At 37.0% G+C, this 126,042-nt stretch overlaps 8 protein-coding genes, 3 long non-coding RNA genes and 2 pseudogenes across 15 annotated transcripts; 8 read left to right on the plus strand and 5 right to left on the minus strand.

The window, feature by feature from the left end:
- Positions 1–9,674: 9,674 nt before the first annotated feature.
- LOC147476794 (uncharacterized) lies at positions 9,675–13,579 on the plus strand. The gene is made up of 5 exons (XR_015209027.1): positions 9,675–9,836; positions 11,169–12,527; positions 12,634–12,698; positions 12,971–13,074; positions 13,201–13,579. It is a non-coding gene; the product is annotated as an uncharacterized LOC147476794 (long non-coding RNA).
- Positions 13,580–16,952: 3,373 nt separating this feature from the next.
- LOC147476795 (uncharacterized) lies at positions 16,953–26,332 on the plus strand. Its single transcript, XR_015209640.1, has 2 exons — positions 16,953–17,091; positions 23,541–26,332. It is a non-coding gene; the product is annotated as an uncharacterized LOC147476795 (long non-coding RNA).
- Positions 18,679–29,774, minus strand: LOC147476796 (Peroxidase superfamily protein). Its single transcript, XM_086585057.1, has 3 exons — positions 29,362–29,774; positions 27,542–27,742; positions 18,679–19,363 (listed from the first exon to the last, which is right to left on the minus strand). Exons 1-3 carry the CDS (start codon positions 29,581–29,583, stop codon positions 18,782–18,784), a joined length of 1,005 nt encoding a protein of 334 aa, XP_086441183.1. The 5' UTR covers positions 29,584–29,774; the 3' UTR covers positions 18,679–18,781.
- Positions 27,962–28,998, plus strand: LOC147476797 (protein JOKA2-like). Of its 2 annotated transcripts, none has more exons than XM_086585059.1 (3): positions 27,962–28,463; positions 28,555–28,663; positions 28,730–28,998. In XM_086585059.1, exons 1-3 carry the CDS (start codon positions 28,114–28,116, stop codon positions 28,967–28,969), a joined length of 699 nt encoding a protein of 232 aa, XP_086441185.1. In that variant the 5' UTR covers positions 27,962–28,113; the 3' UTR covers positions 28,970–28,998. The 2 variants fall into 2 exon arrangements, with proteins under 2 accessions (XP_086441185.1, XP_086441186.1); XM_086585060.1 differs by having other exon boundaries at positions 28,736–28,998.
- Positions 29,775–30,751: 977 nt separating the features above from the next.
- LOC147476798 (ATP synthase F1 complex assembly factor) lies at positions 30,752–36,431 on the plus strand. Of its 4 annotated transcripts, none has more exons than XR_015209638.1 (5): positions 30,752–31,172; positions 31,345–31,424; positions 31,524–31,582; positions 32,825–33,237; positions 36,087–36,431. XR_015209638.1 is itself a non-coding variant. In XM_086585058.1 (4 exons), the coding sequence occupies exons 1-4, from the start codon at positions 30,861–30,863 to the stop codon at positions 33,127–33,129; spliced, it is 756 nt and encodes a 251-aa protein (XP_086441184.1). In that variant the 5' UTR covers positions 30,753–30,860; the 3' UTR covers positions 33,130–33,549. The 4 variants fall into 4 exon arrangements, 1 of the variants encoding a protein (XP_086441184.1); XR_015209637.1 differs by lacking the exon at positions 36,087–36,431 and adding an exon at positions 34,023–35,364; XR_015209636.1 differs by lacking the exon at positions 36,087–36,431 and adding an exon at positions 33,446–33,706.
- LOC147476799 (cysteine endopeptidase RepA pseudogene) lies at positions 34,515–35,177 on the minus strand (annotated as a pseudogene).
- On the minus strand, positions 35,567–36,070 carry LOC147476800 (putative cysteine protease RD21B). Its single transcript, XM_086585831.1, has one exon. The coding sequence runs from the start codon at positions 36,068–36,070 to the stop codon at positions 35,567–35,569; it is 504 nt and encodes a 167-aa protein (XP_086441957.1).
- A 7,700-nt stretch (positions 36,432–44,131) lies between the features above and the next one.
- On the minus strand, positions 44,132–51,710 carry LOC147476801 (senescence-specific cysteine protease SAG12 pseudogene; annotated as a pseudogene).
- Positions 51,711–66,589: 14,879 nt separating this feature from the next.
- Positions 66,590–70,443, plus strand: LOC147476802 (homogentisate 1,2-dioxygenase-like). The gene is made up of 9 exons (XM_086582809.1): positions 66,590–66,901; positions 67,399–67,629; positions 68,444–68,523; positions 68,709–68,876; positions 68,999–69,174; positions 69,278–69,347; positions 69,438–69,592; positions 69,934–70,017; positions 70,115–70,443. The coding sequence occupies exons 1-9, from the start codon at positions 66,687–66,689 to the stop codon at positions 70,265–70,267; spliced, it is 1,332 nt and encodes a 443-aa protein (XP_086438935.1). The 5' UTR covers positions 66,590–66,686; the 3' UTR covers positions 70,268–70,443.
- Positions 70,444–71,947: 1,504 nt separating this feature from the next.
- On the plus strand, positions 71,948–77,192 carry LOC147476803 (homogentisate 1,2-dioxygenase-like). The gene is made up of 9 exons (XM_086582808.1): positions 71,948–72,704; positions 73,220–73,450; positions 74,096–74,175; positions 75,097–75,264; positions 75,387–75,562; positions 75,704–75,773; positions 75,886–76,040; positions 76,591–76,677; positions 76,767–77,192. The coding sequence occupies exons 1-9, from the start codon at positions 72,487–72,489 to the stop codon at positions 76,950–76,952; spliced, it is 1,371 nt and encodes a 456-aa protein (XP_086438934.1). The 5' UTR covers positions 71,948–72,486; the 3' UTR covers positions 76,953–77,192.
- Positions 77,193–77,607: 415 nt separating this feature from the next.
- On the minus strand, positions 77,608–87,947 carry LOC147476804 (Apoptosis inhibitory protein 5 (API5)). Its single transcript, XM_086582806.1, has 16 exons — positions 87,764–87,947; positions 87,538–87,699; positions 86,925–87,024; positions 86,766–86,831; positions 86,316–86,413; positions 85,235–85,309; positions 84,946–85,095; positions 81,650–81,715; positions 81,498–81,563; positions 81,122–81,232; positions 80,098–80,184; positions 79,896–80,002; positions 78,562–78,676; positions 78,407–78,472; positions 78,214–78,317; positions 77,608–78,123 (listed from the first exon to the last, which is right to left on the minus strand). Exons 1-16 carry the CDS (start codon positions 87,839–87,841, stop codon positions 77,940–77,942), a joined length of 1,635 nt encoding a protein of 544 aa, XP_086438932.1. The 5' UTR covers positions 87,842–87,947; the 3' UTR covers positions 77,608–77,939.
- On the plus strand, positions 85,624–85,984 carry LOC147476805 (uncharacterized). The gene is made up of 2 exons (XR_015209611.1): positions 85,624–85,869; positions 85,903–85,984. It is a non-coding gene; the product is annotated as an uncharacterized LOC147476805 (long non-coding RNA).
- A 3,628-nt stretch (positions 87,948–91,575) lies between the features above and the next one.
- Positions 91,576–93,549, plus strand: LOC147476806 (3-ketoacyl-CoA synthase 11-like). The gene is made up of 2 exons (XM_086582807.1): positions 91,576–92,314; positions 92,605–93,549. Exons 1-2 carry the CDS (start codon positions 91,685–91,687, stop codon positions 93,376–93,378), a joined length of 1,404 nt encoding a protein of 467 aa, XP_086438933.1. The 5' UTR covers positions 91,576–91,684; the 3' UTR covers positions 93,379–93,549.
- The last annotated feature ends 32,493 nt before the right edge of the window (positions 93,550–126,042 follow it).

Genomic DNA, 126,042 nt, shown 5'->3' on the forward strand with positions numbered 1-126,042 from the left:
CCTGACCAGTAAACAGAAAGATCCTCAGTTCTAAATAACTAAGTGGGAGCGGGAATTTGTTTCGTATAAATCCCATGGTCTCCATTACTGGTTTGTTAGTAATGTAATTATACTTGCGAGTCGGTTATAGTGCCTTCCTCCATATCGGATGAGTCTAATTACGTAATACCAGAACAGACTTCTAAAAGACAACTATATGAAGTTATTAATGTATGGATTCACTTCTCCATCTTAAGGGATTCATTACAAATAATGGACTAAGAAGTTGAGTAATGGTATACACTTAGATGCAAGTAATGGTATCCTCCCCATCGGAGTCACTGCTATTATTTGTAGGACCAAAGTAGGCCAGCAATTTAGTTTTACTTGTCTAGATGGCATGTGTCCAGTTTAACGAGTGGTGTGCTGTTAAGTTGACGAGAAGTAGAACTAATAGGAAAACCTCTACTACCTAATGTAGATAGGGCAAACGTCCACACTATCGTGGCTTACTACATCTCGGTGTGTAGGGTGCTGACGGGTTAATTAATTGATTTTTAAGTTAACTCCATAAGTATTTCCATGAATGAAGAATGGTAAACGTCCATACTATCGTGGCCAACTACTTCTCGGTGTGGAGGGTACAAGTGATGGGTTGATTAATTAATTAATTTTTGTTATTAACTCAAGACGTTTTTGCCCTACATAATAGTTATTTTATGTGATTCTCAGGTTTTCAAAATGGTTACTTTCAACCCACTAGCAACTATTCTTAAGGAAAACAAACTTATTGTCCCTAATAACATAGACTGGAAGGGAGATGGTCCTCTTCTCAAACTAGAGAATAATGGAGGTATGTCTCATACACTAGTTGTTGAAACATGTTTAGCGGTGTTATCTACCAATACCTGGTGTGTAGATACAGGAGCCACTGACCATGTGTGCATTTTGATGCAAGGGTTCCAGGAAACCAGAAAACTAAGTGCTGGAGAGATTACCATATCTTTGGGGGATGCTACGAAAGTAGTGGTTGTTGCAATGGGAGATGTTTGTTTATCTTTTGGAAGAAATAAGACTATGGTGTTAAAGAATTGCCTTTATGTGCCTAATTTTAGAAAGAATTTAATTTCAGTTTCTATGGCAATTAAGGATGGATATTCTGTTTCTTTTAATGACAAGGTAGTCATTAAGAAAAGTAAACATTTTATCTGTTCTGGTACATTAGAAGGCAATTTATACATCATTAATCCTATTCCACCCACAATGCATCAAATGAAAATTAATAACACATCTTCTAATTCAAATAAGAGAAAGGAACCTTTTCAAATGAACCAAACACATCTCTGGCATCTACGGTTAGGTCATATCAACTTGAGGGGGATTCAGAGATTGGTAGCCGATGGACCTTTGGGTTCATTGAAAGTGGAAACTTTTCCTATCTGTGAATCCTGCTTGGAAGGTAAGATGACGAAAAGGCCTTTCACGGCCAAGGGGTATAGAGCCAAAGATGTGTTGGAACTAGTTCATTCTGATTTATGTGGACCCATGACTAGGAGTGTAAAAAAAAAACCGTTGACCCATCATCCGATAGGGTATCCGGTCTTCACCCGCCACCCAAACCCGCACCGACCCGAAAACAAACCCGCCCCACCCTGCCACCATTTTTACGCAGTCGGGCTATGGGTGTAGGTTCTATGCTCAAACCCGACCTATCAAGCCGCCCGACCCGCACCGTGTCAAAAATCGTTGACCCAACCTCATTGACCCGCACAATTTCAAGACTCTAACTCTAATATTTTTGTATTTTGTTTATTTTTTCTTTTAACTTTTGTAGGAATTTGGGAGATATGAACACAAACTTATGAGTTCAACATCAATTTCAAATATTCAAGTTTGAACATTGGGCAAATATCAAAAGTTTAAATTTAACTTTCAAATTTTGGAGAAGATTAATCATTCATCTTTGTATTAATTTCGAATTCTTTTAATTTATATTTTATTGTTTTGTACCATAGATCCTCGCTCCCATTTTCATTTTATCATGTTATGGAAAATAATCAATTTATAAATGATAAATCACGAGAAAAAAGTTTCAAATTTACAGATATGGTTTTGAGTTTTAGTTCATTTTTTTTTTTGTTTATTTTTAATTGATTGATTATATATATATTTTTCTCTATGTTGTGAATTGGAAATATATTACTTGCAGAATTAGAAAGTTTTTTTCTGGGTGAAATTGGGTTAAAATGATAATTTCCACTCGATCCGGATGACCCGCCCAAAACCCACCCCGTAAGCTGACCCAACAGGTCGAGTGATGGTACTAAGACATGACACTTCAACCTGCCCCGCCCCGCCCCATTGGTGACCACTGGGTTTGTATCCCCTAGACCCGCCCCAACCCGACCCATCATTATTTGACTCGCAATTGACCCGGCCTGCCCCGTATTACACCCCTACCCATGACTGTCCAGGCTAGAGGTGGTTTTGAATACTTTGTCACTTTCATTGACGATTATTCAAGATATGGGTACATTTATTTGATGCGTCGTAAGTCTGAGTGTTTTGAAAAATTCAAAATGTACAAGGCTGAGACGGAGAAATGTCATGGAAAATGTATCAAGTCACTACGATCAGATCGAGGTGGTGAATACCTCTTAGGAGAGTTTAGGGATTATTTATCAAAGGTTTGGATTACATCCCAAATGTCTGCACCTAGGACTCCTCAACAGAATGGTGTAGCAGAGAGGAGAAACAGGACTCTTATGGAAATGGTTAGATCGATGATGAGTTATTCAGATTTATCAATTTTGTTTTGGGGATATACCTTGGAAATGGCAGCTTACATTCTGAACCTGGTACCTTCTAAATCAGTACCTAAGACCCCAACAGAATTGTGGACCGGGCGTGAGCCTAGTATGAAACACATTTGGATTTGGGGTACCCCAACACATGTGTCGGTAGATGCTGATAAGTTGGGATCTCGTACAGAAGTACGCTTGTTTGTAGGCTATCCTAGAGGAACGAAGGGTGGTTTATTTTATAGTCCTAAGGATCAGAAGATCATTGTTAGCACCAATGCTCGATACTTAGAAGAAGACTATGTAATGAACCACAAAACCCCAAGTAGTATTATTCTAGAAGAATTAAGAGAAGAGACACCAACTACTTCAGTACCAATTGTACAAGAAATGGTACCACAACGTGTCAGTAATGACGTACAAGAACGTACAAGAGGTGCTTCATTGTAGTGGGAGGGTTGTTAGACAACCTGAAAGATGGATTGGTTTGGGAATGTCTTCTGACATAACCACTGATAACCAAGATCTTGATCCCTGGACCTACAATGAAGCACTCCAAGATAAAGATGTAGAATCTTGGCAAAAGGCAATGGTTTCTGAGATAGAATCTATGGATTCTAATCAGGTCTGGGAGCTTGTAGAGCCACCCAATGGTGTTAAAACCATTGGATGCAAGTGGGTCTATAAAAGAAAAAGAGGGGCAGACGGTAAGGTTGAAACCTTTAAAGCAAGGCTGGTGGCAAAGGGCTTTACTCAGAGAGAAGGTATCGATTATGAGGAGACCTTTTCACCAGTAGCCATGCTTAAGTCTATCCGGATTCTTTTATCTATCGCAGCTCATTTCGATTATGAAATTTGGCAAATGGATGTCAAGACAACTTTCCTTAATGGAAGTCTTGAGGAAACCATCTATATGAAGCAACCAGAAGGATTCATTGAAAAAGGTCAAGAGCATCTTGCTTGTAAGCTTAAAAGATCCATTTATGGACTTAAACAAGCTTCTAGATCTTGGAACATTCGTTTTGATGAACTAATCCAATCTTATTGATTCGATCAAAGCCCAGACGAATCTTGTGTGTACAAGAAATTTGATGGAAACGTAGTGGTATTTCTTGTGTTTTATGTAGATGACATCTTACTCATTGGAAATAATGTGAAAGTATTGTCAGACATAAGGGTATGGTTATCAAAGCAATTTGATATGAAGGACTTGGGAGAAGCGGGTCACGCCCTTGGGATCAAAATTATAAGAGATCGCAAGAAAAGGATGTTGCGGCTTATCCCGGGCTACCTATATTGATATTTGTGGTTTACTCGTTTTAGCATGCAAAACTCCAAGAAAGGTTTCTTGCCTTCCAAGCATGGAGTTCCTCTATCAAAGGATATGTGTCCCAAAACACCAAAAAGAGATAGAGGACATGAAAGCGGTTCCTTATGCTTCGTTGTAGGAAGCTTAATATACGCCATGCTATGCACGAGGCCGACATCCGCTTTTTGCCGTAGGCATGGTTAGCGATATCGAAGAACCCGGGACAAAGGCACCGGACTGGGCGGTAAAACATATTCGGCACGAAAAGGACTAAGGATTATATGTTAGTATACCATGCAGATAGTTTGGTTCCCTTAGGGTATACAGATTCTGATTTTCAGTCAGATAGGGACAAGAGTAAGTCTACCTCAGGTTGTGTGTTTACCTTGGGAGGTGGAGCCATAGTATGGAGGAGTGTCAAGCAGAAATACGTGTCTGACTCCACCATGGAAGCTGAATATGTGGCAGCCACTGGGGCAGCCAAAGAGGCAGTTTGGCTCCAAAACTTCTTATTGGACTTGACAGTGGTACCTGGTTTACCTAAGAGTATCACACTTTATTGTGATAACATCGGGTGCGTATCTACTTCGAAGGAACCACGAGCCCATAAAGCAATCAAGTAAACACATTGAAATTAGTACCACCTCGATACCATCAATCGTAAAGAGAGGAGATGTCACCGTTACCAAGATAGCATCGTAAGATAACACCGGTCGACCCCTTTACAAAGAGCTTATCGGCTAAGTCTTTTGACAGTGAGGCATGTTTGGGGATGGGAATCGATGTTTGGCAAGCATAGCTTTAAGTATAAGTGGGAGATTTGTTAGTAGTATACTAAAAAGCAATGCTTTGAATATAAGTGGGAGATTGATAGGGTTATATACTAAAAGCATTACTTTTGTATTAACTCTAATTCTTTATATTTTGAATGAGAATCATATGGGCAAATGTTATGCATATTATATATGTTATTAGTTATATGCATGTATCTAATACTTTATGTTGTAGATGATATGGTGTGGACACACAAAATATCATATCATCAATACCTTATAAAGTATAAGTAACCGTTCACAACCTAGATGGATTTGGACAAACCATTGGTACGGTTGTAGTATAATCTGGTATTAGTCTATCTTGACTATAGGATTACACTAATACACTTTGTGTGTATTGAACAGGACCAAGTGAGGTTGTTTCTCCTTATACTGACTATATAATTTAAGAGAACAAACGCTTATGTTATTATGGATACTTGTCCTCCTAATCCGGATATAATAACGGGCATTTACGTGCATTGTACATTACTTTAAATCATCAATGAGTAAGATTCATTGGTGAATCAACAAACTCGATGGATTGGATAATGACATTGTATGTAAGGTGTGCTGTTGATTATAGAAGGAAATGCGGTCCCCAAGAAGTCGGGTTGATGATGTCCCCTCGAGGAGATAAAAAGATTGTCATGTAAACCCTACGGTGGATTTATTCCGACATGACAATGAGGTTGAGTGGTACTACTCAAGGACATAAGAAGTTGATTAATGTAGTTGTCGAAGAATTTGACTTAATCAACGAACATTCGATATCTTAAACACGGGGGAGATCAACGAGCATATAATATGGAGCCCATAAACGTTGACACGTAATTTGGGATTAGAGGCGGTAGTGCAACAATGGCCTTTAGTGGAATAAGCCATTTGTTGACGGACTTGGGTCGTGGTGTTCGGGTGAACATGGGAACCCCAAGCCCGCCGAAGGCCCAACCCTAATTTCTCCTCATGGTCCCTGCCAGTAGCCTATAAATAGAATACTCTTTCTCTCCTGGGGCGAAATTCACTATTCACTGGTTCTGAAAAAGAGGCAAGAAAAGTAGATTTGAATTCGTTTATGATCTTGAGAGAAAGAAGGGGATTGGTAGATCGTTGTCCACACAACATCCAATATATTCTAAAGGAATACAACAGAAGATCAAGGGGTTGATTGTTGATTTCGGATTTGATAAAGCTTGGATTCTCAGAGTTATCTAAATCGGATTCAAAGGTATGTTTTCCAATCACAAATCATTGACACCCATTAATTCCGCTGCGTGTGGTGTTCGCGGTTTGTAGAAATAGTCATTCTGAAATAACGGATCCTACACATAACAAGGTCCACTATGGAATTAGAATTTATAGCATTGGATAAGGCTGGAGAAGAAGCTGAGTGACTTCGAAAATTCTTAAAGGATATTCCAAATTGGGCTAGATCTATGCCAACAGTGTATATATACTGTGACAGCCAATCTGCTATTAGTAGAGCACATAGTAGCATGTATAACGGGAAGTCTCGACACATCGTTTTAGACATGTGACTTTTCAAAGAGGTGCCTAAATTTTTCAAAGAGTCACTGTGTTGTTTCGAAAAAGCACTTATCACCTATAAATAGTGGATGAATTTGGAGAGAAAGACGCACCAGATTCAAGCACCGTGGGGGGGAAAATCTGTCTTAAGGACATAGTGTTTCTACACTAGGCTCGAATTTAACAAAGAAGTACAAGACACTTACAAGACAAAATTTTTGTACTGTTTGGTGATTGGTAAAGAGTAAGTACATTTAATTTAAGTTGTATATTCCTAACAACTTAAGACAAATTTTTCTTTGGTAAATTAATTAAGTTCATTCGTTGAACTAAAGGTTTGTTCATGATATATTTGTTATATCAATTTGATTTTCTCATTTACTTAACAATAAGTATATTTTTTTCAATAAGTTTCCTAACAACTCAAATCCATTTTTCTTAGTGCATTAACAATAAGTATAATCGAAAAGAAAAAATCTGTCTTAAGTTGTTACGAAACTTATTGAAAAAAAAATATACTTATTATTAAGTAAACGAGAAAATCAAATTGATATAACAAATATATCATGAACAAACATTTAGTTCAATGAATGAACTTAATTTACCAAAGAAAATTTTGTCTTAAGCTGTTAGGAATATACAACTTAAATGTACTTACTCTATACCAATCGCCAAACAGTACAAACATTTTGTCTTGTAAGTGTCTTATACTTCTTTGTTAAATCTGAGCCTAGTGTAGAAACACTATGTCCTTAAGACAGATTTTCCCCCTCACGGTGCTTGAAGGTTGATAAGAAATTGTGTCCTAAGATAGAATGAATTTCCTTCTATAGAAAGCTAGCACTTCAATTCTATAGAATCAACGAATATAACATAGTATTTGACTAAAAGAACAGAAGGAGAAGAGAAAGATCATAAATGTATAATATGGTGTGTCTTTCTCTCCAAATTCATCTACTATTTATAGGTGAGAAGTATTTTTTCGAAACAACACAGTGGCTTTTTGAAAAAGTTAGGCCCTTCTTTAAAAAGTCACATGTTTCGAAAGGATATACCATTTCGGCATAAAGCACTGTTTCAAACCAGTGCCTATTTCGAAAAGTCACATCTTTTTGGCATAAAACACTGTTACGAACCAATGCCTATTTCGAAAGATCGCACATTTTCGGCATAATGCACTGTCACTATTTAAAGTGAAACCATTTCATCTCAAGTGGAGTAACTTGAGAGACAAATTACTCATTCATATCTCAATGGATTTGTGCAAATCCATTTTTCTAACAAATTCTACTTGCTGTAAGCTCCGAGAAGACTTAGTGTTACTGTCTATAGTCCAGTCATCCAATAGTCCTCGGATAACATCATTCCTATTTCCACTTTTTCTACGAAGACTGAGACGGCCGTAAGCCCACTCTTTTATCCTGTCACTGATGCCTAGTTCTCTATCGGTCCAATTGCTTGACCGAAAATTTCGATTTCCACCCGTGGTGGCCTCGGTGGTAATATTTTCTTCAACCTTTTGTTATTATTATCATTTTTTTCTATTAAGTATAGGGTCGTATCCACCAAATCTGCATCAAATCAATTGTTGAACATAAATCGATATCAATCTTAAATTTTACTTTTGGAATGAACATAAAAATTTGATCTCAATTTCAACATAAAATATTCATACCTGGTTGTCGCCGGTAGCAACATGGCAGCACCAACAACTTCTAGTACAGGCTAGTAAATCTGTAGGGGGTGATTGTCAATACACTGAGGAAAAAAAAGGTAGGAAATGCTAAGGTAAGATTTGCTTAGTAGCATATCTGTGCTTTGCACTCGTAGTGAATCACGCATTCACGCGTTATATAGCCCTACTAAGAGCATTCCCAATGCAAGTCCCTATGAGGGGAAATTTTGAGAGTTTTCACCTTTGAATACCAAAAAACCCTTGCCCAATGCAAGTGTGACAAAGTCGGTGACTTGTAACTAAGTCACAACGAGGGTAGCACTTGCTATTGAGATTTTCACTGAGTTGTGAGCTTTGACTGGAATGTTTTATTCCGTCTCGTGTGTTTTTTTTTTTTTCAGAAAACATTCCGTGTCGCGTGTTTTTTCGACTTATTTTCGGTTTTTTTTAAAACTTCAGACGTTCAGACGGGATATTTCATTCCGTCTGGCACGTTTTTTCGATGTTTACATTCAGACGAAATCAAACATTCCGTCCGAGGTTTAAAGTCACTTATGCATTGGACAACCTTTTCTTGTTTTTCACCACAAAAGTAGCAAAGAGGGGAAATAGTCCTACATGGAGGTGAAAAAAGTTGCTTGCATGCAACCAACTTTGAGCGGAAATAACAACTTGTCACTCTTGGCTGACCAAAAAACGATGGCCCAATGAAAGGGTGACAATGAGGGTAACTTTTCACAAGTAACAATGAGAGTAGCACTTGCTACTAAGATTGTTACCGAGTTGTGAGCTTCTGGCGAAACCTTTTATTCCGTCTCGTGTGTTATTTTGAAATTTTTAGTTTTTTTTTATTTTTTCTGGATGGAATGTTTTATTCCATCTTGCGTGTTTTTTCGATTTTATTTCAGTTTTTTTTTTGTTTAGTTCGGACGGGATGTTTCATTCCATCTGGTCATTTTTTCGATATTTTTTTCGTTTTTTTACATTTAGACAGAATGAAACATTCTGTTCGAAATTTAAAGTCACCTCTACATTGGGCAACCCCTAAAAGCTTTTCACTAGCAAGGTAGCTATGAGGGGAAATAGTCCTATATGGCGCCCATGTGGAAGTAACAAGCTTCTGATCAAAGCGGCTTGCATTGGGACTGCTCTAAGAACACAATTTTTAGCTTTAGACCTATGCTCATACTTCACGATTTCGAACGAGATGTCAGAATTCCGCCAAATATTTTGATTTTTGACAAAATCGGAAAGAATAACATAATAGGGCCGAAATATTTTCAGAATATATCCGAATACCTTCCGGAATTTCAGTTTTTGGGATTTCCGGAATTCCAAAGATTTTGAAATCCTTAACTATGGCTACATTAGGGGTGTGCATTTGGACCGAGTAACAACCTGTTGTCTTTTGTATAATAATATAATGCTTTGGGCCTATTGCATGTCCTTAATATTCTTTTAAGGCCCAAGCCTATGTGATAGTTTAGAGCCACGTGGAAATAACACAGTCGGTGAACTACTAGTCTCCAAACTTTGTAGAACTCTTCATGAGATAAGATAAATATTAATCTTAATTAGGGTTTAGAGTAGAGATAAAAACAAAACAATAAAGGAAAGAACATAAGGTTGCTCAGGAGTAGGAGACGCAGGCTTTAGCTTTGAGTGGGCAGAGAGATATATCTTCCTTTTGCTTCTAGTTGTTTGACAAGTTTTCGACCGTCGACGATCAGGCAAGTTTCTCTACTTGCACTACCTTTCTTTTCTAGTCTTAGAATTCCACTCTATAATTGAATTCTCGTACGATTGATTTAGCAATATTATGTAAAGTTACAGTGTTAATCATAACTTACTGAAATTGTATTAATAAACCTAGTTTATCGTTATATTGTTAATTGTAACTGAAACTAGCTCCATCTTCTAAGTAGTGGTTAAATCTTATTAGATGTTGCTGAGTATGAATAACAGATCAAGAGTATTGTGATTGTGTGATATGAGTATTGACTGTCGATGTTCTATCCTTGTTCATCAACTTGGGTGTCCTTTGAATGATGACGCATATGCTAAACCTCATCTTTGTTTTCTTATTCCATGCATTGAATCTATGATATATGTGTGTTGACATGAGTAAATGACAATATGTGATATATAATAACTATTAATTATGTGTATAACATACCATTTGAATTCCTGGTGGTTAATAATTGTGTATCTTTTCCATGTTATATATATAATATTATATTAGATATATGTACATGCATGTTTCTAATATTGTTCCTTATTGTGCTCCTATTTGTTTTAAATGTATAAGCCTTTACTAAAACTGTTAATATCGAGTTGCTTTCATGAAAAGAAACTTGGATAATGTGGACAATGAAATTATTAATATATGCATTTTTCCTTGTCATTGTGGTTATTAATCATACACATGAAAATTCTTTGTATGTTTGGTTGTGTTATTAAGTTTGTACTAATAATGAATATTCCTATGTACATGCACCAAAGCTGGATAGCTTGTTGTTTTTCTCTGACCATTATACGTGTTAACTTTGTAAGTATAATTTTTGTACAAAACAATGGTCAAAGTATTTAGATTAGTTTTGATCTTGAGTTGGCTGTGGAATGGTTATGGACTACAGTGACGGAAATTGACACGTGACCGTCCTAAACAAATACGTGCGTGAGTATGGGCGATAAAATGAAAACTTGGGATAAGTCCGCCGTATTACTTGAGTACTTGACCAAGGGAATATGGGGTTTGAAATTGATGGAATGACCACAATTACCATACCATATGTATAGTCAAGGGCGTAGGTGTTATTTTCCTACGAAGTATAATTAATAAAACGACATGAATAAGCTTTAATTACATACCAATGAGGTGACACGCTAGTATTGTGAGCTTACAATTAAATCGTTGTAAATATATTAGATTGTATTTTGTGTGTAATTCTTACACATATGTATGCGTCATAGTATTCTTTGACTAGATTTGGATGATAGTTATTGTTAGAGATTACTTGCTGGGCGCGTTGATTTACGCCCCTATTTATCTTTTTTTACAGGTGAGCACGATATAGTATGCGGAGCACGTTCTTAGAGTCTTGGCATGATCTGGCGTCTAGAATATTCTTAGTTTAGGCGTTTTTGTTTTAAACAGTATTTATTCTCTTCCAAAGACAAGTTCAGTGTTAAGTTATTTATTTCGGACATGATACAATAAGTTATTTATTTAGCAAGAGTTTGGTGTTTTATTTTTGATAGTTAATAAAAATATTTTAGATCCATTTTTGTATTTTAAAAGTCTTTAACTTTAAAGTTTAGACCTGGAATGTCCCAGGCTTTGTATACTTTTTACATGAAATCTCGAGATATATTCTTGGAAGCTAGACTAGCCGGCTAATAATTGGAAATATATTTTGGGATGTCACAAACCAACCTGGGACCCGACATAAAATACCGAAGAAAAACCAACCCAATTCCCAACCTACCCGACATATAATAGGTTAGGGTGTGGTGGGGATTTGATAATCAAGGCCGGGGTACTTGAACCCGACCCTTACTTTTAACCCGAAACCAACCTACAACCCGACTTTAGCATTTGGTTGTCAAGAAACAGTAAACACCCATTTAAAAAGGCCAACCAGGAACCCCATCACGTCTCCACCCACTTCAAGGTTAACTGAGGTTAATTGGTTAACGATATATATATCTTATATATAATGCGGATACTTGCTTTTTCAATTAGTGCCCGTATTTCCAGTTTTATGCCAAAGTTTTAAATCGAAAGGGTATCAGAAAGTTAGACAGCCACTCTTGTTTTGCTCTTTACATAAAGGGTAAACTGGGAAAAACAATGTGATGGAATTATAAGCCGAATAATAACCCGAAACAAACGCACCATTTCGAGTACTTTACCAGTTTATCTAAAATATAAAAATTAACACTAAGAAATCTTCTTTCTCCATCAAAATAACGAAACTCCATCACTTATCTTTCACAAATTCGTTAATTCTTTCTTTTATTCTCATTATTTAGACCCCGTTTCCAAATTTGACAAAAAAGAGATAAAATTATATGTACAATGTTCCATGGCGATCTTCATAAACAGGTTTGAGTAAATTATACAATCTAATTCTTCGAAACAGTTTTTCTTTCTATCGTCTATCTCTTCACCCACAAAATATTTTTCTCATTTAAAACAGTTAGCCCTCTTCCCATCTCCCTATTACTATTCCCATTCCCGCTAAAACTCCACCAAAACTTTATAGAGATTTGTTTGTGCGTGTGCTCCCAATTTCAATTTTTTTTTAGGTTTATCAATGAAGAAAAGAAATTGGCCCGAAAAAGAAGAAATTTGTGCGTTAATGTTGAAAAATTACCAAGCTTTGGATCTTCAAACTTTGGAGCAGTTTTGCGAAGCGGTACTTATTTCAATTCATTTTTCTCAATTTCACCTTGTTGTAACATTCACTATTTTCCAATAGTATTTTCAACTTCGTTACTTCATTTGCTTTATCTTATGATCAGGGATGTTTCTTTTAGTCAATTTGCTGTTGTTGATTCACGCCTTGCCAACAACAAATTTCTCCCCAGTAAGAGTTCTTTCCAATTGTTTATGTATGTAACCTCTTGTACTAATTTTAAAAAATCATTACTGCCATCTATGTTGCCTTGAACGTCTTCATTTTGGATTGCCTGCGATCCTAGATATTTTGATCTATGTTGCGTTAAATCATAATTACTATCAATTCTACAATGGTCAATCTGTCCATTTTGACTTTCATGCATAGCATACAGGCAACACCCATCACACACCTAGCCAAGAATTATCATCCGCTAATCAGTAATTGTCGATTTCTTTCAGGGAATATTCATTGACAAATTCAAGGGTTTTGAGTGGGCAGTAAATCTGTATGAACTCTTATACATTGCTTCAAGGTCCTGTTGCTTGCTAAACATCGTGCCAAGGTAATTTGTATTTAAATATATCTTCTCAAGATATTTCTTTCGGCTTAAAACTATACTTCAGTTTTGGTAGTCATGTTATTATTATGAAAATATGATTATTTGGTAAGCTATATTCGATATACACAGAATACAGGTGTGGAGAAGAATCCAAGAAACATGCATGACATGGAGTAGACTATCCTCCAGTCGAGAATTTAAATTTGATCTTCACATGAGCAATGTGGTGTGATGAATAGACCTTAGTTATGTATTGTTCTTTGTGAGAGACTGAATTCCTTTGTAAATGAACATGAGAAATTGTGCACTGTACTCTCTGAAAGTTGGACCAAACTCAGCAAGCCAGACCACAGACTCTCGATCACGATTTACTTTGATTATATTGTTTGCTCAATCACTTTTTGTTCCAGGCGTTAATTGTTCTGGTAAGACATTGTCTTATACATCCCTTTTTTTTTGCGCTTTAATTGAAAATTTATTGATTTGTTTTGAATTTGGTTGAATGAACATGCTGTGGGTTTCTGTAGTGGCAAGACCTTTACCATATATATTTCTTTTGAATGGAATTGATTGTATGTGGCCTTCGCTATATGCAAAAAACTAAACTACGCAAATTTGTTACTCCCTTCATTTTTTATTTTTTTATAAAATATTTTGATTGAATTTAGTAATATTTCTTTTGGTTCGTCATTGTTAAATTTAGCATAATGCAAAAAAGCAACACAAGGTTAAAAAAAACATCCTACACGATGCTTAAACCAATGCTATGAAAGATGCAAAAGCATAAGTTGACAATGAATGCCTCGCAATGCTTAAGAAAGCGGGATGGAAATTACTATCAAAAGGGAACTACATCAATCCATTGTCAATAACATATGCAAGAGTTCTCATCTTATTGTAGTGAAGGTATTGATTTATCCTTAATTATCCAGGTTTATATGTCATCTTTCCTATTTGAGTTCTTCGTTGTTGTCATCTATTTAATAAATTAAAGGGTGTACTTAACACTTGCTACAGCTAAATTGAAAGATGATAAAGAAAAACGAATGACTGAGTACTCACTACTTTGATACTTCTATGACTATGACAACTTTGCTTAACAATCAGTGATAGATAGACTACTTTGTTATCTGCCATTCCCATCTGTAATCTTCATCATGTGTTCAACTTTGGTTTATGTCTAATTTAGAGGGTTCTCAGTTTAGAGAATCCTTGCCTTTTGAGGTTCTTCAAAATTAAATTTAGACAGTGTTTAAAGTAGACAATGTTTACACTATTGATACTTCAAATCGTAAGTAGTAAGTTGCTGAAAATATCATAGCCTACCATCAGATAATGTTGTCTCCTTTTCCTATATATTTGTGCCTTATGGAATGTCTTCATCAGTATTTTTCAATAGACCAAGTTCTAATTTTGCATCTTAAAAAGCATTTTGAGAAATTTAATGGGTATTTTTTTTCAGAATTTCTGTAGTTGCTTACCAAGAATCACCAATTTTAATCTTATGATTTATATACTCTTCAAAGTGTTAGATGAATACATTTCTTTTATAAAGTTTACCTTCTTATTATTGGCATGTGCGTACTTTCTCCAAATATTTGAAGTGTTGGATGAACATCGTTTTATTGTGCTATCATTCAGTTCAAGTACCATGGAAGTCATGGGTTAATAGTCAAGTCCAATTTATCCTGAATTATTTGTGATGTTGTACACCCTCCAGATCGTTACCACATAAATGCTAATGAGCTTATTTCTTGAAGTGGTTTATACTTTCAAAATGCAGGTTCGGAGCGTAAAAAGAAAAAAAAGACTACCGAATGCTACCTTAAATTCCGACACGGTTAATTCCGTTGATCAACTAAATGGATACATCAATTAGTTTTATTTGAGTAAGATCGAACTTCATGCCAGTTTCCAACTACGCATTTGTATTGAAAACCAAGAGACAATATGCTCTTTGAGAAATTTAGTTATCTTCAACTGATCTTTGACTTTATGTTTGTACCTACAATTTGTTGAAATGTTTGGTGTATCACTGGGTTAATATACTTACCCTGACCTAAAATTTTATTCATTCAAATTACAGTCGTGCATTGTTCACGCAAATCCTTTTTAAAATTTTACATGAATGTTATTGCCATAAATGATTTGTTTTGTAATACAGGTAATCTGCAATGTGGTTTACGCATGTTACATTATTTTTTCACTCAATTCAATCCTTCATCAACTTTCGATATAAATATAAACTTTTGATACCAACTTAACAATTTTTTTTTAACATAGAGCATTGGCGTTTTTTCTAGCATGTTTTCTTTATTGAAGTTTATATATACTTTATACTATATTGGAAAATAAGATATTATATTTTGTAGCCATTGTACTTGCAGACACAATGTGCGTGCCGTTTACTAGTATATATATAATATGATATATTTATTCATCAAAACTCAAAAGTCCTCCATCACCCCTTCTCATCTCTAACCAATTAGCTTTCTCCCAGCTACAATCTTCACTGTTTTTCTGGAAGACAACTATTAAGTAGTTGGCTACTTTGTAATTAGTTATTGTACCACAAAAATCACAACCTTATATGTGCCATGTAGTTTGTTAGATTTACATTCTTCTGATTCCACGAAGCTAGTTGCTGTAATTTTCGCTACTGTGGATATAGTTTTAGTTTATTAACTTTTACAATATAGTTTATTAACAATATAGACATTTTTAACTCTATTAAAAGTGGGGGGTGGTGCAAGTGGTAAAGAACACCCTCCTTTGTTTGACTACAAATGCTTTAGTCTTTCAGATGCTACGTACACAAGCTATTGGCAGGGCGGCTCAACCCAAAGTGTGGCCTAAGGCGGATCTCATATATGGAGGCCTTTTTTCTCAAAAATTTAATAAAAAAAATTAGTATATAAGCAGTAAGAAACTAAGAATTGAGGGCTATTTTCGGAAGTTTGCTTTCCCACGTATTTTGTGTGGAGGCCTATTTTTAAGGAAAGGATTTACATGTTTAGAGTCTTAGTTTTACAAATTTATTTTGGGTTTTATGATATAATCGAAATTAAAACCTATTTTTAAGGTAAACTTTGGGATTTCCCAACAAATTACGAGGCCTTTTTCAAAGTGAGGCCTTAGGCGGTTGCTTTTTTTACATAAAGGACAAGCCGGCACTGGCTATTGGGTCAGATGGGATGTTTAACCAATTCGTCAGTTAGTACATACATGATATCATTGATGCTTTTGAATATGAGTTATCTATATAATAATACAATTGGGTGTATTATAACTGGGCATATCCAAAGACTTATCTATCTAATAAAATAAGGAAGTGTGGGGCCTAAAAGAACTCATCTAATGGTAGGTAATCATTCTCACAAATATATAACTTGGCAGATCCAAGTGTTTGGAGAATTTGTATAGTTTTGTTAAGTGCAATCAATACCATAAAATCTATCAAAAAATCAACTAAAAGTCGACAATTCTTTGTTGGGGGGCTTATAAATTGTTGAAATTTGGCATAAACTATTAGGCTCTAAATATGACATGATCTTGCGCGAATTACCGGGCCCAATTGATGCTATTATCGGGCCTTGTGCCGAAAATCGACGACGTTGTTGTTTTCACCGAAGACACGACGAGTTGTCGGGATAGCACTGCAGGCACGTTGAGGTCTCGCGGGCCGTGGGCATACCCTATAACTTATATTGGCTCTATTAAATCCAACTTATAACTTGGCAAATCCAAAGACTTATAAGGTGTATGTGCGTAGTTTAATATTTGGCAGCGAGAGTATTGGATCCTTTTCAAATAAAAGAAAAAGTGCTTTAATTTGTTGGTGGGGGCGGTGTGCCAGTTGTGTCGTGTGTGGGAGGACAGTTGTGGTGGGGAGCTGGGGTGGAAACAGTCCCGTAGGCACAACAAAATACTAGTTACAAAAAAAGAAGAACAACTCAATTGATCTTGCGCCGCACCTGCACCTGGAAGATTACTTTCACAAGAATGACATTAAAGTTGGAGGTACCATCTTCCACCTCCTTAATTCTGTTCTCAAATCTATTTATTTTGTGATATTGAAGAACTGGGTTTCAATCGGGTAACCCGACCCGAAACCGACAGAATACCCGACCCAGTCGGATATAGATTAGGTTTCAGTTAGTTGTTTTCCCTTTCCACCTGAACCCGAGACCGATCCGAAACTATTGGTTCGGTTATCGGGTAACTAACCCGAAACCAATTAAAAACCAACTTTTCAGATAATGGTAACCTGACCCGACCTGAATGAACACCCCTAGCCTACCTTACTTTGAAAAGCACGGGTGGAATTCAAATTTATTAAGCCGAGCTTCACCATGCTCAAGTTGCTGGTTTATTAAGGCAAGTTTTAAAATAATTAAGCTCAAGTTTGGCTCATGTACTATATGTACCCAAGCTTTTACCGAGCCGATCTTGAGTAGCTCGGTTATTTTACACAGATGGTTTTGAGCTTATCCAGCCAAGTTTCATTTTTATTACATGAGCTTTAAAGTAATCTCAGGTTTGCATTGGCTTGTTTAAATGAATGAGTCTGAGCTGAGCAGTTAGCGAGCTAGCCGAGCCCAAGCTGCCTCGGCTCAAAATCCACCCTTATGAAAAACTGAAAATGTTTACATAAGGGGGTGTTTGGATCCTATTTATTTATTGCCAAAAAGTGTTTATTAGTGAAAAAACATTTTTTGAAAAAATAAATGTGTTTGGTTTCTATTTTAAAAAAAAATAGTTTTTCATCTAAAAAACACTTTTTGGTCCCAAAAACTTGTTTTATGATAAGTAGATAAAACTTGTTTTTCAAGTTAAAAAACTATTTTTTTTTTAAGGAAACACTTTGGGTGCTAAAGGCAAATGAACTTCCGGATGTTTTAGACTTTAGTGATTTATGCCACGATATGCCAAAATATATCGAGAAATATAGTGCTAAATCTGATTTTATAAAATAGTTTTTAAGAAAAATCACAACCAAACATGTTTATTGAAAAACTGTTTTTAGAATAAATACTTTTTCATAAAAATGTTTTTTAAGAAAAAATGATTTTTAGAAAAAATGAGAACCAAACACCCACTAATACTATTATCTAATATCCACGTAACGAATTAAAAGTTACAAAGAATTGTATGGTGTTTAACTTACATGGTAAGTTTGCATAAACACAGTGATTAGTAGAAAATACAAGAAAGATCTCCTTCGAAATTTTTAGCGTGGAGCAGTTAGGGTTATCCCTACCCATTTGCAAGATCCAAACAAAAATCATATCATAGCCATTGGATCTTGCAAATGGTGGGGTATCTTAATATTTTTCAAAATAGGGTATCCCTAATTACAACTATTATTACGGTAACCCGAACTAACCCTAAATAAAACCCACTATTATATAAATGAAGTTTTAACATTGTGGGCACTGGGCAGTGAGGTGTAATTTCCATATCCTTTTGAGTACCACGTTCCTTTGATGTATAAACATGACTACTTTTTCCCTAGCGTCCTAGCGAACACAGCCATATCCTCCATCTCACAAAAGCTTGAGTTGGAATCAACCATGCATTGGGCTGGCAAGCAGTGTTACAATAAGCTTCCCTTTATCAGTTTGGATAATAAACTGTAAGCAAAATGTCATCATATACAATGACATATCTGGAGGCCAGAAAAAGAAAGGAGAGGATCAGACTCACACTATTATTGCATATGCTGGCTACAGTCCTTTCTTTTCTCTCCATGTTTTTTCCCTCTCTTGACTCCTATGGAGCCCATTTTGTCCATTGCCTCTGAGAAGGCCTGAAAAAACTTTTGTTTATCCTTTCCTAGAGCCTGAACGATAGGCCGAGTCCTTGGATCCGAGAGAAGTGCTTGGTCAGTAGCTAACAACCCCATTTTGTTCTCTAAATTCCCGTAATATGAGTGATCAAATGTGAATGGCGTGGTGACATCAAATGGTACAACGACGTCTGCATTACCACCATAATGAGGGCAGGACATTTTTAAGGCCTTTAAGAGCCTTGGGTCAATGGAAGGGTCGGGTTTCTTAGTTCCCTGATGGTCGTAGAGTCGACTGACAAAGTGCTCACAGTGAGAGAAACCAATTGTGTGGGCGCCTGAAAGAGCCACTAGGTCTTGCAGGCTTAGTCCTTTGGAGGCAAAGAGTTTAAGAAGCTCATCGATTGTTGAGTTGGCTCTTGGGATGTTCGAGCTCACTCTTGATGCCAGAGAAAATTTTCCGTCCCACCTCCCTGTCTTCACTTGATAATAAGGACCACCTACCTGCGTCATAGATTGGAATTATTATTGGTAATCTTCATCAAGTTAACTCGAAATCAGAACACCACTCACCTTAACAAGCGAAGGAATGAAGGTTAACCTTAGATTAAGCTCTACCAATCAAAAGGACAGGATTTAATTTTAAAGTGCCATGTCAGTATATAATGAAGTGTAATCCCCTCCTACTAATTAACAAGCGAATCAGAAGTTGTACTTAGTGAAAAAAAAAATGCTTTTAAGATTTTACTCACAAATCTCTACACTACATGAGGGTATTTAGGAACCCCTCTCCACTGTCGAGTAGGCAATTTGTAATCTCCATAGTTGCTCAATTTCGAAACACCTCCCTCACAAAAATTAGAACAAACCCCCTATTTATTAATAATTTAGAAAAGCCTCCCTAATATCACTTAAATTATATAATTATCCCCAATTTCCCTTGCTAATATTAGAACAAACTCTCTTTTATTAATAATTTAGAAAAATCTTTCTAATGTCACTTAAATAACATAATTATTTCCTAATAGATGAGCCTTTCCTACATAATTACAATTACCAATTACAATTAGAATCCAAAAAAATCATGTTAACTATCGAACTCAAGGGACGGGATTCAAGACTTTAGAAGAAAAAAAAAAACAATGCGCATCATGGTTTGCATACTTGTTGGGAGATAAAGGAGGCACCTTTCCATATATTTGGTTGTCAGAGAGATATAAATGGGTAAGGGAGGAAAGGTTTCCAATGCAATTTGATAATGAATCTGAAATGCTTGAATTATGCATATGCAGTACCCTGAGTGTTGTTTGTGTTCGGAGCCACTCTGGAAATTGAGGTCCTACTTCACAAGAACTCAGATCAATATCGTTGAGTTGAAAGGGTGGTATCCAGTTAGACCTTTACAAAGAGAGAGAGTTTTTGCTCAAGGCTAGACTTTTTAATTTCGAGAGTTTGGCTAAGTGCACCTCAGATACAACACCTGTCAACAGATTGCCACTGAGATCTAGATATGTCAAGTTTGATAGTCTTCCAAAAAAGAGCGGAATCTAGCCACTCAGTCTATTGGAGCGGAGATCTAGTTGTGTCAAGCTTGATAGTCAAAAGAGGCCGGAATTGAACCATCAAAAGAATTCCAAGAAAGATGAGGGATTTCTAGATTCTTTATTCGTTTACATGTTAGAAACATTCGGTCAACAATTCGATAAAAAATTCTCAATACGTTAATAATATGTAGTATGTTTTATACGAGTATTAAACGTTTTAACATAAAAATTCGGTACAGTTAAAGAGAAAATTATAATATATATTTGTCAATATAATTAAAATGTTCCACTAATTTTACTCAACTTATTATAATTTTACTCTACCTATATATTATAATGTTCTACTTATAATTTTACTTATAACTATATATTATAATTATAGTAAAATGTTCTACTTATCACTATATATTACAAATATATAATGTTCTACTTAATTATTATAATGTTATACTAATTTTACTCTAGTTGACAATAATACAACAATTTGATAAACCGGGTGGTCAATGAGGGTCATCGGTCAATTGTGAAAAGCCCACATATAATGTTTTGCCCATTTCGTGACTAACCATGGCTTGGGTCCATTAGTCAGAGAGCAGTTTCGTGTAACTTTGCAAGAAAGAGAGATCGACAACAACAAATTGGATATCGATCAAAACTGATTTTTGAGGGGTTGTGATCAAAACTGATTTGATCTTGGAAGTCTGAGTGGGAATATAAAGCAAGAAATGCAAATAGTCGGGGTAAGCTTTTTCAGTAGAATAATTCTAGAGATTCCCAAGTGCGTTCAGAAAAAGACTTTATTCATCTTGCCAATTTAGTGTTCCTATTGTTGAGACGACATGAGATCACTATGTTGAATTAAGTACTTTCCATTTCTTTGTTTATTGTTGGTGGCTCCATCAAAAGGAGTGAATGAGGCGAAAGGTTGCAATATTGAGGATTACGGTATTTGGGTAATCATGGGACTTGATCTCTGTTGTGAGTATTCCTACTTTGTAAATGATTGATTTATATAGTGAATTTTATCTCACTACCTGAGATAGGTAGTGTCGTGGACATTTCCCAGTGATTGGGTTTACCACGTTAAAAGATTATTTGTGCCTTGTCTTGTTTTTTAACTTTGAATTCATCATATTACTCTGTTAAATTGACACTGGGTTTTTCAATTGGTATCAAAGTAGGTAAGCTCTTAAAGGTTTAAAAACCTAGGCGTGATCCTTTTTGGTTCCTCAAGAATATTTTTAGATGGAGGTTGTTAAGTTTGGTACTTCTAATCGACCTCCTCAATTCGATGGGAACAACTTTCCCTACTAGAAAGCTAGAATGACAGCTTATTTACAAGCCCTAGGTGATTATGTTTGGATAGCTTTAGAAGATGGTTGGGTTCATCCCACTCAAACTATCGGGTTTGGTGACACTGCTGTGAATTCCCTAAGACCTTGAAACATGTGGATTAATGTTGAGAAGACATTGTCTAGTCATAATAATAAAGGTCGTAGTGCTATCTTCATGACCATGAATCATAACGAATTCAGGCGCATTTCAGCTTGTACCACCTCAAAAGAGGCTTGGGATAAGCTTGTTATGGCGCATGAAGGCAATAGTGCTGTCAAAGAGAGTAAGCTTGAGTTACTACCAAATTTGAGACCATGAAGATGGAAGATAGTGAGACATTTGATGAATTCTTTATCCGGTTGCAAGATGTGATTAACTCTAGCACATCTTTGGGCTTAGAGTATCCAAATGTTAAAGTTGGTCGCAAGATCTTGAGGTCTTTACCTAAGAGGTTCAGATCTCGAAAAGATACCATTCAAGAGGCACATGATATAAAAACAATGACCATTGAGACTCTTGCGGGCAAATTGCGCACCTTTGAAATGGAGTTAGAATTTGAAAATCCTCGTAAGAATAAGAATTCATATTTCAAGAGTTCATCTTATATTAATTCTTCTAAGGATTTCTCAGATAATGATGTCTCTCTCGAGGATGAGTCTATTGATATTGATCATGAGATTGCTCTTATTTCTAGAGATTTCCAGAAATTATTGAAAATGAAACATCGAAGATAATTTACAGATAAAGGGCAATTTCATAATCAAGGGTCGAGACCTCATGATAGGTTCAAACGTGAAAACAAACCAGATAAGTCTTTTACTGATCTCTCAAAAGTCCAATATTATAAGTGTGATAGGTTCGGTCACGATGCTCACAATTTCCCTAAGAAATTGAATAAAGAGAAAAGGAAAGCCAATATTTCTGTAACTTGGGATGATAGTGATGACGAGACTGAACTTGATGATTCCCAAGCTGATGAAAATGTTAACTATGTTGTGTTTGCTGCTAGTCTTGGTGGAGATTTTGAGGAATCTGACAAAGATAGTTTTGTACATGGTAAGTTGAATCATTTTGAGTCAAGTGTCACTGATGACGATTGGGCTGAGATGTACTCTAATTATGTTGCCAAGTGTATCAAGCTCGACAAGACAAATAAAAATCTTATAGTCAAGCTTGACGCACTTAGTGCTCAAGTTTTATCTAGAGCTGAGGAGTACAATATTCAAGCTGAATTGTTTGAACAGGAAAAGAAAACTTTTTTAAGCAAAATTGATTTTCTAAAGAGAGAGAATTTTGATAGCGAAGAGAAATGCAAATCTGTCTTGGCTGTACTTGAGCATACCAAGAAAGACTTAGTGTTTACTCAACAACAACTTAAAGCTTTCTCTAATGGTGCTTAACAACTTGACAAAATGCTTGGGGTGGGAAAATCTCATTCTGACAAGAGAGGACTTGGTTATCATGATGTTCATGCATCTTCTTCAAATACCTCTCATGTTATTACTTTTGTGAACACTAAGGAATTTTTTGCCACTAGGGCCTATCCTAGTGTTAGCATAAACAATGTAAGAGCTCACAAAAAACTTTATGTTCAAAAGGTTCAGTATGAGTTAGAGTCTACTGTCAAACATAAGGTGTATACATGTCGTTATGCTTGTGGTAGGAGGGGACATCTTGCGCCTTTTTGTTGGTACAATAATTATTCATCCTTGTATGGAAATATATTTTGGAATTCTTATGTGCCTTTTCGACATAAAGCATATTATCACACTTGTACTCCTAACCGTTTCATGACTATGCAGAAAAATAATCATATGAAGGCTAATGATAGGAATGAATACAAAACCTCTCTTCACACTCAATCAGTTTCATCTCCAACTAATTCTCATACTTTTGCGAGGAAGCTAAAGACTATTTGGGTAAGGAAAGACGACCTTTGTCCACAACTTCTTTCTCCGTCATTTTCTTGATCCCTCCGGTTTTAGTTAAAAAAAAAGGAAAAAGAAAAAAATGAAAAAGAATGAAGTGTGAGTTTGAAGTGCTTTCATGCATCCTTGGGAGTGTTAATTATATTGATGAAGTAGCATTCATTTACTGGCATGTGTTGACTACTTTGCTCTTTGTTTCCATGTGTGTGAGATGTCATGTTTTAAATTGCAGTTCATGTTGTTCATTGCGATCTTAATCCAGTTGTGTATTGCTTCATAATGCTTCTCTTATATTTGATTCTCTGTTGTCACACATAACACACTCACACTACTATTTGAGTTTATTAGTTTTCACCGGCTCTCTATGGCACATTTTCTATAAGTTTGTGAAATTTGTGTAACTCAACAGAATATATTTTTTTAATTTATGGAGCACAGGCATATATGTAATCACCCAGGTTAGTAGATTCGTAGGGGTTTAAGCCTGGTAATTTTAGGCCAACTGGTATGGACTTACCAATCAACAACCTATTATAAGGGATGATTCCTCTCCAATATATAAACTCTTCTGCTCTCTCTCTTTTGGAGCACAAGTATGTAACCACCCGGGTCGGTAGATTTGTAAGGGTTTCCACCTGGTAATCTAAGGCTAACTAGTCTGGACTTACCAATCGAAAGCCTGTTATAAGGGATGGTTCCTCTCCAATATATCTATATATATATATATATATATATATATATATATATTAAATAAAAGGAAAAAGAAAAATAAAAAGAAAGAAATAAAAGAAAGAAAAAAAAAAGAAAAAGAAAAGAAAGAAAGAATAATTATAATAATAATAATGTTTCTTCTTGTATTTTCTTGAGTTGCAGTTTTTCACTTTCATATAGTTAGGTTCTATCATATCATTCCCGATGGAAACTATGTTTCACAAATGTGTGTTGAGCATCGATCTCTTACACAAACAGAAGTCTGCACTATAAGTCTTGCATAATGGTCCAAATGAGCATTGTGATTTTGTTTTCAATTCGTTATATGACTTGCGATTTTTTGTTCTGGCAGCTCATGTCGTGTGGTAGAAAGTTCCAAGTTTAGTCTTTCCAATGCCATTTTTTGAGGTTCTTTATGAATGTGCCTAACTTCTTCTTATGCATGCTTGCATTTCAGTTTCACCTCTTCCATTGTTTTTGGTTATTGAAGGGGGAGACTTGTTGTGATTAAGGTGCATAATTTTTTTTCGGTATGTTGATGTTTGTCGAGTGTTGGACAAGAACATGGGGATTTTGGTTTGGGGGCATCTGTTTTGAGTGATGTTTAAGCAAATTTTTCATGCCTATTCAGTGAGAAGTGCCTGCCCTAGTCCTTTGCTCTATTTAATTGGTTTGTTGTTGGAGGTTGCGAATATTGGTGTACATGAGTGTTTTTTGTCCTTGGTTTGGTGAAGATTCAGCATGATTAATATTTGTTTTCTGTGATTTTCCTCTTGTTCTTTTGGCTCCTTATCCTTCAACTTGCTTACTCTGGGATGGTGTAAGGCAATCTCTATCAAGTGTGCTTAATCCTTGGAAATGCTTGCAGGAAGTTTTATTGCAACATTTTTTTTAATCTAGCCATCCTAACATCTCCATGTCTTCGTGTTTTTTTTGTAAGAGCTTGTCATTAACAGATGCTTGTTTTTGAGTCAGCAGTAGCCTCTTCATTATGTTTTTTGCATTTTATGTTTGCCTGCTCTCTTTGTCATGGTCAGCACCTGCTGTCACATGGGCCTACTTAATGAGAGGTTTTGCTCAAGCTTCATTTCTCATTAATGTGTTAAAATGTGGTCGTCTCATGGACTAATTTGGAGAATGCATTCTCGTCGATAAGGTATCACCTATAGCTACTTAGTTGGTTGATTATGGTTCTCTTGTGAGGGGGAGTTCCTGATTCTCTGCTTAAGTCTCTTAGGTTTCTATAGTTGCTGCTTGCATATGTTCATATATTCACATTTATTTTGTTTGCCCTTTTGACCGGTTGTGACAAAAAGGGGGTAGTACTTCTTTTGTTGTTCCATGTGCAGCTACAAATGAAGTCAAATGAAAAGAGAGGCGCATGCTGCTGTGAGGGAGAGAATTGTGTTTATTTGTAGAACCGGAACCTTGTATTCTTGGTTCTTTGTAATTAGCATTACGTCATTAGCAGGAAGTTTTTTTATGTAATTTAATTTCTAGTTATTGTTTGTAAGGTTGTCACGAAATCGGCCAAAAGGGGGAGATTAAAAAGCCCACATATAATGTTTGGCCCATTTCGTGACTAACCATGCTTTGGGTCCATTAGTCAGAGAGCAGTTCCGTGTAACTTTGCAAGAAAGAGAGATCGACAACAACAAATTGGATATCGATCAAAACCAATTTTTGAGGGATTGTGATCAAAACTTATTTGATCTTGGAAGTCTGAGTGGCGATATAAAGCAAGAAATGCAGATAGTTGGGGTAAGCTTTTTCAGTAGAATAATTATGGAGATTCCCAAGTGCGTTTAGAAAAAGACTTCATTAATCTTGCCAGTTTAGTGTTCCTATTGTTGAGGCGACATGAGATCACTAAGTTAAATACTTTACATTCCTTTGTTTATTGTTGGTGGCTCAATCGAAAGGAGTGATTCTTTTTCCTGCGAAAGGAGGCAAAATGTTGCAATATTGAGAATTACAGTATTCGGGTAATCATGAGACTTGATCCCCGTTGTGAGTATTCCTACTTTGTAACCGATTGATTTATATAGTGAATTTTATCTCACTACCTGAGATAGGTAGTGACGTGGACGTTTTCCAGTGATTAGGTTTATCACGTTAAAAAAATTTATGTGTCTTATCTTATTTTTTAACTTTGAATTCATCATATTACTCTGTTAAATTGTCATTGGGTTTTTCAAATTAAACAAAAAATCTTTGTAAAGTCTGAAACTTCCCCTTTCCTCCCACATAATTTTCTTAAAAAAAACCTTAATAGATTGATGTCATTAAACCATATGCAGCACTTAGCCAAATGTAATTTACTTAACTGTAGATCTGAATAATGTTAGTCTGTCTTGAAGCTGTCAAGGAACAATCTTATTTTTTTTTGTAACTTGTCGAGGAATCTGATGAGGCAAACTTGGTGTATTGCCATCCAATTATTTTGGATAGTTGCTTGTGTGCCTTTTACTGTTTTTTTCTCTCCAGAAAATGACAAAACAATCTAACTTGAAAAACCAACTCCACAGACTGCCAGATTTCTTGCACGGAATAAATCTACACGAGCGTCACTCTATTTTGAAGTAATTCTAACTTCTCTTGTAATGTAATATGTAATGTGTATAATATTCTATGGAATCATAATGTCGTAGACTTCTAGTAAACATGGAGTTGGGAGGCAACATAAAATAGGCTGGCAGAATGGCAGGATTTGGGTTGATTGTCGAAGGTGACAAAAAGAAAGGGTTAACTAGTATTACCTCCCACTAGATGAGCCAATTAGGATTTCCCCCAGTACACACAAAAAAAAAAAATCAATTTAAGTTGATTGTATTTTTTTGTGTACATTTGGAGAGGAGACTCTAATTTCCTATCTAGTGGAAGGGTCAAATCCTAATTGGCTCATCTAGTGGGGGACTCGTTAACCCAAAAAAGAAATCAGGTATCTGGTCGTTACAACAAAGAACAGAGATTCAACCTCTGTTTCTTTTCTTACACAACATACATCACTATTTGACATCATGCAGAGGCATTATACAACGTCAAAAAGGCGAATGATACAATCTCTAAAACTCTAAAATTGTATTTGTTGGAAACTTAGCCTTAAATATTCTATAGGCATATCGATCAGATGAATGAAGTTATAGTACAAGATAGCTAATTACCAAGTGAACGAAGTCTCTGGCTGCAATGGCCACAATGTCAGCACAAGAAACAATACCAGGGCACCTGCTCTCCACCAAGGCTTTAGCGTTCTTTATACCATCAAACGCCTCCACTGCCAAATGCTTGTTATCCTGCGCATCCTTCTCTGCTAAAACTGCACTCCCTGCCTTAGTCGAAATAAGAATAGACCCATCGCAACCCTGTAAAACAACAAAAAATTCAATTCAGTCATTACTACTGGAGAAAAAGACCAAAAAATACTTCAAACTTTGGAGTTAGTTTCAAAACAGACAATGTACTTTTTTTTTTATTCAAATAAACATTGTACTTTCAAAACATTTCAATTTAGTCAAACCCTCAAATTAATTGGATGGCATGCTGACGTGGATCTAATTTGCCCATCTGGCATTAGTTTCAACCTTGAGGTGGCATTAGTTCCATCCGCAATATTCACATGCCCATCTGAAACCATGGCTCCTGTTAGGGTTGTAATGATTCTTGGAGCTCTGAAGTGCCATTGGAGAATGGTTTTAAACATTTGGTTTTGCCATCCGGAACTAACAGTGGGAAGATGCCTCAGAAAGAATGTGATGGCTATCGCGAAGGTAATCAGGCTGCTGCTTCTGGGTCCTTTTACCCTTTACCATCTACTGCCTTCCCAGTGGAGTGTAATATGTGTCCTTTCCAAGGTTCAGCTATACCACCTCCTGCACATGAAGGTTCTGGTGTCGCAGGTTCTGATAACTACAGGAAGCATCGAAGTCATATACCTGTGGTACCACCTGGTGGTTTTTATCCTATGGCTCCGTCTAGAAGAAGCTATGGAAGTTGTGATAACACGGGAAGAACTTTCCACCAAGGTGTTCGCTGTGACAGTTGTGGGGTGCACCCGATAACAGGGCCACGTTTTAAGTCAAAAGTGTAGGTTTATGTTCTTATTTTGGTACAGAGTAATCCTTGAGTAGTATTCCTTTGATTGACTTATTTTTCTGTACATTTTTTTTTTGTACAGGAAGGAAGATTATGATTTGTGCAGCATCTGCTATGCGGAATTGGGAAACGAAGCAGAATACATCAGAATGGACCACTCGGTGTCTTATCGGTCTTCACGATTACCAAAGGTGGTGCATCAACATTACATTTTCATGAATCTTCTTTATATTATACTCTGGCTAAACATTTCATAGTTTCAGCATTCTTGGTTTGGGAGGCCACTACTGCTACCACACGGCTTGCGAAGTTGTGGGTTGAGATCCTCTTATCGCTCAAAGCATGACAGTCGCTTCATTGCTGATGTGAATATTGCGGATGGAACTCTCATGGTTGAAACTAATGCCACCTCAAGGTTGAAACTAATGACAGATGGGCAAATTAGATTTGGGGAAATTTTTAACGACCCACGTCAGCACCCCATCCAATTAATTTGACCCGGTTTGACTAAATTGAAATGTTTTGAAAGTACAGTGTTTATTTGAATAAAAAAAAATATATGTTGTCTTTTGAAACTAACTGCAAAGTTTGATGTATTTTTTTGGTCTTTTTCTATTACTAGTGTAGTCCTTGCTATAATAGTATACCAGAATGACACTAGTGCTGAACAGTATACAGACACTCATAAATCATAATCCCAAAACGGCGCAAAGTGCATGTTAGTGTCAGAGACTCATTATGTATCAATGCTACTTGATTTGTGGACTAGACCATGGTGCACGTTAGCTTCAGACTACATAAAATTCTATATTGCACATTTGAAGTAAATCAACACTTCAACAGTTCAACGAAGCAGTCATGAAAAAAGAGTCCAATTGTAGATTATTACCTCGACGAAGCAGTCATGGAAAAAAAGACGAATCGTTGCTGGTGCAGAAACTGGTGCTTCTTTGAATTGTTGAGATGTCACTGATCCTACCAGTTGTTCAAGGTGAGGACAAGAACTGGAGTAAAAATCGACTTTTAGAGGGTGTCGTGGAAGGGTTGTGGCAAAAGATTTTATAGTGTGTAGGACAGCAAGAACAAGAAGAGAAGTTGTGAAGATGGACATGATTAAGATTTACATTCCAGCTTTGAAAGAGCAATGAAGAATAATGTGAAGTATGTACATATGTAAGTGAAACTTAAATGAATATATAGAGCCAAATATTTAAAAATGGGGGACAGACCAGCTGAAAACACACACAAGTGGGGAGAATTTGGTAATGGCCTGGCTATTAAATCTTTGGGAGTGTAGAGAAACGCCTCGCTCGCTTGGGAAATGATTACATGCACGACCTCCATCAGTCCATCTCTCCATTAGATTTGATAATGTGAGTACATAATGTTATGTCAGGAAGTGGAAGCTGATATTGTAAGTCTGATTCAAAACTCACGGGATCTTGTAGTTGTGATCACTTTGTTTTCATTATCTTTTTAGTTAGTTTTTTTTATGAGATTGGCCTACATACCATCATGTGAGTTGGAAAATATCTTTCTTAGACTTCAAATATGGACTGGCCGGTGACAGCCAAAATAATCTTCTTAAATTAAGATATTCACAATTTGGGCATTTTGATGGAAAAAATAAATGGTTAAACTGTTAAAGGACCTGATCGAAGAACCAATCAAAATTCCTAAAAGTTTGTTATGAATTGTGATTGACTTGTGAGAATGTGTACGTACACAGGCAATGAGATCCCTACAGACTCTCAAAAGCCGACTCCCTACCTAAAATCCCTGTCTAGTCGCAATTGGCATGGATGCATGTCGATGCCGGCGGTTAGGAAGTTCGGTTTTTGGGAATCAAGGATATAATTATTGCAAGGGGCGACTGAGAAAGGTGACCACCAATGCAATGTTGAGTGGTTGTCGCTCTGGCTTACTTTTACCCATTCTTGCTTTAGCACATGCACAAAACGGTTAAGCAGGCATGCTTGATGACTGATGGAAGTAGAGTCGCCACCTCAAAGTTTCAATGAGTACTGTTGGTGGTGGCCTGATAAGTTATAACTTATATCCTTGTCTTCTGGTATGGTAATCATGATCAGCACTCGTCTTCTCCTAATACATTGGCATCGAAGTACTTGAGTTTGTCTCTTTCTCTTGGCCACTTTAGCCTGTTGTTTTGTAGAGAAGCCAGTGTGGACTCTGTCACATCTTTTTTGGTGTGTCACAACTCACAAGTAGGGAAGCATTGGGTACATATGAAAATTTGGGAAAAAATCCCACAAAACTAATATACCGCGACATTCCTCGGCATTTTGAACTATCCTTCATTCTTCTCCCTCTCCTCTTAGGCCTCTTCCAGAACTGCAAGAAGAAGAAAAAAGGATTCATCTCGTACCAATGATTCTCCAACGTCTATCTAGAAAAATCCCAAAGTCCATTCTGCCCTCCCTAACATCCCTTCTCCATAAAACCCAATATCACACCAACTTTTCTCTACAAAACCCACTTTTTCAACCCATAAATGACCAAAATTTACATAAAGAAGTGATTTTTACTAGTTTACAGAACAGGGGCACTCTTGGTATATGCAGATACTCAAAATTTGCAACTGGGTATGAGCCTTTACAAAAGAAAGCATTGGATTCTATTATAGATATTGAAAGGGCTAAACATTTATCAGATAAAGAACTTGTTTCTGTTTGGGATGATGTAATTTTCTTCACCCTTTATCTCAAATACTAGAAAAATGAAGTGTCTTTATTTTGAAGTTTTATGCATGCATTGTACTAGGATGGCTATGTTTGTAATGTTTTATAGTTATATGAGTATGAGCATTTGGGCTAATGTGGAAAATGTTTTTTTTGTTATGTGATTATGTTAGTATCATTTGGGAAGAGGTCATATTGGTGCATCCATGAAAGCTAAGTTGTATCGCCTATTGGAGCAAAGAGCGATTTCATGGTAAGTTAAGTTGCTTGTTTAAATTACTGTATAAAAGAGTTGCAAATGTTTTCTTTGATTGTTGTGTTTGATTATGTATGATGTGATAATCTTTTGTAGTCGGCATTTTGTCATTCCTTTGTGGAGAGGAAGTGGTTACACAACTTTTTTCGTGCAAGGTACGGTTTTAATTTTATTATTCTTTTATCTTGGTGTTTACCCTTGCTCAGATCATTTTTATTGGATTACACTCCACACTAGATTAAGGAAAGTATTTAGATAGGAAACAAATACTTCACACGCTGCATGCATGTATCAACCTCTTGAAGAAACGCTAGCGACAGTGACCGTGCTAGGCGATCACATTTCAGGTGCCAGGGTTGAGCCTAGGGATTAGGGTGAGTTTGGCGGTCGTGTGCAATACTCAGGAGATGATAGACTGGCCAGATAGTATGTTGTGAGGGTTGTGTTACTTGTGTCTAGGGGCTAGGCCATGGTGACCATATGTGACAGTCTAGTTGCATGGAGTGAGTCTTAGGGCCTCGATAATCAAAGCGCAAGGGGTGAGCTTAGTGCCTGAGAGTGCATAGCTACCATCCTTGTATAATACATGTGGGTACATTTGGTCAATACGAGATGAAGAACAGGCTAAATAATATTTGGTAAATTTGTTTTACCATATTCAACCAATGGAGTGGTTTCTTCAGTGTAATTACAACTGTGTGTTTCGATCTTAGGTATCTTATCCTCGTCCATTCTGTTGATGTCTGGCTGGCAATGAAAGGGGCAGTGATCGACTGGACACTGTAGCTTCAGGAAACATAGACTTCCATCAGCCAAAACTAAAGATAGCAACATGACTAGTAACTCTTAGCCCAAGGGGAAGCTAGTTTATCAGACCATTCCAGGTGTGAGGAAGGAATGGAGTAAGGTGCGACTTTCCCACTAACTCTACATAAGAAAAGGTATAACTCTGACTACTCTAGTCTAAAAAGAGCTTAACAACTAGACGAACCTTCAGTAAACGTTCTTAAACGTGTTTTTTCGTGTGTGTGTTGGTTTTTTCAGTCTGGTTTAGAGCACAGTAAGTACGACCTGGAATTGGATTTAATTCCCGTAGCTTTCTCCCACCCAATTGAATGCTCAGTCCAGTCAACTGTCAGTTGCTTTAACCTGCTCTTCATGTACAATCCCTTCCTAAGTTGGTTCAACTTTGATTGGTGTAGCCCCATCTCCAAAGGGTGATAGTCTAAGTCCCCCTGTAATTGCTGGTATCGAATTGGCGCTTTTTCTGCCACTATATTTTTTGTTTCCCTGTATTTTAAATTTAGTCAACCTACTTGATTCTTCTTATCAATATTGTAATATGTTACTTGTCAATCAACAAAAAAACAATTCTCATAATCTTAACTCACCTGCAGTGCAGATGCCATGTGTGCTTTTTACTGGTCTTGAGGACTACAAGGCGAAAGGAACTCAAGCAGCTCCTTACTTCACGGCAACTTATTACACTGAATTTGAGGAAAACAAGGACGTGGTGCTAATCCGTGGGGATGTTGTGTTTACAAGCAAGCTCACTGATACTGAAGCACAATGGCTTTTGGAGACCGCCCAATCTTTCTATCTGAACGATGTTAGGTACAAGCTGGTCGAAAGGTTTAACAAAGAGACTCGTGAATTTGAGTTTAGAGATGTTCTTCAAGCACTTGAGATGCCCATGGGATGATTTTCTAGATGAATCTTCTCTATTGGATAATGGAGCCTGTCCAATAGAACAACACATTGAACCTGTCATTGGATCAACAAATTTCTGGGAACGTATAGTTCAATGCTGGTAAGTACCTTTCTTTCAATCCTTCAATTCTGCAATAAGGCTGCCTTACTATTGCTGCTTCATAAATAAGTTCCCTTCAAGAAGATTTAAGATAAAGGTTCAAGGAACTATTTATGTTATTGAGGCACCAGCTCACAAACCTTTGAATAATAAATTTTGTCAAAAAAACATTCAATCTGTGGAGGTCTGAAATCTGAACTTTGAACAGGACGTTGAAATTGTGATGACCAGTTCAGTGTTAGAGGAGTTCAAATGCACATTTTTCATTTGGAATTAATGACAAAATGAGAATGAAATTTTTGAAGGGACATATTCTCTCCTTCTGTTGTGTTTCTCCTGAGCACTGGTTTGTGACTTTAGGCATATGAAGACCATGTATCTTCACAGCAATTATAGCTCAGTCCTTTCGCCCAAATAATGATTTCATCTTAGTTGATAGTTTGCTAAGTTGGATAGTTTTGAGTTTGCATGTATGTTTTACTTTGTTTTTACTTATTTTATAAGTTAGCACGACAATAATTCCTCTGAGGCCATCAATAAGGACCCCACAGCGAGGATTTGTCAATTTGATTTCATAATTTCCCATAGCCTCTTCAGACGTCTGCTTCGCATCACCTAGAATTACACAGTGCATCTGATGGAAATTGTGGATTGTTGATATTGGATTGTTGAGATCTTGTTATAAGTTTTGCATTAGGTGACACTTTGGAAGTATACCTTGAGGCCAAACTATGTATTAAGTGTAGCTGCACCTCTAACATCACCTCTGACGGATCTTTTTTCAGCCATCTACCCTGTTTCAGTCGATTCTTCTTGGGCAGCTAAAAAATGAGTTGCGGTAAGGAATCTAGGATTTCATAAACTCGTGATAGCTATACTTGTCACTAGTTCAACAGCTGTGTCAGCAGAGTCCATTTTCTTCTTTTGGGTTAATTAGTTGTTGACTTGTTGTTGGTAACGAGAAAAACTGTTGTGATATATTACGCTGATTCTCGATATTTTGTAAGGTTCGGTTGACATAATCATTTGTCACAACAAAGTCACGGCCAATTGCAAGTAATTGATTGCGCCTGAAAATAGACACAAGCTAGTCCAAACACATACACATCTAATGAATTCCATATGTGAATGGGCTAGTTGGTTGTGGAGCTTGCATATGCCTTTTGATGAAAGGAAACGTAGATATTTCATTGAGATCTGTTTAATAAGTAAATTGTTCTTTTAAAACACACAACTTTGACTGCAAATAAATATGTGGTATATTGTTATGTACTTACTCATTTCAGTGGGTATGAAGCTTGCATAGCGATACCACAGAGACCGTTTTCACTAGAGACACTGCGTTTCATCCGAATGTAACCTTTATCTCCCCAACCCTTACCCCATGAATTTTTTACGATCCAATAGCTGTCATTGCCATCTCCACCATAGCCAACTATAGTTACTCCATGGTTGAGATCGACACCACAAGCACCAGCGAAGACCCCGTTAGAGTAGAACTGAAAATTATAGCCAGCAGCATCAATTGCAGCAGATACAGGTTGCTTGGCAGTTGCCTCTTGAAGGCTCATTTCATTATTTTTTGACACACGCACGTAACCACTTATCGTAGCCGCTTTGGTAGCAGAATTTATTGTGTTACATTTACCATCTTTTCCCAAATAGGGATAGTTTGATTCAGTTGTAATACCGCCTTTTTCTTTAATGAACTCGAAGGCTGCTTCCATAAATCCCCCATTGCAACCTTCATTATCCTGATTTCTGTTGCAGTCGATGAGTTGTTGTTCAGACAGTGATATCAAATTCCCAGTCTTAATCTTGGCAATGCCCTCCACTGCTGCCACTGCAGAGAACGCCCAACAACCACCTGTAAAACAAAGCAGCCTACTTTCAGGGTTCCCGTGTACTTTAGTCCTAGTAGATGAGTAATTGATTTGCATGCACAATTGTCCCTTTTTTTTTTTTTTTCCGAAAGCATGTTTTTATGCACACATTAGAAACAGCCTCAGTTTTTGAATATCGTCTTTACCAATGTAATAGTTGCGACAGTTCTTGTTCTTTTAAGTTGTAAGAATCATTCACTCCATCGTTTCACTGTTGATTAACAAGATAGTCTTGAAACTTTTATGGACTGAGTCAGCTGATACTCGGACCATGTTAAATATGACTGAATCCTCCACAAAACGGAAACCATTAGCCAGAAAGCGCTGTTATCATTCCAAGAAATGCTATTTGCTTTTAGCTAATGTGTTGTGATGGGTAATTTAATTCTACATGATTTTGAGGTTAGTATATGGAATCTCCTTGTTATGTGACTTAAATTCAATCATCAAATACAGTTTGACAAATAGTTTGATACAGAGATACACATACCACAGCGGCCCTGGTCCTTCACTTCTGTTACTGCACCACTTTCTCTCCAATCAACACTATCAGGCAACTCTGGCAAGGTCGTGTTCTCATCGTTTCCTCCATCCTCAAAAGTATTAGGTTTATAACCCAAGTACATATGTGTGAACTCCTCATTTGTAAGGTCAGCAAATTGGTTGTCAGTGAGCTCATAGGTAAAATTTTGAGAGTTGATCTGATCAATAAAATGGACATTAGATCGGTATATACGAAATCTGTGTAACCACTCGTTCTTTCCCGCAAACTTGCGACCATGTCTGGCCATCCATTGTTGATACCTTTCGATAATGGGTTCTTTGTCATCCATAGGATTGGAAACACCAATATGTTTCTGATGAGTTTTACATGAACTCAAAGGTATCCATAATGCAAACACAATTAGAAATGCTAGAAAAACAGTTTTTCGTGCGATAACTGTGGCCATTGCAATGTGAATACAGTTTAGGAATGTGCAAGTTATTTATAAATTCAGAAGATTGGGACATAGAAAGGCAAGAGGACAGTGGGAAAGAGGAAGAGAAAAATCATGTGCAAGTCAAGTTTGAATACAAGAGCACGCATCATAAACACAATATTTGTGCTTGTTTTGTTTTGCTTTTTCAGTTTAGGTGCACACCTGTTCATGTATATTGTGTGCTTGTTAATCACCTTATTTCTTATATATGAACATACTGTATGTAGTAGACTCTCAAGGACTGTATATGTGCAAGCGTGTGTGTATACTTTCGTGTGTAAATCGGCGGTTGATCTTAAATTTTTGTCTTCTCGAATAATTATCATAAAAACAATAATCACATATATGGCGATGGATTTTGAGGAGTAATACTTGAAAGTGAGCAATAAAAAAAAAATTGTAAATCAAGGAAAAATCGTTTTTAAAAACGTAATAAAATTAAGCCTTCACAAATTGAAACCAAACACAGCATACGTGTGAGAAATACAAAAGAACTTGCTAGTTGTTAGACGAATTCACTCTCATCCCAAACCACGACGATATCAGATTACTGTTGGAATCTCTTGTGTATTTCTAAATACTAGTGTGTGTGTACAAAGTGGAGGAGATGAACAAATGGTGTTCTCTCCACTTTAGTGCATAGTAGATAGTCCCACATTGGTTATCCACCACATCGGGTAGGGTTCGGGCCTGGGCTTGGGCTTACTGTTGTGGGTAGTGGTTTGACCAATAGCCTAAACTTGTTTTGCCTTTTTCTTGGCGGCAAGTTTGGTGTTCTATTAGGAGTTGGTCTCTCTTCCTCCTAACCTCTATAAATAGGATTTGTGAGTCCATAGAGAGGAGAGACTTGATCGAAACTCAACTCGAGAAGAAGAAAACTCAAACCAGTCCTTTTCTTCTTCTCTTCTTCTGTCGGCCATTGAGAGAGTTATATTAACTTTTCTAGAGGGTAGTGCGTTTCTGAGTGCAAAGTCAGTTTCTTTGTTAACCATTGAATCCTGTGAGGAAGGCCCTTGTTGCCTTTCACGCACCATTGGAAGGGGCGAAATCTTTCCTTAAGGACCTAATCAAGCGCCTTGGTTATTCCCGCATTCTTCTTTGTCCTTGTTTCTTTATTGCTCTTTATTCCTTACGTTCTACTTTGGTTGTTGTGATCATACAACTATTCTAACAATCTTAAGGAAAGAGTTTTGTAGTAGAACAAAGGAGAGTGCTTTAATCTGACACAATCAAAAGATAAGTATTTTACTTTGAGTTATGGTTTGTGTTATTGGGTTATGACTTTAGAAATTTTCTAATAATTTTGTTTTTGGTAGGGAAACCAATTAAAGATTGAATATTTATTGATCTTTTGTGGTTTATCAAACCCTATATGGTTGTAGACCTTTCTCCTACGTTTGTGGGAATCAAATATGAGATTTCTATCAAGAAAACGTCAAAGTTCGTCTTTTTGACAGCTGCGTCACTCGTTATGGAAATTGCTATAACTTTCAGCTCAGAGCTCGGTTTTGCAATCCGCTTTTTGTGTTGGATAGCTGATTCAAAGAGCTTTCCAGTGGTATAAGGCTTGATACCCAATTCGTCCTGAGCTGGTTCAGAGTTACACTTCTTTTGAACTGTTTTTCTGGAAAGAAGAAAATATGGAAATCCGGTTTTTCAATCGGTTAGGTATCGTATTCTTTCACTATTTGCAATTCTTTTGGTTTGATTATATAGTGATATTCTTGCCTTGAGTTGCATGCTAGTTTTCTTAGGAGGGAAATCCCTAAGCTTAAACTTCTTTAATAACCTAGTCAACAAATTATCGTGTTTTATCGAGGAATTAATTGGTTTGACTAGAAGTAGTTTGATATTAATTTTCTTTGTACATATGTAGATGTATGTAGATGGTCTAAAGAGACCTTAAGATAGTTAATATCAACCACACTCAAATCTTGGATAGTAATTATAATGTATTCAATGCATAATTGCTTACCTTTATTGTGAAGCGTGTTGTTAGACGATGGTTATAATTGTACTGTTGTGAAAATACATGTTAGATGAAGTAACTTGTAGCTTATATCTAATATAGCATATGTTAAAGTTGTGTAGCATGCTAGTTTTGGATATTAATCATCGTGGGTTTACTTTAAACTTGATAATAGTTTATTGGTAAATTTTTTTAGTTGAAGACATTAATGGGTTGAGCCATTAGATGTTGTGGTAGTGCTTGAGGTCTTGTTGATAGGGTATTCTATCTTACTTGAACTCATGTAAAAAGAGGAGGTAGAGTCCTCAGTTGTTTTGCATATTTAGTGGCTAGATTTGCTTAAATATCGTATAATTTTTGTTGTGAGGGGTACAGTTAAAGTTTACTTTTCCTGAACTTATGATATGATATTTACCATGTTTGGCATGAATGCACTATTTAACATTGGCATGAAGCTTAACCATGTCATATATTATTAAGTAATGAGCATCGTTGTCTACGAGAGGAAACAATATGGGAAACAATCAATATCCTCTTAAACCTAATTTAGTCAAGGAGATGTAAGGTAATGGATTGTCTTTTTAGACAATATCCTCCAGTGACTATTTTAGACAAGGAAATGTAACGCTTGTAGATTGTCTTATTAGGCATTATCCTCCCATGACTATGAATAAATAGCTAAGGTGATGTACAAGTGCGTGGATTGTCTCCCTATGACAGTTGAAATGTTGAATGATGAAAAGAAGGATGATAATGATATTATCTTGGGTAAAACCCTTTTCATCTAATTCTTCAAGATTCATTAGAATCTTTTGTGGATTTCCTTTCATATAGATAACATGAACATAATATGACTATGTTTAATATGATCCAGAATCATAGACTTGAGTAAAGTATATTCTTGTCATAAGAGTGCATTTTATTGTTGTTGTTTCTTTTAGTGTTTGTAGAGGTATAATGTGTTTTGCATGTAAGTTTGATTAGGTTGAGTAACTATTGAACTGTGGGGGGTGGTGACCCATATGCATAACACTGTTTTACCATAGTTCATCTTACAAGATAATTGGAAAGACATTGAACTACAAAGTATGGAAAGGTCTTGGGCCTATCCAAAATGCTTCAAAATGTGGGGGTGTCTTTGCCGAGGATATTGTGAATGAATCTAAAAGAAGTCTTTTTTGAGACCTAGAATTATCTAGTAGATGTTCATTGGTGAAACTTCATAATAGTGATGTTTGTTTTCGGTTGTCATGAGTGATAACAATTTTGTAGATACCACACTATTATTGAATGTCTTATATGCTAATTTTATTTGAGGTTGTGCTTTCCGAGAAATTGGCATAGAGTGGTTGAATGTTCATAATGAACTACATAAGATAATCCCATTATTTACCTAAGAAATTTGGAAGACTATCAATGAGTATTTCCACCATTCACGGTGATGATGTTTATATGTTTCTTGAGGAAGATTCATTAACTTTATAAAGGAAGTTGTGCATACATGAAGTGTCCTTTTGAAGGATACAACTCCTCTAAACTGGACTCTTGATTTATTGGGGGATCTATAAGTTGAATTGGATCTTCAAGAGAAAACTAAAAGCGTGATAGTTGTATTGCAAAATACAATGCTAATAATAATAGCCAAAGGGGTTTCAATCGGAGACAAGATTTATACTATTTTGAAACCTTGCTCATATAACTAAAATTTCTTCTCGTAATTCTAAAGACTCTAGTTGAGTAGTTGTGGAACTGATACCAAGTGAAGTTAGGGTGATGAAAGTGAAGGTATCTGATTTAGTTAAATCTTTGTATGAGTTGATTGGCTATATAAATGGCATGAGCAATTCAACAACATATTAGTGTCATATGGATGTCAAAATACAGTTGTAAAAAAAAAAAAAAAAAAAATGTGTACTTTCTTTAGAGCAAAGCAAGACATATGTGTTAATCTCTCTTTGTTTAGATGATTTAATATCATGAGTGCTAGCATTAAGAATGTGTATGAGATGAGAGAGAAATTCCTATTTGAAACACATCATAAACCGTCATTGAAAATGATAGTTTATTATGTTGTTAAACTCATTTTGTAACTATTATATTTGGTTGTCAAGATATTGGCGTTTGAATATGGTTGAAGGCCACAACATTACCTTAAACCCGGACGGCGGATGGTATAGGGGAATTTCGGGCACTACCGTAATTGAATGGTGGTGAATATAGGAATTAAAACTCATGTTGGTCTCATTATATTGTTATATAGCACTTAGTAGAAATATTTTTCATTGAAAAGTATGGGTATTATGATAGTAAGGATGTGTTAACACCTTTTTGTGGCAAATATCCATCTTATGAAAAATAATCTCCTTGTGTTTTCTCATACTAAATATGTCGATATTAATGGTAGCCAATTGTACTTGATGGATAATGTATGCGAGACATGACATTGCCTACATTAATGGCATATTGGTGATAACCCATTCGTCCTTATAAGGAACTTTGATGTATATTGTCGGATTATCCAAGTACTATAGCGAGATCCATTGATTATGGTGATATTTAGTAGATTTCCATCATTGTTAGAAGGGTAATATGTTATAATTTGGATCGGTAATGTTTATGTGTTTACCTTTGGTGGAAATTGAGTGTCTTGGATATCATCAAGCTAATCGCCTTAGTAAAGGCATGTGATGATCTTTGAGTGGGTTAGCAACCTCTTGGCAAATCTTCCCATTGGCTCTAAATAGCCTCGATCTGTATATGCTTTCATTCTCATTCTGAATAGCTAAGACATGTTAACTTATGTGCAATGGGAAAAGAATACATGTAAGTTGAGATATAACTTAATCAGCGGTTTGCTAGAGATTATGTTAGGTTGGACTTAGTTTGGCCACATGTCTAACCGCACCACTTCTTTGGAGGCAAGTGATTATCGTCGAGGGGGATGGGACTTTTGCCTTAGATAAAAGGCGACAGCGGCAACCCCACCTATGTGATTGGAGATCCCATGAAGTAGGTTCAAAGGGAAAAACAAGTCACCCCATTAAACTCGGTATGCTATTGTCTTTCTTTGAGGCGTCACCCTATGACTAGATAGCATTATTGTATACTTTGTATAACTTGAATAGCAATGAGAAAAGGATGAGTTATTTTACTCTTAATGGAATCCATAGTCCATTATTTTTATGAGATAGTGTATTTTAAGCTGCTATGTACACTTGATGGATATCCACCTACGTGAATGTAGAAGCTGGGTCGGTTCTTATGAGTATTGAGGGCAAGTACTCAGAGCATTCACATAACACGAGGAAGCCTTGAGGGCCAAAAAAGCAACAACACCTTGAAACGGGCATATAATGAAAGAAGCAATGTGGGTGCATGTCCTCTATTTTACTACAAGGGAATGTTGGTTCAAAGATTTTTTTAATCCACCACTTTCCGTATTATAAGACATGTTACCCCTATGGTGGTTCAAGCCGAAAAAGCCGATATATCTTATGCATTGTTTTTCGATTCTCTCGGCATTTTCGTTAACCCATTTCTTTTGTAATATCCTATTCCAAAATAGTGGGGGATTTGTTAGTATTTTGAAATAGTGGGGATTGTTGGAATCTCTTGTGTATTTCTAAATACTAGTGTGTAATAACACAAAGTGGAGGATGAACAAATGGTGTTCTCTCCACTTTAGTGCATAATTAGATAGTCCACATTGGTTATCCACCATCGAGGGTAGGGTTGGGCTGGGCTTGGGCTTCTTGTTGTGGGTAGTGGTTTGACCAATAGCTTTAAACTTGTTTTGCCTTTTTCTTGAGCGACAAGTTTAGGTGTTCTATTAGGAGTTGGTCTCTCTTCCTCCCTAACCTCTATAAATAGGATTTGTGAGTCCATAGAGAGGAGAGACTTGATCGAAACTTCAACTTCGGAGAAACGAAAAACTCAAACCAGATCCTTTTCTTCTTCTCTTCTTCTGTCGGCCTTGAGAGAGTTATATTGCTATTTTAGAGGGTACCGTTTCTAGTGCAAAGAAAGTCTGCTGTTAACCATTGAATCTGTGAGGGAAGCGCCCCATTGTGCCTTACGCACCATTGGAAGAAGGCGAAATCTTTCCTTAGGACGACCTAATCAGCCTTTGGTTATTCGATTCTTCTTTGTCCTTGTTTTCTTTATTGCATCTTGTTCATACGTTTCTACTTTTAGTTCTTTGTGATCATACAACTATTCTAACAATTACCCCTCTGAAATTTAAAATCTATATCTTATATGGGTGATAAAAACATCCGATTGCTCCTCTGAAAGAGATGGTATTATTTTCAATATATAGGAGCAAAGAATTGTATTTTGAACGTAGTAGCATTTACTATTTAGTAATCTGATGAGGAGTGTAACGACCTTCATGCCCTGGTTCAATGATACAGAGAGATCAGTATATTATCAATGTAGAAGTGTACAACCATGCGACGGAACGCCCAGAGATTTTATTTTTATTTTTTTGGTAATCATGCCCAGAGAAGTTGCAGGGAACACTGAACTATTGGCAGAAATTCGTGTCCTATGTCAGCAATGCAGGTTGTATGTCGACCTGTTGTGTGAGCATATTGCATTTTCATCTCTTGGGTTTCTGGGTGGATCATTTGTCGTCCCTAATTTAACACAGAATATCTCATAATATTGATATTGCGCTGCTGAGATTTTGCACATATTATGATGATCCCATATTTTACAACAATCTGTTTCAGAAGATAAATTCCACTCAAAGCACTATATAAAAGTATAGGTCACGGTAAAATGCACATCAATGATTGTGCATCAAAATGCACACCAAGTTAGATCAACATATACACAACCAACACAAACTCTTTGTTGGTACAGGTTGTGACTGTTGCATTAAACTTTTAGTGAGAAGAAAGACAGGTACTTAATCAGATCTGTGTGGATAAGTAAATACAAACAGCATATTGATAGAATAGTTGTATGATCACAGCAACTAAAGTAGAACAGAAGGAACAGTAGCAATAAAGAAACAAGGACAGCAGTAACTGGGAATAACCAAGGCGCGGATTACAAAACCAAGCTCTGAGCTGAAAGTTATAGAAGTTTCCGTAACGAGTGACCCAGCTGTCAAAAAGACGAACTTTGGCGTTTTTCTTGATAGAAATCTCATATTTGACTCCACAAACGTAGGAGTAAAGGTCTACAACCATATAGGGTTTGATAAACCACAAAAGATCAATAAATATTCAATCTTTAATTGGTTTCCCTAACAAAAAAACGAAATTATTAGAAAATTTCTAAAGTCATAACCCAATAACACAAACAATAACTCAAAGTAAAAGACTTGTCTTTTGATTGTCAAATATTCTGACTCTCCTTTGTTCTACTACAAAACTTTTCCTTAAGATTGTTAGAATAGTTGTATGATCACAGCAACTAAAGTAGAACGTATGAAGGAGCGATAGCAATAAAGAAAACAAGGATGGAAGAAGATGGCAGGAATAACCAAAGCGCTGGATAAGTCAGTCCTTAAGGAAAGATTTCGCCCCTTCAATGGTGCGAGAAAGGCAATAAATTGGCGCCTTTCCTCCACGAGGATTCAATGGTTAACGACAACCGACTTTGCACTAGAACGGACTACCCTCAGAGCAACAATATAACTCTCTACCGACGGGAAGAAGAAAAAAGAAAAGACCTGGTTTGAGTTTTACGTTTTCTCGAGTTGAGTTTTCGATCAAGTCTATTCTCTATGGACTCACAGTCCTATTTATAGAGTTAGGAGAAAGAGAGACCAACTCCTAATAGAACACTAAACTTCTTTACACTTTCAAGATAAAGGCAAGCAAGTTTAGGCTATCGTCAAACCAGATAAAAGGCAAAGGCAAGTTTAGGCTAAGTCAAACCATTACCAAGCCCAAGCCCAAGCCGGGGCCGAACCCTACCCGATGTGGTGGATAACCAATGTGGGACTATCTACTATGCACTAAAGTGGAGAGAACACTATTTGTTCATCTCCTCCACTTTGCACACACACACTAGTATTTAGAAATACACAAAATATTCCAACACATATCAACTGCGAAGGCATAACAATCTACATTCGTGGTATGGTGTCTAAGTAGTTGCGCCTTTAGTTGGGGTATGATGCTTGCATGGCGATTCCACGAAGGCCTTCACGGCTAGGAACATTGCGTTTCATCCGCATGTAGCCTGTTTCACCCCAACCTTTGCTCCATGAATTTTTCACAGTCCAATACTTTGATTTGCTATCTCCTCCATAACCAACTATTGCTACTGCATGGTTGAGATCATTGCCACAAGGACCAGCAAAGACCCCCTTGGAGTAGAACTGGAATTCATATCCAGCAGCATCAATTGCAACAGATATCGGTTGCCTGGCAATCGCCTCTTGAAGCCTTATCTCATTATTTGCTGGCAGACGCGTGAAACCTATTATTCTAGCCGCCATGTTAGCAGACTTTTTCTTATTACATGTTCCATCGTTTCCTTTATAAGGATAGTTTGCATCAGTTGTAATACCGCCATTGTCTTTAATAAATTTGAAGGCTGATTCCATAAATCCTCCATTGCAACCTTCGTTCTCCCCATTTCTGTTACAGTCGATGAGTTGTTGCTCAGATAGAGAAACCAATTTGTGAGTCTTAATCTTCGTAATGCCCTCTGTTGGAAATGTGAATGAATTTGTGTCCTCATGGGTTTGAACCCATGACCTTTTGTATCTACTACACTCTAATGTGGGGGGCTTTAGTCCCACATTGGTTACTAAACTTAAGACTCTTAAGTTTATATTGGTTAATGTCCTTATGGAGGGATAGTGTAGAAAGATATAAGGAGGTGCTTTCAGCAGCCAAGGCCTCCTTGGTTTGGGGGGGCTCGGGGAGGTGGGAGCTCGAAAATCCTTAGTCGCGGGGGTGCAAATCCACCCAATCGGGCTTCAGCGTGGGTGCATCTTTTGGTCTTCTTTCCAAAACTAAAAGCGTAGAATCGTTTCAAAATCTTTCCTTACTGATTCGAGTCAAAACAATATCACGCTTTTTGCTCGCACATTAAAAACTGGAGTCGTGACTCTCGCCTTGAGTCGCGAGTGTCAGATCTATAAAACCAAAAGTCTCTCTTGTTTATCAAAGAGGCTGAACACAGCTTATTGTTCTTCAAATCAAAAACTTCGTCATGGAGTATCTTTGAGAGTTTCTCTTGGCGAAGCGTGTCATTGGCTGGTGGTGACGCTCATCCATTGTTGTATCACAGGAGGCGCGGCGAAGGTTGGCAAAGAATCATTGCGGCCGTTTTTTCGTCTTAAGGAAATTGTGCCGAGCACAATCCTCAGTGATAAGTTTTACTTGCTTTCTTATTACTGTTTTTCGATACTAGATTTATACAATCTTAAGATTGTAGGTTCTAAGAAGTTTCTTGTAGGAAAGTTTCTGGAATTCAAGATGGAAGATGGGAAATCTGTTGTTTCTCAAGTGGAGGAGCTGCAAATAATCATTCATGAGATTTTGCAGGAAGGTTATAAAATCTGCAAAAGGTTTCGGGTTCGTCCATCATGTTGAAACTCCCTTCCGATGGAAGGAGTACAAAAACAGATCTCAAACATAAGAAGAAAGAGATGACCTTAGAAGATCGATCGTCAACCTTCTGGATCGAGGAGGATAACAGGAATTTTGAAATCAATGTGGAGACTTCGGAAATGAAGGCTAAGGCTAACTTGGTTGAAGGTAACCGCTAGTTCTTCTAAGTCTAAATCAACTAAATTCCCGTCAAAAAGAAACCATATGCGAACAAGAATAAAAGCGGTCCCAACCTCACTTTAAAAAGAAACCTTACAATCCACGGAAATTCATTGCTATGTGTGCGGATCACGAGGTCATATAGCCCGGTTGTAAATTCAAAAAGGTCCGAATGATGGGAAGAAAGATAAGGCACAAGCAAATGTAGTTCAGGATGGTAACTTTTTAACGTGGGTTACCGAGGTTAACTTGGTGAGTAACATGGTATTTGGTGGGTAGACACTTTGGGGCTACCAAACACATCCGCGTGGCACTAAAAGTGCATTTCGTCCTTCACTCCTGCGGGAGAAGGAGAAAATACGTTCATGGGTAACTCATCTGCTTCTAGAGTTGAAGGAAAAGGGATCGTGAATTTGAAGTTCACTTACGGGAATGTTCTTAATTTGAAGGATGTTCTTTATGTTCGATATTAGGAAAAATCTGGTTTTACGGTTTCCTTTTAAGTAAAAAGGGGTTCAAACTTGTCTTTAGTCGGACAAATTTGTTACGACTAAGGGGAACCTTTGTGGGTAAAGGTTATTTAGATGAAGGCTTGTTTAAGCTCAATGTAACTGATTTTGATTTAAATAAAGCATCTACTTCTTCTTATATGGTTGAGTCATTTGATCACGTGGCATAGTAGACTTGGACCGTTAATAATGTTTCAATTAAAAAGCGATGCATCTAGGTAACATATCCAAGAATATTATTTCGAAAACAAGAGATGTGAAGTATGTGTAGAATCTAAATATGCTAGGAAACCTTTCAAAAAGGTAGAAAGAAACAACGAGTTGTTGCCATTGATTTAATGCTTGACTTATGTGATCTTAAAGGTTACATGACTAGAGGAGGTAATAAATATTTTGTTACATTCATTGATGATGCTTCACGTTTACTGTCTAGTTTATCTTCTTAAGAGTAAGGATGATAAGCTTAGCTAAATTTATTTCCTTTAAAACTGAAGTTGAGAACCGGTTAGACAAGAAAATAAAAATAGTTAGGTCCGATAGAGGAGGTGAATATTCTGGTCCTTTCAATAAATTTTGTGAAAATAATGGTATTGTACATGAGACCACTGCCCTTATGCTCCCCTAATCAATGGGATAGCAGAGAGAAAAATAGGACTCTCAAAGATATGATCAATTCAATGATCAATAGCTCACAGGGCTTCTATGAACCTATAGGGGGAGGCTTTGCTAACGACTGTTATATTACGAATAAGATACCTTTTAAAGACACGAGATAAAACTCCATATGAGATGTGGAAAAATAGGACACCGTCTTATAGATTCTTTAAAGTGTGGGGGTGTTTGGCTAAGGTGTCTATACCAACACCCAAGAGGACTAAACTTGGCCCTAAAACTGTAGATTGTGTCTTTATTGGGTATGCACAGAATAGCAGTGCCTACAGGTTTTTAGTTTTCAAATCTAAAAATAAATTTGTTGATGATAATACCATTATTGAGTCTAGGGATGTTGTCTTTTTTGAGGATAAATTCCCATTTATTGAGAGATCTGGAGGGACTCCGAGTTCTTCTAGACTTGCTCCTAGAGTTCGAGAAGATTCTGGCAAGAAGATGAAATTGAACTTCGGGAGGAGCAAAGAGACCTAGGACTAACACCTCTTTTGGACCTGATTTCCTTACTTTCTTGGTAGAGGAGGATCCTCGGACCTATTCGAGGAGGCCATGTCATCTTCCGATCGCGATTTTTGGAGGAGGCCATTCTAAGTGAATATGAGTCCATTATAACCAATAACACTTGGGAGAATTTGGTTGAGTTGCCCCTGGTAGTAAAACTATTGGAAATAAATGGTTATTTAGAAAGAAACTTAAGGCAAATGGATCCATTGATAAATATAAAGATTAGTAGCAAAAGGCTATAAGCGAGAGAAGGGTTTGATTTCTTTGATACCTACTCTCTGTGGACGAGGATTACATCTATCGAGAATGTTAAAAGCCTTTGCTTCTCGTAATCTAAGTAATTCACCAAATGGGCGTTAAAAGCGGCATTTCTAAATGGGGAATTACAAGAGGAGATATATATGGATCGACCCGGAAGGGTTTGTTTTAGAAGGCCTTAAGAGAAAAGTTTGTAGGCTAAGGAAATCTCTTTACGGTCTCAAACAAGCTCCTAAACTTGATGGCATGAGAAATTTGATAGTGTGCTAATCTCTAATGGTTTTAATATTAATGAGGCGAGATAAATGCATTTATTGTAAATTTGAGAAACAATGCGGTGTAATTATCTGTTTATATGTGGATGACATGTTGATCATTGGAACCAATTTAGAGACCGTCAATAAGACTAAATCTTTTTGAGTAAGCATTTTGACATGAAAGATTTGGGTATTCGATGTCATTCTTGGCATTAAGATTGTGTATAATTGATGGAATTACTTTGTCTCAATCTCATTATGTAGAAAATGCTTAAAAGATTTAATCAATTTGATGTGTACTGCCCGAACACCATATGATCCTAGTATACATTTGACAAAAATACTAGATTAGGTGTATCTCCTTTAGAGTTTTCTAGGGTTATAGCGATCTCATGTATCGATGAACTGCACTAGACCCGACATAGCTACGCCCGTGAAAGCAAACTTAGTAGATACACCATAAATCCCAAAGAATGAGCATTGGGATGCTCTTATCGAGGTATTGAGATATTTGAAATATACTTCAAATTATGGTGTTCATTATGGCAAATATCGGTGGCATTTGAGGGGTGCAAGTGATGCCAATTGGATTCTTGATTCTCGGGAATCTAAATCCACTAGTGGTTATGTGTTCACTATGGCGGGGGGTGCGGTGTCTTGGAAATCATCTAAGCAAACTTGCATTGCCCGTTCCACTATGGAATGAGTTTATAGCTTTAGACAAAGCTAGTGAGGAAGCGAGTGGATCGGGGAATTTTTGGATGGATATCCGCTTTGGCCTAAACACATTTCCCCCTGTCTCTATTCCTTTGTGATAGCCAAGTTTGCTATCTTGAGGGCCAAAAATACTTCCTATAATGGGAAATCTCGACATATTAAATGAAGACATAACATAACATGTCGCCGGTTGTTAAGAGATGGGATCATAGCTATTGACTTTGTGAGGTCAAGGTGAAAATTTAGGCGATCTTTTAACTAAAAGGCTTTGGCTAGAAATTTGGTTTTAGTACATCGAGGGGATGGGGCTAAAAGTCTATTAAAGACTAATTGCCTATTTTATTAAATCACCGATGATGACACCCAACCTTGGTGAATGGAGATCGGGATCAAGGTTCAATGGGGAAACAAGTTATCTGCGAGATTTGTGGGGTACTACACCTAGAGTGAAAACTCATACCCATCCCTATGATGTAGTAGTACCTACGTATCTTTTAAAGGATGAGTGAATACTCTTAATGCTTTCTATATTTGGTTTTCGATTGGGGTGTAATGATCTGATAACTCTCGATAGAGGCACCTATATGAGTGAGGAAGTAAAGCCGCTTCCTATGAGAACTTATAGGCTAGTTCTCTAGAGCACTCTCATGAAACCACAGGAAGCTCATGGCTATCTGAGCACAACCGGGGGAACTCTATGATGATTTTTGAAGTTATGTGTGTTTACTGTTGACTTGGCTTACATATATATGTTGAGCAGTTCAAGACTATGGTCACGGGTCAACTAGTAATCAACAGGACAAACAAACAAGCGAAGGTTCAAGTCGTATGACACCTTGACCCATTCATAACTTCTTCATACTCGGACATTCTTGTTTTGTTTTTTTTCTTTTTCTTAATAATTCCATTCATGTGGGGGATTGTTGGAAATGTGAATGAATTTGTGTCCTTATGGGTTTGAACCCATGACCTTTTGTATCTACTACACTCTAATGTGGGGGGGCTTTAGTCCCACATTGGTTACTAAACTTTAAGACTCTTAAGTTTATATTGGTAATGTCCTTATAGAGGGATAGTGTAGAAAGATATAAGGAGGTGCTCTGGCACACACAAGGCCTCCTTGGTTTGGGGGCTCTCGGGGAGGTGGGAGCTCAGAACCTTTTAATCTTGCGTGTGCCCACACACGCCACGTGAGCCAGGGGTGCAATTCCACCCAATTGGGCTTCGAGTCAAAACAATATCACGCTTTTTGCTCGCGGAGTCGTGCCAACCGCCTGCAATAAAAACAACCCAGCCTACTTTAAGAGAGCGCCCAACAGGCCAACAGCCACTGAAAATATCTGTATGCATCTCATGATTATTGAAATCTGTGGTTTGCATTTTATTGTGCACATACAGTCATTTGCATTTTTGAAATGAAATGTATTACGTTCATAAACAATTGCTAAGTTCAAGAGCATTTTCATCTCTTTTGAGAGCTTATGCTGAAGTGAGTTATCAGCAGCTGCGGCCGGTTTGAGCTCGTCTACTGAAAATTTTGAATTAATACTAGTAGGCATAGTTTTGTAGTTCACACTTCAAATGCATTTGCAGCAAATGTCCAGCAGCTCAACTGATCAGGGCCCTGATTGTACCAGGAAGTCCTGGCCGGGTAGGATTTCACTTACACCGGGGGTTTGCCGTGTTTTCATTACTCACCCGATTTTTCTTATTTTTTCCACACATGTTAAGCGTTTGTCATCTGTGAATAAGAGGATTGGGAGCACCTTATCTATACCCCTTCTTAATCATTTGCTCCATCTCATTGATCAAATTCCAGCATCGTCATTAATTGTACTAATTTAACCGAATCAGCAGTTCTGCAGACCAAATAAAATTGATACAATAATCCTTCCACAACAGAAAAATGTTAGCCCAAAAGCTAACATTCTTGTTATTCCAAGAAATATGATCTGCTTTTAGCTAATGTGTTACGAGCGATTATTTAGTTTTACATGATCCTGGGGTTAGTCAATCCTTTTGATATGTGACTTCTAACATCAATTTTAGTGGGACAAATAATTTGGAGAGATACACATACCACAATGCATAGTACAAAATATCAGGATATGGGTATTTATCGATATCTGATTTATGGATATGTATCGTGGATATATCTCTCTCTTTGGGGATATTTGATATTGTTTCACATGCAAATATCATTGATATATTCAAAATATCGACAAATATCGTAGATATTGTTGATATTTCTTAATATATCATGATACATTATTTATATTTATTTGAAATATAATGGTAAATATTAAATAAAATTGTTACATATACAAAATATCGCCAAATATCTCCAAATATCGCAAAATATCCTCAAATATCGCAAATATTGTTGAAATATCACCGATATTTACAGTCGTATATATCTCTAAACATATCGGAATATTTATATATCTTTATCTGAAATCTGAATAGATATCGACAAATATCGTGATATATCGGAATATTTTGTACTATGCCACAATGTCCTTGGTCTTTTATTCTAGTTACTGCCCCGCTTCTTGGCCAATCAACAGTAGGAGGCAAATGTGGCGAGGTTGTGTTCTCAGGGTGCATGTTTTCAGTGTTTCCTGCATTCTCAAAAGTATTAGCCATGTAACCCAAGTAGATATCTTTGAACTCCTGATTTGTAAGGTCCGCGAATCTATTGTCAATAACCTGGAATGTATAGTTTTGGGAGTTGATGTGATCAATGAAGTTAACATTAGATCGGTATATTCTAAATCGACGTAACCACTCATTCCTATCCCCATACTTGCGACCGTGTTTTGCAATCCATTGCTCATACCTATCAATCATAGATTGTTCACCCTTCTTGTGATCCTGAACACCAGATAAATGTTTGTGATGATGTTTACAGGAATTCGGAGGTATCAATAAGGCAAACACAATTAGAAACGTTAAACAAGCTTTATCCCGCGTAAAAAGGGTGGCCATGGCAATTAGATTGCAGTTTGTATACAGGGAAGATATGAGTGAGTTATTTGCATATAGATTGATGTGAAGATTGGGATGTAGTCATTACCCAATTGCAAGATGATAATGTGACAGGCAGAGGGAAATATAGTGTGCTAGTCAAGTTGAACTACAAGAGCACGCATCGTCAACACAATATTGATGCTTGATATGTTTTCTTTTTTCAGTACAGGTGCACTTATGTTCATGTACATTTTGTGCTTCTTGTTCACCTTATTTTCTTTTGATCGCGCATTACTAGTTCTTATTTTCTTCGGGGTTATTCTAATCTGAACCTAGTTCTCAGCCCCTGGATTACACAGGCCTAGCTATTTTTTTATTTTTTTAAGTGTATTGTATTAAAAGAAAAAAAAAGAACAAAAAAAATGGTGTGAGTGGATTGTGGCAAGTTCACATCTCACTCAGAATCAGTACTAAGTCTTTACAAAGATTCGAAAAAGTGCAAAGCACTATCTAAATCTATAGTAGGTACTAGCAGGATGCTCCCATCCTGTAGCCTAGCTATGTATGTGTGTGAGCAGGTATCATTGTTGGGGTTAATACCGATACCAATTGATCCCCACTACACAGATAACTTGTAATATGAAACATTTCTATTCCAGACAAATTCTAAATATCCACTACTAGCATGCCCAACTCTCTAAACAACTATCAACAACAAATAATAATGTAAAGAGAAGAACAAACATACCACAACACAAAGATGTACCGCGGTTCGGCCAATGGTCCCTACTTCCACAAGAGCTAATCCTTTTATAAAGTGAGAAGGAAGATTACAATCACTTTTTTCAGTCTCTCACCTTACTAGATCACTTCTCTCTTTACAGGCTTGTCTCTTTGTAAATGTTTTCTCTCAATCTTGATTGCTCTCAAAATTGGGTTTTCTCAGACTTTCTTCTTGTGTTAGGTTTTCCAAAATCTTACTTCAGGTTTTTATAGTAACCCACAATTTCACGGTTACTATAGCAAAACAAAAAACTGCGAAAATAGACATGAGCGCGGGCACGCCCTTGTCAAGGCAAATTAAATAGAGTGCGCGCACGCCCTCTGAAATTTCCTCGAACCAAAAATCCAATAACATGAGGCGGCACGCGGCTTTGTGGTTAGGCGAATCAGCGTCGTCTTATCTCGAACTTTCTCCGCAAACGTCAACCGATTTCTCATCATCTTCCTCATGTGAGGAGATAACTCGACAATCTCCCCTCGAGCGGTGAGGGGGGGATACCTCCATGCAATTTCCAAATCGGCGGAGGAGTGCGCTACCACCGATAGCGGCGGTAGCACAACAAACATCAAACTTACCTTTCGGTAAGACTTTGGTCATCATATCCGACCCATTCTTGTCGGTATAGATCTTCTCAATGCACAAATGTTTGTCTTCGAGAACTTCTCTAATCCAATGATAACGCACATGTATGTGCTTGGATCTAGAATGAAAACTCGGATTCTTGCTCAAATGGATGGCGCTTTGACTATCACATAGAACTACAAACTGTTTCTGCTTTAGCCCTAGTTCATCGTAGAACCTCTTCATCCATGGCATCTCTTGCAACACTCAGTGGCTGCAATATACTCGGTTTCTATAGTGGAGAGGGCAACACACTTTTGCAACTTAGATTGCCAAGAAACTACTCCCCTGCAAAAGTAACCAGATAACCAGAGGTGAACTTCATCGAGTCAACATCACCTGCCATGTCTGTATCAGTGTAGTCTTCAAGTAAGGGCTTACTTCCACCAAAACACAAACACGATTTGGAAGTGCCATTGAGATATCTCAATATCCACTTAACACCTTCCCAATGCTCCTTACCCGGATTTGACAGAAATCGGCTTACAACACCAACGACGAAAGCAATATCCGGTCTTGTACACATCATTGCATACATTAAGTTGCTCATTGCGGATGCATAAGAAATCTTTTCCATCTGACTCTGCTCATGCTCACCCTTTGGACACATCTCTTTGGTCATGCGGAACTGGCCACCAAGCGAACAATTGACTGGCTTCACTTGATCCATGTTGAATCTCTTCAACACATTCTCAATGTAGTTTTCTTGAGAAAACCACAACTTCTCACTCTTTCTGTCACGAGTGATCCGCATCCCAAGTATATGCTTTGTTTGACCCAAATCCTTCATCTCAAAGAACTTACTCAAGTTTTTCTTCAGCTTGGATATCTTGTTGATGTTTGGGCCAACTATCAACATATCATCCACATACAACAAGAGCACTATGAAATCCCCGTCTGAAAATTTCTGAACAAACACACAATGATCAAAAGCAGACTTCTTGTATCCTTGTTTCTCCAAAAAGGAATCAAATTTTATGTACCACTGTCTCGATGCCTGCTTCAACCCATACAAGCTCTTTATCAGCTTGCATATTAGGTGCTCTTTGTCTTTGACTTCAAACCCCTCTAGCTGGTCCATGTAGACATCTTCTTCAAGGTCTCTATGAAGAAAAGTTGTCTTAACATCTAGCTGCTCAACCTCCAAGTTTATATTTGCGGTCAGACCTAATACCACCCAGATAGAAGTCATCTTCACTATAGGAGAGAAAATTTCATCAAAGTCAATCACTTTCTTTTGACCGAATTTGTAACGCCCGTATTTAAAATACGTAATTATTTATTAATTAATTAATTTAATTATTTATTTAAAAGTCGCTTGATTGGATTTGGGATACGTGGGCCTGATTTCTGGGCCCGAGTCTGTATTAGGCTTGGGTTTCAAACCCAAATATATATTCGTATTGTTCTGGAGAATAGGGTTCGGGGAGAATAAAATAAAATAATAATGGAGGCAGAGATAGAAGCTGGATTGCTAGAGTATGGGAGCGCGACGGTTCGGACGATGAGGGATTCGTCGGGTTTTAATACAGGTGTGTATATTAGTTTTCTATTTCACGAAATATGTTAATTATTCTGGTATTAATATTCGTCCTGTCATTGGTAAAACTGTCGTTAGTAAAACTGATTTAAAATCTGTTGAAACTCGGAAATTGGATTGGAACTGGTGGAAGCTTGAAACAAGATGTCAATGGCGGCTAAAGCCCCTATACATTATGGATTGAACTGGTAGATAGTTGTGTTTATAGTTTGAGGTTTGGTTGGGGCTCTCGAGATTGAAATGGGTGGTTGAACTGTCGGTGGTAGTGGGGAGTTTGGGTGTTGATTGAAACTTCAAGGGCCGAGAATGGCGGTCGGATCGGGGGCGACCCTGCGATCTTGTCACGGTGGTGGTGTTGATGTTGTAGGTTGAGCGGTTATTTTGTCTTGGGGATGATTTGGTGCTAGAGAGCGGGTTCCCGCATCGAAGCTTGAAGCCGATAGAAGCGTAATAAGCGTATTTGTGGAGGAAGGGTCGATCAAATTTATAGGGTAGTTGTTTTGGTTATATTAAAATTGATCGTTGAATGTTGGAATTTGGTGGGGGGCTGTCGGAGGTTGTATAAGCGTTAATGGCGTCGGGAATGATTTCCAGATCTAGTTTTGGTGAAGTTTGAATTTTAGGATTTGAGGTTTTTGCCTTAATTAAAGTGGTTGGGGTTTTCGCAGGGATTAAAACCGCTTGGTTGAATTGGGTGGTCGAGTGGAGGTCGACGGTGGTCGATCCGGTGGTGGAGGCTGCTGGAGGAAGGAGATGACCGGTTTGGGCCTGGGGCTTGGGCCTTAGATGGTGGCTGGGCCGAATTCTATTTTAGTTGGTTTGGGCCATTTTCATTTTAGTTTTGGGCTGGTTTTGATATTAGTTGTTGGGCCGGACCAGTTTAATTAAGTTTTGGACCAGTTTTAGTTTTAGTTCTATGGGCCAGTTTTATTTGTTTTGTTTGGGCCAAAACTAATTAGTTTTCTTTGGGCCGGTTTCTAATTTTATGTGGGTTGGTCCTTATGTCCCCAATTGGGTCAGGTTGAATAATAAGTTGGTTTAGACTTTCGGGTTCTAAGGTTTGGGCTTGGCCAGTTGGGTCCGAACCATTACCTTGGTCATGAACCCATGAGCCATGCACCTTTGACCTTAGCCACGAACCATGGCTATGACCATAAACCTGTTGGACATGGAAACGACAGTTTGACTTTGACAATGACGTGTTTGACTTTGACAATGACGTGTTGACTTTGACTTTGACCGTTGACTGTGGAATCTTGACTTTTCTAATTTTTCACATATTTAAGAATATGGACAAATGTAGTAATAAAATATTGTCGATATTGTATAACCTTATTTGTCATTATCTAATTAAGATTTGACGTGAGTAGTGCGTAAAACATATAATGTTTGACACGTAACAAAAGGGGAATTCTTATAAGACTTAGATATATACGTTTTTATGAGAATTAAGTTACATACGGACTTAGATTCATGGACTTTAGTTTTGGGCTTTTTGGCCGGTTGATCGGTTTGACTTGACTTGTGATTTGGACTCGAATAATTATCGTGATATTTGGACTTGAGTTGTTCCTTCTTTTAAAGTCGTTTCATTTTGATATTTGGTGGAATGGTCTTATATTTTGATAGTTGGGCAATCGTAGGCTGAATAGTGGCTTGATTATTCCGTTAAAATTAGAACGACGGTAGCGATATTTTATCTTTGAATAATGGCGATACTTACATAATGGCTTTCATGTGAGTTACGGGTGTGCGGCATCCATTTCGAGGGAGTTCATACCGGAGTGGTTCATTATGTAAGGGGAGGCATGTGGATGTACATGTTCGGCGTTGGGAAGCGATTGTGGTAGCTAGGGAAACTATGTAAGACATAGTTACGACGTGATTTTAGGGACACGCAAAGAAAGCCTTAATTAATATAATTATGGTAATATGTTGTTTAACTATATATCTTTAAATATATGATTGTATATGGCTTTGGAGAAGGGTGGGTCAGACTAATTACTTGGGCAGAGACGACCCACTCTGTAATTGAGCATGAAATGAGGTAAGTATAGAACATACTTGGTTGGTTATTAGTTTAGTTATAACCTAAGGCGCCTCGTGGAGGAACTAAATGCCTTTTATTATGCGTATGGTTTGTTGTGTGGTTAGTGAAGTTAAAGGCCTCGGTGAATGAACTACACCTTACTTATTGTAGTTAAGAATGTCATTATTAGTTGTTGGGAGTTAAAGCCTCGGTGGAGGAACTAAGCGCCTTATGGGTTGTGTATGTATATGTATAAATATAGGTTGTATTTTAGAGCTACTCACACCAGCATTTTTATAATCTCAACCCGATTTGCATGTTTGCTTATCGGGTGTGTTCATTAAATGAACATAGTTGATAAGTCTTGACAGGTTTCATGTTGAAGAAGGTTGGTTGCTGCTTGTGGTTGCATTAGCGTCGCATTCAGGATATGTTTTGTTTTCCCTTAAGGTGTAATAGATTTTTAGTTGCAAATGTTGTTTTATATTTTTCATTTGTAATTTTAAATAAAGAGTTATTGAAAAGAAATTTGTAACCTAATCTTATTTGTAAATTTTTGTAATGAAGATGACTTTTGTTAAGTTTAAATTTTTATTAGTTTTAATTATCCGCGTATTTAAACTGTTTATGGGTTTTTGGTAGTTGAGAGTGCGTCACACCTCGAAGATCAAAGAGTCGGGAACAAATATTGGTTTTCCGAATTCTGTTGAAATTCGGGGTGTGACAGAATTCCTTCACAACAAGGCGAGCTTTGTGCCTTGAGTGTGGATTATTATCCTCATGTTTGACTTTGTAGATCCACTTATTCTTGAGAATTTTTCTTTTTTTCGGTTTCTCAACTAACTCATAAGTGTGATTCTTATGCAAAGAATTCATCTCATCATGCATGGCCTTCAACTACTTCTCTTTGTCTGTACCTTCAAGAGCCTCTTGATAGTGCATAGGTTCTCCACCATCAGATAGTAAAACATATGTATATGGTGGATACCTGGTTGAAGCTTGTCTCTCTCTATTAGATCTCCTTACCCCATCTTCTTGTGGCTCAGGAGGATGCACTTCTATTTTCTCAGGGGGTGGTTCATACACTTCATCTGCATCTTCTATATCAATAGGTTCTATCTCATCATGAGCAATATGATCATTATCATGAGCTTCAAACCCATGGTTCTCTGCATTCTCAATGCCTTCTGCACGTTTTACAGTAGGAACTTCTGGTTCTGAATCAACAAGATCATTAGTTAAAGCTTGTAGCTTCTCACCCTCCTCAAAGTCTGCTATGGTTTGGTCTTCCAAGAACACAACATCTCGACTTCGGATTACCTTCTTGTTAATCGGATCATAAAGTTTGTAGCCAAACTTCTTATCCCCATAACCCAGAAAAATGTACTGCTTGGCTTTGTCATCAAGCTTGGATCTCTCATCCTTGGGAATATGAACAAATACCCTGCACTCAAATATCCTCAAGTATCCATAATCAATATCTCTGCTTGACCATACTCTCTCTGAATAATAACTATTCAGAGGTTTTGATGATGATAGATTGATCACATGCACGGCTGTACGCATTGCTTTTACCCAGTAACTTCTAGGTAACTTAGAGTGAGACATCATGCATCTCATCCTCTCTACCATGCACTACACCAGAATGGTCAATTTGTAACAGAGCAAAATTTTCATCTCTAACGGATATATTCGTTACCAATATTCTAACGGATATAAACGTTAGTGATCAAGTTATCCGTTACTTTATCTCAATTTATTCTTTAAATTATTTTATAAGCATTTTCTAATATAACCTAACGTTAATATCCGTTAGAAAACAGCGAGAATACCAACGAAAGCTAGTTCAGTGGTCACCTTGTTACTTTACGTAGCTTAATGTCCCATGTTCGACACTGGGCAGCTACAATTTTGTTATTTTTTGTAATAAAAAAAAAACCAAACACGCAAGAGAATTAGAGAAATTTTAAGTGGCTGCTCCGATCAAAACTCCACACTCTCGCTAGGCTCATCTTTGACCAAAAGTGTTTTCTTTTCCAAATCAAAACCGGCTAATCTTTACTATTTTCATCGCCATTCTAAATCGCCCTTTCTATACACACCCCGTGTTTTGCTTTACTTCAACCTAAAAAACTCAAATTTTTCCTTTCTGATGAAGCCACCCAATTAACCCTAAATTTCGGTGAATAACTATCCTACGCTCATGGGAATAAATTTCTGTGATATCATTTTTTTTTTTGGAGTGGTGGGGCATTCGGAGGTAGAAGAAGACGGGTTTTTGTGGCTGCAATCAAAGCTAACTTGAATCTCTCATAGTTTGTCACTTTTGATTGATTCATCCCATTTATTTGTTTCTTCATTTTTTGTGTTTACAGTTTGGTTTTTCTTCTTCTTCAAAAGAATGTGTCCTGAAGCCATCGCTACTTACCATACAGATTTTGAAATTGCTTCAAAATGTGAAATTGCTTCAAAATGTGTCTAAAGCTGGTGAGATCTATGAAGAGATTGGAAAATTGGAATCAGCGACATCATGCTTCATGAAGTTGGGGAATTATGAAAGAGCGTGTAAGTAATTTGTCAGTCTGACTGACAAAGAATCTCCATTTTAATTCTTATCTTCAGGGTCCTGTTTTAGAAATTCTTTGTGGTTTTAAAGATAACCAGTTAAGATATATATGTTGCAATTAACAACCAGACATCCTGGCTAGTTGGAGCAAATGAGGAGGTTCTTCATTGTACAGACGACAAATTAAAGTTTACATGAGTGGTGGGTCTTTGAAACGCCTTTGGTCGAAGAGTTTTGAGAGAAGAAATCCCTTATACTATTTCTTTGTAAACTGCTACAATTATTGAAGTAGCTTCAAGATGAATATTTGGAGAAAAGACTCCTTTTTGTTCAGAGAGCGATGTTTTGCTCTTGATTTCGGGGGTACTAAAGTTTCATGCCAAGTATGGCATGAAGACTTCTAGGAGCTTTGGTTTATTTGAAGGCTTCTTAAACTTGGTTTTACCCTCGTGTTATATGGAGTCCGATATTTAGCAAGAATGGTGTGCTAGTCTTACGGACAAAAATACCGCAATTCAAGCAGTAGGTTTAGTTCATTATGAAAATCTCACGTCCTTTTAAAGGGGGTTGACATGGCTTGGAATATTTAGAGTAAATGGCATGTCTTGTAGTTAGAAAATAATTCTTTAGTTTACAATTTTGATTCGTTATATGTTGTTTACCTTGTTGTAAATAATCAAGGCCTTTCTGTATCTAGGATTGTGGTGCAGATGGCAATGACCAAATTGGAGATGAAGAGATATTTGGAGCAATTATTAGTCACTCCCTTTGGTTTATTCCCTATTCATTTTGTTTTGTCAAGTGAAAAGCTTAGCCACATTGAACCTTTGGTGTTGTTATGGAACATGCGACATTCTCAGATTGATGAGAGCAACTCTTTGGAGTCCGGTTATTGTTTGGAGTTGAATTGGATTTTTGTTCAAGGTAGTATGATTGATGGTTTATTTGTTTTGTTTTTGGGGTTTAGGATATTGCGGTTCTTGACCTTCCTCTAACGATCCTATTCGATTTGGGGCTAGCTTGAATTACTCGTGTGTTTACTATGAGATCTTGAATTCTTTCGAAAGCTTGTAGCATGGTAAAACAGGTTTGCTTTGTTTTTGGATTCGGGATATTGATTGGTTCTAATATGATGGGTTTTAGCATTTTTATGGATTTGGTATGTCATATGTGGTAACATAATTTGTAGGTAATATAATTAAATTAAGTAATTGGATTGTAATGAAAACATGCTTAGTCAACTAACTAACACAACGCGTTTAATTCTTTACTTTTTTGCTTTCGGTAATGAATGAAATTAATTCCTTGTTCGACGCGTCTAGATTTATACATGTCCTTCCACAAAAGGATTTCTTGTGTAAGTTAATTATTGTGGTTAAAACTAAGGTATTGAGACTGAATTCGCCTTTCACCGGGGAAAGGGGAAGGGGAAGTGTTTAGCACTGTCAGCCTTATAAAAATACTTACCAAAAGTAGAAGGAAAAGAAAAAGAATTACTACTATTTTAATGACTTGGTATTGAATCGGTAGGGAAATGATTTTCATTATGTATGTCTTCTTGATGAACTTGCTCAAGAATTATGTTTGGAGATAGTTGGCTCTGCGTTGTTGGAAGTTGGGAAGCTAGTAGTATTGCTCAGGTGAACTGAATGATTTGCAGATTGAAGCCAAGCTTAGTGAAGATAAGGATCTTCTACCGCATGCTAAGCTGCAGATCAAACAAGATCTGAAATTGTTCGGGCAACCCATTAGAGAAAAGTTAGCCGGTTTGAACAAGAGCTCAAAGATAGGTAAAATTTGCAGGACTTGAGGTTTGCTCAATTGTTATTGGACTTTGAAATGCAACAGTTTTAAGATTTTTGGTTTCAATGTAACCAGGCATGTGTTTGCTGTTTGGACGTCAATTTTCTTAGGTGAACTATTTACTCGGATATTTGATATCTTCTTGGTCGCAACATTGGTTGGATTCAGGGCTTACTTGTTTGTTTATTTAAATCCGTACATTATCTTGATTTAAAAAGGTCTTATTTATTGTTTATAGGGAGATGGATAAAAACACTTGCCTTGCTCACTTTGTAAAGTAGCGAGGGCTTCTAGGAGTTTAATTTGTTTGCGTTGTTTTAGTGAGCATTTATGTACAAATATATTTCTTGTACTTATTTCTTTTTTTTGGGTGTTATTGTTTCAGGAAGGAATGTTGATGGTAGAGATATCATGGTTCAATTTGCTAAGTACGGTCCAAATGCCGAACCAATGTAAGTTCTTGATTTGTGCTTGATTATTTTCGTGAATTGAATTTAAATTCATGATAACCAATCCAAAGCTAAATTATTAAGTTGAGTCATCCGAGTGAATAGTGTACTTGTGTATGGATGTCTGCACACGAGGGGCATACCTAGGCTCACGCCATGCCCCTAAGGCTTAACCCCGGTGCCAAGTGTCGTTGTGGCGGCATAGATATTTATAATCTTTACTTTTTTATGTCATAATTAGCACTCTAAATTTTATCTATAATCTTGATTTGAATGATTCCATATGCTTATGTGGTAACTCAAAGTTAAACATTATACTTGTAAAGTACACTAATACTACTTATATCTATTCTTAGGTTTATAGCCCTTTAAGCTAGCTATTAGTTATTAATAATGACAACACGACTTATGGTTTTGTTTCCTTCATTTGATCGAGGCGTTAGATATTGTTCGACTTTGTAAAGATGATCAAGAGAGTACATTTGCTATGCTTGCTTCTGTGCTATGGCTAGGAAACATTTCTGTTCAAGTAATTGACAATGAGAACAATGTGTTTGTTAGGTTTGTCAATATACGTCTATATGTATATGGTAGAAATGAATTAAGGAAGTAGGAAAACTCATTGTGAGACTTTGTTTTTGTTTCAATGTAAATTGTGATTTGGATTGGAGGCTTTGTTTCTTTCTATGTAAATTGAGATTTGGATTGGTTTTTCTTGTTATTCATTTGTTGCTTGAGTTGTTGAATAGATATTTATGCGAGATGGAATAGTCAAATGTGGAAGAATTAGATTTGCAGGGTGGAAAAAATTTGACCCCAGGAATTTTTATTTTTCTTAGACTAAAGGTTAGTAACGGATATATCCGTTACAAACAATAGTTAAGTAAATAGTACATCCATTACTAACGGATATATCCGTTAGAAATGACAAATTTAATTGGGCCACCAATAGTTGGCTATCTGTTACAAAGAATTTTAGTAACGGATATAACCGTTACTAAAATTATTATTAGTAACGGTTATATCCGTTACTAAATTTTGCCTAAGTGAGAGTGACGCCCCAGAGCTAACGGATATAACCGTTAGTAAAAATATAAGTAACGGATATAACCGTTAGTAAATGCATATTCTGGTATAGTGATGGTCCGATTCATTCTCTCGGCTATTGCATTTTGTTGTGATGTCTTGGGAACGGTCTACTCATGACGAATCTTATAACTCTTGCAATACTCTTCAAATAACCCTATGTACTCACCCCCATTATCTGAGCAAATACACATCACAGGCTTCCTTGTCTCTCTTTCCACCATGCTATGGAAAGTCTTGAACACGCCAAGTACTTCATCCTTGGTCTTCAGACTATATGCCCATATCTTTCTTGACGCATCATCAATGAGAGTCAAGAAGTACAAAGCTCCCCCGTGGGACTTTACTTTCATAGGACCACGTAAGTTAGTGTGAACTAGCTCAAAGGCATTGTCTTTTCTGTGAGACGAGAATCTTTGGAAAGACACCCTGTGTTGCTTTCCTACCAAATAGTGAGTACATCTATTTAAATGTGTACCTTTGATGTCTGGCAAGAACTTCCATGCCTTTTTTTGCCTATATGACACAGTCTCTTATGTCATAGTTTGGAGAAAGCTTCTTCTTCTGCTGCATTTACTTCTGCTTTACACAAACTAGCCTGTGTCAAGAGAGCAAGTTTTCTTCCCTTTAGCTGCTATAATGGAACATCTGCTCAGTTCCCATACCCCGTTATCAAACGAGTTTAGAAAGTCATCATCATTTAACTTCCCAAGGGAAATTAGGCTTAGTCGAATGTCAGGGACATGTCTTACATCCTTGAGTGTCAAGGTGTATCCGACATTGGTTTCTATATGAACATCCCTAATGCCTGCAATCTTAGAGACTCCACTGTTGCCCATCTTCACTTCACCATATTCACCACAGCTGTAGGTAGTGAAAAATCCCCTGTGTGGTGTGACGTGATAGGATGCTCCTGTATCTATCACCCACTCTGTATCCGGCATGAGGTACTAAGACAACACTCACCACAATCTGACACAATTCCCACTAGACCATCATCGACTTGTGCGGTAATATCTCTGCCTGAGTTTCCGTTCCTCTTTACCATGTCTTCATGCACATAATTATTCTTCTCATCCCTCTTCAGTGTTTTGCACTCATACCTGAAATGACCATTGGTGGCACAGTAGTAACATTGACTCTCTGCCTTAGGAGTTTTAGCTTCACCCCTAGATTTGCTTCTATCATCACCTTTAGAATGAGATGGTTTTCTGCTCATTCCTCCCCCCGTTTCTCTATGACAAAGATCTTTGAGTGAGAGGAGCTGCTTCTTGAACTCCTTCTAGTCTCCTCATTCAACAAATACGCGGTAGCCATCTCCATAGAAATGATTCCATCCTTAGTTGATCCGTGTAGAGAAACTGCTAACGTCTCCCAACTTTCAGGTAGAGAGTTTAATAGAAACAAAGCCTCAACTTCGTCTTCCATATTAATCTTCATCAAATGCAACAAATTGATGGTATTATGTACTTCATTAAGATGCTTAGACATTGAAGAACCTTCTTGGTACTTCGTGTTGACAAACTTCTTAACGAGCAGCACTTTGTTTCCACCCGACTTCCTCTCATAGAGGTCTTCGAGTTTCTTCCACAAGCCAAAAGTTGTAGTCTCTTGGGATACATGGTGAAAAATACTATCGTCAATCCACTGTTGAATGTACCCAATTGTTTTTCTGTCAAACTTGCTCCACTCAGCCGCAACAATCGATTCCGGTTTTTCTCCTCCATTCTCAATGGATTGTGTCAAGTCCTTGCAATAGAGCAAATATTCTATCATGGCTTTCCAAATGGTGTAGTTCTTTCTATTCATACTAGTCATGCGACGCGAGTGTTCACGAAATGGTCCATCTCTGATCTACAAGTTATTTTCAACTCAAACCTCCTCTTAAGAATTTGTTCAAACACCTTCTGGGCTAGGTTTGGATAACACCCTAGGTTAATCTAACCTTGCTCTGATACCATTTGTTGGGGTTAATACCGATATCAATCGATCCTCACTTCACAGATAACTTGTAATATGAAACACTTCTACTCCAGACAAATTCTAAATATCCACTACAATCTAGCTAGCATGCCCAACTCTCTAAACAACTATCAACAACAAATAATAATGTAAAGAGAAGAACAAACATACCACAACACAAAGATGTATCGTGGTTCGGCCAATGGTGTCTACTTCTACAAGAGTTAATCCTTTTATAAAGTGGGAATGAAGATTACAATCACTCCTCTCAGACTCTCACCTTACTAGATCACTCCTCTCTCTTTACAGGATTATCTCTCTGTAAAGGTTTTCTCTCAATCTTAATTGCTCTCAAAATTGGGTTTTCTCAGACTTTCTTCTTGTGTTAGGTTTTCCAAAACCTTACTTCTGGTTTTTATAGTAACCCACAATTTCGTGGTTACTGTAGCAAAACAAAAAACTATGAAAATAGACATGAGCGCGGGCGCACCCTTGTCAAGTCAAAATCGAGCACGCGCGCGCCTTCTGATTTTTCCTCGAACCAAAAATCCAATAACATGAGGGCGGGCGCGCTTTGTGTTTAGGCCAATCTGAGCGCGTGCATGCTCGGGCTTCTCCACGCAAGCATCAACCGATTTCTCTCCTCTTCTTCATGTGAGGGATAACTCCAACAATCATGAGGTCAACGATTGTTCAATACTTCTTTTCTATTGAACTGCATTTTGTGTAGAGCCGTAGTACTGTGAATTTAAAGTTCTAACTAATATGGTGTCAAAGAAATAATATTACCCCTCCGGAAAGGCGAAAGTGATAGTTTTTATTTTTTAATTTCGATATATGTGTATGGGGAGGTATATATGTACACCACTTTTTATACAACAAATTATACAACTAACACCCTTTTATAAATTAAACTAAGGACTAATACTCTTGTATAACGCCCTTGTATAAAATGTTTAATGATAATCATTAAAGTTTAAATTATCGGTTGACTATATTTTACCGAGACATATTAGATTAGTTGACATATTGATGTAGTATTTTATATGAAAGCGTTATTATCAATTGGTAGGATAGGAAATGAAATAAGCATGGTTTTCAGTATTAATATAAAATAAAGAAATTCATAGGTTTAAAACAACTTCTTTAATTAATAAGTTGCAAAGTTTCTTTCCAAACTCTGTATCTTATTGGCATTAATTTCATCAATAGTTGCAATAACTGGTAACTCTAGCTTGCATAGACTGATAGACCGTACCTTACATATAATTGAATTGAAGTTTTGCAAATAATTTAAGCACATAGACCATACAATAAAAAATGCGTTAATGATCTTCAGAAGTTGAAAATTCATTTCCCTAATTTGAGTTCCATTCACGTTGCTATGGAGCTTACCGCGTCAACCACATATTGAGGGTTTAGAATATAAGATGGCATAGCATGGTGACTTTGTACAAGAAAGCTCCCACTTGAACTTGGGAGTTGGTTCTTCATGTGGTTGTATAGCCTAGCAAACTGGTACGTTCTTGCCCATCCAGTTACCGCTGACTTCTGTTATGGATCCAATCCTTTGTGAGGGCAAATTTGGAGTGCTTTAAAACATAACACAACCATACTTTGAAACTAATGCGCACTATTGGGCCTGAACTAAACTGAGCAGCAAACTTTTGCAGCCAAAACTCAATTTGCCGATACATGGTCTACTTTGTGAGTTTGTGGTCAACATTGTGTCTTATTACAACAACCGATTTAAGGGTTCCTCTAAAAACAAGCCGAGCCTGGACATACTAAACGTTGATGGTCGTCCCAACTGGTAAACTAAATGAGTTATCCGGGGTCAGCTGGCTTGTTTCTAGTTAGCGATAAGAAGACGAGCCTGAACATACTCATGAAGATTAAAACTTGGCTCGATTCCCCTCAATAGTGGACACCCTCTCAAGCACCTGTAAGCCAATGTATGGCAGGTAGCTAGGTGTGAACAGTTTCTTCTTTGAGTGAATATTTAAAGTGATACTTGGCCCAAGTGGAGTTCTATATAAAGGGTTGCCTCTTAAGACTCGTATTCATGTGCAACTTAACAACCTATTCACTCTGATTACGCGGGAACGGACTACTATTTCAAAGACACTCCTTTCTTTTCCAAAAATTCATTAAATGGAAGAAAATTTTCCATGCAAGATCAATAATGGTTGTGATTTTGGGGTAGAGCTGGAATACCAGTCCGGCTTTGGAAACCATTTCATGTCCGAAGCTCTACCTGGAGCTCTACCTCAAGGACAGAACAATCCATTGAAGTGTCCTTATGGTTTGTATGCAGAGCAAATCTCTGGCACTTCTTTCACTTCTCCACGAAAGGTGAATCAAAGAAGGTTTGTTTGTTTTGTTTCTCATTCAACGCACACTTAACTGATTGATGCTCTCTTCTTTGTTCTCAGTCTTTGTATATATATTGAGTTTTGAGTTTTGTTTGTTTTCAATGGTAAAACTGGTATACTAGCAACTTGAAGGAGTAGGATCTGTTGAGAATTGTAGTTCATTTCCTCTCTGGTTTGAGATTCATTTGCCTTTTATTTATTTTTCCTTCATAGTTTTTAGTTGGTTTGAGATTTTGAGTTAAGGGTTCTATTGGTTATCAAGGATTAAGAATGTACTAAAAGTCTATAACTGAAGTTGAGTTAGCTTAGTTTTGAATTGTGAAGAAAAAAATCTTATCCTTGGATAATGTTTGGATTCTGGAGTTTGTATTTAAAGACTTTTAGAATATGTACAAAATTGTAATCGAACTCTTAGTTCATAAATACAGTTGGAAAATTTTGGTAAGTTAATTTTTGGGTCCTATTAAAATTGATTCAAAATATTTTGGCAGTTGGCTATACCGGATCAAGCCATCAGTAACACATGAACCATTTAAACCTCGAGTACCAAGCCACCAGAAGCTTGTTAGTGAATTCAACCAGACTAACAGTACTGCTACCCCAAATCAACTACGTTGGAGACCGGTAGATATTCCTGATTCGCCAACTGATTTCATTGATGGACTCTTCACAATGTGCGGGTCTGGGACCTCCTTTCTTCGACATGGATTTGCTATTCATATGTAAGTGGTTGTTCTGTTTGTTTCGCACGATTTCTTGATTGATTTTGTCAATTATTTTATTAACTAGTCAGTGTTGCAATTCTTTTTTTTTTATTCGTTTGTTTTATTAATAACAAGTGTTGGTTAGGGAGCCCATATCATTTTATTAATATAAGTGAAATGCCAGTACGGAATTTGAAATCAATTCATGAAGGGAAAGCAAGAGAGAATTTGTATGCAACCCCTGTGTACTAGTATATCGAATAGCCATTTCATTTTCAATTGATATTTTGGTCAATGCATTCTCAGGCAGGTAAAAATGTTCCAAATTATTTCAAACTGCAGCTGCTCACTGAATCAAGTCTGGTGAGGTCGAACTACTGGTGTTATAGAACGGAATCAAACTTTGTTGCAAAGTTTGATGTTGGAAAAATGTAGACAATAAAAAAAGCGATGAAGAACTGTTTTTACTCAAATTGTAGCAGCCTAGAAATCTAGAACATATTATCCACCACCCAGCAATGCTTCATACCTTAAATAAGCTGAAAACATGATACATCGTATAACCTGCAAAAGTGCAAATAGAGAACCAAACAGTTATTTCGGAAACCACTGAATGCAATTACTTTTTATAGAAGTTTGTGAATTTTAAGTTGGCATTAGAAATTTTGAAAGTTGCATGGAAATGGAAAACCATATTTGACACAACATCGTCTTTGGCCATCTGTAGAACCTCGGATTGCCAATATAAAAACAAGATGCCAATGTACCAGTAGCTGAAACCTTGAAAATATATACGTTCCTTGACTTGTGGACAAATCTTGTTTGCGTGTAGGTACACTGCCAATAAATCAATGCAAAATTGTGCTTTTTGCAATGCTGATGGTGACTTCTTAATAGTCCCCCAAGAAGGAAGTAAGTGATTTTTGGTAAATTTTCAATATCAGTGTGGAAATGAAGAATGTTTGTGCTCGGATATTTTCTTGGTTCTGATATTAAAAACCTGGTATTTGAAATTTTCCAGTTTGACTAACTACCCTTCTATTGTTTGTAAAATTTGTACTTATAGCTGATTTTGCCCCTTTCCCTTGCTTACGCAGGGTTGTGGATAACTACCGAGTGTGGAAAGTTGCAGGTGTCCCCTGGCGAAATAGTTGTTTTGCCTCAAGGATTTCGTTTCACTGTAGACCTTCCTGATGGTCCTTCCCGTGGTTATGTTGCTGAGGTTTTTGGTGCACATTTCCAGCTTCCAGACCTTGGCCCTATAGGTAATGAGTTTGAACATATATAGGCAATAGATATGAAGCATTTTCTTGCTTCTCTGTTCCATCGCAACTTGCACTTCTGAATCCCCATAGTGACACGTACAGTTCCATACTTTAATTCGTAGGTGCTAACGGTCTTGCATCTCCGAGGGATTTTCTTGTTCCGACTGCATGGTTTTCTAAAGACCCTCATCCAGGGTATACTATAGTACAAAAATTTGGTGGTGAACTATTCACAGCACGACAGAATTTTTCTCCGTTTAATGTGGTTTCTTGGCATGGTAATTACGTACCATATAAGGTTGGTACTTTCATGAATCCCGCATTCCATTGTGTAGATTTCAGGAACATAAAGTATCCTGAGTTTTTGTAGTTTGACAAGTGGCGCTTCCCTTATTTCACAGTATGATCTGGGCAAATTTTCTCCATACAATACTGTCCTCATCGATCATGCTGATCCTTCAATAAACACAGGTAGGGTAATCCACACCTTTGATCAAAGCGGACTTTATAATTGATTTTGGATTCTATTTTGATTGGCTTGTTTTTCCAACTGAATTGCAGTATTGGCAGCTCTAACTGAGAAGTCTGGTGTCCCATTGCTTGATTTTGTGATTTTTCCACCTCGATGGTTGGTTGCTGAGCATACATTCCGCCCTCCATATTATCATTGCAACTGTATGAGTGAATTTATGGGCCTAATATACGGAAAGTACGAGGTACAGAAAGCACAGTAGTTTACGTCTTTTTTGCTCTGAGTGTATTGGTTAAAATTCTTGTTAAGTCACAAAGAAATATTGGCGGCTCATCACACCCTGCCCAGTATAAAAACGTCCTGCGCCAGTGAAACAAAAAATTGCAGAAGAGAAAACAATAAAGGGAGATATGTTACACAACTATGTTCTCAATGGGTTTGGCATGTTCCATGGTGAATCTCTTCAGTGTTGGAGTTATTTCTGCCAGTTCAAAAATGGCCTTAAAAAATTGGGATCAGAAAATGAGCTTTAGTCTTTTATGCTCGCATAGGGAAGTACATTGATATTGTTGTGACATGATGCAGGCCAAACCTGATGGATTTATCCCTGGAGGTGCAAGCCTCCACAGCTGCATGACCCCACATGGTCCAGATACAAAGACGTTTGAGGTACGGTATACGATTCGTTCACTGAAGAAAAAAGATCGAGGATGATTAAAGATAATAACTTAGTTTCAGATATTCAATTTCTTGCTTTTTCGTACAGGATACAATGGTGCATGGAAATGAAGCAAGACCGTTCAAGCTCAGTGGTACCATGGCTTTCATGTTTGAATCAAATCTGATCCCACGAGTCTGCCCATGGGCTCTTGAATCTCCCTCATGGATCACAACTACTATCAGTGTTGGATTGGATTGAAATCAAATTTCTGGTGTGAATAGATGGATATAAAGAAGTGGGTATGTACAGCAACAGGAGCTGTTATGGTTGATCCACAAAAGAATACAGAGAAACAGTATTTTCGTCCCAATATAGGATACAAAGCTAGTTAGCATTCTCATGTACACCAATACTACCAGTGGTTCTGAATCTTCTTATGATTTATTCTAAATTTATGATTCACCAAAGCGGGACCTTGCATGGATTTAATATGCGTTGTGGCATACCAACCAAGAAGTTACTAAATGACCTTTGCCCAATTAATGGGCTTGCAAGTTGAATGTTAAACCAGAATAAATTTGTGGACAAGCAACTGTTTGATGTCTACAAGACTTTAGCTTCTGATTGGTGGAGTAATTGTCCAAAAAAATTGTGTTACTGCCCAAAAATAGTGTTAAATTAACTGAAAATGGATTTAACCAATAGAAATCTGCAATTTGTGGACAAGTCTGTACACAAATTCGGACTCAATGTTAAACAATGTCGGAAAAAAGAATTGGGGGTGGAGTATTTCGCTATTTGCATCTGTGAAACTTTTTTAGGGTAGACATCTCTCAACAAGGACCAAAATATTGAATTCCGAGAATATATCATGTAACTTAAAAAATGAAATATATTAGATGTATTGGAAATATTTTTTTTTTTGTTGACCAGTCAAAATTTTATTTTGTATGTTGATATATCAAAAAATATCATAAATATTATCAATTATATCAGAAATATCATTGATTATATCGAAAATATAGTTGATATATTAATAAAAATTGGTCAAAGTCAACAATTTATATCGGATATATTCTATACATCGGTCGATATATATCAATATATTAAAAATTGTAATATATATATCGGAAAAAATAATATTTAATATTGGATAGAAATATATCAAATATTTTCATCTCATATACTAAAAAATGAAATATCTCATTAATATCTCAGATATCTCAGCGATATTTTGGGTCTTGCTCTGAAGTATTTAGTGGGCGTGGGTGAGCGAGTCAATGAAACTGTCCATCAGTTTTAACAAGTGTTGCTTTTATTGACACGTCTCATGTTAGCGAACTACAAACCATTTAAGCCAAAAAAAAATAATAATAATAAAAAAATAAATAAAAAAATAAATAAAATAAATAAAATAAAATAAAAAAAAAAAAAAAAATCGTAACAAAAGTCAATACAAAATTCTATATGTTTTTTCTATTTTGTTGGAGAGAGACCTACTACTAAAACATGGTACACATAATGTAAAGTACTGTCTGTTTTTGTTTTTTTTAGGAAAACATAGTGGGCTTTGGGCCTAATCATAAACACAGATGATTACTACGTGCAAATATTTGCTACTTTTATAGTTTCCGACGAAGAATCTCAACTAGTCACTAGCACAGCAGAATTTTTAAAGTAAAAAAATCTTAAATTTTTTGGTGGTGCGGTCCAGAGAGTCATGTGCTGCATATCTCTATTATTGGTCAGGAAATGTGAGACATGGAATATTGGCCAAGGCATTACTGAGTCACTGATACAACTCTTGAAAATAGGCTGCTTATTAGCATTTATCCCTGTTCAAAAGTTGAAGACTTCCAGTAAAAAAATTCCAACATACATTTTCAACTTTGAATATAACATTTGGCAAAAGAAACTAGAGGTGGAAGGATAAGCATTACAGCTATTCACACATAGTTGCTTAATACACTTGTTCTCTCCATATCGACACATGTGAAAGCAAGTCCCTTGGACTTGTGCTCCAAAACGACAAATGATCTAGGTTCTTCAACTACAAATTTATCAAAACTTGTTTTGATGAGCACAAAAATAGTTTCAAACTTTCATTCTGCCACAAGCCCACAACAATGATGGCAGAGTCTTCATTGCACTTGAAAAACCAAAACGCACTTCTGCGTAGTCGACTACGCGTATTACTTGCATGCCACTCAAAACACTGGCATCTCCACCGACTCCACGTACAAACTTAGCTTTCACTACACAAGTCTAAAATATTGGTTGGTCCTAACTACTAACTTACTCAGATTTACACGTCAGATGATCTTATAATCTTATCGCATATATCCTACCTGTTCCCACAGTAATTGCGCGGGAGATATAACAACCTTTTCTCCCAGAAAAGTCACTCACTCACTATTTCATTTCATATATATCTTCGCCAAAAGTTGATCACGTACTGTTACGTATTGAACAAGAATATGGAAGAAGAAAAAATTCCATGCAAGAACATCAACGGCTCAGATTCTACAGCTGAAGTAGATTACTTGTCCGGGTTTGGTAACCATTTCTCATCAGAGGCTATACCAGGTGCTTTGCCTCATGGACAGAACAGTCCATTGATGTGCCCTTATGGTTTGTATGCTGAGCAGATTTCCGGAACTTCTTTTACTGCCCCTCGAAAGTCTAATCAGAGAAGGTATCTTTTCTTTTCTTTTTTTTATTACCAGTTTATATATAGTGAGATTATCACCTTTTTTCAATGGTTGAATTGAATTGCGTCTTGGGCTTTATTAGTATTTAATAATAAAGTTTGGATTTTTTATATTGAACTAGTTTAGTTTTGATACAGGTGATAAAGTGAGTTTATTTTTTTATTTTTTAGATGAATTGGTTTCAGATTTTGTTAGTAACAAGAGTTTGCTTGAAGAAAGAGAACTTTGAATTTGATAATGTTAAATTGGGAGTCTTTAAGGGATTTCCAACTATTGGTTTTAGTAATGGGGATCTTGGCACTCTTAGTTGTTTATTATAAAACCTTCAATCATTTCAACTAACCCTGGTCTACATATTTAGTCATTAGTTTAAGCAGCTCAATTTTTCTTTTTATTTAAACTATAGGATTAGGAAGGATGAAGGAATAAAATATTTTGATTCTTTCATTATTATTATGTTATTTTTATAGATTAGTTGATAAGAATAAATTATTGGCAGTTGGTTATACCGGATCAAGCCGTCAGTGACGCATGAGCCATTTAAACCTCGTGTCCCAAGCCACGAGAAACTTGTTAGTGAATTCAACCAGACTAATAGTTCTGCTAACCCAACTCAATTGCGTTGGAAACCAGTAGAGATTCCTGATTCGCCAACTGATTTCATTGATGGACTCTTCACAATATGTGGGGCTGGAAGCTCTTTTCTTCGACATGGATATGCTATTCACATGTAAGTGGTTGTTGTATTTGTTTGGCAGTTGAAACTTACTCGATTCACCAGAATTGTTGAATGCTTCTATTCTTCGTTTTTTCATTAGAAATCGTTTTATTTTTTTTTGCATTCGTATTGTCATGGTTTCTCTTGCTTATAAATATGTGATTTGGGAAAGGGAGGGAATAAAACTTAGCTTCAGACATACATTTGACTAGATCCTAGACTTGTGTGACTGTTGACGTCTGTTTTAAAAGTAGCCCTGCTAATATGATAGATGTGTTCAGTGTATCTGCTACTTATTAGCGTCTAGTAATGTGGAGTCTAATGATGCTTAGAGAATAGAAATAGATCATGATGCTAAGTTTGACGTCTATGAAAATATAACAAACAAGAGAGAAACTAACATCTTTTTTACTGGTCTTGCACCTTGCATAGAAGATGTAGAAGATGTAATCCACCACCAAGCAAGTTTTCACACTTGATGGCAGTCGGAAACATAATACAAATACAGGAACATGTCCAGTGACTTGTTTTGAAAACTGTCAAAGTAATAACTATTTCCATCTAGAGAATCATGTTTTTAGTAGCTTGCCACAGCATGCCAAACTACTGGAACTTTAGAAAACACTGTCTTTTCTGACAAACCTTGTTTGCATGTAGGTATACTGCTAACAAATCAATGGAAAACTCTGCCTTTTGCAATGCTGATGGTGACTTTTTGGTAGTTCCACAGAAAGGAAGTAAGTTATTCTTGGTAAATTTTTAAGAACAATCCGGAATGTTGAATGTTTGGTCTCAGATATTTATTTGACTTGAAATTGTCAGATAGGTAGCCATTAAAAATTTAACCATATGAAAATTCGCGGTTCTAAAGTGTTACAGAAAAGAAGCTCAAAGTTTCCTAAAAAACACCATTCAGATTAGTTCTTAAAAAGAAAAATCTGAAGTAACTTTTTATCCGTTAATGAATAAAACCCTGAGTCCTATTCAAACATTGTCTTTGAGGAATCATCTTGGGCAACTAAGGGATGATTTGGATGGTATGTTGGAAGATGCAATAGAAAAATAAAATTTGGTAAGTTTTAGATCATTAGTTGGCTTGTTACAGAAAATGGGCTTTGGGGTAGAATAGACATAGAACATTCAGAACATTTCACAGTGATTCTGCAGTTTCAATTGTTTTCATGTGGGTAAATCATGGTGGGAATATCATATTCATTTCTGTTCATTATGGTGCCTTCAACCTCAAGATTAGCACCTTGGTTTGGATGATGTAATTAGAAAATTATACAGATAGTCTAGTTGATGTAACAATCTAAAATTCTCAGTTCGCTTCTAATACTTTTGTTTGTGCGGCACTGCATGGTGCAAGCTCAGGCCTGAACTTTTTCTGAGGTCATTTCAAGTTGCTCTAACGAGAAATTCTGAAATGCACTTTTTGATTGTTAGCTCACTATGGAGATCACAGAACCTCTTATTTGTAACACTGAGCTTGCACTTCTACCTCTATTGCTTCCTTCCTTTACATATGCGTGGATTTATTATTATTATTTTTGACCTTTAATTTGAAATTTAAGATTGCTTGTGACTATGTTCACTTTCAAAACTTCATTTTAATGGCTAATTCATATCCCCCCTTTTTTGTCTTTTGCATGACACAGGGTTGTGTGTAACCACTGAGTGTGGAAAGTTGCAGGTGTCTCCTGGTGAAGTTGTTGTTTTGCCTCAAGGATTTCGTTTTTCTATAGACCTTCCTGATGGTCCGTCACGCGGTTATGTTGCAGAGGTTTTCGGTACCCATTTCCAGCTTCCAGATCTTGGCCCTATAGGTATTGAGTTTGTAGACAGACAACAATGTTAATTATTTGCTGCCTTTTCCTGTTTCATTACAAGTTTACAACGGATGCTTCTAAAATCGTCATCATACCATAGGTTCTACTTTAATTTGTAGGTGCCAACGGGCTTGCTTCTTCTAGGGATTTTCTTGTTCCCACTGCATGGTTCATCAAAGATCCACATCCAGGGTACACTATCGTACAAAAGTTTGGTGGTGAATTGTTCACAGCAAGACAAGATTTTTCTCCCTTCAATGTGGTTGCTTGGCATGGTAACTATGTTCCCTATAAGGTTGGCACCGTAATTAATCCCTTGCTTTCCTTTTGTAGAGATTTACAATCAAATTCTTCCAGTGTTTTGGTTTCTCTTTTGTGTTTTGACTAATGAAGGTGACTTATAGTTTGAAGATTCCTTGGTTTATGTATTTTGTAGTATGACCTGAGTAAATTTTGCCCATTCAACACTGTCCTGATTGATCATGGTGATCCTTCAATAAACACAGGTAGCTGCAATTCCCCTGCTCAGTTTTGATAGATTTTAACTAAAGCAAATTTTTAGAGCAAACAGGCTAGTGGTACCCTTTTTATTGTGTTGTTTTCTCAACTGAATCGCAGTATTGACGGCCCCAACGGAGAAACCCGGTGTTGCTTTGCTTGATTTTGTCATTTTCCCTCCTCGATGGTTGACTGCTGAGAATACATTTCGCCCTCCGTATTATCATCGCAACTGTATGAGTGAATTCATGGGCCTAATATACGGAAAGTATGAGGTAAAAGCACCTGAAGTTATGCCCTTGTGGTTAGATTGTGTTGGTAAGCTTGCTGTTAAGAAATTCTATTGATGGCATATCCCTTCCACACTAGGGTGGAGTATCCCACAACGTCCTGCTCTGTATAATGCATACGATTGCAAAAATTGAGCGATATGTGTGAGAAACTAGGTAAAAAACATGGGACCTACTTCTTATCTCTTGTCCACTTGGTAGGTATGAGACAGTCCCCACCCTGTCTGTCTTATGGTGGTTCTCACAAAGGAAATAGTTTGTCATGACTAAAACGTAAGCTTAGAAATTGTCCATATGCTCATAATTTTAATAAAGCTATTTTCGTATCTTTCACAAACTGTATTTCTTCATGGAGGGTTGCAACCTCCACAGCTGCTGAAAGCTTCTATCTATTCAAATGACATGCTAGATGATTAGATGGAAAAAATAATGTTAGGATCAGTGTAATCGTTTATCTCATGAATAGAATATATTGTCCTCTTTTATTCCTGTACACAGTCAAATACTAAAAAATGCATGGTTGACATCATTGCAGGCCAAAACTGACGGAGGATTTCTCCCTGGAGGTGCAAGCCTCCACAGCTGCATGACCCCACATGGTCCAGACACGAAGACATTTGAGGTATAGGATTTCTTCACAATGGAAACACTAGCTGATGGTATTTTGTTTCCTCTTGCAATAAATCTTCAGTCTCTTTGCCCTCGTTACAGGAAACAGTTGGGAATGGAAAGGACGCAGGACCATTCAGGATAAGGGATACCATGGCTTTCATGTTTGAATCAAGTCTGATCCCACGAGTCTGCCCATGGGCTCTCGAATCTCCACACATGGATCATAATTACTATCAGTGCTGGATTGGGCTGAGATCGCATTTCTCGTGTGAAATAGATGGATAGATGGATTGTAGGAGTCGTAAGAACTGTAGTAGAGAAGGTTCACCAGCAATTGGAGGTGTCATGATCGATTTGAAATCCATGCATGAGCTAACATCTAATAAAACGGATCAGATTGTACATATAATCCACATAACAACGGCAGTATAAAGAAACAGCTTTGACCGTTTATGCCTGTTTAGAAACAGATATAGGCCATGTACATTTTCCGGGATAACACTATTAATTTGTAGCTTTGAGGCACCTTCAATTTCTTAAATCATTTCACGACTAGAACTGAAATTATAATGTATGAAGATAATTGGAGACACTGTAATTTAAAAGACAGTTCTATTTGAAATATGAAATTGATCGTCAGCCATCCCCGAGTTAGAGTAAATAGATTATAAAAAAAAAAGAGTTGTTATCGAAAAGCTCATATTCTCATAAAACATTTATTTTGTACTAAATAACTAGGCAATTGTACTAAATAACTAGGCAACTAGTAATTTTTATTACCCATAGATTTTATCTTATTTATCATTTCTGGTTAGTAGCTAGTAAGAGAATTCAAAAACTCGTTACGTGTAGAACATGATACCTTAATACCTTAACATCTCTTGATCCTGGCACAATAAGATATAACATGTACCAATCAATATTTCGTTAAGTATTCAGGGAGGTAAATCCGTAAATATATTGAATAAAAAACGTCATAAAAAAGTTTTGAATAAATGATTCGATACAAGAGGGGAGGAAAAATTACTGATATCAACTATTACAGAAAAGTTGCTGCATCTTTCATAACCGGATAGGGGATTCAAGAAAGCCGATCCCCTTATCTACCGCCTAGATAAACAAGCTTCAGAAATTTTTTAACTAGGTATCTCTAGGTCAGGTATGGATGTTGGCCTCTCATCAGAGTTGTTACAGAAATCCAAATCTGGATGAGGGGGCTTCAGTACATAGAAGGTTTCTGTACCGTCCATGAGGTTCAGAAGTTACGTGAAACTAATGAAAGCCCCTTCCTCTTCCCCTCCCACCCCACGCCCTGCCTCCTGCTGTGCTTCTTCCACCTCGAGACAAACCTTGAAACGCCCTATTTACGAGCTGGTTCTGTCCGCCACCCTCACCTCGACCTTTTTTGTTGGCGGTATTGTTTGAACCATTTGCAGTAGTAGCAGTTCGCTTTGCTCTGCAAAACACATGTATATTCACCTCAGAAGTGGGAACAGCAATGTTACCAAAAGACAAGGTATATACTACATAGAGGTTCTACTCTTACCCAGCTTCTGCAGTGGCTGTAGGACTCAAAGTTTTCACCGCTTCTTTCCATGAAAGGTTGATCTTCTTATCTCCAATGAATGAAGGTGATTTTAAATGCAGTGGCTGGAAGAGAACAGCATAGCTCAATGAATTCCAAAATCATGAGATTATGTACAAGCAGAAAACTAGAAAAGAATAGATTTCTTTTTTACCTTTGTCATTGTGAATATGTTATTACACGTTCGCAACCCTGACGTTGTAGTCTGTCTCTTCACTTTCTGCAAAGCATGGCCAACATAACTGTAAGATAGGCTATCAAAATAACTCAAGAATGAAGCCACCCTAGAAACTGTAGAGTATAACTCACAATGCTAAGCTTGTCCTCTTCAGTTTTAGCTGCTCCCATTGCCTTGTTGTTCTCAGCCATCCCCCTAGTTAATTTCGTCATAGTAGCCCGAGCTAGATCCTCAACAACAGTCAACCTGCAATCGCCACCGAACACAGCAATGTCTCACATCTCACTCATGAGAACATAAATGTTTCAAAGCTTAAATGTTTACAGAGAAAATAAAACTTAAATGTTTCAAGGCAAACAGATAACAACCATGATAATGGAATGTTTTCTCTCAAACATGATCCAGACAGAAATAGTATTCAATCATTTGTCCAAATTGAAAACAAAGTATGAATGCTAGTCCAAATTTCTTGGTTTTTTCTTTTGTTGATTCATTTCTTGTAGATTTTTTTATTTCTTTTTCTCTTGTAATGTAGGCCTTCTCAACCTGCTTCTCCTTTATTAATGAAATTTCTTTTTACTGAGCAAAAAAAAAAAAAAATCAATGCAGTGAAGCTAATTGAAACTGCGAGAGTTTTCAACGGAAAAAACATTATACTGTAATAGTAAGTATTGTGTGATTGAAAAATGCTCACATTGCATTATTATTCTCATAGATCTTATGACTTATGATGCACAAATATAAAATATCAAAACACTAGACGAGCCCCATAGTCTTACATTTTACAATTTCCATGTTCAACACCTTTGTACCATGTTGGAATCGGAAAAATGTACCAGCCAGTATCCATACAAAGCAGTAACATACAAAGTGGTGCAGTGCATCAAGAATGACATCCTCATGACATAACAATTAGAAATAAGGATCCCACCAATATTCCATGTTCTTAATGTATTTTAATATTTCTTATACTATTTGATTTAGTTTCCTGTTTGCAAAGATCCTTGATTAGCTAGGAATCTTCCACTTTCCTTTTGATTTTTATTGATTAGCAAGAAATAATATCTATAAATAAGGACATGTAAAATGAACAAGGCTGTTGTTGAATTTGAAGATTATGAGATATTAAAGTTGGTGCTTTTAGGGTTTCAATGAAGAGCCCTTCACTTTTGATGTTACTTGAAGTACAATAATACCTATATGACTATTATCTGTACTCCTAGTTCTAATTTTAATTGATGCTCTATTAATTGATGCTTCCGCCTTTTCATCCCAAAGTTTACATTCTGTATGTGCTTGTGCCTTAGATCTAGTTAATTTTCACTGTCATAAAACTCTAATAAATGACAAACATAAAAGGCAGGCAAATGTCATGTTTTCAGTTGAATATCTAGAATCCAAGAAAGAATTGTTATTTTCTTTAAGCCAACAAGCCAAGATGCATGCTGGAATTGTGGTAAAGTACCTCTCAGTGAATTCTTTAAAGTTTTCTGAAAAATCTTCCCCAAGCCTATCTGAAGGTTGTCCAGTCACTATCTTGTAACCACACAGACTATTTGTGGCATTTGGAGTCTGTAATAGAGATTAGTTAGTCCTAGTTAACAATCATAAACATTCACATTCACAAACACAACAGAGAAGAAGAAGAAAAAGAACAAGTCAATAACCTTGTAAGCTAAATGGTGAAATGTGTACAGCAAGCATTCAACATAAGTGAAGTTCATCTCTTCTGTTTTTCTCTTAGGCATGTATTTCTGCAAAAAGCATCAGAAACCATAATCATCGAGAAAAAGGTTAAGTCAATCAATCAAACTAAGGTGACAAGTGATACAGATGTAAAGTTTCAATAAATACAACCAACCATATAGGTCTCAGAAGTCAGAAGTCAGAAGTAAGACATGGACACCAAAATGTAGCCCAAGAAGGGCTCAAAATTTCCATAGGGTGATGAATTCTGCATTTTCTATTTAATCAATGATTCCACAATCTTATGATCATAAATTCATGTTTATACATCTACATATTACAGGTGACGCGGGAGATGCCTATTTTTATCCGGTGGTAAAGTACCAGTAGTTTTCAGTTTGCCTCTTAAACTCAAGCTCCTAACAGGAGCATGTTGTTTGATACATCTCATTTCCCGGACAGCACCACATTTATGGACTGACATTACAATACGTTAAAATGTTTAGTATAGTCCCACATAGGATGTTCAAAGCCTTGCATACAGTACAAAAATTCCAGGGCCACTCCACTCATCGCCAATTGGTGTTTGGTTAAATGCTCCAAACTTTAAGATAATCAACAGTTATCAATAGATATATATACCTAACAATTGAGCCATTTACTTTTGTGTGGGAATCCTTAATATACCACCACAGCACAGCCTTACTGGTAGGAACTAGGAAAGATCTGCCATAGAATGCTTTTAACCAGCTACCAAAGAGGAATTGAAGCACATCTTTTAGCCAGTAAAAAAGCAATGTCATCATCTTATTGAAAACTAAATAGGAACCACCTCATTTATCGGTAACTATCACATGATAATATGTTGATTACTCAAGTAATTGGAAAACAACCAATGTTCCCTTGATATTCACAGAGTTACAGTACACATTTGATAGCAATGATGCTAAATCAGTATGCTCTACGTGTTACAGTCATCTGCCTAGTTTCTTGCACTATATGTACCTTTAAAAGCTGAACAACTGATGGAAGAAGCTGGCGTGAATCTTGTGGTGTTGTGTAGGGTGAGCATTCAGCAAGGTTCTTCAGCATATCCACTCTTCGTTCTTCAGGAAGCTGACAGGAAAGTTTCATCCATCCAAACATCAGTTCTAGGGAAAAATTGTATGTTGACGAGGAAGTATAAAACAAAAATACTAAATAATAAATCCCGATAGTTCAAGTGACAAAAAAATATCTTCCGAGTAATGGGGTTTTTTTCTCTTGGAGAAAATATTTATTTCAACAAGATACAAAGTAATAACTTCAAATTCAAGGAAAACTATATACGGCTTCACAGCCACAATGGCTTACTTGCCGAAGGAAAACAAACAGTTCGTACCTTATCAAAAACAGGTATGATGTGCTTGTTCAAATAATTAACAAACTTGCTATTTGATGCTCCTTTCTGCAGTCAACAACAGAACATTGAATCAGAGGGAAGTGGCTAATAGCATCAGTCAAATTTGAAGAGCACAAGAAACCAGACCATACCATAAAGAAAGGAAGAGCCATGTGTAGGCAAGAAATCAGCCTATCAATATGGTCACCATCTGAAACCTGCAACACAAATACAAGGGGCAGCCTAAGCAAGATTGAATGAAGTCAATGAACCAATAGAGAAACATTTTGAATGGGAGGTTCTGCCTTTCCTCAGTGTGTGAGTTTGTATTGGTGTGTGTCGAATTTTTGTTCTTTCTTCGCGGAGGGGTAATATAACCACCAGAAACTCTCAAATTACAGTCATACATAAGGGAAAGATAAATAAAAAAATAAAATACGATAAAAAAAAAACTGCTAAAGACCTAAAGCTGATACTTGCAAATTGCTGAAAACATCAAAGAAAGAGAGAGAGAGAGAGAGAGAGAGAGAGAGAGAGAGAGCTAGCCAAGAAGCTATACATTTACGGGGTATACATCAAAAAAACCCTAGATAGCCACAGCCCACAAGTCTCCAAAGTTAAATTTTACAACATAGTATGACTCCTTCAAACCTTAAAAACAGAATGGCCAAACAGAATTTCCTAACCCTTAAAAATTAGGTCAGCAATTGTTAAGGATCCTATCAAGCTCCAAATTACACATAGGATTGCCACACAAACATGCCCAATAAGACATTTTATATTTAAAGATCCCCTGGCACGCGGACAAGGAAGTAATATAGAACCGAAGGAGGCATAGGACGGTCCAAATGTAGTTACAACTTACAAGGTATGCAAAATTCTGACAAATAACTAACCTAGAATCAGATGGTGTATATTCTTTTTCACAGTTGTACAAATTCTCATGCATGATGCATCTGTGCCAAACCAGAGTAAATATCAAACAAAAGAAATCCACATTAAACAAGTTGATGTGATGTCGAACAACATTTCCTTTTATGGTACCAAGAAAATTTTAGGTGGACACCAAACTCTGTGCATACTTGTTTTATTCCTGGGGTTGGAGGGAGGTTGCTAGGCAAGTAATGACTTCATTGACTGTTCAAAAAGAATACAAGTTCCAGCATGGGAAGTTACTACAGACTTCATCAGGAATTCCTCCCTCCACAATCTTCTATACTCATCTTCAAGTTCGTTCCACTTGTTGTATAACTTTAAGGAGATAGATACAAACTTAACTTGAAAGTCCACTCTCCATAATCTTCTATCCTTGTATTCGAAATTCCTTCCATCTAGTGTATGATTTAAAGGAAATTAGTACAAACTCTGTTTGAATGTCCTCACCTCAAAATCTCCAATCCTCGTATTCAAACTTCCTTCTACATGTTCCATGACTCTTAAGGAATTAGATAGCTACCAAGGTGCTTTATTAATCATCCCATCTCAAGATTACATCCCAAGGACCAGCCCATCATTCTTGTGCAAGTAATCCAGAATGACATCCCTTTTATTCATCGTCTTGCTATGGTGCACGGATACTCCTAAAATGTCATTGCACCCGTATCGGTCGGGTACGATACCGATATGGGTACCGGATACTTCTAGGATACTTGTTCGTTACCCCAAAAAAAAAAAAATCCCAACAAATTTTGAAAGAGAGGCTGGCAGAGGAGATTTAGCAAAATTCTTTTACTTGAATGACCAAAATTTCCAAATCTCTCTTCTTTCTCAAAAGAGATTGAACCTCTCTAAATGGATTCCAGCTGGAATCCCTGAAATAGACCTGATCCGATAGTTCTGCTCCATTGAAAATGTAAATTGTTTCTTGAGGCTTCAAGTTATATTGAATGTGGCATGTGTTATAATAGTTTTTCACATGTTCCTAACTTAATTTACTCAAAGAACTACTAAAAGAATTTTTAGAATACACATTTTAAAATATTCCTAATAATTAGCCGTACCCGTATTCTAATATTTCAAAAAGCCGTATCGTACCCCGTACCGGTGTCCCCATATCGGTACTTGTACCCGTATCCGTGCATCATAGTCGTCTTGGTATAGATATTTAGCAAGGCAATCCTAAAGTAAAGTGTTATCAACCAATCACAACTCACAAATCCATCATAAATGTCTTCAATTTCATCACCTTGAGTGAGTCTGATTGCACAAGGAAACATTTCTATGGTTAACCCACTTTGTAATGGAGTACTTCATGAGACACAAGCATAATAGAATAGGGATTATCTTTTTTTTTTTCTTTTTGATCAGTGAAAGGTCGATGTCCTAGTAATCCTACAGTATAGAGGAGCAACAAGGAAAATTGAAAGCAAGTCTCAACAGAAGTGACACATAATTATACTATCTAATCCAAGACCTTCCAGTGCCCTTCCAGTGCCCATCAGAGTCCCAACTGAACACAATCCCTAAAGTGACATCTCTTCATTCCTAATCAGATCATCTATCAGAGGAAGATGAATATAACCACCTCCTGTCCCACCATACCTCTTCCCTCAATATTTCTCCAATTCTCACATGACTGCAAATCACACAATGCTCCATGACCTACTACCCTAAATTCAAGGATTTCTCAGCATGTTCAAGAACAATCATAAAAAAAACTCTCCTATTCCATTGTATTTTTTCCATCAAATTGTCATTGATGATGGTAGAAATACCCTAAATGATCTTATTTGATATGAATTTCTACAGTGTTATTTTTACATTAGACTTCGCAGAAAGAAACTTTCCCACGAAAGCTTCTAAAACATTCACCATTCACCACCGGTATCCCTCTAAATGTGACATTGCCTATGCCTCTAAATCCCCATATGTCACTAATCCGGCCTCTTTAATACTTCCCTCGTAGCAATACTGAAGAAGAGAAAAGGAATAAGAATAAAAAAAGGGCATCAACTATTGCGAAAAAGTTAGAATTAATAAACTTTCTTCCAAATTTTAGTTATGCTGGAGATGTGACAACCATTTGGGTGTTGCTTATTGAAATTGTTTTTCCTCCTTTCGTTTGGGTGAATCAGTACCAGTTGTTTCTGCCTTTTAGATTTGACAGACTAGTCAACACTAAAATAATAAATACATTCAGATTTGACCATCACATGTATATTTCATGCCTCTGATTGGTCAGCCCTTTAACTGTTATTAGTGGGTTTACAACAACAACAAACCTAACTATATCCTCACAGCTATTACAAACTAGAAAGGTAAAGAAGCTTGCATCCACTGCACTGATACAATTCCATACTATAAAAAAATTATAAATAAATAAAAAATGTTCAGAGAAACATCACAATTCCATATTAACAGAACAACTATCCTCCATCCATGTAACATGTTATTGACCATTACTGAGTTGTTGACTATTATTTCAAACCCAGCCCCACACATTACTTACATTGAATTGTGCATCAAGATCAGCCTGTCCTCCGATAATCTCAATAAGTTCTTGCACACGCTCTGGAGGAGCCTTCTCTCCGAAAATGCTCAAACTTCTCAAGAAGTCCATGAACATTTTAAATTCTGCCCCAGTTACATCTTGCAAACTCTGCCACAACATGAATAAGCATCTATTAGTTGGTTTCAACTTCCAAGAGAGCAACATAAAAACATTCCCATTTCACATAAAGAAGATATCAACAAAACTAAAAAGCAAGAGAAGTTCCAAATGTAAGAAGATAACATACTCTTTTAACTAAATCAGTTATATGCCTTTCCATTTGTTCTTGAGGCTTTAGAAGCTCGGCCTTTAAAGGAAATACCTACATTGAAACAAAGACCACTTAGTACAAGCATAATAACAAACGACCATGAAACACTACGCAGCACGACACACAACCGCAGATGTCATGATAGCCACGGTCTCGGGTGATTGGGTCTTAGAAAACCTTACTAACCAAAAATTGAAATAGAGACGAGGAATACAAACAGTGTTATCAAAGTCATACGATTCTCGACTTGAATCGTACGACTCAAGTCGAGTCGTAATCAAAAAGATCAAAATCGTACCAACAAATCGTTAATAACAGAAATCGTTACAAAATCGGATTCATTGTCATAAAAATCAGAGGGAATCGGAAATAATAACGATTCCAACGATTCAAAAAGACAGCAACAGCACAAATCAAGAACAGAAGAAAAAAGAAGAGAAAAAAGATAAAGAAATCAAAGAACTTACAGGTAAGTCTTCTACTTCTTCTTCTTCTACTGCTACTTCTTCTTCTTCTAATTCTACTTCTACAGCAAGTTTTTCTTTTTTTTCGGCAACTCTCCTCCTTCTCAATCTTTTTTTTTTGTTTTAACAAAGCCACCGAAGGGTCAGGTCTAATTTTATAAGACCTGGGTCATGAGTCAGGTCTAATTTTATAAGACCTGGGTCATGGGTCAGGTCTTATAAGACCTGGGTCGGTCAGGTCCATATAATTTTATAATTTTAGCCCATATTTTATTCCGAAAATTAGACCAATTTCAACAAAATTTCAGCTTTTTTTCAGAAAATTCAACCATTATGTCTCCATGTGTTCAGAAATTTCGAAAATTAGAGTATTATTAGTGTGGAATGGAGATTTGGGGATTTCTCTTAGGGTGATTAGTAATTTTCTTATGGTATATTTATATATATAAAAAATTTACAACCCCTATATATAATATGGCTTGAATCTTACGATTCTGAAATCACATTTTACGATTCGGTAAAAATGGAAAACGATTCCCGTTTCGATTCAAGAGTTGACAACATTGAATACAAATAATTGATATGCTTCTCACCTTATCCCTTATAAAACTCAGAACCTTTCCACGGATAGTTTCATCAGCAACTGGTTCATTAGAGCTCTCAATATGCTTGAATAAGGCTGTCAAAGAAGCTGCAAGAAAAGAAATTTTAGATGATTGACATTCTACGAAAAAGTTAAACAAAAACAGAAACAATCTAAAGATACGCAATATGGAAAAACAAACCACTGAAATGACAGCCTACATAAGTAAGACTTTCTCAGCAGATTATCCAAACAAGGAAATATGCAGAGATGAAAATCATAAATTGGGTAGAGAGGGCAGGAACAAGAAAATAATGAACGAGAGAACATCAACAAAACAAGCATAGTTTCCATCTAGATATTCAAGAATAGACGACATAAAGCTCGAGAGAAACAGAACCATGTCCCCAAACACTATAAATAGGGTCCAGTCCCAGACACTATACAAAAAGCAACTTACCTTTTACATCCTGCCTTAACAAAGACATAAGAGCCTTATGAACCGCATCACGCTCCACAATTTCCTCTAAAGCAATGAGATTAATCATGGTCAAACCCCAATCGAGCACAAAGATAGACAGTATAAAGCACTATTAAATTATTAAACCATTATATTTACCAGCCATTAGAAGCTGCCCAAGAACATCCACAATTTTAGGCACATACTCTGGTGTATCCTTGCAAAGGAGAGGAAGTCCACGAATTGCTTGTACTCGCACCTGAAGTAAAAATGCAGCAATAAGAATTTTGCATGAAGATCCAACATTCTTACTCTAAACATAAGAAGATGTTGGTGACTACTGCTAAATAAGAGAAACTCTATAATCCAAGTTATAGGATGGCCTCAACTTCCTCCTTGATTTCAAAATCCTATGGTTTCCCTCCCTTTCAAATGCACCAAAGTATGGCTATCTTTATATCTAACAATAGCCATTTCTTCTACAATTAGTATTTCCATATAAATGTGGCCAGATAGGAGTGTTACCATATTTAGCACATACTTTCCTAGTGACATACTTAATAAGAACTAATCATCTTCTCTAATCCATGTCTCACACTAAACCAACTTTAAGTTCCACTCATCACAAATTCACAGTAACGATTAAAAGTATCCGTCTTTCTTAAACCCAAGTAAGAAAAATTACTTTTTACCCCCCAACCTCTTCCTCTACTTCACATTGATTCTATTCATAACATTGCCAATAAAACAATAAAAAGAAATAGAGACTAACCCCGAGTTCTTCAGCTTCACATAAATCCAAATAAGCTTCAAAAGCTTGACCCGCGAGCCCAGGAAAGTGTTTAAAAAACCTTGGAATCAATTGTGCTGCTAATTGTTTCGCTTTTATACTCCCTTTTGCTGCTCTTATTATCCCTTCATAGTCTTCCACATTCTAGAAAAAACACACATTAATTTAAGCTTGAGTTAAAATGAAATAAATTTAGTTAAAATGGTACCTGGGATTTGTCTTTAGCTTCGTTGAGACGTTCTCCGTATTCGTAGAGCTTATCTATGTCACTTGCATCTTCTGCCATTTTGAAATCTATTGAGTGATGAGTATCTCGAGGACAATCTCTCTCTCTCTCTCTCTTTTAGGGTTTATGGGATTTTTTTTGTCAAAATTTGGATTGAGAAAACAGAGGTGATATGGCGATGAAGTGGGTTTTATTTTGTGAAATTTATATTTTGTGAAACCGATGTAGGTGTTTTAAACTTGCAATACTTTTCATCCACTGTTGGGATTCATCGAGATATGTGTTTGGGTTGATGGTGGTGATGTTGGATTAGTGCCGGAGTCTATCCTGAAATCTCGATATATTTCGTCGATATATCCCTTTCAATATGGATATTTTACATTGGAGCAGCTGCTGATATCGTCGATATACCGGAAAATATCGCTAAATTGTGGATATTTATAATCAGAAAAATTTCTTAAGTTTAGAGGAAATAGCAAACTTTTTTTTTGTTTTTCCTCCATAAAAACTGAAATTTGACATCTGTCTCAAATTTCATACTGACTTTTACAATTTTGACCTTTTTTATTAGTCCCAACTAAAAAAATCAACTACCAACAAAAAAAAAACTACAAACTAAATCAGTTACCAAAAGAGTAGTGGGTTAATTAAAATAACTAAAATTATCCAAAATCTACAAAATTCCAATTAAAAGTGAGATGAATTTCTGGAGAGACCAAAACAATGTGGAAAACATCAACTTCAAAAACGGAAAAAATGTATGTTGATTACAACTAATTTCAATACAGCTTTAACAATTTAAAATGCATCTCTGATAATTTTGAATAGCATGTTTAAGCTTTGTTTGATGTAATTCAAATTGTGAAAAGACAAATGGTTTTTTTTATAAGACAATTGTATTATTTGATTGCAGTACATCTTGGGACAATACACACGCACCCTTGCCTGATGAGTGGCCTCGATTGACACACACACCTACAACCTGCACATTAGATTTTCGTATTATTTATTTGTGAAAAAAATTGGCAGTTACAAATGAAAGGGTAAAAAGGAAAAATAAGAAGTTTTAAAAATAGTTAATACACCCAAAAAGTGACGTGTTGCTAAAATTGGAGTAAAATCAAAAGATAATATTGGTCTTTCTCTAAACAAAAAACACACTAAAGAAAGTGTCTAGAGCCCAATTTCTAGTATTTATAATAGTTTGGCGATTTTTTAAGATATCATTTGAAGGTATAAGAAATCCTTAGTACAAAATATCGCAAAATATTGTGATAAATATTAAAATTTCAGCAAAATATATATAAATATCTACGATAAGTTTAGAAATGTATAAAACTATAAATATAGGCGATATTTCAATGATATTTATAATATTTTTGATATTTTAGGATATATTACGATATTCAGAGATATTTGGCGATATTTTGGTTATATAATAATTTTATTTAATATTTACTATTATATTTCAAATAAATATAAATGATATATCACAATATATCAATAAATATCCACAATATCTATGATATTTGCATATCAAACAATATAAAATATCCCAAAAGATAGGGATATATCCACGATACATATAAAAAAATTGAGTATCGATAAACAACTATATCATGATATTTTGTACTATGTCAGAAATAGTATTCCAACTTTTGAATCATATCTAGATCTACATGAAAGGAAAAAAACACATAGAAAAATAGAAGAGGATTGAATCATATCCCTTTCCCCCCTATCAACCCATCAATACTTGTATTTCTAATTTCTTAAACCAAACCTATCTCCCATTTTCTTATTCAAATCCTTATTCACAATTGGTATGTACGGGTTTCAACCCATATCCGAATCCATTTTAGTGGATATGGTTTTTATGTTTGTGACTAGAATTCGACCCGAACCATTTTAACAAAATTCATATTTTGATGCCTAAAAATTAATTTATATCATGCATTTATATATGAAAAATCATTAAAATAGTGTATTTTTTGTGTTTTTTAATGGATATGGATTTCCAAAATCATACCCGAATCCGGATGGATCCTAATATGGTAAAGAGTTTTGAGTGAGAATCTGATATGAACCCGCTCCATTTCTAGCCCTATTCACAATTTCTTCAAACTTTTCATGTTCTTAAATATCATATTTGTGAGGGAAATACTTAAGCATTAGTAGTATTTGGTGAAAAATAAAGTAATAGATGAAGAAGGAGAAGAGGACTTAACATATAGAGAGATTGCTTACACTTATTGTTCTCTTCTCTCTGTCAAATTTAGTTGATGAACTAACAAAATGGTCTGGTCAAATGAAGGAGAAGGCTAGAAGCACACATCAGGTCAAAACTTAATTACAAGATAAATCAATTTGTCGAAATATAAACTTTTAAATAGGGGATATATCATGAAATATCAATTTATCGCAGTTATATCACGATGTTTTGGGAGATATCGACAATAATATCATATCGTTTGCTGAGATTAATTACGATAGATATCATGATATATCATGATATTTTATACTATGGTCAGTATTACACTAAATTAGGCAAATTTGTGATGTTGAAGATATTCGATCTATTTGACCTTTAAGGTTCAAATGACCAACAAAAGTTCAACCTAACAAACTTCACTCAACTTATCCAAAAACTATAAAAGGCTTATACTAGCTACATTTGAATATTGTATCTCATTTTAATCTCTTTTTCATATTGATGACCAATTTTTGTTTGGCGAACTCTAAAAGTATTTTGTTATAACGATTTATCCTCATTGTGACAAATTGATTGTTTTTATAGTAGCGATAGATGGTGAATATTGGAATGATTTTAAACGTGGAAGTTGGTAATGAAGAAGAAATCGTGTTTCATTTTTTTAATCTTGTTAAGGAACTGACCATGTAAACTAAAAGATTATGAAATTTCAAACCTTTAAATGAATTTAGAATTTTGTTTAGTAAAATATTGGAAATTTGGGATGAGTTATGTTATAGTCAAATAGGGTACTGTGCACCTCACTGATTTAAGAGTTGCCACATAACCAAATAGATTTGGGGGGTATTTTTTAACAGTGCACATAAGCCTGGCCTCTAATTAATTTGGGGCGGCATGTACCAATTGAAACTTTTTGAAAGTTAACGGTTTGTTTTAAGAATTTTTTTTAATTATATGTTACATTTTTTGAAACCAACATTAAAGTTCGATATATTTTAGTTTTACAGTCATTTTTCTCAAGAAAAAACAGACAAATTTTCCTTCATCACAAGTTCACAACTTATCCTCAAAGCTCTGGGTAGCCAAGAAACGATTGATTAAAATGGTAGGAAAGTTGTCAAGTCTAATTGACTAACTATTGTTAGCAAACATAACCTTGTTCAAAATTTAATCACCTCAACTAATATTAACGACTGCATTCGTCAGATTGTGTAATTTAATTTTTCAATATTGAGATTCGTCTTACATCTTAAATCAATGGCATAAGCGAGTTTGGTTAGTATTCAATCGCGATCATTCATTTCCTATCATTGTACTATCTTTCATTCGGCCCACCAAATTTAACCCACGTCAGTGTGCAAAACAAATGACGCAAGTCTAATCAGCTGCATATATTAGTTGGAAGTTGGAAGTTGGAACATTAACTAATCCACCATATATGGGATGAAATGATGAATTAGACACTTCCAAATGTTCTGCACACTTATGTTTTTGGGTTTCGGATGTGCTGTTTTATCAGATAACAAGGTGTTGAATGCACCGCTCAAATTGATTTTATGTTAAACAGTACTATAGATACCCATTAGTTATTATGTCAGAGCATACCATAAGCTAGTTTATGCAGGAACAATTCGAGAGATTAGTGAGCACAATTCGCACTCTATACCGGTTTCTGTTTTGCTTGGTGGAACATGGCGGACATAGGTTCACATTTCTTGAATATCAATTTTTTTGATTTATTCAAGTTTTTCAATCACAACCCTTTCATCTTCAATATCCTCCACATTTTCATCTGTTTAATGCTCTTCTTTTCACTAACTAAATTATCAACTGTCATAAATACTCTAATTAGTAGTCGACCTAAACTATTCCTAATTGATTTCTCGTGTTATAAGCCGGACGACACGTTGAAGTGTAGCCATGACGTCTTTATTGAACGTTCCGCACTTCTGCAAATATTTTCTAAAGAAAGTCTAGAGTTTCAAAAAACTATACTGGAGAAATCAGGTTTAGGCCAGTCAACATACTTTCCAAGGCCCATGTGGGGGTTACCGCCCAATCCATGCATGGCTGAGGCCAGGCATGAAGTGGAGACAGTCGTGTATGGAGCGATCAACGAACTTTTAGCTAAAACTTCAATTAAGGTTACTGACATTGGGATTATAATCGCAAACAGTAGTTTATTTAACCCGACGCCTTCTCTATGTTCAATGATTGTTAATCACTACAAACTGGATAGTAGTGTTTTGAGCTACAATCTTGGTGGAATGGGTTGTAGTGCAGGGCTCATATCGATCGACCTTGCCAAGCATCTTCTCCAAGTTAGTTTTTCTGTTTCCTAAATTAGTTTTTAAAGAACATATGAAAGAAAGTTCTCCAAGTTACCATTTAAGAATTTTGGGAGATTTTTTATTTACTTATTGTTATTGCACTCTTTTAAAGTTTTCTTTTTTCTCATATAATTTGTTCATGAATCTGTATTTTGGAAAGGGAGAGTAATTTGTTCATTGGTAAAATATGTCTAAAATATTGTCTGTTTTTCGAGTCTGATGAGCGCATGAGCCAGCTAGAAATTATAGTGACTGATGAGCCTTTTGTGTTTGAACCACAGGTACACCCCAACACAGATGCTTTAGTAGTGAGCACTGAGAACATTACACTCAACTGGTATTTTGGCAGCAACCGCTCAATGCTAGTCTCGAACTGCCTCTTTCGCATGGGTGCAGGAGCCATCCTCCTATCTAATCGGCCTTCGGATGGTAAACACGCCAAGTACCAACTCAACCATGTCGTCCGTACTCACAAAGCCAATGAAGACCGTGGATACTATTGTGCTTTTCAAGAAGAAGATGCTAATGGAAAAGTTGGAGTAACCCTTTCCAAAGAGCTTTCTTCAGTTGCGGGAGAAGCTCTCCGGACTAACATAACTACACTAGGTCCTTTAGTCCTCCCTATTGCAGAACAACTACGCTTTCTCGCAAATTTAGTGCAGAGGAAAGTGCTGAATATCCCAGTAGCACCATACGTACCAGATTTTAAACTTGCTTTTGATCACATCTGCATCCATGCTGGAGGAAAAGCCATACTGGATAAGGTAGAGAACAGTTTAACGTTAACCAAACAACTCTTAGAGCCTTCAAGGATGACTCTTTATAGATTTGGAAACACCTCTAGTAGTTCATTGTGGTATGAATTAGCATACCTGGAAGCTAAGGGGAAGATCAAGAAGGGTGATAAGGTGTGTCAACTTGCATTTGGATCAGGATTTAAATGCAACAGTGCAATCTGGGTTTCATTAAGGACTGTGGTTCCTGCTTTGGAGAAGAATCCTTGGATAGATGAATTGGATACGCACTCTAGTTATCTCGCCTGCAGTCATGATTAATCTATTTGATGCTGAAGAGCAGTGTTTCAATTTCCTATTACATTATTAGCACATCTAATATCCAAAAAAAAAACACATATCCATAAAATTAATGTTATTTTATATGATTGAGGTGTATACAATGATGTACAAAAAGATGTCTATATGAGTATATGACCATTTCCTTTAATTTATCACTTGTTCCATTTTTCTTTGAAGCGTTAATGGGTGGGTTGGAGGTCTTCAATTCGTAATCCAGCTCATTTATTGGGTTAGTTAGGGATTCCCCCATTATTACAACCCCCCCAGATCCAAAGCAACTAATAATATTTTTGCAACTAATAATGAAGGGGTATCCCTAATTGCAAATAACATTAGTAGTTTCAAAAATATTAGTTGTGATTTGTGAACCAAGACCGCAAGTTGCAAAAACAGAAAATAACATCTTCAGAAAACCACGTGAACCGGGTGTAGGTGTTTTAAACTTGCAATAGTTTTCATCCACCGTTGGGATTCATCGAGTCTATAATGGACAGGGGACATAGTGGCATTGTTACCAGGGAAGAGAGGAACAAGAGTCGTGGCGGGAACTCAGGATCTGGAGGTGGGTCTGTGAGGCGACCTGTTCAGGGTGGTGGCGGTGATGGCATGGGGTCGTTCCTCTGGAGAGGACGAGGGAGGGTTCACCGCTAGACTTGGAAGAGATCGGCTTTGTGGCTCGTTGTCCAAGTAGCCTGGGGAAGCGGAAGGCGGATGGGCTTGACCCTAAGGTCGCCAAGCTGGCAAAAATTGTGGAGCGATCTGTTGGTAGTGGTTTTGGTCCCGTGACAGAGCGAACTGGAAGGATTACAAGGTCGACGGGGAATTTGAACGATCTATTGGTAGTGGTTTTGGTCCCCCGATCTTGACAGTTTTGAGAAAGGGTTGAATCTGGCTGCTGATGACAGTTTTGAGAAAGGGTTGAAAGGGAAGGGGTAAAAGGGAAAGGGAAAGCCGGCAAGACGATCTTCCATAAGGGAGGGGGTGACGATCGATCTGGATCATAAATTGCTAAAAAAATGCTAAAATAGGAGACAAAAAAACTAAATTTGCTAAAACCAATAGTTTTCACCGAAAACGATTTTTCTAAAACTCTTACGCCACAAAGAATAGTTTTCACACTAATCTTAGGTGAAATTTAACATAACAAAGTTTATTTATAGAAAAAGACAATGAAAATCGAAGGAAAAAATGAATTGAGGCTTGAAAAAATTTGAATTGAGACAAAAAAAAAAAATAAAAGTCAACTAATTTGAGCATGTCTTCTAGATTTGTTAATGTGGGCCTTTGGATCAGTTACTTTTGCCATGCAATACACACATGATTCCCTTTGGTAAAATTTGATAAAAAGAAAAGTCAATTTAATCATAAAATAAGTAACAGTGTACACCAAAAAATAAGCGGACAACAAATAAAATTGTATTGTATGCACTATATGTCTATATAGGCCTAAACAAATAAAGTTGGATAGATTTAATGCACCATCCACTTTGGGATTTAGACATTTAGTCATTGTTAAGGATTTCAAAAAACATAGTAATTACGACATATTCCAATTAAATTTATGAATTTATAATTTTTTTTAACACGATAATGTAATTTCCAATTTTATAATATACCAAACCAAAACAAATTACAGTAGAAAATTAAATTATACAAAAAATAACATCACAAAACATATAATAAAATTTTTTGCATTCATTCTAATGCAAGCTCACATGTATATAAAAAAATAAAAAATAACGGCAAACCAATAATGACAAATATTTTAAAATATATATAATACCATATGAAACTAAGCTCAAAGAATAATTAATGGAAAACCGAAAACTAGATGCAAATGTATCGAACTCAAATAATATTTAACGGAAAATCGAAAACTTGATGCAAATGCAAACATTAAACTAATCTTAAAAAGTAATTAATGGGAAATCGGACTATGGATACAACTGCATTAAACTAACCTCAAAGAATAATTAACGGGATATCAAAACTTAGATGCAAATACATCGAATTAACATAAAAAATAATTGTCGGGAAATCGAAAACTGGTTGGAATTGCAATGAACTAACCCTCAATGATTAAATTATTGGGAAATCGGAAACTTGATACAACTGCATTGAACTAACATCAAAGAAAAATTAACTATAAATTGGGAACATGATGCAAATGCGTAGAACTAATCTTAAATAATAAGTAATGAGAAATCGAAAACCGGATGCAACTGCATTGAACTAATCTCAAAAAATAAATTGGATGCAAATGTATTGAACTAACCTCAAGAAATAATTAAAGGAAAATTGAAAACTGGATGCAAATTCATTGAACTAACCTCAAACAATAATTAGCGGGAAATCGAAAACTAGATGCAAATGCAACCTTATCAAATAATAAACAAGAAATAAAAAACAAGATGCAAATGCATTAAAATAATCTCAAAGAATAATTAACGGAAATTGAAAATTGGATGAAAATACATTTAACTAACCTCGAAGAACAATTAATAGGAAATTAGAAATTGGATGTAAATGCATTGAACTAACCTCAAAAAATAAATAACGGGAAATCGAAAACTATATGCAACTGCATTGAACTAACATCAAAAAATAAATAACGGAATTGAAAATCAGAAACTGGATGCAAATGCATTGAACTAACCTCACAACATAGTTGTGTTATATGTTGTGGGAATACATGTCTTAATAAGTATAGTTTTGCATTTAAAATAATGTTTATCTTATCTCTTTTAATATGATTGGGAACACATTGCTATTCAAGTAGCTTCAATGAACTTCGCCTTATTAGGCAATCTCACAAAACTTCAATCAAACTTCTATTATTAAACAACAAAATGAAGTTGAAGGATTTTATCAAGGGTGAGTTCTTTTTTTTTAATGGATAGTGGGGTTTTTACGTTATAAGAAATTTGGATGAGTGATCAATATAATATTCATATATAATAGTTATGTATATATAGTTGCAAATATTTTTCAGAATAATTAATATAATATCACAAGTTCGTAGATAATCTTTGAAGATCCCACATAGTGAGTCATGTATAATTTAAAGAATAATTAACGGAAAATCGGGAACTGGATAATTTTTATGATCCCACATAGTAAATGAAACATAATTTATTTTTATGTCCTATTTGAAGTTGGTATTACACACCACATTGAATAATTAAAAGAAAGTCAGAAACTGGATTAAAATACATTGAACTGAGCTCAAAGAGTAATTAACATAAAATCGGAAACTTTATACAAATACAATAAACCAGACTCAAAATGTAATTAACTAAAAATCGGAAACTGGATGTAACTACATTAAACTAACGTTAGAGAATAACTAATGAGAAATTATAAATTGGATGTAAATCCTTGAAAAATATTTAACGGGAAATTGGAAACGGTATGCAAATACATCAAACAAATTTCAAATAATAATTAACAGGAAATCGGAAACTGGATGCAAATGCATTGAACTAATCTAAAAAAATAATTAACAGAAAATCAAAAACCGAATGCAACTACGTTGAACTAACCTCATAGAATAATTGGTGGAAAATCAGAAATTAGATGCAAATACATTGAAATAACCTCAAAGAATGGTTAACGAAAAATTAGAAACCGGATGTAATTGCATCGAACTAACCTCAAAGCATAAATAATAAAAAACTAGATGCAGATATATTGAACTAACCTCAAAGAGTTATTAACATGAAGTCAGAAACTGTATGCAAATGCAATGAACTAATCTCAAAGACTAATTAACGAATCATCGAAAAATGGATGCAACTGCATTGAACTAATCTCAATAAATAATTAATGGAAAATCATAAATTTGATGCAACTACATTGAACTAACCTCAAAAAATAATTAACGGAAAATCGAAAACTTGATGCAAATGCATTGAACTAACATCAAAGAACAATTAACTAGAAATCAAAAATTGGATGCAACTACATTGAGCTAACCTCAAAGAATAATTAACGAAAAATCAGAAACTGGATGCAACTACATTAAACTAAAATCAAATATTAACTAATGGTAAATCAAAAATTGGATCCAATATCTTGAAGAATATTTAACGGGAAATCAGAAACTTGATACAAATGCATTGAAATAACTTCAAAGAGTAATTATAATTTGCTTAAAGATAAAGAATAAGCCTATTCAAAAAAAGAAATGGGGACCTTTAGTGAAGGAATGGGAGTAACTTAGTATTATGACACATTTTTTATCCTGTGTACCAAACTTTCTTTTTTTAGTTCAAAACTTTCGGTAGCAGATTTTCTTATCCTTTCCTTCCCTCCAAAACCTTCTTTTTCGGGTAAAAGCATCCACAAACCAAGGAAGAAAGAGATAGATATGCTTCAGGCAACTTGAAACCAGCTTCCAATTGACATACAATGGATATCTCTCAAGCTCCTCTTGTTGTCAATGTTACGGTAACGACTGCCTCTCCATGGAGTTTTTTATTTAAAGGTCCATCAGCACTCATAAATACTACCTTGAAGAGCTTTACTCCTATTATGCAAGACGGAGTTGCTCAAGTGCCTCAGAATATAATCGATCAAGGTAAATCTCAATGGAAAGACTACTTAATTGGATACTTTCTAGAAAAAAGCCTTTCCTTTCTAATGGTAAAGGAATTTCTTACAAAAAATTGGAAATTCAAAGCTTCTTTCGAAATCACAACTAATAAGGAGCTGTTCTATATTAGTTTTTCAAGTGATGAGGATAGAAAAACAATTCTTGAGGATGGGCCAGTGTTCATTGCAGGTCGTGTTTTTGTTCTTAAACCTTGGATAGTTGAGATAGAAAAATATAGGAGTAAGATTGCTATAGTTCCAATCTGGGTTAAGCTTAATGATGTACCAAAAGAGATGTGGATACTAGATGGGATCTCTTAATTATGTGGTAAGCTTAGTTGGGGGACCTATGTTCATGGATGAAGCTACAACGAAAAGGAAAAGACTTTCCTTTGCAAGAATATGTGTTGAGATTCCGATAAATCATAAGTATGAACCGACGGTCAAGCTAAAGGTTGAGGAAAGAGAAGTGGTGGTTGGAGTAGAATACACATGGAAACCATCGTCTTGTGAGAAATGCAAGATTTTTGGGCATAACACTGCTAAATGCAATAAGATGACTACACAGACTTGGGTTGCTTGTACAACAGTGGAGCATGGAAACACTGGTGGAAATGTAAACCAACAGAGAGCAGAGAATGGAACATAGATGGTTATGGTCAGGGCAAATACCATGGGTAGAGGGACTATGGTAGAGAAAGAAAATGCAAATCAGAACACAATGATGCCAGAGGTAAACACAAATGGTGAAACTGCTCAAGAGGATACACTGTCGATGATGGATCACAAGTATATGAAGAAACCAGGATAGAACTTCCACCAAATGATATGGAATGCACATAGCATGTACCAGAAAATATCGTAGAGACTATTGTGCCGGTGGTGACTACACCTCAATGTTTAGAAATAGAAGTCTACAATGAATTCCAATGCATACAAGATGAAAATGCAAAAGAGGGAGACAACATACCAATAATTTAGTGGAGGAAAGGGAAATCTATAGAAAAGGTAACGGGGAGGCCACGCAGTACAGGAGGACAAAGGAATCAGAAAAGTCCACTGCAAACAGATCAGGGGATCATTGAGAAACAGTACTGTCAAGAACTTGGGATTTTTGAACTTGAAGATGAGAGTGACAGTGATATGGAGGATGACATATCAGAGAATAATAAATAAATATTTACATAGCACAAGGAAAGAGAGAGCAACCAAGTGGGGTACTTAGTTCCCAGAGTATGGTGGAAACAAGGGCTCAGAAGAATGGGAAACAAAAGCAAAAGCAACAACTAAGCCAGACTCAACCCAAGAAAGGAACACAGAAAAAGAACAAAGGTAGGCCGAAAGGGTCGGGAAACAAAAACAATACAAATCATAGATGAAGATGTGTGTATGGAATGTGAGGGGACTGAACGACATCAATAAAGCAAATGAGATAAATAAGTTTAGGCTGGAGAGTAAAATGGTTTTGTTTGGGTTATTAGAAACAAAAGTAAAGGAAAATTGTTTCCATAGCATTAGCAGTGTTTGCTGCCCTTTATGGCCTTTCAAAAACAATTATGGTTCGAACCCGAGTGGAAGGATATGGGTAGCTTGGGACCCAAATTTTGTGTCAGTAACAAAGCTTTTGGAAACTGATCAGATGATCCACTTCCATGTTTAGATACTTCCCATGAATAAGAGCCTTTTCTTATCAATCATATATGGTAGTAATGACAGGAATGAAAGAGTTTCTCTTTGGAACTCAATTGATAGTATTCACAGGAGTTTAAATGGAGCCTGGTGCTTGTTGGGCGATTTTAATTGTGTGCTATACTCATTTGAAAGGGTGGGAGCTACAATTCATCCAAGGGACACTCAACCATTTGCTAGCTGCCTTAACTCTGCATGTTTATACGATTTGAATACAACATGAAACTACTACACTTGGACCAATTTTGGTGATGGTGCTGCAAGGAAGTATTCCAAGATAGATAGATGTGTGGTAAACTATTTATGGAGTAATCAATTTAGCTATTCTTTTGCTGAATTCCTCACCTTTGATATCTCTGATCATTCGCCAATCATGCTTACAGTTCTGGAATCAATAAAACTGAACACTCCTTTTAGAATGTGTAATTTTTGGATGTTGCACTCAGACTTCAAGGAGCTGTTAACTGACTTGGGAATTGGATGTAGGTGGCAGTCTTTTTATATATTTTGTCACAGAAACTCAGATTGCTTAAGAATAAACTGAAAGGTTGGGCTAGGCATCATTGTTCTGATCTCTATAAGAAAACAGCAGCAGCTTGTATGGAATTGAGAAACATTCAGAAGGAGATTCAAAACCAACCGCTAGATATGCAACTCATGGCAAAGGAGAGAACAACTAGACAAGTGTTATGTGACTTTACTGATATGGAGTGTGCAGACTTTCAGCAGCGAATGTATACAGACTGGTTGACTTATGGGGAGAGGTGTAATGCGCATTTTCACAATGCAATGAAGGAGAAGAAAGGATGGAAATTGATATAGTGCCTAAGTGATAATACTAGGAATAAAATAGAAGGACATGAACTTGTGAGCAATGCTTTTGTATCTTATTACAAAACCCTAATCGGTTCTCCTTCTCAAGCCTTGTGCACTCTGGATTTCCTTGAATTGTTACATTTTAGGAATGTTGTACAACAAGATGATGCTCAGATGCTCTCTAAAGATGTTACGGATGTGGAAATCAAGGCAACTCTTTTTAGTATGGCAGATAATAAATCCATGGGGCCTGATGGGTTCAATGCAAAATTTTTCAAAAGGAATTGGGAATATGTGAAAGATATCTTTCTTGCAACTATCCACTCGGTATTCACTAAGAATTGCATCCATAAAGGAGTGAACTCAACTCACTTGTGCATGATACCAAAAATTTCAAAACCTACAAAGGTGGAGGAATTTAGACCAATTGCATTTTGTAATGTGGTCTACAAATGTGTATCCAAAGTGCTCACAAATAGGATTCAACTCATTATCTCTGAGTTGGTATCCTTGAATCAGTCGGCTTTTATCCCAGGTAGAACAATTCAAGACAATCTTCTGTTAGCACATGAATTAATCAGAGGATATGCTAGAAGCCATGGTCTGAAATGCTGCTCAATGAAAATTGATATAAAGAAGGCATATGGCTCAATTAGTTGGGCTACCACTGAAAAAGTGTTGCATCGCCTAAGGTTTCCAAAAAAATTCATTGGTTGGATCAAAATGTGTTACACCTCACCAACATATTCAATCCTCGTCAATGGCTCTCCCCAAGGGTATTTTGAAGGAAAGAAAGGTTTGAGACAAGGTGACCCTTTATCCCTATATCTCTTTGTTTTAGTCATGGAGATTTTGAATGGATTACTAGAGCAAAGTGTCTTAGAAGGGGACTTCAAGTATCATTCAAAATGTAAGGAGCTGGGCATCACTTACATCTGTTTCGCAGATGATATCTTGTTGTTTAGCAAGGGAGATATGAGATCTCGAGAAGCCATCAAAGGGGTTATTATGAAGTTTACAGAGTGTACAGGGTTTCACATCAACTATTCAAAGACTTCAATCCTTACTAGTAGCATGTCTAGCACTGAAAGCAACCAAGTGGCTGATCTGCTTGGAGTCACACTAGTCGAACCTCCCATAATATATATCCGGGATTACCCTTTATGGCCACAAGATTGGGAATCAAAGTATGCATGCCATTAGTTGAGAAGATCACCGAAAAGAATAAGCAACTGGAAGAACAAATCACTATCAAAGGCGTGTAGACCGAACTAGTTTTTCGGTATTGTCATCTCTACATACATATTGGGCAAGAAATTTTATTCTCCCCAAAAAGTGTTGGAAAAGGTTGCAAAAATATGTAATAGATTTCTATGGGCTGGGACCGAAATGTCAAAGAAAATGCACCATGCTAGTAGTGGAATTTGTCGGGATGAGTAAAGAACAAGGTGGACTAGCTATAGTTGATCCAGTGTGTGGAAAAAAGGTTATTTATCGTCACACCCTCAATTTCGATTGCATTCTGAAAAACATTATTTGTTCCCGACTCTTCGATCTCCGAGGTGTGACGCACTCTCAACTCCCAAAAACCCATAAATAGTTTAAATATGCGGATAATAAAAACCCATAAAAATTTTAACTTAAACAAAAGTCTTTTTCATGACAAAGATTCACAAATAAGATTAGGTTACAACTCTCCTTTCAATAACTCTTTAATAAAATTTACAAATGAAATACAAAAACATTGTCTAGACTGAAATTCTATATCACCTCAAGGGAAAACAAAACAAATCTCGAGATGCAACGCTTAACATAAAACCACAAGCAAAGAACCACTCTTCTTCAACACTAAACCCGCTAAAACTTATCAACTATGTTCATCGACGAACACACCGATAAGCAAACATGCAATCGGGTCAAGATTATAAAATGCTGGTGTGAGTAGCTCTAAAAATAACATATACTTATACAAATATATACATAATCCATAATGGCAGTTTAGTTCCTCCACCGAGGTTTTAACTTTCAACGACTAATATGACATACTCAAGTACAATAATTAAGGCGTAGTTCCTCCATTTCGAGTTTTTTAACTTCCCACTAACCACACAACAAACTATACGCGATCATAAATAAGGCATGTAGTTCCTCCATCGAGGCTTTTAGGTTCTAACTAAACAAATAACCAACCAAGCATATTACCATAATTAGATTATTTCGTGGGGCGTGTCCCTAAAATTCACGTCAGATCTATGTCTTACCTAGTTTCCCCGGCTACCACAATCGCTACCCAACGCCGAACATGTACATCCACATGCCTCCCCTTACATAATGAACCACTCCGCGGCGTAACTACTCGGCCGGGATGCCGCGACACCGTAAATCCTCACACGGAAGCCAAATCTATGTGGGTAATCGCCACTATTCAAAGATAAAATATCAAGGCGTCATCGTTCTATTTTGCTTAACGGAATAATCAAGCCACTATTCACTATACGCCGGAGAGGGCCATTCAACTTTACTTTGAAACGCCAGAGGGCCAATCACATTATTTACGCCGGAAGGCCATTCGGATTAACTCAAACGCCATAAGGGCAATCATTACATTATTACCGGGCCATTCAGATTAATCAAACGCCGTAGCGGCCAATCACATTACTTACGCCCGAAGCGCCATTCAGATTAATCAAACGCCGAATGGCCAATCACATGAGTTGTGGTAGTGGGGTTCTAGGATTTTCGTTACGTAATTTATTCAGGTGTCATACATTAATGACTCATAAACATTCCACTATATCACGTGCAGGTCAAATACCTTATTGCACTAAACCACAATATTTAGAAAATATCTCAATTATATCTCATAACCACTTTCATTCTTTCATGTGCCAATATATTATTGCACTACGCCACACTCCCGTGGGCAAATATTCACCAATACTACTACCTCATAGTAGCATCTCACATATATACTAATGGAGTGTTTATATAAATCTATGTCTCCAAAACTATTGCATTCAACATATATATCCCACATATTACATAGTGTCACAATATCCACGTCAAATCTTAATTAGATAAATGACAACCAAATTTATATAATGTTCGACAATATTTTATTATTATATTTGTCTATATTCTTAAATAGATGTAAAACTGGAAAAAGTCAACAGTCAAAGGTCAAAGTCAAAGTTCCACGGTCAAAGTCAACACGTCATGGTCAAAGTCAACACATCACGGTCAAAGTCAAAGTCAACCCATCATGGTCAAAGTCAACACATCATGGTCAAAGTCAAAGTCAACACATCATGGTCAAAGTCAACCCATCATGGTCAAAGTCAACAGTCAATTGTCAAAGTCAACACATCATGGTCAAAGTCAAAGCCAACACATTATGGTCAAAGTCAACCCATCATGGTCAAAGTCAACGTCAACCCATCATGGTCAAAGTCAAAGGTCAATGGTCAAAGTCAAAGTCAACACATCATGGTCAAAGTCAACACATCGTGGTCAAAGTCAAAAGTCAACCCATCATGGTCAAAATCATCACATCATGGTCAAAGTCAAAATCAACATGTCATGGTCGAAGTCAAACTGTCATTGTCAAAGTCAAACTGTCGTTTCCATGTTCGACAGGTTCAGGGTCATAGCCATGGTTCATGGCTAAAGTCAATGTGCATGGCTCATGGGCTCATGACTAAGGTAATGGTTCGGACCCAACTGGCCAAGCCCAAACCTAAAAACCCGGAAGTCTAACATTGAAAGACCCAAGTGGATCTATTTTAAAGTCAATGGATCGCCCCAAGCAATATTATAAACCGCCCAAAAAAGCGGTTAAGTGGTTCGGTCCAAAATTGAATGAAAACCGCCCAAAAAACTTTAAATTAAACTGGTCCATAAATTAAACAAAACAAATAGAAAAGGGCCCAAACAAAACCAAAAAGAACTGGCCCAAAACTTAACATAAAAACCGGCCCAAACTAAAATAGATTTTTGGGCCCAACCAAACAATTAAACATTTCGGCCCAACAATCACCTAAGGCCCAAGTCCCAGGCCCAAGAGATGAACAGTGTCATCTTCTCCAACAACCACCACTAAAACCGGCCACCCAAAAATCGGCCACCACCCCTCACTCCATCAAACCGATATTGGTGAGAATGAGAAACCCCACAACTTTAATAAAAGCTAAAATCTCTAAAATCAGTAAATCAACACTCTTCTTCAAACTAGATCTACAAATTTCGGTCACCATTAATGGCTCCTCCAAGCTCTCCATCAACATTCACACCTCCTCACTACCCCCATTCATCAATCAACCAACCCACAACAACCCAACATTCATTCATCCATCTTCAATCAACAACAAAACCACAAAAACAATAAAAATCAAATTACTGGAGGACGTCTGGGCGTGCCGCCATTGACGCCCTCTAACAGCTTCGACAGCACCCACGACAACCTCCAGCCACCACCAATCGAAATACTTAACCCACCCAATTGAACCTCACTACAACCACCATAGTTCAACATAAAAACTGACAGGCGACACCATTGACGCACCGTCAGAGCTTGAACAGCTCCTCACAACCCCCCGACAGTTCAACCATCGATAACAACCAACAAAAATACCCAACAGTTTAACAGCATTCAAGCCATGGACGACCACTGTTTATTTGGGCTCACGCCGCCATTAACGCCCAAATCAAACGTCGACAGTTTTCATCTCGCTTTTCCCGAAGTTTCAACCGTTTCTGGACAGTTTCACTAATCACCCAAAAACAATATACCAATATTTAACTAGTTTAATAATACCGAGACACAACGAAAAAGAATGAACAAATAAAAAGATTTCGGTATACCGGTGAAGTAGAAAAACGAACTACTCACTTTATGTAACAGCCGACGATCCTCCCTAAATTTAATCGTCGCGCTCCACCCTCCAGCAAACAAGCTTCAAGCTCTGCCTCCATTTTCATTATTTTATTATTCTCCATGAACCCTATTCTCTAGAACAATGTGTTTATATACTTGGGTCCGAAATCCAAGCCCAACACAGACTCGGGCCCAAAAACCAGGCCCACGTATCCCGAACCCAATCTAGCGAATTTTGAAAATAAATAATTAAATTAATTAATTAATAAATAAATATGTATTTTAAAAAATACGGGCGTTACACCTACAGTGGCCTTATCTATAAGATAGCATGTTTTGCCGATATGATTTGGGTGAAATGGGTCTGGAAGCATCACATTGGTAAAAAATTCTTCTGGACTATGGAAATACCCAAAGATGCCTCTTGGGTATGGAGAGACATCCTCAAGCATAGAAAAGAAGTTATTCATCTTTTCCGATACCTGATAGCAAGAGGAGCTCAAACTTTGATCTGGCACGACCCTTGGTGCACTGAGCAACCTCTATTGTTCCATGAAAATGCTAGCCTTCTAACAATACCAGTTAATGCTACAGTAAATAGTTTAATTTCTAATGGCGAGTGGAATGAAGTGATACATAAGCTCCCTAACTGTGGCCTAAAGGATCAGATTCTCAAAACGAAGATTCACTCTAATCTTGAAGATGATATGGTGATATGGACGCCGACTATCACAGGAATATTTATAGTAAAATCAGCCTATTCAGCATTGAAGAAGGTAATACCAAACGTTAAATGGTATCAAGTTGTGTGGGGGAAATTAGTCTTGCCTAGACACTCGTTCACAGGATGGATGCTCTTTGGTGGACACATCCCTACTCAAGACAGATTAGTGAACAAGAAAGTGATTGCCCACTCAAGTTGTAGTTTCTGTAATGCTAGTAGGGAAAATTCGAAACACCTTTTCTTTGAATTCCCTGAAACAAGGTGGCTCTGGTAAAAAACTAAAAGTTTCCTTAGGCTCAGTAGCCAAGTCAGTGGATCAAATGAAGAATGGTACTCAATATTCAGAAGGTGTAGGAAGAACTCTATAGAGACTGAAGTGTTGAAAGTCTTTATCAATGCAATGATTTATGCCATATGGATGGAGCGAAACAATAGAAAATTCAGGGCTAAATCGAGAAGTATGCAACGAGTATATGACAAGATGATCAGGGAACTAAAGATCTACTTGCAAGGGAGTATAAAGGAGGTACCCGACACACCGAAATGTAGAGAATTGTTTCTCAGACTCGGCATTGATGTGATATTCAAAGCCAAGAACTCTATATGGTGTACATGGTGCGCACTGAGGAAGAAGATGAACTCATGTTAAATGGTGATGGGTCAGTAGAGGATAACAATAACGGATATGGAGGAGTGATAAGAAACAGACAGGGGAACACTCTCCTAGCATACACGGAATCCTTGATAACCCGTAAAAACTCAACTAGATTACTCTAACTTTATTCTTACGGTATCAATTATTTATTTCCTACTCCCACATATATATTCATTCAATATATAGAGTACGGAATCGTTCCACTCTTAATCTATCTAGCTTAAACGAATTCAATTAATCAAACACAAGGAAACAATGGTGAGAACAATGAGAGTAGTGTTGTGATTTATTTAAACTAAAACTAATTATAAATTAAACTAATTTAACTAAGCAATTAAAAGGTGAATTTAATGAATTGGAAGAACATAGGGGAATTCCACCATGGAATTCGATTGGCTATTAGTTAGTTATCGAATCGAATATTAATCCCTAGTGAATACCAAGTCCTCTCGAATCAAGGTTCCACTAGCATGAGAGTTTAGCTCTACCACAAATCTCTTTGATGGTGGCTCTAAACTCTAGTTCTCATTATGAAGGTTTATCTCTAAACACTCATAATAATGAACTTGAAATTCTATTCTAAATAACAACTATTCTAACAAGCAATCATCCTCACATGACTTCTTTAACCTCCTCTAATGGAGTTTTTAGTCTAGTTTCATTGGATTCATTGACAATAAACAATAATAGGAAGACATAATTAAATTAAACTACACTTGATTAAAATAAACTTGATTAAACGAATAGAACAAATAGTCTAAGAATCAACATAAATTAAAACTAAAATTACAACTAATGTAGAACTAAGATTATGAATAACTAATTATAAATTTAAGACAAACTAAATCTATGAATTCAATATTAAATTAGAAACTAAAACTTGAAATACAAACTAATTATTGATTCTAAAAACTAAATCTTGTTCTAAATACTAATTTGATGCTAATTAACTAGATCTAAAACTAACTATTGGATCTAGACTAAGTAAAGCTAATTAAAAACTAAGTTACTTAAGAGCTAAACTTTTGTCTCTTGATATGGAGGAGACAAGATCCACAAATTTGTGCATGGGCTGAGGAGCCATGTTTTGGGCTGAAAAATCGAGCCCAAAACCTCATTACTTCAGTCCACAAAATGGGTTTTCAGCTGAAAATGACTTCAATAGACTTTTCGTCCACTTCTACTCCTATGATTGGGTCAAGGCTTGAACCATTGGAAAGCTCTTTTTGAGCCGGTCGTTTTGACGTAAGGTAGGCCCAATTCCGTGGTCTGAGTCCAAAGATACGGCCTTCGGAAGTTCTGCTGACTTTTGTGCGCTGTTTCTGCCCGCGTTGACTTTGACTTTTCAGCTTTGATCGGGCTTTAAAAAGGCTTTTTCTTCTTGAATCTTGGACTTTTATCATAGAACTTCTTAACAACCAACCCTTGCTCCTTTATCTCCCAAAAGGGGCGTATTTCTGCATATATTCGACTCCAATACCTGAAATACATAAAAGCACGTAATCAGCATTAACTCTTATTTATTACTCGTATAATTGGTCTAAAAGTATTATTGTTAAGGGGTTAAAACTATAGTTTTGGGCTCTTATCAATCCTCTACAAAGAAATCGGTACTGTATCAAGAGTTACTGGCAGTAGATAAAGGTTTAGTTGGTGCTACATTACTGGGTGTAAGAAAGTTGAGGATAAGATCCGATTCCCTAAGAACAGTCAATGCAATACAAGGGAGAGAAGAAGTCCCATGGTACGGTGCGGATCTACATGCTTCAATCATGGCTAAGATCCGAACTTTTGAGAGAGTGAATGTGATACATGTGTTTAGAGAGTCTAATCAAGCAGCTGATTTTCTCTCAAAGTGCAGGAAGGAAGTCGATGATCATCCGAAGTTTTTTTTCATAGGTCCATATGATGCAAAACTTTGTAATATTTTAGAGCGGGATGCGTCTGGAATAATGTATGAGAGAATTCATTGATGATTAATAAAGGTTGGGGTCTACCTTAACCCCTAGTTGTTTCAAAAAAAAAAAACTTCAAATAATAGTTAACAAGAAATCAGAAATCAGATATAACTGGTCGAACTAACTTCAAAGCATAAATAACCATAAATTTGAAACTAGATGCAAATGCATTGAATATCGAACTAACCTCTAAAAATAATTAACTGGAAATTAGAAACTAGATGCCGATGTATTGAACTAATCTAAAAGAGTAATTAACGAGAAATTGGAACCTGGATGGAAATGCAATGAACTAATCTAAAAAACTAATTAACGAAATATCAAAAACTGGATGCAACTGTACTAAATTAACCTTAATGAATAACTAACAAGAATTCATAAACTTGATGCAACTGCACTGAATTAACCTCAAAGAATAATTAATGGAAAATCGAAAACTTGATGCAACTGCATTGAACTAACTTCAAAGAATAATTAATGGGAAATCGAAAACTAGATGCAATAACTACATTGAACTAACCTCAATGAATAATTAACAGAAAATTGGAAACTTGATGCAAATGCATTGAACTAACCTCGAAACATAGTTGTATTATTTGTAGGGAGAATATAATGTCTCAATAAGTATAGTTTTGCATTTTAAATTGTGTTTATCATAATTCATTTATTATGATTGAGAGCGTCTTGCTATTAAAGTAGTTTTAATATCATCTTTGCCACATTGAGCATTCTCATCAAACTTCAATTATTAAACCTAACAACCAAAAGAAGTCGATAGATTTTATCAATGTTTGGTTTTTTCTTTTTATTGAGAGTGGTGAAAGAAAGTGATTAATATAATTTTCATATATATCTCATAGCTCTGCATAATTGCTAATATTTTTTAGAATCATTTAATATAACGACACCCGTTCGTAGGATGGGTTCGAAAACTAGTATAGGTATAGTACGTGTATTGAGGATTGAAAGCGTTTTTCCACGAAAGAAAGAAATGTCTTAGGATAGAGTTTTAGTGTTTTAGTACATCCACGTGGCTTTCCTCTGTTATGGGAGAGTGCCACTTAGGATAGAGTTGTCCACGTCAGATGTACTCTACTTTAATATAGAATATAGAGAGAGGTGATAGTAGGTGTCATTACTCTCGTTATGTAACTGACTAATTGTAGTTTTGCAACATATGTAACTTCTCAAATCTCCTTGTATACAGAAGAGGAGTCTTTGTATATAAGGCCATGTAGTGGCCTGGTATGAATAAGGGAAGGAAGTTTATGCAGAAAACTTGGGGTACCCTTGAAGTAACCATTACAAAAAGGAATGCCAGAAGGTTCAAGAGCAACTCAAAGCCGGCGACAGTGGTTTTGGGGAGAATAATGCGGGAGATGAGGGCTTATATCCAACTTCAAGTCAAAGAGATGCAAGATACAATCGAGAGTCGAGCACTCTACCAGAGAATAGGTATTCAGATTCAGTTTAAGCCTTTAGAAAGAAAGTGGTGCCAATGGCATACTCCGGCAGAACCAAGGAAAAAATTGAATGCAGATGGGGCTTTAACACCATTAGGAACAGGACATGGGGGATTGATTGGAGATAACAATGGCACAGTGATTGAAGCTTTCTCAGGTTTTGGGGGGATGCAATCGGTGATTTTTCAAGAACTCAAGGCTATCGAAATAGGAATGAGCAGATGTGGTGCCTTAGGGGTTCAAGAAGTGGAAATCGAATCAGACTCACTCTGGGTGACTCAAATCATTAAGAGAGTAGTTGAAATTCCCTGGTATTGTTTGGATATTGTTACTCATATCCAAGAGATGGCTACCAAATTTGTATTTTGTTCTTTTTTGCATGTATATAGAGAGTACAACAAACCTGCTGACTTGCTAGCAGGTTTAAGCATCTCCAATTATACCAGCTGCGTGCATCATGGTAATCCTCTAAGTAGAGAACTCCATAAACTAGTAGAGGATGATGCAGTTGGAAAATTGTATGAACGTTTTTGACTTAATACAGGTGGGGTATGCTTAACCCTAGCTTACTTCTTTTAAAAAAAAAATCATTACAAATTTTAAAATTTCTAAGAAAAAGAGAAAATCGTGTAACATCATATCAAAATCTTTTTTTTTTTTCACAAACTTAATGGAAGAATTTGTTCTTGAATATGCAAATATAAAGCCTTGGGTGCAGGAGCAGACCAACATGAGGGGGGGCTCTGGCCCAATTTCCTTAAAAAAAAAGTATATATACTAGTAAACAAAAAAATAAACGAGAAGTTTGACTTACCGATACCAAAGAAGATAGACGAGGATAGCGAAAAAAAAAAAAACACAGGCTTTTCACTTTTTCGGACTTCAAAACCCTGGCTTGTTTCTTAGTTTCTACCCTCTCTCTTATTGGCCATTGAGGCATTGAGCTCGCGGCATGCCGGCACCAACCTTCTTACCTTCGCGCACCAACCTTCTGATTGTCAAATTGTGAAATTGTTGAATTGTGCGCACCAACTCCACAGTGTTGATCACTTGATTCATTGATTGCCGAATTGCAGAATTATTGAAAACGCTTAGAGGTTAGTTCAATTATGAGTTTTATTATTAGTAGGGGTTAAATTTATATTCTTATGACTTTGTTGAATAGAAAAAAAATTGATTTGTTGGGCTGTGGATAACTTTACAACATCATAACATTACTGTCTACTACATGTCTACACCATTACACCAAGCATCTAGTTATTTATACTTGTATGATTTTGTGTTTGTTTATTACATTAGAACTCAAACTCGAAGAATAAATTGAAAAAAAACAAATGATTTTATGTAAATCAATCCCTTTTCTTTGAAGTGTATGTATTAATGTATAGAACCAATTTATTAATAATGATCTACTATCTTAGGTTACCATGTTGCAACACCAAGCGCCAAAGAAAATAAAAACTCTATTATCATTTTTTAAACGTAAAGCTGCTACATCGGAAAGTGATGAAACTCTTATGCCTAATCTTGATACTTCAAGAGTTGATGGCAATGAGCAACGTCTTTCCAAAGTCCAAAGGGTTGTGATAGAAGAAAGTGAACCTTCTCTTCAAGTCAAACTGGTCATGATCAACACAGTTGAGCATTCCCCTCAAGTCCAAAGTGTTGTGTTTCAAGAAGTTGATGCGACTTCTTCATTTGAACAAGATCCGGGCTTACGTGTTCCAATTTACGAATACTCGGTTGATCAACAAGAAGTGCTTAGAATATATTATCTCTCCAAGGGGCCTACACAACCTCGTCTACAGGAAAAAGAATATCCAAGCACTAAGTTTGGAAAGCAAGGTCGTCGGTTCAAGTATAATTGGTTCTCACAATTTCCTTGGTTAGAGTACTCAATAAAGAAGGATAAAGCTTATTATTTTTCTTGTTTCATTTTTGAAACAAATCCGCTGAAGTGTCCAGAATTTTCTATTGAAGGTTTTACAAACTGGAAGAAGGTTAATGATGGAAAGAAGTGTGCTTTCTTGCAACATGAAGGAGGTCCATGTTCACCACATAGGCCGGCCACATTGTCTTGTGAGAATTTTATGAATTCTTCTCGACACATTGATAATATGTTTAAAACACAATGTCAAGAAGAGCTTACTAATAATCGTTTGCTAGTCAAAGCTATTGTTTAATGTATTCAATTGCTTGCGTTATGAGGGATTTCTTTTAGAGGTTATGACGAGTCAACCAAATCAAAGGATAGTGGGAATTTCAAGGAAGTGTTAACGTTTGTGGCGATGTTGAATGAAAAAGTTGCGAAATTAATAGGTGGGGCTTGGAGAAATGCCAAATATACCTCACCTAAAATTCAAAAGGAACTTTTGAATATATATGCTGAAAAAAGGAGAAAGAGGATTCGTGAAGAAGTTGGTGATGCAAACTTTTATATCCTTGTCGATAAAGCACAAGATAGTTCAAACAAAGAACAGATGACGATTGTCATAAGATTTGTTGATAGTGGTGGTTTTGTTAGAGAGCGGTTTTTGGGCATTGTCGGCGTGAAAAACACTTGTGCATTGACTTTGAAAGAAGCTATATCCAATGTCCTTGCTCGTCACAATTTGCTTGTTACAAATTTGAGAGGTCAGGGGTATGATGGTGCTAGCAATATGCGTGGTCAATAGAATGGATTGCAAGCATTGTTTCTTAAGGAGTGTCCATTGGCATACTATGTGCATTGCTTTGCACATCGTCTACAACTTGCCTTAGTTGCGGCTTCTAAAGATGTGTTGGATGTTTGGTTATTTTTCTCAAAGTTAGCTTCTATAGTTAATCTTCATGTTTTGCCAAAGCGTAAAAGCCGAAGTTATATAAATGACTCGACAAATTGAGATTGATAAGTTGGTAGCTAGTGGTGAAATCATTAGTGGAAGAGGAGCTAATCAAGTGTCCACCCTGCAACGAGCTGGAGATACTTGATGAGGTTCTCATTTTGAATCGGTTAGTAGCTTGATAGAGTTGTTTGGTGCAACTTGTACAGTTCTTGAAAGTGTCATGGAGAATGGGTCAAGTAACTCTATGCGTGGGGAAGCTAAAGGTGCTTTAATTACAATGAGAAACTTTGAATTTGTATTTCTCTTGCATTTATTACACAAGATAATGGGAATCACTAATTTATTGTGTCAAGCTTTGCAAGTAAAGTCTCAAGACATCTTAAATGCTATCAGTTTAGTCTTGAGTACAAAAACACTTCTTCAAGAACTAAGAGAATCAAGTTGGGACACTTTCCTTAGAGATGTGACTTCATTTTGCGAAAGATATGACATTGCTATGCTTGATATTGGTGCTCGTTACATGGCCGGTACAGGTTGTTCTTGTCAGCAGAGAGATTACATTACAGTTGAGCATCATTACCACTTCGATATTTTTAATGTTATAATAGATTACCAGTTACTGGAGTTAAATAATAGATTCCCCGATGAAGCAATGGAGCTTCTTTCTCTTAGCTCAACTTTGGATCCAAGTGGTGCTTTTAAGTCTTTCGATATTGATGATATTTGTAAGGTCGCTGATTGTTTTTATTGTGAAGACTTTACTAAGCAGGAGATATATATTTTGAGAAGGCAACTGCAACATTACAAGATTGATGTGGTTAATCATGCTCTTTTTCAGAAAATATCTACAATCTCCGAGTTGTGTCAAGAATTAGTTGAAACAAAAAAGTCAAAACACTATTTTTTTTATTGATAGATTGATTCGTCTTATCTTGACGCTTCCTGTTTCCACAACAATTACAGAACGAGCATTTTCAGCTATGAAAATCGACAAAACACGGCTTCGTAACAAGATGGGGGATGTGTTTCTTGCCGATTGTATGACTGTCTATATTGAACGAGAGTTTGCTGAAGAAGTTGATTTGGATGTGATAGTAGATGAATGGGTTATAATAGGGTTAGTTAGAGTCCCCATTTTCAAAAATAGTGATACCCCCAATTGCAAGATCCAACAGTTGATTCTGAGATGATTTTTTTTTCAAATGAAGAAATCTAGTTTGGATCACTCAAATTGGAAGTATCACTAATATTTTTAAAAACGGGGTAACACTAATTGCAACTAGTAATGGGGGACCAAATAACCCTAGATGAATTTATTAAGAAGCCACGTAAAGCAAAATTTTGCTAGTGCGATACTTTGCACTTTGTTTAAATGTCTTTGTTATAGTTGTCTAGGTTTGTAGTGACGACACTCACTCTTTTGTCCATTTTGAGTATTATAATGAAAATGATGACTCTTTTGTTTACAATGTTAGTTAATTATGATCTCAAATAGATATTCGCGTGATTTCATTTGACACAAGAAGTGAATGGAATAGTTTGATTTGATTGGTTCTCTTAAGAAAAAAAAATCATAGAAGTGAACTTCAAACTAGCCCCCCCTGATATTACATCCTGGTTCTGCCCCTGCTTGGGTGCGATTCCACCCAAGTTTTTTTTTTCTAAAAAAAAAAATCACTTTTGCATAGATCAAGAGGGGGTTTTACAGTATTAGATCTATATTAGCAATCTGCTATTTTACTCACAATTAAGTCTACTATCAGTTATGCTTTTGCCAGAACCTGCTACAAGCTATTATTAAAGGCCATTTGCATACATTTGAGCAGTATTGAATTCCAACATATATATAGAGAAGGAAACACAATAGCAGATTGTGTAACTACGCTATGTACTATGGTTGAGAAGAGCACAATGTATTATATAGGACCTATAGAAGAGAGGTTGTCTCTTATCTTGGAAGAAGATGTAGAAGGAGTGGTGTATAACAAATTTTAGCTAGTAATACATGTTTGGATCTGCCTTACCAGTAGATGTTAGTGTTAATTGGACAACGACCTGATGATTTGGATAATAAGGAATGGTTGCACTATTCTCGGGATAAAAGTTGCCTCCGTATCAAATTTCTCGGGTTAAACTTGAATCAAGCCTTATGTAGTTCATCTCTCTCTATTTATAGATGTGTACTTGGACCGTTATGAATTGTAGATCCACCTTGTGTGCTATCTTGATGATTTGCCATTACTATGTTGCTACAAAGTTAATGTCTCCTTGATTATGGCGTTGGTTGAGCTCCAAGATCGCGCTAGTTGATATTCTTCCATAAATGGTTGTAACTGATGTTGTTGACGACCTGGGTGTTCGGTCCTTGGTACAATTTGATGTGGTGGGACGAGCTGAAGTAGGACGTCCTGGTATGTGGACACGTATTCTGTAGTGTAGAATAGAGGGTACTTACACAACCTCTTTTATTTTTTATTCGTTCTTTGGACAGCTGTTGCGCGTAACGAGAATGGTTAAAAGGTAAAGTTTAAAAGCACGTGTCTGACAGCTGTTTTGTTTTGAATTTAGGTTTCGGGGAATGTGCGAGAACTGTTGGTCTGGATTCGTGGGCCGGAATTTACGCCGATTTGTGGGCGAGTAATGATTTAGGTTTTGGGGACATGAAACATTTTTTATTGTCTCGAGGTGCTGGGTAGTTGAGGGGTTTTGACTTGTAAAAGCTTTTTGTCTATTCATTTTTCAAGCAAAGGAAAAAGGAAAAACCAGAGCGAAAGAAAGAAAGAAAGAAACTAAGAAAGAAAGAAAACTTTCTCTTCCTTTGCTATCAGGTTCGTGCTTGTCAATTTAACAATTTGATCTTTTAATCTTGCTTTATTTTGAAATGTTTATGACCAGTGATAGTTTGAGTGGTGAGGTTGAAGTTGATGCATGGAGAGAAAGAACGGTAAGTGATGAAGGAGTTGAGGATAGGGTTTGTAGTGGTGGTAAGGCTTCATCATCTTCATCGTTGGAGATGGTGGATGTGAGGAAGCCTAAGTCGGAGGATTGCTATGCAGCTTTGAGGGAGGAGTTTGGTTGGGTGGAGTCCGACCTGACTATGTACGACCTGAGTGAGGAGAGGAATTTGTATGGAAATGACTACGTTCCTTAGGGTGGAGGAGTAGTTGTTTGTTATGGACAGTTGAAGACTGGGATGAGGTTGCCTTTTTCCCGTCTTACTATGGAGGTGTTGAACTTTTTGGGGAAAGCCCCTTGTCAGTTCGTAGGGAACAGTTGGAGGATTCTCCATGTGTTGGATTTATTGAATGACAGGGGCTATAACATCTGTTTATCGGATGTGATGGAGCACTTTGTTGTGAGGAGGTCGGGTGCTATGAATTTCAGTTTTCATGTCTTTGATGGGAAGTCTTCTGTTATTGTGGGGGTGAGTAAGGAGGAATGGGGGCGTAGGCCATTGTTGGCTATGGGTAGATATTGTCCTCCTGGTTTGGAGATTGAGAACCGTGTTGTACAGTTTCGTGATAGGTCGTTGGTTTTAGGTCGTAGTGTGTGTATGGTATATTATGATTTGGACATTCTGATTTATTTGGTTTGTTTTTGCAGAGATCTCTATTCGTTTCCGTACTAAGGCCGGTGTTATTGAAAGATTTGTTTGTTTGAGCTTGGAGGAGAAACAAGCGTTGTTTGGGGGAGGTCGCGCATTATTTTAAGAGGCGCGAATGAGAGAAGATCAACTGTAAGAAGCTGGAGCAAAAGGCGAGGGCTCGCAAAGCTGCGGTTGTTATCTCTGATTCTAGCTCGGAATCTACCATGGAGAGGGAGAGCTAAAAGAAAGCACCTGTTTCTGGAGGGAAAAGGGCTGGAGGTGCTGGTGACAGCCGTTCTGGGGGAGCTAGGACGGCTGGTGGAGCTTCTGAGAGCCGTTCTCGGGCGGTGAAGACTGTGGGAGGGTGATGCAATGCAGACGCTCTGAGTTGGGTGACACAAATTGTTTGTCATCCCAACGTTCTGAGTTGGGTGACGCAAATCGCTCGTCATCTCAGCGTTTTGAGTTCGGTGATGCAAATCGTTTGGCACCCCAATGCTCTGAGCTGGGGGATGGAGGACGCTCTGCATCCAACCGCTTCTCCTCTGGTGATGTAGATCGCTCTGCGTCCAACTGCTTCTCCTCTGGAGATGTGGGTGCTGGTGGTGTTGCTGCTGGTGGAAGTGCTGGTGGTGTTGCTGCTGGTGGAAGTGTTGGTGGAGAAGGTGATGCTCCCACTTCGTTCCGGAGGCCCATTCTGAAGAGGCACTCCGAAGTGGTTGAGTCGGAGGGGGCTAAGAGGGACCGAACTGATTCTGAGGAACGACCTAGCACTGTTGAGGGTCGTATTTTTTCAGGTCGGGTTCATCTGAAGAAGATGAACCTGATTTATTTGGCTGTTGATGCTGGGATGGCTGAGGCCCATGGAAAGAAGAAGGTTGATGATGTTGAGCCTGCTTTTAAACAGTGCAAGGGGTTAGGAAGTGCGGACCCCAGTAAGAAGAGTGCAACTGATGTTCTGGATAAGCTAGTTATGTATAACAATCCTGTTAGTGGGCTGAGGAAGTTTGTGGAGAATGGAGACTGTAGCTTCAAGTCCAAGTTGGTTGCTGGGGGGTTACTGGAGAGTATTGTGCTTGATGGGGATTGGCGCAAGCTAGATGGTAAGGAACTGGATGTGAGCTTGCAGGAGATGGATCGGTCACTATGTTATGTGAGTGTTCTTCCATTTTGAGCTTGCTTCTTTTGGGTTTTGTCAATTTTGATCCCATCTAATCTCTATATATATCTTTTTTGTTAGGTTCTGGCCATATACAGGAAGTTGAGGGAGATGGCATCTTTCTCCGATCTGTACAAGAAGGAGCTGGATGCCAGCAAGTAAGCTTATAGAAAGTTGGTGGCAGAGCAGCAAGTGGAGTAGGGTCGAGGTTGTAGGTGGTCGAGGTCAAAAAGAGTTGGGTGGGAAAGTGGCTCTCTGTTGTAACCCTCTTGACTCTACAAAGTCGAGGTTCAAAGAATGGGTCGCCGAGTGCAAGAAGCAGCGGGCCATTATTGAACGAGTTGAGACTGAATATAACAACCTGGTTAATTTGGTGGAGGGTGGTGATACTTACGTTCTAGCAAATGATTATATGGATCTAGATCGTAGGTATGAGCTCCTGAAGATGCAAGTTGAAAGTGGAGCTACAACAGTGTCTGTTGACGATACTGGTGTAGATGCAAGTAGACAATTTGACCTACCAACCGACCTAGGTGCTGTTCCAGCTGCCCCTCTAGTTGTGCCTCCAGTTGTAGTTTCTTTGGATGTTCATAAAGTTGATGTTGATCCAGCTAGTGGCCCGGTGGGTGAAGAGGGCTGTGAGATGGATCCTTTGAATGTTGATCAAGTCTTGCGTGTTGTTTGAGCTTTTTATGGTTTGATTGTTGTTTGTGATGTAGGTGAAGTGTTTGAACAATATCTCTTTTTGTCCGAGTTAATACTGATACTAATATACTTTATATTCTTATGATGGGGATACTGAGGTCGTTTTCCTGGGATAACCTGGGGGCCTTATGTATCTAACCGAAATTTATATGTAGGTAGCAATACTTAAATTACTTGTTGGGATTTTCTTGAAGCATGCCTGTGATTGCTTTGTTGTTTTTGGTTTGTTGTTTGACGACTTGTGTTGATCGTAGTCGTACTGTTGAACTGCTTGACTTTTCTAGGTCGTCTGATCGGTACAGGTCGTAAAGTGTTTGCGTACTACCTGATATATTTGCGTAGTTGGTACCTAGGCTTCGTCTTGTCCCTAGATGTACGCCCTGATTCGTTCCTTTTGGGGGAACTTCTGATTGATATAATTAGCCTTTGAGTGGTCATTATATTTGAGTCCAACTTAACCCTTTTGTAAGGTCGTAAGTTGACGTGGGGTCCCTTTGGGGGTCCCCTAGATTGTATTTGTCTGATAATTGGCCTTTGAGTGGTAATTACAGTTGAATCATACTTAACCCTGGTGTTGGTGTTAAGTTGATTTAGGGTCCTTTTAGGGGACCTTGTTTGAATTGATTGAAATTTAACCACTGCGTGGTTGTAGTTGAGTCGTTGTAGACTCCGCCTTTGATGTACGACTTGACATTGTGATGACGTATGTCGGGTTGCGCAGTGAGATGCATTGTACTTATGTAATGCGAAAATGACTTCAGTACTTGAAATGTTGATGAAACTTTATTTATCTCAACTAATGTATTTGGAGAGGGAAAAAGAAAAACTTATTGATAAAATCGCTTTAGGAGAGCTGTATTCCAAGGTCGGGGAAGCATATCACCGAGCTGAGTTTTGATCCAGTATGTGTCATTTCCAATGACTTTGTCAACAATGTAGGGGTCTTCCCATGTCTGGTCGAGTTTGGCTGGAGCTAGTGTCTTTTTGAGGACTAGGTCCCTAGCTTGGAAAGATCTTGAGACGACCTTCTTGTTGTAAGATCGTTAGATTGTTTGGTGGTATCGAGCTAGGGATATTGCGGCTGTTTCTCTTTGTTCCTCTAGGAGATCCACTTCTTTTGCCAAGATGCTGTCATTGTCTCCTGACTTGACTATGTCAGAACGTGTGGTTGTGAGTGTGAGTTCTGATGGTATTACTGCTTCTGTTCCGAAGCAAAGTGTGAATGGAGACTCATTGGTGCTGTCTCTGGCTGTTGTTCTGTATGCCTATAGAATATTCTCGAGCTGCTCTAGCCATTGGCTTTTCTTGCTCTCCAACTTCTTTTGGAGGTTTTCTTTGATTGCCTTGTTTGTGGCCTCTGCTTGGCCATTGCTTTGTGCATATCTAGGTGTAGAAAATGCTTGAGTGATGTGCCATTTTTGTAGAAAAGCCTTGACTTGTGTGCCCGCAAATTGGGTTCCGTTGTCCATGAAAAGGGTGTGGGGTAGACCAAATCTTGTGATGATGTTGGTCCAAATGAAGTTGATGACGTTGATTTTCTTGACTTGGACTAGCGGGATTGCTTCAACCCATTTGGTGAAGTAATTTGTGGCTGCTAGGACGTACTTGAGACCTGTTTTCTTTTATGGGATGAACGGTCCCATGATGTCTATCCCCCACATATGGAAAGGCCATGGGCTGGCTATATTGATCAATTTCCTTGATGGACTTAGGTGGCTATGGCCAAATGTTTGACATTGGAGGCATTTAAGAACGTATCTTTTTGCCTCAATATGCATGCCTGGCCAATAATACCCTTGGGCTATTGCTTTATGTGCCAGAGATCTTGCTCCTGTGTGGTTGCCGCATTCACCTTTGTGGATTTCGTCGAAAATGAGCTGGCCTTCGCGTGGAGTTATGCACTTTAGGTGCGGTCCTCCTGCGGATTTGCGGAATAATTGTACGTTGATTACTATGTATCTTGGGGCTCGGAATTGTATTGCACGAGCATTCTTTGTTTCTGATGGGAGTTCGCTATGTAAGATGAACTTGAGAAATGGGCCTATCCAAGATCGGGACCGAAATGATCTCTTCTGCGGATAAGGGTTGGAAATCAGTGAGGCTGTTGACACTTTCTTTCTGGTAAGCGGGTCTTTCCAGGATGTTAATGTAGACTGTGTGTAACGCCCGTATTTTTTTAAATATGTTTTTATCTATTTATTAATTAATTAAATTAATTATTTATTTAAAAATTCGTCGGATTGGACTCGGGACATGTGGGCCTGGTTTTTGGGCCCGAGTCGGTGTTGGGCTTGGGTTTCGGACCCAAGTATATAAACACATTTTTCTAGAGAATAGGGTTTTAAAAATAATAAAATAATGAAAATGGAGGCAGAGAGAGAGGCCGGTTTGTCGGAGGTGGAGTATGACGAACCCGGGCTAGGAGGATTCGTCGAAATCGCTCATACAGTGAGTAGCTATTTTGCTATTTCACCGGATTTGTAGTTTACACACATCGGCGATATTGTTTCGCTTTTTATATCGCTTCATTATCCTGTTGTATTGGAATTCGTGCTATTTCAGGTTATTAAATTTTATTAAATTCGGATTTGTATTAAACCGCCCAAACTTTGTGAGTTGGGTAAACCGTCGAAGCTTAAATGAGCATCAATGGCGTCGCCAACAAGTTGAACGAAATCATATTTGGCTTGTGTGAACTTTCTTCTTTGTGTGGATTGGTTGCTTGGATGAAGTGGGTTTAAAATCGGTTGTGAGGAGTCGTTCCACTCGACGGTAAGGCCCATGGCGCCGCCGCGATTCGGTGGATGGGGAAGTGTATGGTTTGAACCGCCTGGAGGGCCGAGTTTGAAATGGGGGTCGGTGTGTGTGGTCTTGGGGAGGGGGAGGCGAGCCCAAACCTCCTCCCAGTAACAAAAACGCCATTACCGGTCATATCGTGGTTGTAACTTTTGTAATTTTGTTTGGTTGGTTGTTGGGCTATTTTGGTTTTGTTAGTTGGGCCAGTTTATTAAGTTTTTGTTTGGGCCGGTTTTTATATTAAGTTTTGGACCAATTTGGCTTAGCCTATGGACCGGTTTCATTTTAATTTTCGGGCCGAACTCAGTTGTGTTTTGGGCCAGTTCAGTCTAAAGTTTTTGGGCCAGTTTTTAATATTGCTTGGGACCAGTCCATAGGACTTAAAATAGATCTAAGTGGATCTCTAAATGTTTAAACTTTCGGGTTCTAAGGTTTGGGCTTGGCCAGTTGGGTCCGAACCATGACCTTAGAGCCATGAGCTCATGAGCCGTGCACATTGACCTTAGCCATGAACCATGGCTATGCCCATGAACCTGTCGAACATGGAAACGACAGTTTGACTTTGATCAGGACAGTTTGACTTTGACCATCGACCGTTGACTAGGACAGGTTGACTTTGACCTTTGACCTTTGACCTTTGACCATGGATGGTTGACTTTTACCTTTGACTTTGACGATGACAGTTTGACTGTGACCATGACATGTTAAGTTTGACCTTGACCATGAGGTGTTGACCTTTGACCGTTGACTTTGACTGTTGATCGTTGACTTTGACCGTTGACTGGGAATGTTGACTTTTCCAATTTTTCACATATTTGATTTATATGGACAAATATAGTAATAAAATATTGTCGATATTGTATAACTTGGTTTGTCATTATCTAATTTAGATTTGACGTGAGTAGTGTGTAAAACATATATATATTGGGCTTTGATTGTGGACTTTGACCGCCTAAGCGTCTTCACGATTTATATTGTATATTATATGGACAAATGTGTAGTAATAAAATGTGGAAGCTTGTATATATTTGGTTGTCATTATCTAAGAAAGATTTGACCTTGATGTTGTGTATTTTGACACGTGGACGATATTGAGATGTTAGGAGACATTATATTCCTAATACGCTATAATAAAGATGTATGCGATCACGTGGAAGCATTGGACATGATATAATGTCTTTGGGATAATTATATTAATGCAATATCTTGGAGAAATGTATATACACTCCATTATTTTATATGTGAGATGCTAATATAGTATTGGTGAATATTTTCACCGCGGGAGTGTGGTGTAGTGCAATAATATATTGGCACGGAAAGAAACGAAAGTGACTATGAGATATAATTGAGATGTTTCTAGATATTATGGCTTAGTGCAATAAGGTAATTGACCGCATCGTGATATAGTAGAAATGTTTATGAGTCATTAACGATATGACACCCGAATAAATTACATAACGAAAAATCCTAGAACCCGACTATCACAACTCATGTGATTGGCCCTTCCGGGCGCTTCGATTAACCGAATGGCCTTCGGCCGCCCTTCCGGGCTTCGCTTTTCGAATGGCCTTCGGCGGCCCTCCCGGCGGAAATTTAGCCCGAATAGTGGCTTGATTATTCCGTTCGCAAAATAGAACGATGATGCGCATAATATTTTATGCCGAATAGTGGCATTACTTACATAATTGCTTCCGTGTGAGGATTTTACGGTGTGTGGCATCCCCGCCAGTGGTGGTTACGCATACGAGTGGTTCATTATGTAAGGGGAGGGTATGTGGATGTACATGTTCGGTTGGGTAGCGATTGTGGTAGCCAGTGGAAACTAGGTAAGACATAGATATGACGTGATTTTAGGGACACGCAAAGAAAGCTTGAAATAATCTAATTATGGTAATACGTTTGGTTGGTTATTTGTTTAGTTAGAACCTAAGGCGCCTCGATGGAGGAACTACATGCCTTATTTATGATGCGTATAGTTTGTTGTGTGGTTAGTGGAAAGTTAAAACCGATTGGAGGAACCACCGCCTTTAATTATTGTACTTGAGTATGTTATATTAGTCGTTGAAAGTTAAGGCGCCTCAGTGGAGGAACTACCTGCCTTAATTATTATTCTTAAGGTTGTTGTACTAGTTGTTGGAAGTTAAGGTGCCTCGATGGAGGAACTAACTACCGCGTATGGATTGTGTATATATATGTATATTATATGTTGTATTTTAGGGCTACTCACACCAAAGATTGTTTATAATCTTCAACCGATTTGCATGTTTGCTTATCGGGTGTGTTCATTCAATGAACATAGTTGATAAGTTTTGATAGGTTTAGTGTTGAAGAAGAGTGGTTCTCGCTTGTGGTTTTGCGTTAAGCGTTGCATCTCGAGGATTTGTTTTGTTTTCCTCGAGGTGATATAGAGTTTCGGTCGAGACAAAGTTATTTGTATTTTCATTTGTAAATTTGTAATGAAGAAGACTTTTTTTTTAAGTTAAAATTTTATTGGTTTTAATTATCCGCGATATTTAAACTGCTTTTATGGGTTTTGGAAGTTGAGAGTCGCCACACCCTGGGAGATCGAAGAGTCGGGACAAATACGTTTTTCCAATTCGGCCGAAACGGGGTGTGACAATCGTATGGGCAGATTTGTTGTGTCTTTGAAGCTAAGAAAGCCGATCGCCTCGCGATGTCTGTTATCTTCCCTCGGAATGTACTCCAATAAGAATGTTTTGAACGATCTGATGAGGTCATTCACGACCTGAGCGTACTTTGCCAGGTTTGCTCCATTTGTGACATATTCTTTGGTGATCTGCTTAACGATTAGCTAAGAGTTGCTGTAAGCTTTAAGCTTTGGGACTTGTAGTTGTTGTGCCATGAGGCCCTGCGGATCAATGCTTCAGATTCCGCTTCATTGTTGGACGTTGCGAAATCGATCTTGATTGATTTTTGTAGCTGGGATCCTTCTGGTGAAGTTAACATAGCCCCTAGTCCACTGCCATTGTTGTTGCATGCTCCATCTACGTAGATGTGCCATATGTCTGGGGTGGTTTGTTGATGGAGTGAAGTGATTGGCTCAGGTTCCCAGTTGATGTCTTCGACGGGGAAATCTTCTAAGAAATCAGCAACGACTTGACCTTTGCGAGACGTTCTGGGAACGAACTCGATGTGATGTTCTCCGAGTTCTTCAACCCATTTGGCCATACAGGCTGTTTTGTTGTTGGAACTCAATACCTGCTTGATGGGCATATCGGTGATGACCTTGATGCCGCGGAGATCGAAGTAAGGTCGAACTTCCGAAATGAAAGTAGAGTAAAGTAAAAGCATTGTTTTCTCCATCGAGAGTAATGTTTTTCCGAGTCCGCCAACGGTCTTCTTTGGTGAAGTAGACTAGCTTTTCGACTCAATCATGTTTGCGAAAAGAACCGAAATGATTGCAAAGCCGGTAGTTGTAAAGGTACAACAACCCGTGTTTCTCCTTCTTCCGGTTTGGATGAAGCGGGTGGAGTTAATAAATAAGCTTTCGTGTCATGAAGGCTTTTCGACACTAATCCGTCCCATGTGAATGTGTCCTTTTCGAAAGTATTTGTAGGAATGGTGCGACTTGTCGATGCTCTTGAGATGAACCTATTGGTATCGTAAAACCATGCCAGATAACTTGTGGATCTGTTGCTTTGTAGTTGGTTCTGGCATTTCAAGGAGAGCTCGTATCTATTCTGGGTTTGCTTCAATGCACCTTTGTGAAACAAGGTAACCTAAGAATTCCCCTGAGGCTACTCCGAATACGCACTTAGCTAGGTTGAGCTTCATCTTGTTTTGGCGAAGTCGTTCAAATGCTTCTTGCAGGTGGGAGATGTGATCGCCCGCTTTTTTGCTTTTGACCACCATATCGTCTATGTAGATTTCCATAGTGTCTCCTAGCAAGTCTTTGAACATTTTGGTGACTAGTCTTTGGTAGGTTGCACCTGCGTTCTTCAAGTCAAATGGTAGAACGTTGTAGCAGAACGTACCTTGCTCGGTTATGAATGACGTCTTTTCCTGATCTTCTTCTGCAAGCGGTATTTGGTTATACCCACTGTATGCGTCCATAAATGACAAAAGCTCATGGCCACAAGTTTGATCTACCAGTATGTCAATCCTTGGCAGGGGGAAGCTGTCTTTTGGGTAGTGCTTATTGACGTTGGTGAAGTCTATGCAAAGTCATATCTGACCGTTCTTCTTTAGAACGGTTACAATGTTGGCTAGCCAGGTCGGGTACTCAACTTTTCTGATGAATCTAACAATTTTGAGCTTTTCTATCTCTTCATTGATGGCATTTTGAAACTTGAGTGCTAGTTTCCTAGGTCGTTGTTTGATAGGCTTGATAGTTGGATCTATATTTAACTTGTGGCAAACGACCTGAGGGTCGATTCCTGGCATATCGATATACGACCAAGCAAAAACGTCTTTATTGAGAGATAGAAATTTGACAAGTTGCTCCTTGAGCTTGGGGTCAAAATCAGCCCCTACATAGACAAATTTTGGGTCATCAGTTGTGCCTAAATTGACTTTTTCTCCTAGTTCTATTTGAGCTTGTTTTCCTTTGAGCTTGTCTGATGCCGTTGCTGGAGGGCTGGATGTTTGAGGATCTTGCCTCTTTGGGATGTCTTTGGCTTCAACGACCTGAGGCTTGGGTGAGGTCGTTGTGCTGACCTGATTGCATCGGTGAGCTTTCAGTTGGTTGCTTCTGAGCTTTATGATACCTCTGGGACCGGGAAATCATAGGACTTGGTGTAGGGTTGATGGAATAGCTTGGATCTTGTGAATCCAACGACGT

The sequence above is a fragment of the Coptis chinensis genome, chromosome 9, assembly GCF_015680905.1.
Source record: "Coptis chinensis isolate HL-2020 chromosome 9, ASM1568090v1, whole genome shotgun sequence".
Taxonomy (NCBI): Eukaryota; Viridiplantae; Streptophyta; class Magnoliopsida; order Ranunculales; family Ranunculaceae; genus Coptis; species Coptis chinensis.

Bases quoted from the DNA above. Each gene is read 5' to 3' on its own strand.
- LOC147476797 (XM_086585059.1), top strand. From the start codon at position 28,114: ATGCCTCAGAAAGAATGTGATGGCTATCGCGAAGGTAATCAGGCTGCT. The intron at 28,464-28,554 runs GTAGGTTTATGT...TTTTTTGTACAG, and splicing joins CCACGTTTTAAGTCAAAAGT to GAAGGAAGATTATGATTTGT. The intron at 28,664-28,729 runs GTGGTGCATCAA...AACATTTCATAG, and splicing joins GGTCTTCACGATTACCAAAG to TTTCAGCATTCTTGGTTTGG.
- LOC147476796 (XM_086585057.1), bottom strand. From the start codon at position 29,583: ATGTCCATCTTCACAACTTCTCTTCTTGTTCTTGCTGTCCTACACACT. The intron at 27,743-29,361 runs GTAATAATCTAC...GTTGTTTTACAG, and splicing joins TCCATGACTGCTTCGTCGAG to GGTTGCGATGGGTCTATTCT. The intron at 19,364-27,541 runs GTAATTAGCTAT...TCTATGACGCAG, and splicing joins CCAGAGACTTCGTTCACTTG to GTAGGTGGTCCTTATTATCA.
- LOC147476798 (XM_086585058.1), top strand. From the start codon at position 30,861: ATGATTCTCCAACGTCTATCTAGAAAAATCCCAAAGTCCATTCTGCCC. The intron at 31,173-31,344 runs GTAATTTTCTTC...TGATTATGTTAG, and splicing joins TTGTTTCTGTTTGGGATGAT to TATCATTTGGGAAGAGGTCA. The intron at 31,583-32,824 runs GTACGGTTTTAA...ACTCACCTGCAG, and splicing joins CACAACTTTTTTCGTGCAAG to TGCAGATGCCATGTGTGCTT.
- LOC147476800 (XM_086585831.1), bottom strand. From the start codon at position 36,070: ATGGCCACAGTTATCGCACGAAAAACTGTTTTTCTAGCATTTCTAATT.
- LOC147476802 (XM_086582809.1), top strand. From the start codon at position 66,687: ATGGAAGAAAATTTTCCATGCAAGATCAATAATGGTTGTGATTTTGGG. The intron at 68,877-68,998 runs GTAATGAGTTTG...TTTAATTCGTAG, and splicing joins TCCAGACCTTGGCCCTATAG to GTGCTAACGGTCTTGCATCT. The intron at 69,348-69,437 runs GTAGGGTAATCC...ACTGAATTGCAG, and splicing joins TGATCCTTCAATAAACACAG to TATTGGCAGCTCTAACTGAG.
- LOC147476803 (XM_086582808.1), top strand. From the start codon at position 72,487: ATGGAAGAAGAAAAAATTCCATGCAAGAACATCAACGGCTCAGATTCT. The intron at 75,563-75,703 runs GTTGGCACCGTA...TGTATTTTGTAG, and splicing joins GTAACTATGTTCCCTATAAG to TATGACCTGAGTAAATTTTG. The intron at 76,678-76,766 runs GTATAGGATTTC...CCCTCGTTACAG, and splicing joins CAGACACGAAGACATTTGAG to GAAACAGTTGGGAATGGAAA.
- LOC147476804 (XM_086582806.1), bottom strand. From the start codon at position 87,841: ATGGCAGAAGATGCAAGTGACATAGATAAGCTCTACGAATACGGAGAA. The intron at 86,832-86,924 runs GTAAATATAATG...TCATTGCTTTAG, and splicing joins TGGGCAGCTTCTAATGGCTG to AGGAAATTGTGGAGCGTGAT. The intron at 80,003-80,097 runs GTTATTGACTTG...TCTCTATTACAG, and splicing joins TTCACCATTTAGCTTACAAG to ACTCCAAATGCCACAAATAG.
- LOC147476806 (XM_086582807.1), top strand. From the start codon at position 91,685: ATGGCGGACATAGGTTCACATTTCTTGAATATCAATTTTTTTGATTTA. The intron at 92,315-92,604 runs GTTAGTTTTTCT...TTTGAACCACAG, and splicing joins TTGCCAAGCATCTTCTCCAA to GTACACCCCAACACAGATGC.